Source organism: Gopherus evgoodei, chromosome 8 (genome assembly GCF_007399415.2).
Source record: "Gopherus evgoodei ecotype Sinaloan lineage chromosome 8, rGopEvg1_v1.p, whole genome shotgun sequence".
Taxonomy (NCBI): Eukaryota; Metazoa; Chordata; order Testudines; family Testudinidae; genus Gopherus; species Gopherus evgoodei.
The window spans coordinates 65,878,780-66,022,958 of NC_044329.1; the positions used below are offsets into that span (position 1 = coordinate 65,878,780).

General features: G+C 40.9%; 1 protein-coding gene across 1 annotated transcript; it reads right to left on the reverse strand.

Moving 5' to 3' along the window:
* Positions 1-34,193: 34,193 nt before the first annotated feature.
* LOC115656767 (collagen alpha-1(XI) chain-like) lies at positions 34,194-121,425 on the reverse strand. The gene is given in 5 exon segments (XM_030573915.1): positions 34,194-34,419; positions 34,590-34,730; positions 120,333-120,801; positions 121,143-121,167; positions 121,170-121,425. Coding segments are annotated over 5 exon segments (1,023 nt in total). The 5' UTR covers positions 121,332-121,425.
* Between the last annotated feature and the right edge of the window lie 22,754 nt (positions 121,426-144,179).

Here is a 144,179-nt window from a genome sequence, read left to right on the forward strand (position 1 = left end):
ATAACTGTATCCTGTTAATGCTAACTGACCCACATGCATAGTATTTTGTTCCTATTTTGCTGTTAACATGCATAACTAATATTACATCATAATATAAATGACACAACATGGTCAAGTTAATGCTACTGCATGAAGCATATGAGCTTCCTGACTGGAATGTCAATCACAACTGTACCTTAGTGTACTTTGAGCTTCCATATGAGTAGAGATTAAAAAGACTGGGACTGATCAGTTTGGACAAGAGATCGCTAAGGGGAGATATGATAGAAGTCTGTAAGATCGTGAATGGTGTGGAGAAAATGAATAAGAAAGTGTTAGTTACCGCTTCACATAACACAACCAGGGATCACCTAATGAAATCAATAGGCAGCAGGTTTAAAACAAACATAAGGAAATACTTCTTGACACAATGCATTCAACCTGTGGAACTCATTGCCAGGGATAGTGTAAAGGCCAAAATATAAATGGGTTTTAAAAAGTTCCTGGAGGATAGGTTCATCAATGGCTATTAGTCAAGATGGTCATGGACACTACCCCATGCTCTGGATGTCCTTAAGCCCCGTCTAGAAGCTGAAACTGGATGACAGGGAGTGGATCACTTGATAAATTGCTTTTTCTGTTTATTCCCTTTGAAGCATCTGGCAATGACCTCTGTTGAAGTCAAGGAACTGGGCTAGGTGGACCATTGATCTGACCCAGAATGGCCATTCTTAAATTCTGTTAGAATTTACAATTGGAAGGAGTCCAGATGAAAGGATTATGAATGACTAATAGAAACAAAGTTGTTAATTTATAACATTTTCATTGCCCATAATATAAATGTTTTGAACTCTGTTATTGAAAATGTGCTTGTAAAATCAAACAAGCTATCTGTCCATCTATTTTAATGTGACTGTCATAGTTTGCACAGGAACTGCACTTTGGACTTCTTCAATCCTTCTCAAGCCACACTCCTTAGAGGGGTGTGGCTTCCTCCAGTTTACTCTGGATGGAAACATGCTTGAACTCTAGGGCACCTGAGCACCTCCCCCAACTGAGTTAAGTGACCGGTTTAGATTGGTTTGGCAGTTTCACTCTGGGGGCCCGTGGGAAATGAGAAAGTAAAGTAACTAAAAACAGCTTCTTCAAAACATAGTATTATTTATTCTTCACTCAAAGGTATATACTACAAAGAGCAAAGGATAAAAGAATAAAGGTCTAAATGCATATTTCCCTTTACCTAAAACTTCAAGCTTTGCTTGCAAGCATGTGTACATTCCCCTCAGGCCAGCTAATCCCCATCTCTGTTGGGAGAAGCAGGCTGGCACTGGTGCAGTTTTTGCCTCTCTCTCCCTGCTATCCTGTCAGCTCTTGCTGATAGCCTATGCTCATTCATTCAACTCTTCTCCTTTTCGAGGCCTGAAGTCACTCATTCTTTTTTTTTTTCCGCAAAAAGAACAGGAGTACTTGTGGCACTTTAGAGACTAACAAATTTATTAGTGCATAAGCTTTCATGGGCTACAGCCCACTTCATATCCTTCTCTGAATCCTGGCTTAGCCTTTGGAAGAATAAGCCATGCTTAGCTGACAAGAGCCATGTCAACTGTATTCACCAATATCCAGATTCCTCATTGTATCTTGGAGGCTTCTTACATGTCATTGTTTTACTTTGTTTCTCTTGATTTTGTGGTAACTCTGTAGCAGGTAAATCATCAATCATGTATGCAAGGATATGCACCATATTAATTTAAAAGAAAATGTGGTGGGGTGTGGGCAAATATGGACATTTACCAGATCATCACATATATATAGGGTGAAATTCTGGCCCCAAAAGAGTTTGGCCATTAAGCAGGTTGAAAGTTTCACCCATACAGCAGATATTTAGGTACTACTTAGTATTTTTAGTTGTCAATGTTTAAACAATGATCTACGAGATAGCATAACGGGAATTCCCAATTACTAGACACAATTTAATATCACAGGCAATGCAGTGTAATAATGGAATTAGATCCTTCTCCTTTTTGTGCATTTTGTCTGGATATGGAATACTTGACTCAAATTGTTTGATATTCTCCTCTGTTTACACTGAGCTTTTTAGAGCACAGACTGTTTTCTTACTAAATGTATGCACATAAAGCAATAGGATGCCAGTCTCAGCTGAGGTCTCTAGCTCCTACTAAATTAACAATTTGGGGGTATAAGAATAAGTGGAAAGAAAGCTCTTGCAGTAAATACAACAGATGAAAATCTTTCAGTAGAAATCTCTAGTAATTGAAAACCCAGCAGCTTTCTTATTTTCAATCTCAAATGTGTTAACTCTTCTATAGTTTTTTGAATATGTAGGAGAATAATCACTGACATCAACCTTATCTTTCTGCCACCTGATGAGCCATTCATGTATTAAAATAAATTGAAAGACATGAGGAATAAAGAAAATTCATTATCGGGTGCCAACGAACACTTGCCTTAAAAATTACTTTTTGAGGGGGGGGGGAGGAGAGAATTAAAACATGCAAATCAAACACAGCTTAATAAAATTTCAATTTTCTTCAGTAATACTCAAAATGTACATAATTTGCCCCCCAAAAGTTGAATACTAAAACCAATTAAAAGCACACATTTAAGAATACACTTCTGATGGTTCAATAATATTTGTTTCCCTTATCTATCTAAATATAGATTATGCTGCAATTTTTGCTTCTAAAAACAAAGAATTGCAGTACTGCTATAACTAGAAATAGTTATTCAGAGGCAGTTGAGTGTTCATGTCAAGATAAAAATTAACCAAACAAATTGGAATTGAGGCTTTTTTTTTTTCTGGTTGTGAATGTACACGTGTCATGGTATAATTCCCCACTCTGAACCTTAGTGTCCAAAAGACGGGGTACTAGTATGAATTCATCTAAGCTTAATTACCAGCTTAGAACCTGTAGCGCTGCCTCCAACCAAGTATTCCAGTGCCTGGTACACTCTGGTCCCCCCCAAAACCTTGCCGGGGACCCCCAAGACCCAGACCCTCTGGATCTTAACACAAGGAAAGTAAACCCTTTCCCCCATCGTTGCCTCTCCCAGGCTTCCCCTCCCTGGGTTACCCTGGAAGATCACTGTGATTCAAACTCCTTGAATCTTAAAACAGAGAGGAAAATGCACCTTCCCCCCTCTTTCTCAATCCCCCTCCCAGACTCTCCCTAAGAGAGAAAGTAATCCTAACACAGAGAGAAATTAGCCTCTCTCTCTCCCCCTTCCCTCCTTTCTCCCCATCAATTTCCTGGTGAATCCAGACCCAGTCCCCTGGGGTCTCACCAGAATAAAAAAACAATCAGGTTCTTAAACAAGAAAAGCTTTTAATTAAAGAAAAAACAGTAAAAATTATCTATGTAAATTTAAGATGGAATATGTTACAGGGTCTTTCAGCTCTAGACACTGGGAATACCCTCCCAGCCCAAGTATATAAGTACAAATTAAAATCCTTTCAGGAAAATACAAACTTAAACTCCTCTCTGCCAAATACACATTTGAACTCCTTCCAACCAAATACACATTTGCAAATAAAGAAAACAAACCTAAGCCTAACTCGCTTTATCTACCTAGTACTCACTATTTTAAACTTATAAGAGCCTGTATTGGAGAGATTGGAGAGAAATCTGGTTGCAGGTCCAGTCCCTTTGAGCCCCCAGAGTGAACAACAACCAAAAACTAACAGCACACACAAAACTTCCCTCCCTCAAGATTTGAAAGTATCCTGTCCCCTGATTGGTCCTCTGGTCAAGTGACAGCCAGGCTCACTGTTCTTGTTAACCCTTTCCAGGAAAAAGAGATACGAAGTACTTCTGTTCCATTAACTCTTAACTATCCGTTTTTGACAACATGACATTCTGCTATAAATATATAAAATATTTAAATTTCTACTCTGAGGGTCTGATCCATTTTTTTTTTTAAAAACCCTCTCAACTCTATATACTTCCCTCCTTCTCCCCTCACCCTTCCCTCAAATCAATTGGTGTGCCTCAACAGCTCCAAAGTTTCTTAAAAGTAATAGTTTCTATTTTATTTTCTTTCCACACTGTAGAAGGAAATGGATCTTGATTATCTATAGGGTTTTCCAATTGTCACTGTACACATGATTGAGGATATTAAGGCACATGAAATCTACTGTATATCATATCTAGTATTAGTTTTAACTCTGGGGCACCTGAGCACCTCCCCCCACCCCCCAACTGAGTTAAGTGACCAGTTTAGATTGGTTTGGCAGTTTCACTCTGGGGGCCCGTGGGAAATGAGAAAGTAAAGTAACTAAAAACAGCTTCTTCAAAACATAGTATTATTTATTCTTCACTCAAAGGTATATACTACAAAGAGCAAAGGATAAAATAATAAAGGTCTAAATGCATATTTCCCTTTACCTAAAACTTCAAGCTTTGCTTGCAAGCATGTGTACATTCCCCTCAGGCCAGCTAATCCCCATCTCTGTTGGGAGAAGCAGGCTGGCACAATTTCTAGTGTTCATTGTTTCCACCTCACATGGTGCCCAAAGTCTAAATTAAAGTTAAATGTCCTGAGATTTGGGGGGGGGGGGAATATTAAAACTGCAGTTATTTATACAGATGAATGCAGGTTCATAGTTTACCCATTTTACTGATGATAAACTAAAAGATATAACTAAAATGATTAAGCAGGAGGCAGAATAATGGAATTTAATACTATGCAGACAGGTGTTTAGACTGTAAGTTCTCCAAAATGGAGTGCATCTACTTCAGCTGTGCACAAAAGTACTCAGATGCTGGTCACTTGTATAAGTTCGTGGTAGCACAATAGGGACCCTTTCCTGATGGGGGGCCCTGGGAGCTGCCATTTATAATAGATGAAGAACTCTATCATCATCTGGTTAGAAAATAGCATATGTAAAATGTTGACCTTTAGCCATGCTTCTCTTTTTCAAACTGTGCAGTCTTCTGACCATAGTGACTTATGGTGTAGTTTGTATGCATCCATTGCCTCTGCCAGATAGAATCTCGGACCTACTCAAATGTGTGTGATCATCTCAGCTGCTAGTGGATGCCCCAGAAAGAGCATATAATCTTAATCCTGACAGCTGATCGTGACTGTCCTTTTGCTCAAGTGGCAGGGATCCATGTTTTCAGAGCTGAAGGTCTTTTACTCATATTATACATGAATTTTAACTGGAAAGCATGACCTCATTTCCTTCAACAGAATGAATGCAATTCCCTGCATTGATGTGACATGACTTTAAACCAATTTGTTAGTGTTTTTTTTTCTTATTGCTGAAGCATTTGGCCTTTTTAAAATTTTCATTAGGATCTCCAGAGTCTTCTCTGTGTCCTGAGGGAAGAAGACATTCTAATTAGTTCAGACTTGACTTCATGTTGTCTCCTTACCATGCTTATGGCAGAGGCATTCTTCCCCACCAGCATTTCCAGACGATGGAAATTATTTTCACACTCTGCATTTTTAGCACCATAGACTTTCAAGATATTTGTGTGCTATTTTTACTGGGCACATGTCCAGATCCTGGCACATTTATAATTACTATGTTTAACTTTTCCAACATATATTGTAATCTCAAACTTTTGGGCATTGTCATAAGAACTTATACCTAAGGTTATGTGAAGGAGGAGTAATATGGCTCTTTGCATTCACAATCATTCCTTTTCCCATCCCGCTCAGCCTAAGGCTCTATAGTATTATGTGCAAACACGACAATGGCTGCCCTTAGTCACACATGAGGCCACGTAGCAATTGTAAATCTACAGCTAAAAGAAAGTCTTAGAAATAGTATACTGCTGTCCCAAATATGTCACAGGAACTGTTTATAGGTCAGCCTTTAGACTATTAAGAAGTAAAGGTGAAGCTGATCAAAGAAATCAGGTCTGAATGCCTTCACACTTTGCAATGGGTTAAGGCATTTTAACATGGATCCTTGTCTAAATGTTGCAGCTCAGACCATTCTCTGCTTAAAATATTTATACAATATATGTAAGTCTAAAGTATCACGTGCAAATATCAGTTATGCAAAAGAGTCATCCCATTCCCTTGGGGTTTTATATATTGGAGATTTGGCTAATCAGCTGGCCTGACTTACCCCAAGGGCACCTCAGTTCCCAAGTACAGAGGAATAGCTTCTCCGATTGACTGCCTCTGAAGTATGATTGCAGCTCTAATGAGCTGGCCACCTTTGGGGAAAGGGCTTGCCATATTTAGGTCAAGTCTTGCCATCTTGTTTCCTCATGTGCTAAAGTGAGGGGAGTCTAAAGGATTTGAGTATTGAAAACCACAAAGTACACTTTTTTAAGAATCAAGATTTCCCCAGGGTTATTAAACAATGGTAACAGATGTCCAAATTGTTTCCCTTTGTTCTTTGAAAAGAAAATGTGTGCTTTCACTTATCAGTGTGCTAATGGTTGTTAAATGCTGACTTTTTAAACGAGACTCACATTATTCCATTCTTTCTTGTGAGATTTCACATTTTACAGTTGATGGGTGACTGATAATGTAGCTGCTTAGGACATCATTCATTCTAATTCACCATTCCTGCTGCAGTTAATGTGGTCATTTACCTGTGTGGAAAGTGAGTGCAAAACACCAACTCTGAATGACAGCATTGTACCCCACTCACTTTGTACAGGTTTATAGTACCCAAGATACAGGCCTAGTCCTTGAAGCAAAACATATTTACCAGCCACAGTAATTTTTGTGTTAAAACAGTAGTGAATAATCAAACAAGCAATACTAATCCAGTTACTCACTGAGGGCTTGTCTACATCAGAAAGTTGCAGCGCTGGTGAGGGAGTTACAGCGCTGCAACTTTGAAGGTGTACACATCTGCAGGGCACCACCAGCGCTGCAACTCCCTGTTTGCAGCGCTGGCCGTACTCCCGTTTTGTCTCGGGTGTAGAGGATCCAGCGCTGGTGATCCAGCGCTGGTAATCCAATGTAGACAGTTACCAGCGCTTTTCTTGACCTCCGTGGAAGGAGGAAGCCTCTGGTAATCAAGCTGGTTTCCTTTCCCGGTTTGCTCTCTCGGTCCCGGAGCCAGCCAGCAAACCGCAGGGAAGGAGACCTGCTTGCTCGGGGTTCCGGGACCGAGAGAGCAAACCGGGAAAGGAGACCAGCTTCGGCGCGGTTTGCTCTCTCGGTCCCGGAGCCAGCCAGCAAACCGCAGGGAAGGAGACCTGATTGCTCGGGGTTCCGGGACCGAGAGAGCAAACCGGGAACGCCGCGGTTTGCTCTCTCAGTCCCGGAGCCAGCCAGCAAACCGCAGGGAAGGAGACCTGCTTGCTCGGGGTTCCGGGACCGAGAGAGCAAACCGGGAAAGGAGACCAGCTTCGCTGCGGTTTGCTCTCTCGGTCCCGGAGCCAGCCAGCAAACCGCAGGGAAGGAGACCTGCTTGCTCGGGGTTCCGGGACCGAGAGAGCAAACCGGGAATGTCCCGGAACCCCGAGCAAGCAGGTCTCCTTCCCTGCGGTTTGCTGGCTGGCTCCGGGACCGAGAGAGCAAACCGCGGCGTTCCCGGTTTGCTCTCTCGGTCCCGGAACCCCGAGCAAGCAGGTCTCCTTCCCTGCGGTTTGCTGGCTGGCTCCGGGACCGAGAGAGCAAACCGCGGCGTTCCCGGTTTGCTCTCTCGGTCCCGGAACCCCGAGCAAGCAGGTCTCCTTCCCTGCGGTTTGCTGGGTGGCTCCGGGACCGAGAGAGCAAACCGCGGGGAAGCTGGTTTCCTTTCCCGGTTTGCTCTCTCGTCCCGGAACCCCCCTTGAAGCCGCCCAACAGCGCTGCAGTGTGGCCACATCTAACACCACTTGCAGCGCTGGTTGCTGTAAGTGTGGCCACTCTGCAGCGCTGGCCCTATACAGCTGTACTAATACAGCTGTAACAACCAGCGCTGCAAAATTTTAGATGTAGACATGGCCTGAGTTCATGTCTGCCCCAATGTCATATGTGATGAGTGGAGGGATGGTAAATAATAGGCTGGTATCTAGATTATGATTACAACATATAGTTCTTACTACATGTGAGTTTTACTGTAGTTGTAGAATGCAAGTGAGTGAATAAATACAGTATAATAAACAAGACAAAATTTCAGTATATTAGACATAGATATGTAAAATTCCACAGTCCCCAAAAGGCTTTGAGCAGCCTAATGAAGATGGATTCATAGCTCTTGCTCCTCTCTTCCACAAACCCTCAGACTGACTTCCGTCAGGGCTAGCATTCTCCCCACACACACACACGCTTCCACCTCTACCCCCCTACTTGGCATAAATCATCTTGTGGGTGGAACTTGTTGTGCAAATAGTTTGTCTGCTATGTTGAAGTTTATCCTCATAGCTAAGAGTTCCTGGGTCAATATAAGCCAGAAGCAGTTCTCTTTGAATCAAAAGAAAGGGAACAAGAAAGGAAAGAGAAAAATGAAGATAAGGTGGGGATGAGCAACAGAATGATGCACCCTGTGTTCAGCCTGCCTGCTTACAAATGAGAGGACAATAAGAGGGATAAATGGAACACAGGAAAAACAAAAGCTTTGCTCTGTGGAGCTGTTTGGATCAAATGCTGTGACAAGCCTTATTACAAGATATGTTCCTAAAACAAGGAGTATTTGAGAACAGTTGATCCTGCTGTCTAAGTCCATCCCCTGTTGTCCACTCCCAGCTTCTGTTAAACAGAGGCTAGGAACACTCAGAGCTTGGTATTTCATCCCTGACCATTCTGGCTAATAGATATTGATGGACCTATCCTCCATGAACTTTGCCATCTTCAAAAAAGAATAGTTAACAGAAGACCTTTGAGTGACCTGACATAGACAATGCCAATATTTTGCAGAGAATGATTCCACTGTGCTTCAGCAGATGTATATCAATCAGTTAATGATGGATTCATAGCACCAATGGCACTACTGCTGACCTTTGTCACTGAGACATGAGAAAAGGAACTCTTTGCTGAGGAATGGCATTCAATCCATCTACCAACAGTATGGGGCAGTACAACTAAGTATGAAGTTCTGTTACCTGACTTCCCCATTCCTACTCTGTAGCATGTCTTTACTCCACTATTGATTTATTTTGTTACCATAGTCAGATAAGCAACTTCATTACCACTAGCCAGATAGGGTTGAGGTTGACCATTCTATCTTCTACTTCCTCTTCTACTGGGCATTTCCCCTTCTAGCCCTTCAAAGATCTATCTTCTAGTGCCATTCATGCTGCTCTGTAATTATTGTTTTCAAATGTTCTATCGAAAAACCACTTGACTTGATGTTTTTCCTTGTGTACATATATAATAGTACTTGTATTGTTTAATACGCAATAGGCCCGATTCTGCAAGCCCTTCACGTGCATGATTCCCATTCATTTTAGTAACAATCCTACATGCGTATGGTTGGGTTTGTTTTGCTCTTAAAATTTCTTTATTCCAGAAACACTTTTTTATTCTAATCCAGGCAATACACTGCAAACTACTAAATGTAAAATGAATCTAAAGCCAAAGAGCCAGGTCTTTTGCTGGTGAAAGCTGTCAAAGCTCCCATTCATTTCAGTGGAGCTATATTGATTATTAACATCAGCCAAGGTTCTGGCTCAGCGTAGTCAGTGTATGTAAAGACCAAAGGGCTCAGATTATACCCAGGCACTGGCAAAACATGTAATAGAGAAGATGGTTCACCAAGACTTGTGCATTCCATTTCCCATCCTTCAGACAGGGGCAGCCACAATTGCAGAACCTGATCTCCTAATCTCAGAGACTGCTAAATCACCAAATGAGCTAGATGCATAATGGAGAACATACTGCATGTTCCTTGAGTGCTCTGAAAGCAGCCAAACACCTGGGGAAAGAAATGTTTCCTGGTGCTCCCTCTTGAGCATTACAGCTCTGCTCCAACCCATTCTGATGGACTGTGAATGTGACACAATCTAGTCCTAAACAAAGGAGTTGGTGTTGATACAGTTTTTGATGCCAATAACATTGTGGCTTGAAGTCTTTTGTCACACAAAGTTCAGTCTAAAGGATGCCTATTAATGATATCTACCTACCAGGTTTGGATCTGAAATTCAGGGGTATTTGGATCCTGGGTTTTGTGCCCATCTCTAACAAAACAAGAAGTGGAGTGTTGGCTTAACTCTGGTCCCACTGAAGTCAACCATTAATTTCAATGGGAGAAGAGGTACTCCAATGCTGAGTGTTTTCTGAAAATCCAATCCAGAAAGAAAACATTTCCAGTTTGTTGTTAAATAGCAGTACTCTAAATTTCCCCACTGATTTCATCTATATAGACCAAGCTGTTTGGGTTTTTTTCTCTAATAGTATAATTTTTGTTCATGGCTATGTGAGGACATGTTAATCCAGTTCACAAATTTGATTCACATGCAATTTTAAACTAAAAATTAGCTAAATGTGGATTTGCTTGTCTGCGCACTTTTTTGACATTACTGAGATAGTACCATTGAGGTCTATGCAATTTAACCACATTCAACAGAGAAGTTGTTGCCTATTTACTACTGTTTGCATCCTGTACATTCTACTAGAAACTGCAGTAAAATATATTCTTTTCTGTAAGCATACACACACTATTCATGCATCATAGCTTTGAGGGCTGAAGTTACATTTGTATGTGGGATTGCTTTTCAAAACTTAAATTGGTATAATGCCAATTTTAATTGCATTGCAATGAATCCTTTGTTTTGAACACTTTTTTTGCTTCCTAACAAATCTGTAGCACAACCCACTGATGCTTAAGGAAAAGTATTTTGTGGCCTTTCCTTTATCCCCAGAATTGTAATGCATAGAGGTACATCTACATCAATTATCTCATCTTTAGACTAATTCTAATTTATATATTTCTGCTTAGAATGCTCCATGGGACAGCCAGGAAAATTTGAACTATGCACGCTATTAGTCAACCAGATTATTTATGTATTTTAATAAAAATTGCATGGTATATTAAGTTTTAACTGAACAGTGTGTGTATATATAACATTTGTTCAAAGAATACTGAAGTTGCAAAGTCAAGAACACATTAAGAAATACCATAAATTAGGGTAGGCTGTACAACAGGGATGGGCAAACTAAGGCCTTCAGGCCAGATACGGCCCATCGGGGCTTTGGATCCAGCCCATGGGATTGCCATTCCCAGGGTACTACGGGCCCCGCACTGCTCCCGGAGATGGCTGACAGGCATCACATCCCTGTGGCCCCTGGGGGAGGGGAGGGCAGAGGGCTCTGTGCTGCCCTTGCCTGCAGACACTGCCCCCTACAGCTCCCATTGGCCTGGAACAGGGAGCCATGGCCAATGAGAGCTTCAGGGGAGGTACCCGCAGGTGAGGGCAGTGCACGGAGCCCTCTGGCTCCTCCCCAGGGACCGCAGCGATGTGGTACCAGCTGCTTCTGGGAGTGGCACGGGGCCAAGGCAAGCAGGGAGCGTGCCTTAGCTTTGCTGCGTGTGACTGCCACCCCAGAGCCACTCAAGGTAGGTGGCACCAGGCTGGAGCCCACACTCCAAACCCCTCCTGCACCCCACACCTCAACTCCCTCCTGCACCCCAGCCCCCTGCCCTCAGCCCCCTGTCACACCACACACCCCTCCTGAACCACATCCTGCACTCCCTCCCACACCCCAACCTCCCCACTCCTGCCCTACATTCATGGCCCTGCATGCAATTTCCCTATCCAGGTATGACCCTCAGGCCAAAAAGTTTGCTCATCCCTGCTCATGCCTGCTGTACAATCTCCATTCAGCTTCTTGCATATCGATACAGCCTTCGGTTACATGAACACACGTTACTTTTTCCAGAAGCCTCATGACCTCATCTGTGAATAAGATAGACAGCACTCAATTAATCCTTATCCTTCAAATTGTGGTCCCATGCTTTATTTATTGCACATCATCCAAATCCTGCACTGAATACAGAATTAAACTCTTCCTTAGGGTATGTCTACACTACCTGCTGGATTGGCCGGTAGTGATCAATCTATTGGGGATCGATGTATTGCATCTTGTTTAGATGTGATCCATTGATCCCCGAATGCACTCCCCGTTGACTCCAGAACTCCACCAGGGCGAGAGGCAGAAGCGGAGTCACAGGGAAGCGGCGGCCATCGAATTCGTGCCCTGAGGACGTGAAGTAAGTCAATCAAGTCGATCTAAGATACGTCGACTTCAGCTACACTATTCTCATAGCTGAAGTTGCATATCTTAGATCGATGTCCACCCCCTCCCCCAGTGTAGACCAGGATTTGGACTCTCCTATGGTTCTCATTGTTCTAGCATCTGAGTGCTTCACGGACCTGAATTATTTTCACAATACCCCCATGAAGTGCAGTGATATCCCCATTTTTTCAGATTGGGGACTAAGCTTCTCTACACCCAAAATGCTACAGTGATCCAGCTGCACTGCTAAAGCACTACCTATGCTGACAGAAGGGAGTCTCCCAGCAGTGTAGGTAATCTGCCAGATCAATGAAAGAATTCTTCCCTTGATGCGCTGTCTAGTTGGAGAATTACGTTACTTTAACTATGCCACTCATGGATGTGGATTTTTATTTGTTTTCTGAAAGATTCCAAAAAATTCAGCCTTTGGCAGACACTTGACATGGAAATTTTGGCAAAATTGCAAGGAAATGAAACCAGGATCTTTAAGTGGGAGGTATTAGGCCAACTATAGATGGCAATACCAACTCCTACTTATAATACAGGCAACCAGACTGTTCAGATGGGTCAAGTACAAGACTGAGAATCAAGATATGCGGTATTTAATCCTATCTCAGTTTTGCTGTGGACACACTAAGTCTGATATCACCTAAGATCTCCCCAGGCTGTATCGCCATCTGTAAAATGGGGATAATTCTTAAACTTTTTGAGTGCTTTCAAATCCTCAAATAAAATGTAGAATAAATTCAGAATAGTAATGGTTTTAGAATACTATAGATACATACATCAGAGGGGTAGCCGTGTTAGCCTGGGTCTGTAAAAAGCAACAAAGAGTCCTGTGCTACATTAATGACATCATCATCTGGACCCATGGGAAGGAGACTCTGGAAGAATTCCACCACGATTTCAACAGCTTCCACTTCACCATCAACATCAGCCTGGGCCAATCTACATGGGAGGTCCACTTCCTAGACACCATGGTACAAATAAGTGACAGTCACATTAACACCACCCTATACCAAAAATCCACTGACCGCTATGCCTACCTTCATGCCTCCAACTTCCATCCCGGACATACCACATGATCCATTGTCTACAGCCAAGCACTGAGATAACCACATTTGCTCCAACCCCTCAGACAAGGACCAAGACCTACAAGATCTTCACCAAGCATTCTCAAAACTATGATAGCCGCATGAGGAAATAAGGAAACAAATCAACAGAGCCAGACGTGTACCCAGAAGCCTCCTGCTGCAAGACAAGCCCAAGAAAGAAACCAAAAGAACTCCACTGGCCTACAGTCCTCAGCTAAAACCCCTCCAATGCATCATCAGTGATCTACAACCCATCCTGGACAATGAACCCTCACTTTCACAGGCCTTGGGAGGCAAGCCAGTCCTCGCCCACAGACAACCCCTCAACCTTAAGCATATTCTCACCAGCCAACCACACACCGCACAATAGTAACTCTAACTCAGGAACCAATCCATGCAACAAACCTCGATGCCAACTCTGCTCACATATCTACACCAGTGACAGCGCCACAAGACCAACCAGATCAGCCACAACATCACCGGTTCATTCACCTGCATATCCACCAATGTAATATACGACATCATGTGCCAGCAATGCCCTTTTGCTATGTACATCGGCCAAACTGGACAATCCCTACGTAAAAGGATAAATGGACACAAATCTGATATTAGGAATGGCAATATACAAAAACTTGTAGGAGAACACTTCAGCCTCCTTAGATACAGAATAGCAGATTTAAAGGTAGCCATCCTGCAGCAGAAAAACTTCAGGACCAGACTCCAAAGAGAAACTGCTGAACTTGAGTTCATTTGCAAATTTGACATCATCGGTCAGGATTAAACAAAGACTGTGAATGGCTAGCCAACTACAAAAGCAGTTTCTCCTCCCTTGGTGTTCATATCTCTACTGCTAGAAGAGGTCCTCATCCTCCCTGATTGAACTGACCTCATTATGTCTAGACTGATTCTTGCCTGCATATTTATATCTGTCCCTGGAAATTTCCACCACATGCATCTGACAAAGTGAGTATTCACCCACGAAAGCTTATGCTCTAATACATCTGTTAGTCTACAAGGTGCCACAGGACTCTGTCACTAGATACATACAGTAAGTCCTCACTTAACATTGTAGTTATGTTCCTGAAAAAAAGAGACTAAGCAAAATGATGTTAAGTGAATCCAATTTCCCCATAGGAATTAATGCAAATAGGGGGTGTTAGATTCCAGGGAAATTTTTTTTTTGCCAGACAAGAGATGTTGTATGAGGTTTGACTCACAGCTGTGACTAGGTAAGTGAATATCCTCTGGCTCCAGAGCTCTGGTGAGGGTGTGGGCCAACAACGCCCCCACTTATAGGCCTGTAGAGTCCTCCCTGTGCAAGCTCTGAAGACTTGGGCTCAACATGGGAGCCAGGTAGAGCAGGCAAGCAGCAGCACAAAGGAAGTGACACTGTGCTGCATCCTTTTCCAGCACCCGATGGGGATGTGTCTGCTAGCCTTTGAGCAGCAGATCACACAAATGCCTGATCCAGTTAGTCACTGAATGCCCCTACCCCCACCCACGGGCGCTGACTTTTCAAACTGCTGGGGGATGCTTGACCCCCAGCTCTGCCCCAGGCCCCATGCTCACCCCATCCCTTCTCCCAAGGCCCCGCTTCGCATCATTCCACACCTGATCACGGCATGTCCTCACTCCTCCCCGCCTTCCTCCCAGCCTCCCTGCACTCCATGAAACAGCTGATTGCAGCAGGCAGGAGGCACAGAGAGGGAGTGGGGAGGTGCTGATTTCCGGGGCCTGCCCGCAGGTGCTGGGGGTGGTGGAAGAGGGCGTTAGAACATTGCACAACTTTAAACGAGCATGTTCTGTAATAGAACAGTGACTTAATGACAAAACAACTTTAACCGGGATGACTTCAAGTAAGAAGTGAGGAGTTACTGTATATGCTCTCACACATTATATATGAGAGAAAGGGAGTTGTTAAAGACAACTGTCAAGTTTGTAACAGTGCAAAGTAGCATATAAATATATTTTCCTGAAGACTTCCTCAATATTTCAATACAAGGACAAAGTGTTATCTGCAAGAGTTAGTCTACTCTATTTTGCTATGACCTTGTTTCTCTTTTGATATATAACTTAGTTTTCATAGGAGTTAAGCAGCCCAAAAGGTTGCTAAAAGGCAAGGCTTACTATACATATCAATCAGTTTGAACTTGGAAAAATTTCAAAGTATTTGACAATTAAAAAAAAGGAATGCAATTGCTTTTTTAAAGGGACTGTTGTAGATAATCTTTCTAGGGCAACCCAGTGTGCACCATTTGCACTTTGCAGGCTGCATACCACATAACTCTCACTTGTCAAATGACATGATACCCTTTAAAGCACTCAAAGAGAGAATGCAGAAGGTAGTGAGCCAAACTTTTGAAGAAAATTTGTAGAAGTGCAGCAAAAATAGGGACTTACTGATCCTCAAATGAAATATGATTTCTGCAACATTAATGAACTGTTTCCAATACATTTTTGGTGAAAAAGTAAATTTCCATTCTAAGTCAGTTGTGACAATGGGCTTGCTTCTGCAACCAGTGAAGTGAATGGCAAATCTTTCATTGAATGCCCTCTTATGAGAATGATACCATATGTGCATAACTATTAAATATATTGCATGTATCTTATATTGTTGACAAATGGTTCAAGTGAAAGGAGCAGTGGAGGTGGGGAGTCTTCCAGGTCTGCCTAGAAAGCTTGCACAGAAAATACCAATCAGAGCCTAGCAGGCTCTGTTAAAGAGATGCAGGATCTGAGCAGGTGAGTTCTTGGCTGGGTCCAGAGGAGAAAGGAAGGTGCTCCTGTCTGGTAAGCAGAGCTTAATGGGCTTATTTACTGGCCCTGGGAATGAGAGATAATGGATAAAAGGAGAGGGGCTATGGAGGAGAAAGGTGCTATTCCCTGGGCTTACGAGCTCGTCGGGGTATGTGGCTGCTGTTTGCAGTGTCCCTAGGTTGGACACTGGAGTGATGGGCAGGTAGGCCCAGGTTCTCCCACCAGCCATTAGGAAAGTGGTCTAAGCACTAAGAAGGGGACAGGCTCACTTACAAGCCTGAGTGAAGGGCAGGATTTAAAAGGCTCAGAGTAGGGAGGAACCTGGAGAGGGTATATCGTTGTTTGAACTTTTGCTACCACAGAAGAGTTTCCTCCATTTGACAATGTTACTTGACCAAAGGGTTGTGCTACTAAAGACCTATCTAGCAAGGTTGGCAACCTACAAGGAATGCTAGAGCAGAAAAAAGATTGCAGCAACCTGGTGGGTAGGAGGGATAGCTCAGTGGTTTGTGTATTGGTTTGCTAAACCCAAGGTTGTAAGCTCAATCCTTGAGGGGGCCATTTACAGATCTGGGGCAAAAATCTGTCTGGGGATTGGTCCTGCTTTGAGCAGCAGGTTGGACTAGATAACCTGCTACGATCTCTTCCAACCCTGATATTCTATGATTCTACCTGACTGACAGGAGTCACTCAAGAGGTGAGTGCCCCTTTTGCACACACAAATAGTACTGAAGCAGTGATGGTAGACACGGTACTGCAAAGTTATTTTCTCAATCTACAGTCCAAATCTCTTGAATGTTTATATTTATGTCTTAAGAATTCTAACACCCTCTTTGGGGAGGGATGTGAGTGATAGTTCATGAATCTGAACTTTCTAAAAGGAAACAAAATAGAAGATCTGCCTCTAATGAGGCTCATATACATATAGTATGTTATAGACTGCTCATGTACTGTGCTTCCTGATTATTCTTAATAAATTTAACTCATGATTGGCTGTGCCTGCATGTGCAGTGCACACACAGCAGCTACTCCCCACAAAAGATTGAAGTCAGTACAGATTGGTGATAAAATGAGATTCCTGAATAATTCATCTGTGTTAATGCTTCTCTAATCAGTGAAGATAACAATGATAAGCGGTAATTTTGTAAAGTTTTACTTGAATCAGTATTAAAGCTCTTAAGGGGCTTACACATATTGACTAGGTTTGTGGGACACGCATATTCTTATGCCAAATCCTACAAGGACTGTGAGAGATTGGCCGAGGAATATAGCAGAAAATAAAAGCTAACACTATAAGAGATGGTAAAGTAAGAAAGCAGACAGAGAGTTCTCTGTTTCCTGGTATGTAGGACCTTGCTTTCAAACAGCTCCCCCTCTTTCTTTGGTTGTTCAGTGAGAGTTTTCCTTCTGTTTCAATCTACCTTAACCAAGCATCATTCGAGCCTTATAGAAGGAAAAAAAAGGGGCATGGGGGTTGGTGTGTTCTCACACAGAACCAGTGAAACCAAAGAAGAGGGAACTGTTACTTACATGAACACACACACACACACACACACACACACACACACACACACACACACACACACACACACACACACACACACTCTCTCTCTGTTGCTATTACAAAGATGTTTTGCCTGTTTTTCTTGCGGGATGTTTCCAGCCCTTTAAGCAGTATCAATGGTCTGCAGTTTGTCTGTACATGAATAGGTGGCATGACTGAATAAATTAAGCAAGCACTATGGATCTGGAGCAAATCTGGATGATCAAATAAGGTATCATTAAGTATGTAATCTGATATATGAAGTCATATCAAAATGTTTGCTGTGAGATTTGACTCGTCTATCAGTCTTAAGTATTTAAATGGCCCTGTTACTCTAGTGGCTGCACTCCTCACAACACACCAGTGAGGTAGGGTGGTACTAGGATTCCCAAATTACACATGAGGAACTGAGGTACAGAGATAGTAAAGCAGATTTTTAAAGGTATTTAGGCATGTAAAGATGTAGATAATCACCTAATGAGATTTAGTGCTCAGGTGCGTGTGTGGGGAGGAGGTTGTTTTGTTTTTCTGGAAAATCCCACTAGACATCTATGTGCATTTTTAGGTACTTTAAGCTTTTGATGCCCTAAATGACTTGCAATAGAGCGCAATATTCCTGAGCTGTTGATGTCCGTGGAGACTACAACAAAAGATAGTGAAGAAATAGCCCATAGAATGATTTGATGTACAACGAGTGCTGTATTGAGAAACTTAAATGTTATGTTTTTGCTGCAGCTGAATAGAATATATATCAGGTCTGTTTCAAGGGATATAAGGATATATAAAGCATGAGTGGGGAAAATAAATGTGAGTGTGACCAATTCATAAGAATAAAGCAAAGCACAAAGCATTTCACTATTTTTGTGGCCTTATCTTGATTAAAGGGAAAAATCAATCTAAGCTACACAATTTGAGTTATGTGAATAGCATAACTCAAATCGACATAGCTTAGATCTTCTTACTGTGACATCCACACTATGCTAGGTTGACGAGAGACACTCTCCCATTAAGTCTCCTTACTCTTCTTGATCAGCTGGAGTACAGGAGTCAACAGGAGAGCAATCTGCGGTCAATTTAGGGGGTCTTCACTAGACCCACTAAATCAACCAACAGTACATTGATTCACTGTAGGATCGACATTCTGACAGTGTAGACAAGCCCACAAAGGTTATCCTTTACCAGGGACAGTGTGGATGGTACTCATAATGAATATATACAGAATAAAAAGCCTCAGAGCAATTGAGATATCAAAGTAAGAAAGAAGAGGCAAGCCACTGGGAACCCAGCAGAGGATCTAAACTTTGAGTTCTCTTTCTAAAAGGTTATTGAGTCATCCACCGTGGCATCTATATGGAGTTCATGGGGACCTTCCCAGGGCCAAAAATTTCTTGTTGCGATCACTACTTCATTTGAAATGTCTTCAAACTGGAGACATTTTAAATGGTCTTACCTGTGATTTGTGTCTCAGCAGTACTATGAAACTGTTTGCAAGGACTGGTATCCTAGAACAGAATATAAATGATGACAATGAACCATCTACTTGATCTGAATATCAGAAATTCTAGAAATCAAATAAAATCATGCCTCTGACCATACTCATGTACCAAGCATTCTCTGCCATCTTGAATTAACAGGGGAGAGAGTACAACTCTCTGATGGCAACAGCACAAGTAGAGTACAGCCAGCATTGTAGGAGGTAGGGGAGAAGAAATTCTTCTTACTGACCTAAATGGCTGTGGCATTGATTCATACATTTCTGGGAAGGCAACTTCCAGTCCTTGCTCATCCAGCTCTCCTCCTGCAGTGACACTGAGGCTCCTTTCTCTCTCATGAGCTGGTGTCACCAGGAGTTCTCGGCAGACTGCCACCTCTGCACTTTTCCAGATGCAGTTTGCAACACAATTTGCCCAGCCAGCCCTCTGTATGCTGGGGTAAATTTTGTGTCATGATGACCCCTGTGATGAGTTGTAATGCTAGTCATGGAAGTTTGGCCCAGCTGCCCTTCCATCTATATGGAAGGACTGCAGGGTCAGATTTCAGTGGTGGTGTATCCACATAGCAAGAGCAACACTCTGGACCACTCTGGCAACAGCTGTAGAGGTTTAATACAGGACCGCTGCTTGCAGTGGTTGAGCCATCCTCACCATCCCAGCTTCCTGGCCTGTGGAATTTTGACCAAGTTTAAAACCCTGAAGGAAGGGGCATGAGCCCCACCAGACCCCCTAACTAGCACCACTGTTCCCTGGATTGCTCCACCATCTTCATTTGCCATGAAGACTGTTTGCTATCAAAACAGTCTGTAACAGTGTCCCCAACTTTAACTTTCCATCTTAAATTTACTTCCTTTTTATCCAAACCGTGTTCTTTTTCTCCTGCAAGAAAATCCATGCTTGAATTGGAAAGTAAATTAGAATTGTTAAGTGAAAGGATATGATTCAGAGCATAAATTAGCCTCTGATTTTGGGGGGGATTAGATAAAATCCGTGGGCAAGTAATTCCAAAACAAGTCATGCTGGGGTTTCTTTCAAGTCTCTGTAGCATTTAGCATGACCACAAAAAACACTGGGTACAAGACTCTTAGGACCACTTATTCTGCACTTCCTGTTCTTATGTGGTTACCACCTTCTCCAGCCCATAAAATCTAAACCCCATTCTGTTTGTTTTATCTGGCTAAATGCCATGGTTTATGCATCATATATGAATGAAAGAATATTACTTATTATTCAGTATATACTCTTTAAAACCTTGGTACACTGTGGAAAAAACTGTTCTAAAATTGTGAAATGAAATGCAGAAGGGAGTTTGCTTGGATATGACAAATTTCTCTCTCTCTCTCTGTGTATATATTGTTTAAGATAAGCTATGAGGTCTTGTTAATCTTATCGTTGTACAGTGCTCTCTATTTCAACATAAACCTGAGAGGAGATCTTTCTAAATTTTTCAGGACAATGTACATGAATTCACATGATTTGCACTATATACCTTCATTGTTTCAGGTGACTTATCTAAGGATGTCATCATCTTTCAGTTAAAGAGAACAGTCCTTGAAAGTTCCTTATCAATAGCATTTGCTGCCTAGGTATCTCCAGCTTCATTCACATCAGTGGAGGCAATTGAAAGTGAGCAATCAAGGCATTACAAAATTATACATGACTTTCATTACTGGCTAACAGAATTAAATAAAGATTCCTAGATCAACAATAAAATCTGAGATATCACACTGCATGCTAAAGTGAGCTGGAATGGCTCTCAACTCCAAACTATTTTTGCCCTAGTTTAAATCCTTACACTTTGCAGAATATGGCCAATGTTATCAGATCAGTGCAAGCATTTTTTTTTTACTTATGAACACCAACAGCACTGATCCTGTCTTGCTGTGTAAATAAATACACGTGAAACAATAAAACTATTTTTTTCCATAACCGGGCCATGCATTTTATTGCATCCTTACTCACATGGTTATTACAATATGCATAGGTCATCCTAGTCCATAGACAAGAAACAGGAACTTCTGCTGTCATGGGACAAAATAAATAGTTGTGAGAACATTTAAATCAAAATATTTAATTTGTTTTAAGATTGTTAAAGTTTCTGTAAACTTTAAATGAGAAATTAGCTTGGTTCTGCAAACTAAGGGTGGGGGTTGTTTTTTTTCTCCAATATTACATTTTTTTTGTAGTGTTCCAACTTTCATTAGTCAGATTAGTCATATGTTGGGTTTTTTCAGACTAGTAGTTCTTATTTGAAAGTTCTGATTTCAAAATGGAAAGTCCAACTCCAAATTTTTGTTTTAAGGAATTGCCAAAAAATACATTATATTATAGTATAGAAAATGCTTCTGAAGTTGCTAACATTTCAACAACATTTTTTTCAATTTTTTCAACTACTTGAAACATTGAATAACAGTGAATCATGAGCATAACCCTGCTGGATAAAAATTATATTTTAAGTATTTATGAATGACATAATCAAGTGTCCCAGGAATTATTTTTACCTGAAGTATTGGAGCTACTTATGTGATACTTCACTCAAGACAAACTGAAAAACTATGTTGGAAAGGTAACATGAGAATAGGTTGACTTCACTAATCAACCTTATAAAACTACCATCACGCAAATTAGATTGAAATTGTGCTACTGCTTCCTATACATTTTTTGCCAAAATAATCACAAAAACATTTTAATACAATTTATTTTCTGTGAAAGTGATTATCTCTGAGGACTTATGGTGGACAGGAGAAATCCCAGAGGTCTAGAGAGAGCAAAGTAGTACCTATCAATAAAATGGGGAATAAGGACAGCCCCCAGGAATTACAGACACATTTATTTGAACCTAGTTTTATTTTTTGCCTTCACAACATTCCCTGGCAATGAGTTCCTCAGATTGTGCATTGTGTGAGGAAATGCTTCCTTGTGTTTGTTTAAACCTGCTGATCCCTGGATGTGGTGTTTAGCCTTTCACATAACACTTCCTTATTCACTTTCTACAGACAATTCATGATTTTATAGACCTCTGAAATTCCCCCTCCCCTCTTAATCATCACTTTTTTCTAAGATGAACAGTCCCAGTCATTTTAATCTCTCTTCCCAAGGAAACTGTTCCATATCCCTATTCACTTTTGTTGCCCTGCTCTGTAATTTTTCCATTTTGAATATACTTTTTTGAGATGGGGAAACCAGAACGGCACACAGTATTCAAGGGGTGTGTGTGTGGAGATGGGGACATGGATTTATACAGTGGCATTATATTTTGTCTTATCTACCCCTTTTCTAATAGTTCCAAACATTTTTTAACTGTCACTGCACATTGAGCAGATGTTTTCAGAGAACTATCTACAATGATTCCAAGATCTTTCTTGAGTGGTAACAGCCAATTTAGACTCCCATCACTTTGTATGCATAGTTGATATTTTCTAATGTGCATTACTTTGTATTTATCAACACTGAATTTCATCTGGCATTTTGTGAGATTCATCTGTAACTCTTTGCCATCACCTTTGGACTTAACTATCTTGAGTAACTTTGTATCACCTGCAATGTTTGCCACCACACTGTTTACCCCCTTTTTCTAGATTATTTATGAATATGTTGAACAGCAGTGGTCCTAACACAGATCCTTGGGGGTACTCTGCTATTTACCTCTATTCTCTGTGAACACTGACCATTTATTCCTCTCCTTTTGTTCCTATCTTTTGACGAGTTACTGTTTCATGAGAGGACCTTCCCTCTTATCCTATGACTCTTTGCTTTGCTTAAGAACCTTTGGTGAGACCTTGTGAAAGGCTTTCTGAAAGTCCAGGCACACAGTATCAGCTTGTCCACATCTTTCTTAGCTCCCCACAAAGAATTCTAATAGACTGGTTGATTGAAAGTAGAATAGAGAATTATCAGACATATAGATGAATGCAATTTTGGGGAGGAAGAGTCAACATGGTTCTTGTAAAGGGAAATCATACCTACCCAATTTGCCTGGTACTGAATTTAGGCTTACTGGTCTATAATTGCCAGGATTGCCTCTGGACCCTTTTTTAAAAAACATTGGCATCACATTAGCTATTCTCCAATCATCTGGTACAGAGGTTAAGTGACAGGTTACTTACCACTGTTCTGAAGGAGCTCAAATATGAAATTGGAGAACTCTTGGGTGCGTGCTAACTGGTCCTGATGTCTTATTACTTTTTTAATTTGTCAATTTGTTCCAAAACCACCTCTAACCGACACCTTAATTTGGGATAGTTTCTCAGATTTGTCACCTAAAAATAACGGCTCAGATGTGGGCCTCTCCCTCACATCCTCTGCAGTGAAGACCAATGCAGAGAATTCACTTAGCTTCTCCACAATGTCTTTGTCTTAAGTGCACTTTAAGCCTCTTGATTGTCCAGTGGCCTCACGGATTGCTTGGCAGGGTTCCTGTTTCTGATGTATTTTTGCTGTTTTTGTATCCTTATCTAGTTGCTCTTCTTCAAATTCTTTTTTGCTGTACCTATAAAACTGTAGCAAGACAGTGCAAAATACATGCTCCTTTCTCCTTGCTTTCTAAGATTTGACTTCTAACTTTTAAAGGATGTCTTTTTTGTCTCTAACCACCTCTTGAACTCTGAGACATAGTTGTATTTTTTTTTTTTTTTTTGCTCCTCTTGCTGTGGTGTTCTTTTTAATTGGTGGGGGTGATGATTGCTTGGGGGAATACATATAGTGTGAACCTGTATTTATGGTGGTTTTAAGAAAGTTTTGCAGGCATTTCACTCCTCTGATGGTTCCTTTTTAATTTCCATTTAACTAGCTTTGTCATTTTTGTGTAGGTTCCCTTTTTGAAGTTAAATACTCCTATGGTGGGTTTCTTTGGAATCCCCCACCCAAGGCTGTTAATAGTGACCATAATTAAATTAAATTTACTGAGCAGTTCAGCTATAGTCACCCCTTGGACCAGATGGTATGCACCACTTAGTACTAAGTCAAGAATTGCCTCTTCTCTTGTGTGTTCCAGGAATTAGTCAGTCATTAATGATATCTGGAAATTATGTCTTCACTCCATCTTGAGGTGACATACCCAGTCAATATGTGAATAGTTTGAAATCCCCCATTATTACTGAGGTTTGTTTTGTTTGTAGCCTCTCTAATCTCCCTGACTATTTCACAATCACTGTCACCAGCTGGGTTATGTGGTCTATAATATATCACTCATGGAATTTCTATTCATAGAGACTCTGTGGTACCTATTTGTTTATTTAAGATTTTTATTTATTTGGCTGTTTTTTCTTTCTTTCACATATAGTGCGACTCACCCCACCAGCGTGAACCTACTCTGTTCCTGTATATTTTATACTTTGGCATTACTGTGTCCCATTGATTATCATTGTTTCACCAAGTTTCTGTGATGTCTAGTATATCAATATCTTCATTAAATACAGACACTCAAGTTCTCCCTTCTTATTTGGACTTCTAGCATTTGTGTGCAAGCACTTAAGAAATGGGCTGCCTTTCTGTGATTTAACTGAGTGGACTTTTTTTACATGGTTTACCTTCAGTCCTTAACTGTACTTTATCAACTTCTGTCTTCCTCCCATTTACTAGGATATAGAGTATCCCCCTTTAAAAAAAAAATCCTTCCCTAAGGAAAGTCTTTCTGAACCATATGCTCTCTACACCTGTCTGCTTTCCCCCAGCCATTAATTCTTCTACCACCTTTTTTTAAGTTTACATTCCAACAACCTGGTTCCATTTTGATTTAGGTGGAGTCCATCCTTTTTGTATAGGCTTTTCCTTTCCCCAAATGTTCCTTGGTTCCTAATAAATCTAAATTCCTCCTTCTGAATACCAACTCATCCATGGATGGAGACATTGAAGTTCTGCCTGTTTAACTTGCCCTGTTTATGGAACTGGAAGTATTTCAGAGAATGCTAGAAAAGAGGTAGTGGACTTTAATTTCTTATATAGCAAGCTAAATCTGACCTCTGGAACCTCTCTCCTACTCACATGACCTTCTCATAAACAAATATAAATAGGAAATATAGCCTAGACGAATCTACTATAACTGGATGGAAAACTGTGCTCAATGATATCCATGGTTCACAGTTAACCTGGAAGGGCATATTGAGTGGAATCCTACAGAGATCTGCCTTGTGTTCTGTTCTATTCAATATCTTCATAAATTATTTGGTTAATGGCACGGAGAGTATACTTGTAGAGTTTGTGGGCCATCCCAAACTGGGAGGGGTGGCAAGCACTTTGGGGGACAAGATTAAAATTCAAAATTACCTTGACAAATTGAAGGAGTGGTCTGAAATAAACAGGATGATATTCAATAAGAACAAATGAAATATACCACACTTAGGAAGGAACAATCAGTTGCACAAATACACAATGGGAAATGACTGCCTAGGAAGGGGCACTACAGAAAAGGATCTGGGAGTCAGAGTGGATCACAAACTAAATATGACTCAACAATCTAATATTCTTGCAAGAAATGATCATCTTTCCTGGGATATATTAGCAGGAGTGTTGTAAGCAAGACATGGGAAGTAATTCTTCTGTTCTGCTCAGCACTGATAAAGCCTCACCTGGAGTACTGTGTCCAGTTTGGGGTACCAGACTTCAGGAAAGATGTGGACAAATTGGAGAAATTTCAGAGGACAGCAACAAAATGGCATGTTGAAAATAAGACCTGTAAGGAAAGAACTGGGGGAGAGGAATAACTTTGTTTAATCTGGAGGAGAGAAGACTGAGGGACAACATAATTTTCAAGTATGTAAAAGTGGTTATAAGAGGAGGGTGATAAATTGTTCTCCTTAACCACTGAGGATAAGACAAGAAGTAATGAGCTTCAATTGCAGCAAGGGAGATTTAGGTATGACATTAGGAAAACACATCCTAACCATAAGGATAAGTGAGCACTGTAACAAATTACCTAGAAAGGTTGTGGAATCTGTCTAACCTGGTCTAAGTAATCATTAGTCCTGCCTCAGTGCAGGGGACTGGACTAGATGTATTGAAATGCCTTTCAGCCTACATTTTTATGTTTCTATTCTTTCTGTGTTTTATCATTTCAAGCATTTAGATGTGCAGAAATTTGGTTGGTCAATTCCACCTTTTACACCTCTGGTTACAGTGACTATGGCTTGAAAGGATTGGGAATGGTGAGAACCAGAGCACAGAATATTAAAAAGATTAAAAAATAGTAACTTTTTACTCTAAAGAACACTGCTATTACAAATATAGTTTGTCAATGGCCATTAACAAAAAAGGATGAATGGTATAAAGAATATTGTGATGGTCATTGTTTACAAAATAGCTTCTTTAATATATATGTAACCTATCTAGTAGTAACACCTGTAGTATGGTAAAAATGTATTGAACATGGTTTGTGTAATTTTATATCAGTGTTGAGTCTGGGTCTCTTTCAGTAGCTGAACCTCATATAAAGGTTGATGAGATTGCTTTTAATCTCACATATCTAGACATTTAGCTCACAGTAGAAGCTAAAGTTTTTAGATCCAAACACTCAGGTTCAGTCCCTAAAGAGGACCCAAGCAAGGGGTTCTTGCACCCACATATGATAACAAGGAATATAATGTTGAACTTGAATGGCTTCTTTCTTTACTTCCTGGAATTTCTCAGCAAAAGAAATGTCAGGCAATACCTCATTTGAAGTTGTGCAAGGTTTATACTATCACCTTTTCTATTTAATAATGATATATATTAGAGAGATTATCATGAGGAGTCTTAGTGAAGCCCTATAGGTTGCAATGTGTTCTGAATACAGATGACAAGCATCTCAAAACAATTAAAGCTGCCTGGGCTGCTATAACTGAAATTTTTCTGCCAGCAATATTCAGGAAGATATATATCATTCACATGGTCCACTGTACGTGCAATGAAGTGGGGCATATTTCCACTAGGCACCTTCAGGGACTTGGTGCAGGAAGCAGAAGGTGAATATCTATGCACTCAAACAACCATGACCACTAGTTGGATATTAGATTGATGACACCCTTACTGAATTTCTGCTCTGAGGCAATGATGAGTCAGCCAGCCTGCTGTACGAACAAAACTACTGCTTAGGAGTTCTTTATACAGAAGATGGATTATATGCTGTTGTGGCTGTTTATAATAGCTGTGGCATACTGCAGTCAAAATACCTTGCTTTCAGCTTGTGACTTACCAGGCCACACAGTTCATACCATCACCTGCCATATTTCCTGCATTTAGAACTTCATGGGTTGTTTCACTAATCTGTCTACGTTGGGTGGCAATAGCTGCAGTAAACCAACTGGCAGTTATTTAACTTAACACAGACTCATAAAAGTCTGTTCTCTTTACTTGTTACTTGTAGAATAAATTGTAAATTGGGCACTTAATATGTAAGGCATTTATAGCATATTTTAATATGCAAATAAAATTGCACATTAAATAAAAGATGCACATTTTCTGCAATAACATTCAGGCCTTAAGAAGGTCTCTATAGTCGTATAGGATTTCACAGAAGATTATTGGCATACACACAACTGTGGTTTTTTTTAAATGTCAGTCTATTAATTGTAATGCATTCTCATTAGTCACTCATTAATGGCTTACAAGGTGTCAGATATCAATATTTAATTGTACACTGATTTTTGCTAATGTCCATAAAAAATACTGAGTTGCTGGTTGTGATGGCTACACTCGGGTAGAAAATACAAAACTAGTCAAATAAAAAAGCAAATTGGCACAATGTATTTAGTTCTGCAATAAATCAACTATTAACAGCGCAATGAAAAATAAGGTCCAAGACTTGCATCAGTGCTGGCAAAATAAAGGTCATCTACATTCTTAAATCTGCTGAGTGTTGTGTATGCTGGCAGGTTTATAGCCAGCAAGGCAAAGGCAGGTGACCTATAGGCAAGATTAAGTGCAGATTTAATGTTTTGTGTCAAATTTTAGAAACTTCTCTTTGGGATGATGATTCTGTAAGGGGCTAGTGTAAATAGAGACTAAAGCTTACATATGTAGATTGGGCTCTATACCATAAAGTAGACTTTTTTAAAAAAAATGTGAAAAACATTTACTAGTTTCTACAAGCTAATGGAAACAGGCAATAGCTCTCCACAACAGCTGTAGTTTGGAGAAGCCCTTCTATAATAGTCCATATGGTGTCTGAGAATAAACAGCACATAAAATAGGAAACACAGGTTGGAGTGATTCATCACTATACAAAGAAAATATGGTGGTTGTCAGCCAGTTTAGTAGGAAAACAAGCACCTTTTAATAATACATAGGTTATAACTAGTGAGGTTCCAAATACTCTTAGTTCTCAGTGAAACTGATGGAGATGCTGCAGACCACCCCTCATCTTGCCCTTAGATTTTGCCTGCATGCATAATCCTACTGTGATGAGGTTTGAAAGAGCTTGGTACTAGATCATGCCTACTTGCCACAGTCTATAGTAAGGAGTGGAGTGATGCAGAATCACCTGCCTTAAGTGGAACACTAGGAAGCAGTCTCCTGAAGCTGTTGGCATGCAGATGCAGTGCAACTACTACTGTAACCCTTTAATGGGAGGAGGTAATAAGATGCTTAGTATGTGAATCGATGGGTGGGGTTGAGCCTGCTTTCTCTCTACTCCTTTGGGGCATCGTCCTTCCCCAGCACAGTAGAGAGGGACATTGTTATGCTTATAAGAAGCACATGGAATCTTTTTAAAGGGGATAAGGCAATATACTGCATTTATTGAGAGTACAATTTAAGTACTAAAATCAGCATATGCTTCCATATTCGCTCTCTCTCTCTCTCATACATACATAATATATATATAAATCTCCAAGAAGGTTCTGCAGCTAGATTTTATAGTTACCAGTCCTTAATGTTGCTCTCTCAGTTCCATTGGCCAGCTGAAACTGCACAGAAGGGAGGGGAACTGGGCCTCTGTCAAACGCATTCAAGCTTCAATGTTGATGCAGAACAAACCAAAGTCCCATGGCAATACACCCTTCTTTATAGTGATACTTCCCATACAAGTCTATAGACCTTGCTCTGTCACACTGGAGCTGTCATTCAAAAGCTAGTCAAGGTTGCTCTTAATTAGCATTATTTGAGTTGTTATCAGGAGGATCTGCAACTGTTTTTAGCTGTCCCTTTGGCTCAACTCCTTATCTCATCCTACGGGTGTATGCCTTTTCTTTAGGGTCATCAATCTGTCATCCCAGGTGATTGATGATAAAGTTGGTGCCTCTTGACTTCTCCATTCCCTTCTTGACCATCCAGCCCAGATGTCCTTTTTAAGTTAATTACCATACATTTTTCTCTCACACCAAACAGTAAATAAGGCAATTAAAGACACAAAATCTCCATCCCTCTAAGAACAATGTTAACACAATCAGCAAAAAATAAACTCAGAACAATTTCTTCTTACTAATTCAAAGCTAGCAAAATGGAGTATAAGGCAAAATAAGCAAAATGGAGTACAATTTACTTGATAAAATTTCTTCCCATTAGGTTTTTGGCCTACAAGCAGTCCCAGTTATTTGTTCAGTGCAGGGATTGTGATTCTACCTGGCTGTTATAAAACATGTATTATACATTTCCATAATCAGTCTCTTTCATGTAGCCTAAAGGAATATCCAAATTTCCTGAATAACAACCATCATGGCACATTTCCTTCTACAGTGAGATTTGATTGTTAATGGAAGACTCAAATGAGTCTCTTTTAACCGAGACAAGCACAACATAGATCCTGTGAATAGTTAAAATCAATAGTGTGCAGAATTGTACTAATCCTTCACTCCTATCGAACATCAGATTAGTATTATTCCTTAATCTAGGGGTAGATTCCACCATCCTCACTCTCACAAAGTATTACTGTGGGTGACTGAATCAAGCCCATAGTAAACTGTAACTGTGGGTTGTGATTTGTTTTTTTTGGGAGGGTATTTGATTTTAGGAACATAGGCCTGGAAGGGACATCCTGGGTTACCTAGTCCAGTCTCCTATTATCACCTGTCATATAATCTCATTTTCTTAGCATTTGTGTAACATGCCACAGGTGGCATGTAGCCAAGTTTCATCACTGAATTTGGTCTGCTAGTTGGATAATACCCACGTCATACTGATGGGGAATGTGACATGAACATTTATCCATGTCCCCCATATAATCCTACTAATATACTCTCTACATCTGAGGTAAAATATAGTCTGCTTAATGCTTTTTTTTTATTGTGTGGACCATATCTTAACAGAGAGATTGTCTTGTAGACCATCTCCTCTCCCGTTCATGATGTCCAAATCACTTCTTCTCCTATTTGCATGTGATGCAAGGTCCCTGTGGTAACCATAGCAATTCCTTGCAAAGGAAAGCAATATTGGGCAAATATGTGGTGTATTTAAAAGCTGGAAATGAAAAGAGAGAGATCACCATGTGACAAGTCTGATCACCATTAATTCCAGCTAATGCTATGGAGATATGCCAAGGGGCCATAGTTTGGGAACATCTGACCTAGCAGATATCCATATCCAAGTTTCTAATGACAGTGCCTCAAACAACAATTTCCTGAAATTTAATTGGGACCATCAGCCTACAAACATTATGCACTGATTGGTGTCCTTGAAAACATTGTGTTTATACGACTAAGGGAGCCATTCTCTTCTCAGCTGCACATGATGGAGCTCTGGTCTCTGGTAGATGTCAGTAGTGGGCCATCAAGCCACCATATGTAAGAAGGGAAGGATATTAGACTAGAGGTTTTCCTGGAACTCTGAGAAGCGAATTTGGTCTCCAATATGCTGCTCGGTACTGCTGGGGAAAAATGGGAAAATATTTTTCAAACTATAGCTTGTGGTAATCTTGCATAGCTTTCTCTTAAATGTGTGTCAACAGAATCTATGCTCACACTGCTCATAATTTTGAAGAGGGTACTTCACCTGTCTTCAGTGAATGCTAAAGTACACTTATTTCAGGGTGAACTGTCTTTAATGCTTCAAAGCATTCATTTGGAATGTTTTCAGGTTCAGTGGCTCTTTCTTTCATTAAACAAAAGGGAGTGCCATTAAAAAGGTTAAAATACCACATAACTATAAACTTAACTATGATGCTCAAAGAAGAGGATATAAAAGAATGTGTAATAACTCAGCTACTAGATCCACTGTGCTCATTCACTTCTACATAATAAAGAGTTTTTAGAACACGCTGTGCCTATTATTAATCAAGTGAAAGCTTAAATATATTAACACAAAGCCAGCTACTTACAAGATAATTGGATATATTTTTGTGTAAGTGTAAAATTATATTTATATTGTATATGATGATATATGTATATATAATTATAATTACATGTATATTATAATTTTGTAAAATAAATATGTACACGTACACAAACACTCAGACTTAACAATACCATACATTAATGCTGGTATTCACTGCACTTCAGTAACTCTATCCAGGCTGCACTGTCTTCCTTATCAACATCTTAATCTCACAGTGATCTTGTTCTGTCATCTAAATGCCCAGTAACTTCTACCATATACTAATGGGTCTTTGCTGTTTTTTTTAATATGCTGTTTATTAAAACAGTCCTATGCAAAGATTCACTGACTTTGCTCAATATTTATTCTTTGACCAACTTTGAAAAAGGAAAATATTTAAGAATAGGACTAAAATAGTCTTTTTTTTTAAAGGGGAATCTTGTAGTTTCCATTAATGGAACCTTGTGTGAGTACATCTGTAGCCTTGCTGAAATTGCTATTCTATATATTTTTAATCAAACGTCTTCAGTCATTCACAAATAACCCTACCTCTCCTACCCAAGGCTCTTGATCCCAAATACCTTTGAAAATATAGACTAAAAGATGCAGATAGATGCCCACTAGTATTAAAAATAAAGAAAAAAACAAAATAAAAGAAACTAAGCAGCCTTTAGACTCTTTTTATAAATCCCAGTCAGCCCCCATCTACAAAACCATGTGCCTAAATATCTTTCCAGAAATGGAATGACACAACTTCCAAACAGTGGGTTTAACCCATTGTTACCTTAATGGTATTTGCTCTGACCACTTTATAGGTCAAATCTTAGTCATTAGTCAGCAGCCTCAAATGAAATCCGCAGTCCCTAGGTTGAATGTAGCTGGCTGTTTTGTCTTGGCAGTTCACTAATCCGCAGTCATGCCACTGTTGTATGATTTAAAGGGCTTGATCTAAAACTCATTGAAGTGAACAAAGACACTCACTGACGACAGTGAGTTTTGGATTAAGCCCCAAATTACTTTGCTCTTTTGCTAATATAAGGAAAAAATGTAATAACTTTCATTTTAAAAATGTGTGCTCTGACCATTCTGTGCATCCATGTAAAAATAAACTGCTTTGAGATGAGCTTAATAAAGTAGGTGTTCAGACACCATGTAAGGAACATGGTGTAAATGCTGAAGTAGTTGTTACAACAACTCTGCATATAGATAGACGTATGGCATTACTTGGCCAGTCTGTGGCATATGTTAATTGATACCTGTTTCATTAACTAAAATTGTTAGTGATCATTTGGTAATTAAATAATAAGTTGCCCAAATCAATTTTTTTCAACTGAATTTTACAGTAATATTAGCTCTGTCTGCACTAGTTAGTAATGCGCTTAATAGAATTTCTGCGCATCTTGTGCATTTTTCTCTAGCACAATAATATACTTTAAGATTAGACCTCAGTAATTCACCACTAATACATTATTTGATACATTCAATCATCTGTTACGTATTGTCTTCGAACAGCTCTCAAATTATTTGTAGATTTATCATGTCTGTGAGGATCAATTCATTGCATATACATTGCATAATCATTTTCAGCTGATGATGATTATACAATTCAAAATGTGCTTTAGTGAATATGCAATAATTCAAACTTTAATACTAAATATAAAGTTTCACCAATAGCTAACTGGGAATGATCATAAATACTGTCAAAATGCTTTTGAAAATTGAATGACTATGTCTGGTATCAAGTATCAGAGGGGTAGCCGTGTTAGTCTGGATCTGTAAAAGCAGCAAAGAATCCTGTGGCACCTTATAGACTAGCAGATGTTTTGGAGCATGAGCTTTCGTGGGTGAATACCCACTTCGTCAGATGTATATCTGGTAATTTTTCCACCTTCTGCTAAGCTCTCTTTATATTCACATCATTTTTAGATTTCATTGTATTAATATTTACATCACCTCTGACATTCATTTGCATTGGGAACAAATTCTGCTATTATGCATGTGGAGTTCCCATTAAAGTCAATTATAATTGTTTTTTAAATAATGATGCTGGGTATGGATTGTACTTATGAAGAATCCTGGCTTGTTGTAAAAGCTATAGAGGACCTCGGATTCTCTTACTAGTAGTTTCCAGTGTCCTAATTTCCTATTACTTCATAAATAGCTTTTTGCCTATGATGGTTGTTTCTCAAATATTTATGTGACCTGCTGCAATTCACATATTTGAGATTTCTCAGTTTGTGTAGCTAATCAAATTTGTGTTTAAACCAGACTTGTAAACTAGAAGACATCATGAGGGTTCCTCTACAAGTTCATTCTACTACAGTAACTGCTGCAGAGTCAATGTGTTGGATAAAAAATTTCAGAGATGTCTGCTGCAGCAAATGCAGCCCAGCACCTGGATTAAGCAGCTGTATACAGCATATGACATCGTGCTGCAGTATACTCTTAAAGTAAAAAATAATTTTAAAGTAAAAGATGGAGTTTGGGTAAGTTGCCTCTTTCTTCATATATGATTTCACTGACAGAAGATTTCATGTTTACCACTGACATAACTCCATGTTACTGAAGTTTCTGTTACTCTCATCACTAATAAAAGTACAAAATCTTTATCACAGAGTTGGGTATTTGACTGGTCCAAAAATGACTGGTCAACTGATTGGTCAAATTTTAAAGCACAATTTTTTTGAACAGTAACAAAAATAAGAATTCATAGTTTCCAGTAGGCTTGTCCTTAGATACTTATGCCTAATTACAAACAAAAACAAAACAAAAAAATCTTAATTAACTGAGTTATTTTAACTCAAAATGTGAAACATAATTAAATGAAGTTCTGAAAAAATGAAAGAATATTACTTTTTTTAGAAATATTAGTTTAACATTTAAATGTGAATGTTATTAGACTGAACAATTGCAAAAGAAAATACACTTAACCTATGTAGGCATCAGATTAACTCTTCAAGAATCTTGCTTTTTATTAGCTTCTTTTTCAGATTCAACTGTTTTATCTACCTCTTTGTTGTTATCCTCAAATTCATCAGTATCTTCTTCCTCTGCACCTGATGCATATTGGGTCATCTCTTCATCCGCAATTTTCTTCTCTAATCGTAAATTGCAGTACTCAGTCACCAGGTTCTCAGCGCTAGAAGTCTTCTGTCCATTTCTGGTTTCTAAATGGATGATTCTCCACACCGAAGAATTTCATTCCATATATGCAGTAGTACAAAGAAATGTTAAAGGAATTTCTGCCGCTGTAGCTAGAAGGCAAGGAGGACACAACCCTCTTCACCCTGTTGGAGCTAGCTGTTTTGATTGAACTACAGGGACTGCACTCCACGTTGTTTTATAAATTACTGGCTTCCTCTTGCTTTATAATTTGCTACCTCCATAGCAAAATTCTGAATAGAAGATGAACAAATGGAATTAGTTTCACTTTTATTGTCACTCATATCACTTATCTTTATAAAAAGATCTCCATGCTGTGTGATGCTGCTGCTGAAGACAAAGGAGAATGCACAGAAGATTTGCATCTTTTTGCTGTTTGACTGCAATAATCTACCCGTGAAAGTCACTGGACACATCACAAACTAAAGGAATGTCTCCCTATTCTACTTACTTATATCCCATACTCAGATAAACAGAAATTGCATTAGTTTTAAGAGTTTGGTGTTTTTTTACATGTTCACGTCTAGTGTTTAAAAAACAAACAAAATCCTGAACAAATGACTTTGCCTTTCTCTAACTCTGCATAACTTCATTAAGTCATAGCTCTTAATGTCTTGCTACTTGTGGAATGCTCTTTGAATTATGAAGTATCTGTTGTATTTCAGTAAGCTAGTAACCATTCAGTTCTTTTCTACCTGCTATTGTTCTACAAGATTCCAGCCAATCAAAATATTTTCAAGCATGCTGCCCCTTCCCTCCCAGGACCCTTACATATTCAAAGATTACATGGAGGGGGAGAGAGAAGGTGGTCTTTCCTCCTTGCAATAAACATAATGGATTCATCATCATCAGGAGGAACAGAGCAGGAAGGCAGGGGACTCTACAGAGATGTGACATCCCCTCCTTAGCGTAGAACTTTTCGTGTTATCAACAAGGTTTCACTGTGGAAAAGTGGTGAAGTAGGAAAGGGATCTTTGTTGAGGGTGGGAGGAGGAGGGTTACTTGGGCACTGGACTGGTTTTTTGCCTTGTTTTGGTAGGTAAGGTAATAGCCATGATACCTTTGTTTGTTAAGGGAGATGCTTAATACTTCTCTCTTTGTGTTGGGGGAGGAAGTTTAATGATGGAATCCTTCTCTTTCCTCTCCCTTCTGAGGTTAACTTCCTGGATGTATGTTTAGTCATATCTTGTAGCTTGTTATTGTGCATTGTAAATGGCTATGTATGCTGATTGCTGGGTATACAAACAAATATACACATATACAGTGTTTGTTCTAGATGATTCCAAACAATCAACATGCTCGACGCTGAGTTAATTCAGCTTTTTCTCAGCTGGTGGCATTAGCATGTAGTAAAGTAAAAGTAACCAAGGCACCTCAGTAGACTTGCTAACAGATGGAACAATGATGCAATGAAAAAAATAGGCTGCTGAATACATTAAGGTATTCTTGCTGGAATAATAGACAATATTTGACCATGCTCAAATAATCCATGAATTGACTTATTTGACTGATCAATTAACCTGTTTGCCAAGCCTAGGTCATCATAATGGTTATTACCATACAATTTGCTGTTACAGTAATAATGTCCAGATGTTGTAAAGACATTACTATTTCTAAATGCCAAAAAATATAACTTTCCAAGGAAATATATTTATCCAGACTACAATTAATAGCACTAGAACAAAGAGAAGCCCTAAATAAATAATTCATGTGAAATGAGAGAAGCCAAAGGAAATAGAAATTGATGTTTAGTTGCCTGGGTGATGAAGTGGAACAAGTATAGTTCCTGTTCAGTTGTATCACTGAGTGGAATCTTAGGACGATGTGGTTAACCAACCATCCTTTACAGAAACTAGGTGTACTTTGCCCATTCAAAGAATCCCTAAGGGCATAATAAATATCATCCGCTACAATGTTCCATCTCTAATTGCATCACCAGTGACATTTGTGGTCTTGAGCTGTTAAAGAAGCTTGATTTTATATCTCTATAGTTCTAAATTGCACTAGGAAAATCAATAGAGCAGCCCCCTCCTCCCGACAATTAGTTCAAACCTTTTATTTACTATTGAAAACTGTGTGGTTTTGGGTTCAGTTTTAGGGAGACTTTTTATAATGATTAATGCTCTTCCAAGCTGGTAAAGGTTGCTTGACGAAAATATAACAGAATCATCTAATTCCATTATGGCACAACTTCCAAGGTAAATTTTTTCTGATTTCCTGATCATATCAGGAAGCCCATGCTCATCTGCAATATTTCCCATTATTATGTTTTTGTCTTGTTAAAGGCCTGGTCTACCTTTGAGTTTATCTCAGATTTAGCAGTGTTAATCAAATTAACCCTGCATCTGTCCACACAACACAGCCTTTTATTTAGATATAAAGGGCTCTTAAAATCGATTTCTGTACTCCTCCCTGACGAGGGGAGTAGTGCTGAAATCGACATTGCCATTTGAATTATGGTTATTGTGGCCCACAATTCGATGGTATTGGCCTCCAGGAGCTATCCCATAGTGCACCATTGTGACCAATCTGCACAGCAATCTGAAACTCGGATGTATTGGCAAGGTAGACAGGAAAAGCCCTGCAAACTTTTGAATTTTATTTCCTGTTTGCCCAGCGATGAGTGCTGATCAGCACAGGTGACCATGCAGTCCAGAATCAAAAAAGAGCTCCAGCATGGACTGTACAGGAGATACTGAATCTGATCTCTGTATGGGGAGATGAATCTGTTCTATCAGAACTCTGTTCCAAAAGACAAAATGCCAAAACATTTGAAAAAATCTCCAAGGCTATGATGGACAGAGGCCACAACAGGGACTAAACACAGTGCTGCATGAAACTTAAGGAGCTGAGACAAGCGCACCAGAAAGCCAAAGAATCAAATGGACACTCATGGAGGGAGGGACAACTGATGACTGTAGCTATCCCACAGTTCCCGCACTCTCTGAAAACCATTTGAATTCTGGGCGGAGCTCCCAAAACCTGAAGGGTCAAAAACATTGTAGCGTTTGGTTCAGGGTATATGTCATCAGCCTCCCTCCTCTCTCTGTGAAAGCAAAGGGAAAAAATGGTTACTCGCCTTTTTTCAATGTCACCGTATGTCTACTGGATGCTGCTAGCAGATGTGGTGCTGTAGTGCTACACATCAGCATCCCCTTGCCTTGCCTTGTGGATGGCAGATTATACAGTAGGACTGGTATCCATAGTCATCATCCCATGGGTGCTCCTGGCTGGCCTCGGTGAGGTCAGCCGGGTGTGCCTGGGCAAAAATGGGAATGACTCAAGTTCATTCTCTTCTTTAAGTTTTGTTTAATGAAGATTCAGTCCTGCCTGGAATATCAGGCCAGCTGGAGGCTTCTGCCTCAGGCTGCTCTCCCAGTCATCAGCACTGCGTGGTCACGCCTACCCCAGCCTACCCCTTGCTACCAGGACTCACAATCAGATACTTAGACCTCTACATTTTTCTGCAAATAAAAAAATTAAGCTGCTGTTTAGAACTGTCCCCCACATACATATCCTGGGACATTTTGTATTTTACCAGTGTCAACAAAGGCCCACACACAAATGGAGATTCAGTCCTTCCTGTGCTTCTATCCTAGTGCTTATCACAGATTCCCATTTTCAGCTATAGGCAGAGCAAGTGCAGAATGGTGGTTTATTCTACTTCGCTGTAAGCCAGCTGCCCTCCCCTCCCTGCTTTGATCTCTGCTTGCAGAGGCAATAAACTCTGTTTGTTTCTTACTCATGCATTCTTTATTACTTCATCACACAAATGGAGGGATAACTGCCACGGTAGCCCAGGAGAGGTTGGGGAGGAGGGAAGCAACGGGTGGGGGTGTTGCAGGGGCACCCCCTAGAATGGCATGCAGCTCATCATTTCTGTGGGATGTCTGGGGCTCTGACCCAGAGCGGCCGTTTGCCTCTCTGGTTCTTTAGTAGGCTTGCCTGATATTCTAGGCAGGACTGACTTTTTATTACACAAAACTTAAAGAAGAGAATGACCTGGGGAGTCACTCCCATTTTTGTCCAGACACCCTCGACTGACCTCACCAAGGCCGGCCAGGAGCACTCATGACAGCAGCAGATGGTACAGTGTGACAGGTAACCGTCTTTGTCAGCTTGCAAAGCAGCAGACAGTACAGTAGGGCTGGTAACTGTCTTTGCTAACTTGCAAAAGGCAAGGGGATGCTGCTGTGTAGCGCTGCTGTACCGTGTCTGTCAGCAGCATCCAGTAGACATACAGAGACAGTGAAAAAAGGTTGAATGGGCTCCATGGTTGCCGTGCAATAGCGTCTGTCCAGACAATCCAGGGAAAAGGACATGAAATGATTGTCTGCCGTTGCTTTCATGGAGGGAGGATTGACTGATGACATTTACCCATAATCACCAGCGACAAATTTTTGGCCCATCAGGCACTGGGTTCTCAACCCAGAGTTCCAATGGGCAGGGAAGACTGCAGGAACTATAGGAAAGCTATGGGATAGCTACCCACAGTACACTCTGGAAATTGATGCTAGCCTCGGTACATGGATGCACACCACCGAATTAATGTGCTTAGTGTGGCCGCGTGCACTCGACTTTATACAATCTGTTTCCAAAAATCGATTTCTGTAAAACCGGAATAATTCCATAGTGTACACATACCCAAAGATACAGAAAACCTCTCTAAATTGTGGTAGAACTGGAAGACCCATTGCAAAGTACAGAATTTGTGGATTTAGCCGGTACTGTTAGTAAATACAATACAGATCACTAGCCTGGGACTTGTGAGACTGGGGTTCCAATGCCTGGCTCTGCTACAGATTTCCTGTATGCCTGTCTCTCTACATCCTCTGTAAAATGTGGATAAAACTACTTCCCTATCAGGTGGATAAAGATTGTGAGGAGCACAGATACTGTGGTGCTGATGTTGATATAAGTACTTAATGGCATGTCTACACTTATGGCACCATGTAGAGTACACATGTAAGCAGGGTCTGAATGAGATTTTCCCTAACAACTACAAACTGGTGGGAAAGATTTCAGGAACAGACCATATTTCCACAGACACACCTACTCTGCCTAAGTGTTCAGCCAACAATCTGCTTTGCCAGAGTGATCAGTTGTGGTTGGTTTTGGGTTACAATTCACTGTAGCTTGAATATACTGTTAATGAAATGTAGACAATATTTATTGTATGAGTAAAGGACAGCAGCACTGTATATAGCATGGCCTGATGGAGGGGGGGCCTTCCAAACTGAAGTTTGCTTGCTAAGCAGGGGATAGGCATGACCATCTCAGTGAAAGAGAGAGTGGGGTAGGGACAGGTGTTTCCTATATGGGTAGTGTGGACTGTGCTTCAAAAGTTCTAGACACCATTTGATCTGCCCCTTCCTCCCCTTCTCCATTGTTGGTTTAAAGATAGTGCTGATTGGACTAAATTGAGAGTACTTGTTTCTATTTATTGGTTACTAGAGCTAAAATCACTGAGTAGGTCTAGGGGCTAAGCCTTAGAGGTGGAATAGGACAGGTGTTGCAGTGAAAGACAATGCAGACCTTGCACTAGCAGTGAGATTTCCTACTACTTAGTGAAATCACTAAGAGGTGCAATAAGTGGCTTAACCACGAGATCTTGCTTGACCTACAAAATAAAAAAACTTCATATAAAAAATGGAAACTAGGTCAGATTACAAAGGACGAATATAGGCAAATAACACAAGAATGCAGAGGCAAGATTAGAAAGGCAAAGGCACAAAATGAGCTCAAACTAGCTATGGGAATAAAGGGAAACAAGAAGACTTTTTATCAATACATTAGAAGCAAGAGGAAGACCAAGGACAGGATAGGCCCACTGCTCAGTGAGGAGGGGGAAACAGTAACGGGAGACTTGGAAATGGCAGAGATGCTTAATGACTTCTTTGTTTCGGTCTTCACTGAGAAGTCTGAAGGAATGTCCAATATAGTGAATGCTTACGGGAAGAGGGTAGGTTTAGAAGATAAAATAAAAAAAAGCAAGTAAAAATCACTTAGAAAATTTAGATGCCTGCAAGTCACCAGGGCCTGATGAAATGCATCCTAGAATACTCAAGGAGTTAATAGAGGAGGTATCTGAGCCTCTAGCTATTATCTTTGGGAAATCATGGGAGACGGGGGAAATTCCAGAAGACTGGAAAAGGGCAAATATAGTGCCCATCTATAAAAAAGGAAATAAAAACAACCCAGGAAACTACAGACCAGTTAGTTTAACTTCTGTGCCAGGGAAGATAATGGAGCAAGTAATTAAAGAAATCATCCGCAAACACTTGGAAGGTGGTAAGGTGATAGGGAATAGCCAGCATGGATTTGTAAAGAACAAATCATGTCAAACTAATCTCATAGCATTCTTTGATAGGATAACAAGCCTTGTGGATAAGGGAGAAGCGGTGGATATGATATACCTAGACTTTAGTAAGGCATTTGATACGATCTTGCATGATATTCTTATAGATAAACTAGGAAAGTACAATTTAGATGGGGCTACTATAAGGTGGGTGCATAACTGGCTGGATAACCATACTCAGAGAGTAGTTATTAATGGCTCTCAATCCTGCTGGAAAGGTATAACAAGTTGGGTTCCGCAGGGGTCTGTTTTGGGACCGGTTCTGTTCAATATCTTCATCAACGATTTAGATGTTGGCATAGAAAGTACGTTTGTTAAGTTTGCGGATGATACCAAACTGGGAGGGATTGCAACTGCTTTGGAGGACAGGGTCAAAATTCAAAATGATCTGGACAAATTGGAGAAATGGTCTGAGGTAAATAGGATGAAGTTCAATAAAGATAAATGCAAAGTGCTCCACTTAGGAAGGAACAATCAGTTTCACACATACAGAATGGAAAGAGACTGTCTAGGAAGGAGTACAGCAGAAAGAGATCTAGGGGTCATAGTGGACCACAAGCTTAATGTGAGTCAACAGTGTGATACTGTTGCAAAAAAAGCAAATGTGATTCTGGGATGCATTAACAGGTGTGTTGTCGCTGGTTAGGCCTCAACTGGAGTATTGTGTCCAGTCCTGGGCACCGCATTTCAAGAAAGATGTGGAGAAATTGGAGAGGGTCCAGAGAAGAGCAACAAGAATGATTAAAGGTCTTGAGAACATGACCTATGAAGGAAGGCTGAAGGAATTGGGTTTGTTTAGTTTGGAAAAGAGAAAACTGAGAGGGGACATGATAGCAGTTTTCAGGTATCTAAAAGGGTGTCATCAGGAGGAGGGAGAAAACTTGTTCACCTTAGCCTCCAATGATAGAACAAGAAGCAGTGGGCTTAAACTGCAGTAAGGGAGATTTAGGTTGGACATTAGGAAAAAGTTCCTAACTGTCAGGGTAGTTAAACACTGGAATAGATTGCCTAGGGAAGTTGTGGAATCTCCATCTCTGGAGATATTTATGAGTAGGTTAGATAAATGTCTTTTAGGGATGGTCTAGACAGTATTTGGTCCTGCCATGAGGGCAGGGGACTGGACTCAATGACCTCTTGAGGTCCCTTCCAGTCCTAGAGTCTATGAGTCTGAGTCTATGAACCTCAGATGGGCAGTGAGCAGCAAGCTGCGGTCAGCAGCGACAGCAGAAACAATGGTAGCAAGTGGCCAGTGGCAGCAGTGAGCTTGTTGCAGAAGCGGTGGCAGCGGCAGAGGCATTGCTTGAACCCCCCGCACCTGCTTTTCATGGTTGGGAAGTGAGCCCATGTGGATGCATCCATGAATTCTGTGTCCTCACTGACCAAGGACAACCAACTATGAGTGAGGTGAAGCAGAGCAAAAGGGAAGCAGTGTGATAAACAGATGTTCATTCGTTGGACTTTCTTATCAGAAAACGGGAAACTTAGGCCAAGGACACCACCTAACATACTGTGGGGTGGCTGTTGGCTTATGGTTACATACTTTTGAATCATAGTTGTGATGTTTTCCCAAATTAATGTTGGGTTCCCTTGTAATAAAAGGTTTATTCTTTTGTTATACACAGACTCAATGTTTGTGAATAGGGGGCGTATTGCCTCTTGGGCACCCAGGGTGATGGTTAAATTTTCCAGATTACTGGGTAGGGTCTTGAGCTGGTTCTCCTTTGTATTGTTACGAGCAACCCACAGATACTGAGCCCAGCCCTTGTTGCTGCTGACAACCACCTGGCAGAAGGGTTACATGGCACCCACTAAGCTCAGCTAGCATGGCTATAAATAGTACTATAGATGAGTATTTCCTACACACCTAAACCCCAGGATATATACATGGTTCTATATATATAGCATGGTTTCTACGTGCCCAGAAAGTGCCTCCTAAGACTACATTGCTATAGTTAGCTTTTTCTAGTGTCTTCCTGCTGGAACCTTTCCTTGCCAGAGAGAGACGGTCCAGCAGAGAGGAAAGGCGGGAGATAGAAGTGGGGAAAGACTCTGGCAGCTCCCTACTTCTAGGGCCTTTCCCCACATCAGTGAAAGGCTTTGGCAAGGTTGAGGCAACAGGGACAGACTCCAGTAGCCGAAAGTTGCTGGATTCTTTTTCTGCTGCCCCCTACCTTTACATTGCCACGAATAGCTACACACTGTGGCAACAGGCCTGCTTTCATTGCAGTGTGTAGATACATGTACACTGTTTTTACTCTACCATCCCACTGAAAGTGTAGACAGAGCCTTAGAAAGAGTTTTTGTTTTTTGTAAGTGAAGAAACAATAAAAAAGCAGGGATTTTTTCCATCACAATGTAACTTATTCATTTATTTTGGCAATTGTAGTTTTAGTTTTTACTTATGATAGTTCTTCACAGTGTACCAGTGAAAGTATTGTTGCACTTTGGTCCAAGTGGTTAGCAAATATTTGATGTCTTTTTGTGTTTCATTAAATGGATATAAGTCAGATATATTCTTTGGTGCAGTGCTATTCATTTTCAAAGAATGTACATAAAATCCTGTTTCCCTGAACCCAGTAAGAAAAAACAACAGGAAGCAGCTTCCTTACTCATAATTTCCAGACCTATCTTTCCAGCCAACACTCTGATTTCCTCCCCTAGCCACATTCACACTCCTCATTGCTCACGTTCTGGTTCCTTTCACACACACAGACAGCTACAAGCAAATCAATGCCCAGCCCCTGAATTTTCAATCAGTCCTAGGAAAATCCTTTAGGTGACATGGCTAAGCTTCTTCTCAGGCCCTTTTGTGCTGGTCTATGCCTTGAGATGTGGACTCTGTTTCAGCCATCACTAAATGACGGAAGAAGATGGGTGAGGTAATATGTTTTAGTGGACCAATTTCTGTTGGTGAAAGAGACAAGCTTATAGAGAACTTAGTTCTTCAGGTCTGTGTAAGCTCGAAAGCTCATCTCTTTCACCAACAGATGTTTGTTTTACTGGGCTTATTATGTCACCCACATTGTGTCTCTAATATCCTGGGGCCAACATAGTTACTACAATAGTGCAAACACTAAACAAAGGGGGCATTCAACTACTCCCTGATTAAGCCTGAATGCTAGCATGCCCATTAGCTTCAACAAGGTCCAAGATTGCCAAAAGAACAATGACCATCACTCTCTAGCCACCAGACCCTCCAGCAATAATAAAAAAAGTATTGTAATGTTGTAATATGTTTGCAAAATATAAGGAAATCTCTAATATGAGACCTCATTAAGTTGTCTTTACTAAATTTTCAATGTGTGTAGGGAAAAAAACATCAGGTGTAGGAGCAGATGATAATGTTTAGCAAAGCAAACATTTTGTGAGATTCTGCTATATTCCAGCGATATCTAGGATTAGAAATTAAATTTTATATGGGACAGTTTACAATGGCAATTCTGAAGGCAGAAAGATAGCTGTCTGTCTAAAAACACCCAGTGCTACTGCCATACTATGCATAGAACATATGTGAAATTCAGGCCAAAATTAGTAAAGTGAAGCCCGTAATATTTACCTTCCAAATCTATGGTACATCTAACTCCATGATGTATTTTCTAATATGTTGCTCTTGGTAAGTTGTAATATTCTAAATAACTCTGTATATAAATAAATGCTTTCCTAAATCCTGTTAGGGATAAATTTTCAAACCATTGCATGGGGTTTTAGTAGTCTAACTGCTAGAACTGGCCAAAGAAAGGTAATTCACTTTTGAGGATGATTTCAATATTTTAAAAAATAAGTTTTAAGATTAGCAATGAAATCCAGAAACTTTGAACTAATTCTCTGCAAAAGACAATGGAGGCCCAGCTCTGGGGCAATATATCTTGCCCCAGAGCTGTGGCCCCTAAAAGCCTCGGTTGCTGAGTAGCGAGGCGGGCAGGACACACAGCAAGGTTCAATTGGCAGCCAACCTGGATTCCACCAGACCTTCAGCAAAAATGAACAGTCTCTGCTAAATGTTTCAACATTGCCCCATCTTCCAGTTCTAATGAAACAATGCCTCGTGAGAATTTTTCTGAGCAGCTCTACTGACTGCCTGGACTTTTAATTTCTATTTAAGAATCTGGAAATGGACTCAGTTGCATCTAGCCTTTAATTAGCTTAACTTGTTACATCTCATTATTATGTTTGATATGAGCACTCACAAGCTCATGACATTGATCTAAAATAATACAAAACATAAGTGATACAATAATGGATTTGTGACTATTTTCACAAATAAAAGGGTGCCTGCTATACATTGTCATTGTCTGTTTGTGACTATTCAGATTATTCATCTGAAAATTCTTACTAGAAATTCTGTATCTGCTGTTTGTTTGTCACTGGCTATTCTCCTGTTTACAATCATTTCATTCATCCAGTCAGGGAACAAAAGTAAAACTGTGTGATTTAGGTGCCCAGTCATGCACAGTGATGAACTATTTACTATTATTCAAAGTTTGCTTTTTGTGATAAACCCAAGTATTAAATAATTTATGTGATTGTTTCTGGTTTCTATACTCTCAAGCAAAGAGAGACCAGGCCCTCCACAGACTTATACATGTGCTTTGATTTGAGCATGAAAGTAACCCTATTTATTTGAACGAAACTACTAGCATGCTTATAGTTAATCATATGTGTTGATGTGTACAGGCATGGAGCCCCACTTCATTATTTGGCAAGAAGTGATCTTCCTGATCTTTCCTTTCCATTCCATACACAACTTTTGAACAGGTCAAAAAGTGTTGAAGATGAGGATCTTTGAAAGTTGTTTCTCTGACAATTTGAATAACTAAAGTAGCATGCTACTTTATGTTCATATATAGTAAATTTTGGGGTGATACTATAGATTTAATTGTACAGCTACAGTGGTTCTGCTATAGTAATTAACCATTGAGATTATTTTTTTTCCATCTTGCTCTGTTTTTCTCCATTAGACTCCTTCGGGATATCACATGGTACAAGTGATTGAACTCTCTGATAATTTACCTCTGATAATAGATATTACAAGTGAAATGAACAAAAACATTCGTAATGGAGGAGGAGTGGGGGAAGATCTTTAATAGCATTATTTGTTTTAGCTGAAAATTCTAGATTTGAAAGTATTACACTGCAATCAAAAAGATAATACTCTGGTATGTTATGACTTACATTAACTGAAGTCATTCAGGCTGCATTTTGTCACTGAAGAAAGTAATCTGAAAAAAAAAGACAGACTTTGCTATTTAGCACTTTTGTTTACAGCAAAACATTAAGGCACATGACTGAGTTAAGTGCAAGAGTTTGATTTAGTTTGACTCTCGCATGCTTAAAGTTAGATGTGTTTTGCTGGATTGGGGGCATGAAAACTTGCAAAATCTTCAATAGAATATTACAGAATGAAACATAATTTGGTCTTGTATAATGCCTTTCACACATGCCTTTACTGAGAGAAATTGGAGACTGAGAAAACTGAATTATGCATTCTTTTTGAAAGGAAAAATGCACAGAAGGGCCACATTTTAAAGTTTAATCTAAATGATATCTATGTGCAAAACTGCCCTGTTATTACATAAAGTAGAGTACAAGATAGCACAAAAACCCGAAAACCTGAAATAACAGAGTACCAGTGGCTAATTGGTCTGCTTCCAATACTTATGTTATGTTTCATACACAGGTACTCAGAAGATTTGGAAACTCCTTGAAATAATTTTTAATAAAATGGTTTTAAATATCTTTGATGTTAAAGACTGTTAAAATGGAACATACTAATATATTCTGCCACAGAGTTGACCCACCTGCACAACTTGCCTGATTCAGTGATATCACAAACAAGGAATTGTGACAACATAGTTCATCACCATGGAAACAACACTTACATGATCACAAGCACGGGATTGTGCTATCACCTAAAAAAAAAAAGGCGGGGGGTGGGGGAGAAAGAACAAAAACAAACCTGTTTTTTAGAAAGGAAACATGCAAATATAGTGGTAATCAGCAATAAAAAAATGAAATACAGAAAAGCACATGGCAAAACACTTGATGTTATTAATTACTGACATTTTGTATTGTGTGTGACCATGCAAACTTATTTCATCCTATAGCCTTTTTTTTAAGCTACATCATCAATAACAATTTTACAATTAGGAGGCTAGATTATAACTTGGACTATAAACCAAAGCGGGGGAGAACTCTTGCTCATACCCCTGCACTTGGCTCTAGGTATACAGTAGTAAATGGGGGCTGCATGACTGGTTATTACCTAAGTTAAGTGGCTGGGAAATAAAATGTATTAACAAGACCTTTTTATCTAAGGACATAGGATAATTTTAGGATTAAAGCGGAATTATAAGTGGTATTAAAAACACACATCTTCATTACAACATTTTCTTTAAAATGTCCTCCTCCATTCCTTAGTTATGATAGTAGCTTTTATTTCATAAGAATGGTCATACTAGATCAGACCAAAGGTCCATCTAGCCCAGTATCCTCTCTTTTGATAGTAGCCAATGCCAGGTGCCCCAAAGGGAATCAAGAGAACAGGTAATCATCAAGTGATCCATCCCCTGTTGCCTATTCCCAGCTTCTGGCAAACAGAGACTAGGGCCACCATCCCTGCCCATCAGGGCTAATAGCTATTGGTGGTCCTATCCTCCATGAATTTATCTGGCTCTTCTTTTTTAACACTGTTATAGTATTGGTCTTCACAACATGCTCTGGAAAAGGATGAAACTCACAAAGTAAAATGTCCATATTGTCATGCATTATGGGCCTGAACAAATACAGAGTCAAGAGACAGGTTTCAGAGTGGTAGTCATGTTAGTCTGTCAGGGGCGGTTCTAGGAATTTTGCTGCCCCAAGCACAACAGGCAGGCTGCCTTCCATGGCTTGCCTGCGGATGGTCCGCTGGTCCTGCGGCTTCGGCCGCAAACCGCTGGGGCCTGGAGTCGCCCTTGTAGTCTGTATCAGCAAAAAGAATGAGCAGTACTTGTGGCACCTGAGAGACCTTTAGCCCATGAAAGCTTATGCCCAAATAAACTTGTTGGTCTCTAAGATGCCACAAGTACTGCTCGTTCTTTTTACAGTCAAGAGAATGGGAGGTTGTTCAATACCAAATGAATCAGTGGAACAGGTCTTGTTTTGAGAGAGAGAAAAATCTACCACATTTTATTACTGTTTCTTCTTCTGCCTTCACTACAGTGCAGGGAGTGAAATTTAAGGCATTGGGCAAACTGTGCATGTGCCTGACCCAGGATAGGGTATAAATTGAAGTACAGATAGGCCACTGCCCTAAAACAGGCTCAGACACCCCAGAACTCTTTGAATATTTCATGAGAAACTGCTACAAACATTGTGGTTGGCTCTCCAACACTCCTCCATAAAAGGCAGAAGTAAAAATTCAGTATGAACTCCCTCAAACACATCCTGTGATCATCATCAGGGCTGGCGCACAGGACCTTCAGCACCAAAATAGAGGCCTCTATCACTTGGACTGAAGGAGTGAGTCAATGTATTGGTGCTGATGGGTTACAGTGAGGATGAAGGAAACATAATTGTGGCAAAACACCAAGCCACCTGGCAACACTGCTATACAGCTGGCAAATGTGCCAATGCCTCATTGATCTGTAAGTGACAAGGGTTGTTAGAGCAGAACATTGTTCTAGTTCAAGTAGTGACACCACTGTGAGCACTAGGCCCATATCTACAGGACCACAATACTTTCATAAACCAAAATAAGTGACATACATAAATAATATATCAATGACAACCTCTCTATTTTTGCTGTGAAAGAGGGACAGCTTCAGAAAACTGTTCCCTCCAGCTGTAGTACTGATGAGCCTGCTCACCCTTGCTGCTGCCTCTTTCATTATTACCAACTAAAAAGAAAGTACCATGGGGCTCTGGGATGGAGCTAGAGGACACTCACTAATAGTTTCTTGGCTGAACTTTCTATGGCCATGGGTGCTTCTGATGAAATCCCTGAAAATCCTTCAGGAAGTAGCAGAAGAGGATGTGGATCATGTGGTTGATGAAAAACTCCAAGACAAGAGACCTTGTCAGTGCAGGCAAATAATCCCAGACCATTCAGAACTTTTAACTTCGTGGAACTGAAAACAGTGAGAAAGGCGTGCAGCATTTTCTTCCATTGCTTGAAGGGAAATTTGTATCAGTAAAGATGAGAGAAATGACATGCTTGTCCAATGCCAAAAAGTGTGGGAAATGTGGTGACTGCGTGCAAGCAACGTGTCCGTGAGAATTAACCATATCTCAAAAGCCACAAGCACTGAGGTGGATGAGCTCCAAGGAAGCCATGAATTATGGATGCAGATTACACAAATACTTTGTTGAGAAAAAATCATCTTCTAATAAAGAATAAAAACTGTGAAGTAGGAAAATAATGTCCCGTTCCAGATTAAGAATGGAATCTGTGGGAATAGGCAATTTTATAGAATCTAACCAAAGGTCTTCTGCCTATCTCCTCTTAATAGCAATCATTGTCACAATATCATATCAGTACATCATTTAGCTTTTCAAAGGCCCAAAGAATATTGGTTAATAGTAAAGTACAACACAGCAGAATAACCCACATTTCTCTTGCTTCTCAATGAATAGCTCTACGCTGACTTCTTTTGCTCCTGAAGTACTACCTCAGGTACTTCCAATATGTTTTTTTTTTCTTTCATGGGATGACAAAAGGAGTTCTTTCTGTGGAGAATTAAATAGCCAGTATCTAATCCTGTCATCCCCTTGCAATATCTTCATTCCTGTGCAATCCCCTGTCTCTGAGAAGAGTACTGGAACTAAATCCAAATTATTACCTCTAGCAACATTAATTTACTCATAATTCTTTGCCATCACTGGAGGGGAGAATGCCATAGAGTGTGGTTACAATTTGAATTTTGCCTTTCCTATCTTCAGCCCTTCTCCTAAATACACACAGAGCCCTGGCCTATCAGAGCTCCAGTGACTTTCATCTGCAGGTAGATAAAAACATGGTGCAAGACCAATACATTTCCATGGCCTATGGCAGGTAGACTTCCCTTTGGCTTGTGTTTGTATTAAGTGTAATATGACCCAAAATATTTGGCTTCTACAGTATACTGTAATATCAACAGAGACTAACACATCACCATACAGTAGATGGGAAAAGAAACATTAGGTAAGTAATTTGTACAGTTATCCCTTTTTGGAGGGGACAAGCCTAAGTGGGAAAAAAAAACAAAAAACAATCCTTCTTTGAGAATAAGCCTAGCATATCTTTCATCTTACATATTTTTCTAAATAACTGATGTTCTCCAATAGTTCATGTGACTCACAGCTGTTGTCATCCAGATTTGTACCAGTTTCATGACCTTTATCATGTCTGTTGACATTCTATTTATTTCCCAAGTCCAGATGTCACTTATTATTGAGTACTTTTTTTGAACAGACACTTTGCCAACACACGTGGTCAAAAAAATGGTATTTTCCGCTGAGATCTGTTTTGCTACAAGCTGCTGCTGCCTATTCCTGTCAGACGTATAACCTCAATCATATCATGTTTACATCAATTAGACAGCATTTCATACATTCCACACTTGTCAGTCTTCTGATATTTTTCCTTCTCACTGTGATGAAATAAAGGCAAGAGTGCAAAATATTTTTCTTAAATATGTATTGTACATATTGTAAGTACAACGTTTGTTTCTTTAGTTTGGTGCAGTTGCTAAGTTATGTGCTATTGAACCATTCAAGAATACTTATATGTTTGTATATAAAACATATGATCCTACTGGTAGGCTTTGCTTCCTGAGCTTCTCCTGGGTCACTCCCAATACCAGTATTGTTTCTCATCCCTGTCTGGGAAAGTTGAGTGAAATGGTTCAACTCGGTTGGAGGAGAAGCATATATGGAAAAAAAAGGATAGATGCTGGAGTAGATGCTGCCTGAAGGACTATGCTGTAGTCTTAAAGTCAGAACTAATATTATGGGGTGTAGATTTCATTTTTCCAGCTCTCCCTATTTTACACCTGCAGTAACCAATTCATTGAGCTTTATGCGGATGAAAAAAATTTCATCCATAATTCATTGTCATCCAACTAATTTGAAATCTGTACAATATCTGCTTATATAAGAGTATATTAACAGGTTCTGCAATTTCAATTCATCCCCCCAAAAAAAGTTAGAAAAGGAAATTATTCTTGATATCAAACTAAAAGTATTTGTATATTAGAAAATTTTACTACCACTGCCCTATGGAGAAAGAATCAAACCTGCGGGATGGAGATGTGGGGGAGTGGTTAGGCCCCATGGTCAGTTAAAGAGCAGGCTATGGGAAAGGATGGTGAGAGAAGAAATGGAAGGACTGAAAGGGGGATGAGAAAAAGCATATGGGTCATAGTGAATGCAGAAAGAAAGAATAGACGGTGAATGGTAGAGTGATTAGAGGGCAATGGAGAAACAGAGAGAGGAGGAAGCTGTTCGAGAAGATCCAATGCAAAGTTTAAGATGGCTTTTTGTGCTATAAGTGCATTTAACTCACTGACAGAATAACTGGTCAACGAGTACCAGCTTCTAGAATTGTCTTGAGTGACAGCCACACAGTCTGTTGTAATCTGTAAGGTCTTTCATGCATTTAAGGTTAAATACAACCTGGGACTCATTTGTTTAAGAAATGTTTATTTTGAAATGATTTTTCTCTGTAAGCATTTTCCTTCAGTCACCTCCTGTGGTGTTTTTAATGCCCTCTTTTCTTAGGATTTGATCAGAAGCCCTTTGAAGTCAGTGAAGAAACTCCACTGATATCAATGGCGATGGATTAGGTTCTTACATCTATTGTTGTTACAACTTATACCTTATACTATCCTGTCAAGCATGACAACCCTGAACATTCAACTATTACATCTATCTGCTAAATAGAAATCAGAGATCTCAGCCCTGAACACTTCATAAATAGAAAGAGGAGTTAATTGGTGATGAGAAATTAAGTTTAGCTCTAATTAAGTTTAGCTCCCCTGTTATGCTTGGTATTGAGGGATCCAGGAGCCAGCTATGATAAAGGCACAAAACTGAGTCTACTGCAGCAGCTGCTGGGAGAAATGTACTGGGTAAATGCTTAGCTCCAGGTCCGCAAAGGTATTTAGGTGGCTAACTTTTGTAGAAGTTAGGAGCCTAAATATCTTTGTGCATCTGGGCCTTTGTGCTTGGGAGAAAAATGAAATTCTCCCACTCCCAGGGAAAGATTCTCTGCTGCGTTTCTTTTCTGGCTCTTTGACTTGTGGCTCCTGTATGTTGTTCCAATAATGCATAAGATCAAGAAAAGCGGATAGAATCAGCACTCCTTAATCTTCATCTGTAGCAGTTTCCCCCCTTGTTTCTATTTTAGTGTTATGATTTAACATTGATACAATGCACCATTTTTTATATCATAGGACCAGACCATGAACATATTAATATAAATGGGAATTTTACCATTATCTACAATAGGAGCAGAGCTGACTCCTCTAAACACTTTCAAATTCCAAAATGAGAAGCAGGAATTTTAAGGTAGTTTAGTTGCTTGTTCTTGGCCACTGAATGTCTTTGTGGAACAGCATCACATACATCAAACTAGCTAAAGATCAATAAAAAATCCCAGAAAAGGCAAATTACTCTAATCCATCGATACCTCAAAAGCAGTTTTAAAATAAAGGTACAAGCTCTTTTCCTGTTGTTGTTGTTGTCGTCAACCTCAATTATTTTTATCACTTTATTGATTAACACGTTCCTTTTTATGGATGAAGAGAAAACGAGCTCACAAATGCCAAGAAACTGACAAAAGAAAATGAGCAACATGTTACAGAATAGCTTAATGCTCATTGGGTGATGCTGCATCATCTCAATAATATCATTATGACCATTTATATTCCTGGACACTTAAAATCATATTTATCATACAACTTCCAAGATATAGACAAATAGTACTTATTTGTGTAACGAGATGCTGACACAAAACAAGGCAGAAACCCAGCTACTTTTGTGACTTTTGCAATTTTCAGCTACGTTTGCATATGTTCCATTTGTTTATTTTAAACTGAATATCCTGAACAAACATTTACTTTAAATTTCATAAGAGACTCAGTGTATTGAGGAAGAAACTCACTTGATGATTTAATTTAAAAAATCCCAATAGATGTCACTAGTCTTTACATCATTCTGAATATTTTATTTATTAACACATCACCTACTGTTACACACACTATCTATCTATCTATCTATTTATCTATCTAGAGAGAGTGTCCCATGTATCTCAAAGGGTTAAGCCATGGAGAAAGAACTAATGCTATGATCTTATGCATTGAGTTCAATGGCACTAATCACATTATTAAGATAACTCAACTCAGAAATATAAGCATTTCTGCTTTTCTTGCAAGGTTTTGTTGCAGAATTAAAGGCAGAATTAATTTATTTCATTGGAAATTTCTCCAGCATAGTGCAGAATATGCAAACCCTTTCTTGTGGCACTCTGCAACAGGAGACACATTTTTCTACACTGGAAACTGTTTGTAAATAGTGGCTTAAAACTGTCCAAGAATGGTAAAGGAAATCCCAATTTGATAAATATACAGGCAGTTGCTGTGTGTGATGCCTAATGAAGCGATCTGTACTAGAGGGACTTGGGCTCATATCCACAAAGATATTAGGCTCCTAACTTCATTCCACCTTTTTGGATCTGGGCCCAAATCCTGACCCACTAGGCTAAATTCAGTGAAGTCATATGGCTGTACAGAATATAAAAATTTCTTCCTCCTTCTTTCAAGAAATGGGATAGTTTAATCCTGTGTGGAAAGCTCCTCAAGGCTGGGGGCCCAGTCTTTGACATGTGTTAGTAAAGAGCTTTGTGCATACCATATAAAAAGTGATAATGTCAGTTGTATGTGTTGACTGAAATATAAGGCTGTTTTACCGTGCACCTAGCAAGAAACTTAATGAAAACTGGAGCCCACAGTTTCAGTAGCCTTACTGCAGTTCTGCAAGGACCAAACACAAAAACAAGAACTAGGAGCTCAAAAATAAATTGCCCACACCTCTCAAATTCCAAAATACATGAAAATTCAAAAGATAATGTTGTGATGAGCACCATGGAATGCCTATGGCGATTGGGATGCATAAATCCTATACTGGTTAATCATGGGTTAACAGGGGCCTGAGCCATCTAGGGAGAGTCTGTGTCTTTATAAAAGAAGGAGGAGAGGGTGATGGGGGAAGAAGGCCAAAAAGGAGACCCAGGTGGTAGTTGAAGTTTGCTCTTTTGGGTTAAAGCCGGTGAAAAGCCTGGGGCCAGAGGTAGGTTGTCTTGAGCCAGGAGGAAGCTGGAGGTAATAATTCATAAGGGGTATTTGGACTGACTTTTGAGGGGCTGCAGAGAGAAAAAGACCTCTCCAGTAATTCTTGTGGTAGTAGAGAATGGTGAGCCCTGAGTAAAATAAGAAGGTTTCTGCAGGGGGAAGAATACACAGATGTGGAACAGATTCCTGCAGTTGCCCCTTACCCAAAGACATAAAAACTGTACATCTGGGGAGAAACCCTGGGAGGTGTTTCTCATTACAAAGAGCCCAGAAAGGGGTTAAGGAAAAAGCTAATTGTAGGAGAAAGTGGTAAGGTCTTTCACAGAGCAGGCCCTGGCTGTTAGTCCTGGTGTCCCTGAACTGGAATCCAGTGTAGATAATGGACCTGGGTAAACCTACCAATAACTGGGAAGCTATTTTTGTAGCTCCCTGACATATGGGGATAAGAACAATTTAAAACCCTGAGAGAAGGATGTAAGAACTACTGGGCTCAAAGTCAGCGAGTTGGAGACCTGATGCAAGATCTTTGAATTGTTTGTTGGACTTTGTTACTCTGGAATTGGTGGAACTAAAATATGATGTGTCTGGAGGGCTAAGTTGCAAGAAGAGAGACCATCACAGGACTGGCACAACAGTTGGTGATAGAGAAGAAAGATCCCAGCCATGAGAAGATGTTCTTGTGGTGAGTTGACTCTTACTACACTACATAATTTAAAAAAAAATCTATTGGACATGGTAGTTTAGCAAAAGTAGTTTCAGAAGACTAGAGATGGTTCACTCTTTCATGAAGAAACTGAGTGTATGATGTTGAGGTAGCCTCCTAGACTTCTTCCACTCAGTTCTCCAAGAACTGAGATTGAACCTGTGTGACAAGACTGAAGTTGTTTATCTGGCATACAGCAAAGCTACTCTGAGTTGGTCCAACTCAAACATAGGGGATAGGTACAGGCTATACCACGCATCCAGAGTTACAGAAACTTCCTTTCTTGTTATACATTTACACATCACATTGCATTGACTATATGTTGCATCACATGTTTTGGGATTGGCTTGGTTACTTTTCAGGAACCAATTCCTATACAGCATGCTCTGTCCATGCACTGTCTGTGTTAGACCTTACTCTTCTCATCTTTGCATTCCCAGCTTCTCTTGTCCATTTTTACCTTGTTCTTAGTAATTGGTTCCATGGGTCTTCCTTCTCTTATCTTAACTAGCTCTGACACTTCATCTTTTAGCTCCAACATTCTTTTTTTCAGTCTGCTGATCTAATTACCTCCCTAATCCCATCTTCTAAGATATGGGGCCTCCCCAAACTTAATGACTTATGTCAACCCAGGCCTATATATGGTTGGGGATCTTTGTCAATGTTGAAATATCTCCTATGGGCAAAAGATGCTAGATTTTCCTTGAAAGTAATTTTCCATTTCTCTGACTAATGTATGTTAGGTATAAGGCAGTTGTCACCATGTTAACTATGTGTCAAGCAAACTTTAGGAGCATGAACATTCATACCATATTTTATTTCCTATCCTCCTAGAGGAGGAGGGTGGAACTTTGTAAAAGTCTTTTACTGTATTATATTTTATTGCTTTCCCCCATGGATGGCAACTTTTTTTTTTAAAGTGCCTGTTACAGCTAATTCTCAATGCCATTAGACTTGCAATCAATCCAATCTGTTCAGGCAAGGAGTTCTATATCTGTGGTCTCTCAGACAAGAATGCTTTGTCCCCACATTATTTTGTAGTCAGACTTTAGTTTTTTCGAGCTGCAGCACTCCTGTAGAGCATAGTTCTGTTTATATATCATGAAGGATAAACTAGACACTGAAGCAATCAGGTCCCTGTCCATTAAAAACCTTTTAATGTGGACCAGGTTTTCAAACACTTTTATCAATTAAATAGTTTGTAAATTACAGCTGTGATGTGTTTGAACTGGCCTTTATTTTTAATGAGGCATGCTGATGTGTGCTGTACCAACTTCAATCTCTTAGTAGCTGTTGTGTTCTCCCCAGTTTGGTGAGTCGCAATAACCTAAGGGGCAACAAAACATAGATCACCTGGTTAGGCTTTCATCTGAGAGGTATCAGAGGGGTAGCCGTGTTAGTCTGGATCTGTAAAAGCAGCAAAGAATCCTGTGGCACCTTAACAACGTTTTGGAGCATGAGCTTTCATGGGTGAATACCCACTTCATCTGAGAGGCTTCTCTGCTGCTGGAAGAGAATAATTTCTTACCTCAGCAGAGTACTGCACATTTACACCTTCACTTTGTACTGTTTCATTGAAAAAGTAATAGAAAAACAGTTAACTGTCCAGCAATAGTCAGACACTGGTGGGGAGTACCAACACTCAGGGTATGTCTACACTACCCACTGGATGGGTGGGTAGTGACTGATCTATCGGGGATTGATGTATCACATCTTGTCTAGACATGATACATTGATCCCCGAACGTGCTCCCCATTGACTCCGGAACTCCACCAAGGCGAGAGGTGGAAGCGGAGTCAATGGGGGAGAAGCGGTCGTCGATCCCGCTCAGCGAGGATGCGAAGTAAGTCAATCTAAGTTGATTTAAGATACGTCGACTTCAGTTACGCTATTCTCATAGCTGAAATTGCATATCTTAGATCGATCTCCTCCTAGTGTAGACCAGGCCTCAGAGTGTGTACACCAAATTCTAGCATACTTCTGTCAAGTGTAAGCTTGACCCCAGTTGGTGAAATATGCAGCTTACCCACTTTGGAAGAACAGCTAGTTTCAAGAGAATGTATTCAATACATGTCTGAAAATAATGTCTGTAGGGCATAAGTCTGGGTTAGGGGGGATCATGAAAAATCCGAGATGTTCTATATCTTACACCACCTCAGTCCCTGCTGAATGTATTAACAATTCTAGTAACCACCTGTGTAAGTGAACACTCCTAATGCCATGAGTATTTCTGAACATATTAAACAGCAAAGATTGAGAGAAAAGATGCTTGTCTTCAATGTACAATGTGAAAGTAGTCAAATAGTGGACTGTGGAATCCAGGTAAACTTAAATTGCCTCTTATTTTAAACAGGCTCTTAAGGTTAAAAATAAAATACAATGTAGAGTTATCTTTTTATGGATGCTACAGGACAAAAACAAACACAAAATCATTCTAGCCTCCATAATGTATCTATTGACTCCTCAGTCCTGACTCTGGGATTCTATTCCTGAATCTGCCATCAAGTTGATACATAGTGCTGTCAGGTTATTGATGCCTTAATTCACTTTGGTGTGTGCTTAAAATTAGAAACACGCTTAAGTGCAATAATTTGCTGAACTGAGGCTTCAGCCTCCCTATGTCTCAATTTCCCTATAATTAATCTTCTGATGAAAGCTGTAAAATTGTATATTGTGAAATATCTTTGGATGAAAGCTGTAAAATTGTATATTGTGAAATGAAGGGAAAGCTGTTGTTTTTGGATCTAGAATGCATCCAGAGGTCCCTGAACCTTAACTTGACTTTTCCTGGGGCTTCACACCTCTCCCCTATGCCAAATTCCATTTCCACTATAAGCTTAGTAAGTAAGGACAATTAAAAACACCTAGCAAACATTCATATATGAAGAATAACTTGTTTAAAATGACATCCACCGTTATGGATTTAACACACTCATGCAGTAACTTTTTGTTTCTTTTGCTTGTGAACAATACAATATAAGCTGAAATTTCTTATGCAGCCCTATAAACAGCGAATTATAGTACAGCATATAAAAGCTTCAGCTTTTGCTGGAATTTTAATTCTCAATCACAGCTACAAAACAAACCAATATTGAAGAATATTAGATTAGATATGTAGTTACTATATGAACATAGACAGCATTTATTGTTTTTTAGCTTTCTCTCACAAATGATTTTTAGCAAGTGAAAACTGGGTGTAGAGTTAGTACAGTGACCATCCAGTTCTTTGTGCCAAACAGCCATTTTTCTCCATACATGAATGCTTGCATAGAGGATTAAGTGAGGGATAATTCCATCTGTGACATGGACTCCATAGTCACAGTTTTTAATACTAAGTGAAGGAGTCAGTCTATGTTATAACATATTACTAGAGGAGGCAAATAGGCTTACCAACAGCAATATGCAATGGTTGCAATGAGGAGGGGAAATCTGGTGCATCAGGCAAGGGCTAGAGAAAAGATGAAGTCTAGCCAACATCTTCATTGTTCAGACATTTATTCTTGTAATCGCGGATGGGGACCAGAGTACTTTTTCAAACTTATTGATATTGGCTACAGGTAACTCAGAAGTGAAAACAGCTGAAATGTAGTTCAGTTCACAGAATAAATAGGCATTCCTTTTGTCAGACCATAATAATGTGTGCTGAAACTTCAGATAGGTACCTGGTGAATGAAAACTCTATTAGCATGAGTTATACCCTTTTGTAGTATAAAGGAGTTCAAGCAGCCACCTAACAAATACATTATGCAGAAGATGGAAGGAAATAGGCAATGATATTTTCACTGTTTGGTGGGATTCTTGTCTATCCTATTCAGTGTAACTTGCTTCTCCATGCTGACCAAAACACCATAAGCAAGGTTTCATTAGCGCTCCTCCCTCCCCACCACATTTCATGCTTAATTGAGAGACAGGATGGATGGGAGGATTTCCTGCTTGAAAACTTATCAAACAGGGCAGCTGAACTAGGTTGGAATTTTATTAATTCTGATTATCAATAGCATATGCCTCTCCACTACCAAATGTGAATACATTATGATGGTGTCCTTTGCACTCTGTATCACCTTCCATCTAAACAGGATCTTAAAGTTCTTTATGTACTTTACCAATTGTAGCCCCAAAGTAGTCCTACTGAGTTCAGTACTAAGAACTCTATTGTATAGATAAGGAAGCTAAGTCATAGAAGTTAAGGCCAAGATTTTTAAATTAGCTACTGATGTCAGGTGTAACAATTTTATGGTTTCACACTCAAAACACCTGGAATCTGATATTCAGAGATGCTGAGCTGCCACAGACATTTTTAAAAGTTGAGGGTATTTAGCACCTTATGAAAATCAAGCCAAATGGCATGTCAGGTTCTCCAAAGAGATATACCAAAAATCAACAGTTCTCAATTTTCTCTATTCTGCCTGTTTCAACTACTTCTGTGCTACAAATTAAGAATGTGCTTTAGTGTTTTTAGGATCAGGACCTGTAGGGCAGGTTGGAAAACTGGTTCTGGTTCCTACCCCTTCCAGAGTTTTATTTTTTGCATTCAGAAACTAGGAGCCTACAAAATTCTGGTCAAAAATCACTCTTCCATTTTCTGCTGAAAAATCAGACATTTCCCATGAACAGTTTCATTTAGTCAAACTCAAGTGAGAGAAAATTTTCCACCACCCTTATTATTCAGTAAATCCGTTCAGGAAGCTCTCTTTCTATTTGACTTAGGTCTGTACAATAGACTAACAACAATTCTGTAAAATTCTACTGAACTACTTGCAAAGGGAGAGTAATTTATTCACAGACAATTAAAGTACCTTCATGGTAACGGGTGGCTGAGTAGATTTTTGTGCCTGAGATGTAAGTGTATGTATATTTTTTCACAATAAAAATAATTTGCAGGGCTAGTTTGCAGCTAGCTGATGAGAGAGCTGCTGTTTGAGTGTAGCATGGGAAGCCCAGAATAGACAACTGTTGTTTTTTCACTGTAACTCTGCCAGATGAAATCACAAGTGTTACAAACTCTCCTTAGAGTACTGCACAATTTGTGATATTTCAAGTTTATTTAAAGCTCCAGCTCTTGGAGACAAGTGATTATATGAGAGTCTTGGTTTTCTTTTTTTTAAATAACCTCTCTTGTAGTTATGGATAAAAGATTGAAAATGTGACTGAAGTGTCCTTTAAAGTCAGAAAGCCAAGTAAAAACATATATTGTATTTGTAAATTGATCTAGTGATATATTATATATATAGGCCCTTATTTATGATTTCTGGATGTTTTAGAGTTGGTGACAATGAATCACAAAAATCTGCTAATAGCAAAGTTGTCAATCATATAATTACATACCCTTGAAGAGAGTCTTGACAATATACCAGGACAAGCTTTATTTACAGCATAACCAAATGCATCCAACTTTTGATCAAATCAGAAGACCCTCAGGATGTGGATTATCAGAGGAAAGAGGAATAGACAGCATGGTTTTCCTTCTTGATCTTGCATATTGTTTATGCTAGTGATTTTACAGGCACAAAGTCTCTTTTCACCGAGGATTCCAGTGCTTCCTTTATGTATAAGTCCAATTGTGGTGGGGCAATGATTCACCGGCATGACATCTCCTGCTGGTAATCCAGGGAATTAGCTCTTTTCCAGCTCTGGAGCGCCCTCTACTGGCTGATGTCTCATCTGCCGCTGGCCCCGTGTCCTTCCCAGACCCCGGTGCCCTTCTACCTCAGGATTCTGTCCCCCACACCAACCCATAATCTGGGTCTCCCCACTCAGGGGAACCTCCAACCCTCTATTCACACCTGGCATCAGTGGTTACTGCCAGTCACTATCTAGCCCCCTCTCACTGGGGCAGACTCCAATCTGTACTGGCCACTTATCACCAAAGGGGGTTGGACCAACCACCTCTGCCTATACCTGGGCTGCCCTTCTGCAGCCCTAGTACCCTTTTGTGGGACCTTAGCTTGGCCTGCAGCCTGGGGCTTTGCTAGGCTGGAGCTCCCTCTTCCCATCCCCAGCACTGCTCCACCCTAGGTACCCTCCTCAGCTTCCTAGGCAGCCAGATCCTTCTCTCTCATGCAGGTAGAGAGAATCTGTTTTCTAACCTCTGGCTTACTGGAGGGCCAACTGTGGCCTGATTGGAGTGTGGCCCCACCTGTGGATGCTTCCCCCAATCAGCCTGGCTTTTCCCCTGCTGCAGCCCTCTCCAGGGCTGCTTTATCCCCTTCAGGCAGGAGTGGGGTGACCACCCAGATGCACAATATTTTATTGATCAGACAACCAGATAAAGATGGACTAGCCACAAAGAATTATAGACCAGTGCTGCTTATTTGACTAAAGAGTTCTGCCAAATGTTCATTGGTATTAACCAGATTAAATTTATTAGAAAGGAATTTTTTTAAACCAGCTGGAATTTATCAAAATGTAGTTTGTCAGTAGCAGGGTGACACTCAACATGGTTTTCCAGTTGATAAATGTGGGGCTATCTCTGACAGCTGTCTCTGACAGAAATCTTGATGTAGAAGTGAATAAGCCAAAATGTCACAAGGTCACAAGATCTATTAATTAAATACATCTGTTACATGTCTATTAGTTTCAGTGGTTACTAGTGATCTGTCCTTCTCTTTCTAAACTGAGATTGGTATGAGAATCCAAAAGGTCTACTCAGGGCCGGCTCCAGCTTTTTTGCCGCCCCAATCGGAGATTAAAAAAATAAAAAAATAAAGTTGAGCTCCCTCCGAAGTGCCACCAAAGAAGAAGAAGAGATGGAGTGACAGACTCGCTGCCAAAGACCCAGACGTGCTGCCCCAATACCGGATGGAGTGCTGCCCCTTTCTATTGGCCGCCCCAGGCACCTGCTTCCTTTGCTGGTGCCTGGAGGCAGCCCTGGGTCTACTTTTCTGCTCCTTTTGCTTTTGGTGGTGGAGCAACTGGCTAAATAATAAAGCTATTTCTTAGGCTGCTATGACACCTAGGGAACACCACTGATTTCACTGAGGTAGCGCTTGCATCGGTGAGTGCAGAATTTGGCTATTTTCTCCTGAAGAGCAGTGAAATACAGTAATATATTGTTACCTCTTCTCTGCTTAGACATTGCTATTGTACAGTATATCTAATCTCTCCCACCACTAAAGAGAGAGGCAATAGTTGTTTATCTTTACTATGAATCCTAAATATAATCTATATTTTCTGGTTACACTTCTGAAAGTATAATAATATCTTAAAGAATAATTTTTCAAGTATGATAATCATTTGTTTTGTACAGAGTTTTTAGACAGTTTTCAAGCATCTGGATTAGCTTTTTGTTTTTTTAGTGAACTGCTGTAGGTCCCAGTCCTGAAATGTGTTATGCACAGAGTTGTTTGCAGTTTCTTATGATTCAGGTACTGGTTCCAAATGAGATAGTAAACAATAATTCTACAAGGAATCTGTATTGTTTCTTGACCAGTCTAATCTCTGATTTAGTGTTTCCATTACAGTATTAGTTTTATTTATTTACATGCAATCTCACTCCTTCAAGTCACTTATAAAGCAAGAAATTAAATGTCAAAGTTGATAGACCTATTGCCTGTTGTTAACCTGCATATCTCTTATCTCTCAAATGCTGCTCACGACTAGGGTTGACAACTTTCTATTTGCAGAAAACTGAACACGCTTGTCCCACCCCTTCTCTGAGGCCACATCCTTCACTCACTCCATCCTTCCTCCTTCTGTCACTCACTTTCCCCCAGCCTTGTTCACTCACTCATTTTCACCAGCCTGGGACAGGGGGTTGGGGTGTGAGGGGGATGAGGGCTGCAGCTGCGGGCTCTGGGGTGGGGCTAGAGATGAGGGGTTTGTGGTGCAGGAGAGGGCTCCAGGCTGGGGCAGGGATGTAGGCTCCTGGCAGTGCTTACCTCAGACGGCTCCCAGGAAGCAATGACATCTCCCTCTGGCTCCTAGGAGGAGGCACGACCGAATGGCCAATGGAAGCTGCGGAATTGACGCTGGGGGCGGGAGCAGCGCACAGAATCCCCATGGCCATCCCTTCACCTAACACCCAGAGGAAGATACCAGCAGCTTCCTGTGAGTTGTGCAGAGCCAGGTAGGAAGCCTGCCTGTGCTGCCAACTCAATTAAAGGCCCGGTGAGAGGTGCTGACTGCAGCCACCAGGATCCCTTTTCAACTAGATGTTCCAGTCGAAAACCGGACACCTGGCAACCCTACTCCTGACTCCCCAACTGATGTTGATCAGATGGGGGTTGGAATGAAAGAATGTATGTCTGGCAATGTGGGGGCTCACCCTTCCTTCTCTCCACCTTTCTACTGGATGGGAGGATTAGGCTGACTGGCTGATGCTCATGCACACAACCCCATTTAATCTTTATCTCAAAAGGGCATAATCTTGAATGCTTTTCACTTCTTGTTTCTCTTTGAACTTCTGGGTGTGACCAAATCCTACTACTTTTTCATTCATGTTGTCTCTTTTCCTCTGTCTCCATAACTGAATCACATGTCCACACCGAAATGTCTCCTGTTTTAAATACTGTAATCTTTTAAAGTCTACTATCACTGGCACCTCATCTTTCTTTTCATCAAGGTAAATTTGTTTGTCCTCATGGTGAGTCCTTCATCATTCAGCTATGCTGTATAAGTCAGAGATGAAATTCTTTGTATATTCTCCCTTGATTCTCTACTCTGAGCACATAAAGCCTGGATTCTTTAAACTACTCAGTGATGGGAAATCCCTGAACCAGCATGGAGCAGATTGCAGCATTGGGGCCTAAAAGTTTATAAAATCAGCCCTTAAATTTTGAGGCCCACCATCATTGGGGTTACTCTCACTAATAAGCATTTTAAACAGCAATAAGAGGTTGTAGGATCAACCTTCAAGCTAAAGGTGATTGCTGAGATCTTTTCTTTTATAATGTGTCTTTTCTTTATTCTCTTCCATAAAGAGTGGTGTTTTGTTTAATTTGCTTCATTTCTTTCTTATAAAACTGATAAGTATCTTAAACTGAGCTACTCGTGGTAGTATGCATTGTGCACAGTAGTAAAAGTTTTCAGTCATGGAATGAGATCACTGCCAATAATCTAAAAACTGGCTTCAGTTTCTTTCTCTTTTGTTTGTATCCAGTTCTTAAAAATAAGCAAAATATTAGCTTCTTAGGGAGTGATGACTCAAATACAGGACCATGAGTTGTTTGTGCTCATAGCCCGATTATGAAAATACTTAACTTTACTCATCTTAGCAAATGTCAGTGTGATTACATTCATGCTTAACTTTATGTACATGCATAGTATTTGTAGGACTAGGGCCATAGACACTTCCATACAGGAATATATCTTTCTACTTTACCTCCTATCCCTTTCTTGGGAGCCAAAACAGTCTTGGTGCAATTTTGTTGAGTGTATTCATATGTCATACTCAACCTAATTTAGCCAACATGATAGTCTATTATACCACAGAAGAGAGAATGCTAGAAACTTAATATTTCACCCCTTTTTTCAAATAATAAAAAAAACTTTGAATATTCTTTGTGTCCCTTGTTAACTTAAGTTATTGAAGTTAATTAAAACATTTGGCAAAGTAGATAAGTCCACAATGTTTGGATTGCTGCTAATTTAGTGAGTTTTAAGAATATATTCAGTTATAAAATTTTAATTGTATGGTTTGTGACAGTAACTACATTACAGATATAAGAATATGGCAACTTAACGAAAATAAATTAGCTTTTATTTTCAGCTATTCAGTGCTTTAATGCCTATATAATGTGCTAAACCACTGTTACCTTCATTTTATTATCTTGTGGAAACATTGAATTGGAATGTCAAGTCATAATCATTTTTTATTCAAATTCGTCACAGCTTTGTAATATGTGCTATGAAAGTAATCATATCATATAAGAGACAAAATTAGGTCACTTGAATAAAAGAGAAATTATCATAAAAGTAGAACACATTATTCATAGCTCTCCTTGCATAAAGCATATCAGGAAAAGTTGCTCATACAGTGATTTCACATTCACTTGAATGTTTTAGGTTTTAATGAATTATGAATGATATTATAGCTGCTATTTCCTTATGCAGCAGTTTGAAAAATGCCTATAATTATAGTGACCCATGTCAGTCCTCATTAGTTTGTCACTCTCGCTGTTCTCTTGAATTTAGAAGTCTGGCAGAGATCAAATTGTTAATTAAATATATATACATTAAGTCATTCACACCATGATTTATTTGTTGTCATTATGTAAAGTTGTCTTTTGCTGAAGTGAATAACTTAGTTCCAATGAAAAGGTGCAGGAGACTCTCCTACTGGAAATGCAGTTTCTCAAACAATAGAATAGTTCAAACAATAGAATAGTCTCACCAAATAGTTTTTCATGCCTGAGAGACTTACCCACACCTCCACCTGGTTTGCATGAGCGGACTGGGCATGGGGTCAATGAAAGCTGAACAAGGCATCCTCAAATGTATTAGATTTCCTCATCTGGGAGTTCCAGGGGCTGTTATAGATTGGGGTTCCTTTGGAGCTATGCTGCTTGGGACTCTCCCTGCCTTGGTCCCCTCTTTCCCAGTAAAGTGGGGCAACATCAACCTGACAGGGTTAATTGCAACTAAATTTACCAAGATATTTATAGACCAGACTAGCTGAAAAGCTGCTGATTGGAGGAGGAAGAGCTGTTCTCAACAACTAGGAGTAACAAAACTATATTTTGTACTTGCTGGCTTATTTTATGGTGTAAACCTTGATACTTAAGGAGCCCAAGCAATCATAACCTATCTGACTGCAGGGTGAAACTATGGTACACCAGTCTCCCCTAGATGTTTGTTAGCATCTCTCAAGCAAGCTCTCAAGCAAATGTTGCAGGTGATCCAAGCACTACGCTTCTAGGTCCTGGTGGGTTCCCATAAAAACACTCTCCCCCCCCCAAGTGGGATTGCTTTGCTAGGACTGCCAGAATACAGTGGCTGTCATGTTACAGCAGGAGATCAAAAGTCCATAACTAGAACTGATTGGGGTGGGGGGACGGTAACAACTTTTCAGACAGAAAACTGTTCCATTTGAAAATGCAGTTAGGTCAAAAACTTAACACTTCAATTTTGGTAAAGTGACATGAGTTCATGAATGTCTGTGAGAGTTTGTTTCCATTTTTTCCCTGACCATGTTGAAATGTCCTGTTTTCAGAATGAAATGTTTCTATTTCTTTCAATGACTTTTAAAATAGTTTTATATTCTACAACATAAGTCAAAATCCAAACATTTTCTTTCACAGAACTTCAAAATATTTGGGTTTCATGATGAGTTGGAATGAAAGCGAATTTCAAAGTCTCTTAGTCCTGCATAAAATGAAATGTCTCTTCTCTGCCCAGTTCTGTCCCTAATTCAGCTCCTCACAACAAGGGGATAGAGTTGTAATCCTTCCCTACGATCTTCTGACTGCAGGCTGCTGTTCTTCATCTTCCTGCTACTGCAAGGCCCCTGCCAGAAATGGGGGGGTGTCTGACAGCTCTCTGTAGCTAATTCCCAAGTTGCTTCCCTTCCCTGCAGAGGGATGAATGCTAAGGGCAGGGGTGGCTCTAGGTATTTTGCCGCCCAAGCACGGCAGGCAGGTTGCCTTTGGTGGCTTGCCTGCAGGAGGTCCCCAGTCCCGTGGATTTGGCAGCACACCTGCGGGACGTCCGCCGAAACCGTGGGACCAGCAGACCCTCAGCAGCCATGCCGCCAAAGGCACGCACTTGGCGTGTTGGTGCCTGAAGCCGCCCCTAGCTAAGGGAAGGGATTCAGACACAGAAATGTTGGGGGAAGGAAGATTTTCAGGTGAGGGCAAGCTTAGGGAAAGGGAACTTTAAGAGCTCATATTCTGGAGAGGAAGGGTAGCTGAATTTAGGCTTGGAAGTCTCATGCTTTGGAAGGAGGCTGACTGAGCCCTGTGGAAGTTGTACACAAGTGGAGACAGACGCTCCTGTCCCCAACTAGTTCTCACCTGCTCTTGCAGCCTCTGTAAAACCTTTTAGGAGAAACACCCTGAACCTTTTGAGATTAGCCAATGCCTTGTAATTATTGTGCACTTAGTATTAGTTATGCCTCAGTTAGCATATTACATTCAAACTAGGGCAACACTTAAGAAGCACAGAGGTCTGAAGAAGGTCAAGTGGAGGGCAAACATAATAAAAGGCTTAGGAAATAAGAGGAAGGTGGTAAGGCTGAGAGAGCTGGACATCAGTGAAAAGAAAAGAATGAGGATGGACAGTATTCAGATTGTAAAAGGATAAGGTGCACTGATATCAATAATGGCTGCTAGTAAAATGTGTTTAAGCTGCAGAAAGGGACAATGTAAGCTAATGTACTAAGAGTTTTCCTACATGGCTAGTTTGTGGGTGGCAAGCCAGGGTGTGAATCTACAGTACAAAAAATATACTATGTGGACACTACTAGAGTGCAGTAAATGTTGCTGTAGCAGTGTCAAAAGAGTTAGTGCATGACAAGCTGGTTCACTGTAGATTCACACCCTTGCTTGTTGTGTAGTAACTCACCATTTAGACAAGCCCTAAGAAATTTTATTATGAGAACAATGGTGCACTGGAACAAATTGCCAAAGGAAAGTAGATTTGCCCCTACTGAAATTACTGCAAGGATAAACTTATCATCCACGCAGCAGGGATGGTTAGTTGTAAGGATTATAAAACAGGATTTACTTCATTTAAAATAGACATGGAAGTTTCCTTCCAATCCACATGATTATACTATGCTGTAGACCACTCCAGACAGCCTGATAGGCAAAATATAGTATTGTAGAATATATTTTGTCACTGTCAATATTCTGGGATTTCAAGGAAAACTCCATTTTTTTGGGGGGGGGGGGATTTTGTATTGAAAAAATACCAAATACTTAATGGAAAGCAGGCTCCAATACTTTCAGCTTCCCTGGAAATATATGTTCTTATGAAAGTATGTTCAGTTCTGTCATCCAGATTAATAAAATACTGTGTATTACTTGAATTCTTGGCATCCCCAGAATGAAAATGTAATCTCCAAGGACCTTGGGGACAGTCAGTTTTAATGAGCCTTAGAGAAACTGAAATAAGACATTGCTTTTGACCTTCTGAGTGCTCCTGTTCAGCCCCATAATGTGATCTGTTGTAGAACCAACTGCAGTTAAAGGTGCAATTATGATCCGGAGGGACTGCTTCCTGAGAGGGGATTGCATTACTGCCTCTGTATTCATTAGCATCTCTATTCTGTGATACAAGTGGTATTCATATATTTTATTCATCAAACTGAGATAAAAACCATCACATCCATTATATTTAATTATAACCATGAATATTACTTCAGCTGCAATCTTGCAAGGAGACAGAAGAGAGAATTTGCCTATATGCAGCCTTGTCAGTGAGAGCATTTTGCAAAAGGCAGAGAGAAAACACAGCTCTGCTAAATGATGTACGCTGTGGTGAAAAAGTACACTGCAGTCCATGTTAAGGTAATCAGGACAGAGGTGAAGCTTTTGTTGTTTCTCTCATTTTCCCAGCTTGTGTGTAGAGAATGAAGATTTGATTAATGTGATGTACTTTGAATTTATTATGGCATAGTCCTACAACATAGTAAAAAAATAACTTGAGGCAACGAGACTCTCCTGAAAGGGCTTGGGGAAGGGAGAGGAGGAATACAGTTCTAAGTAACTGAAATCTTTCAAGAGATCTTTCAATGTGAAGAATGGGATTTGCCCTTCATGAAACAGTGTTGTGTTTTTGGTTTTTTTGGTGGTGGGGTAGTGGGGTGGTGGTGGATAATCAACTCCCAGAAGGCACAATTTCTCCGGGAGGGGGGGGTACATAGAGGGTGTTGTGCTTTTACAGCAGCTTCAGAGTCCTCCCATTCCCTCTGCATACTGAGCTTGCAAAATTTCTAGCAAGTATTTGTAATTCAAGGGTGTAACACATTTAATTTGTTTTTGTTTTAGATTAATACTTTTAAAAAAATATATAATGGAAAGACTCCACTGGCTTTAGTGTTGCTGTATTATACAGTGCATGCGTTACTGAGTGTAAAAATCAGGGAATATACACTGGCGTTAGATTCCCAGCTATGTCCCGTATGTGCTGGATGCAGCTGAGGATGGATGAGGAGAAGGAGATGTTTACATCCTTCACTTTATAGTTTATTCTGTCCCAGCCTGATCTGTGGCATAGGTTAGAGCAGCCTCAGTTCTGCTCTATGCCATACTGGTGACCAATGGACCCTTCTATAACCATTCTAGCAGCCAGAGAACGAGTCTCTACAGATGTTTTCTCTCCCAGCTGTGCGCCAGGGGCTGAGAGTCAGGAATAGAATTGGTCTAGACCCTGCTATGTCAGGTCTAGGTCTCCTAATATTTTACCAGTCTTGAGGGAATCCTCCAATAAGCCAGATGTATCTATCTTGTTCTGTTCTAAAGATGAGCATCTGGTCCTATTAAAAATGCAATATTGCAAAAACCATGTGGGACTTGATTTTCTTCTCAAAGGAGTGACTTCATTTAAGAAAGCTGAGTTACCAGGCAATTAGTATTTATAATATTTTCTCCCTTTCAATCTAGCATATATTTGTTTAATTTTCAGTGCTATTAAGGTTTCACCAAGAAGTTAATAGCAGTTTATAATTCATGATTGGAAGGGATACATGATATGATATATATACACCAAGGACTGTTAAAACAGAAAATATTCACAACTTGTTCAGAAGGATACCGCTAAAACATTTAGAGGGTATGTGTTTTGGGCTCATTGTACAATAGGATAATAAAGTCAGGTTCATATAACTAATTTTTTAAACTTCAACTTTTCTCTTCCAGCAGGATTTCATTGTAACCTTATGCACATACAATTTCCAGAAATGCTCCATAACAGTTCTACTCAGACCTCAGTGGTTCAGGAGCCAAATTAGCATTCAACTTTACCCAAAAGAGCCAAAGTCGTGTGAATTCATTGTTTCCTTTACTATAGTACTATATATTCATATTTAAACAGCATAACAGGAAATATTTAGGTTTTTTAAACATATAATTCTCATAGCAAAATGACTGACCAAGTTTTATTATTATTATCAGCTACAGTTAGTTAATAACGTAGTAAAAGCATCCTGACTGGTTTATAATAAAATCACATAGTGTTCCAATATCCCATGCTGCAAAGAGCTCCAGGGGATGCATTAAAAAGCCACTTGTGACTCGTGAGCCTCAGAGTACGTTTATACTACCAAATTGGGTTGATTTTATAGAAGCTGATCTTTAGAAAGCGATTTTATACAGTCGACCATGCGTGTCCCCACTAAGTTCATTAGGTTGATGGAGTGCGTCTTCAATACCCGCATCCCCCACATCCCCTGGCACCCTAATCATCTGCTCCAGCTCTGAGCCCCCTTCTGCATCATGAACCCCTTATCCTCAGCCCCAACCCTCATCTCCCCACACCCTAATACTCTGCCCCAGCTCTGAGCCCCCTGCATCATGAATCCTTCAGCTACAGCCAGAGCCCTCATCCTCCCACCCTAATCCCCTGCCCCAGCTCTGATCCCCTGTCCTGATTTTTCACACTTCCTGTCTGGTAACCCTAGGGATGAAGTCTGGGGATGAGGGGTTTGTGGCATTGGAGAGGCTCAGGGCTAGGGGGTAAGGGCAGCCTGCCTGGCCATTAGGAGTTGGGAGGCATCAGTTGCTGCCGGGATCCACTTGGCCACGGGAGAGGTGCATACTACTTTTTTCCAGGCAGAGGTGCATACTACTTTTTTCCAGGCAGAGGTGTGGCGGGGGGGGGGGGGGGAGACCCGTGGAGGCTGGGGCCTGCTCTAGGCAGGGCCGGAGGAGAGACCCAGCTCCAAATATTGGTGGAGCAGACCCCCAGCCCTGAATATTTCTGGAGCTCAGGCACCACAAAAGAATATAACCGCCGCCTATGCCTGCGTGTTCTGATCCAGCACACTGAATGCTTTGTTGGTATCTGCCACCGAATGCCTCCATGCATTCAGCTGTGCCATATCAGTGCGGAAGGACTGCATGAGCTTGGAAAACGTGTCATTCCGAGTGCATTTTTTTTTGCCTTCTGATTTGTGATAACCTCAGGGACGGAGATGATATGGGGAGCATAGAAACATTTGCACCTGCAGGGAGGATAAAAAGGGAGAGTAAAATTTAAGAACAAATTTCTGAGAACAAAAGGGAGACTCCTTTATAGTGAATCAAGCAATTCACAGCAGACAGCACATGTGCTTTAGGTACAAGGTAGCATTTTGCCTTTCATATTGAGTGCCTGCCTGTATGGTGACACATCACACATGGCTGGGTAACAGAATTTGATTTCCAGGCAGCCATGGTAAGCCTTTTGGTGCGGGGTTGGCTTCTTCCGCCTACAGAACATGTGGGAATTGTTTCAAACTGCAGCGCCCTCCTTTCCCATAGCAAGCAATGCAGGTTGCGTTTGCCATTTAAAAGGAGGGGGCTGCAGTATTGGGTTGAATGTGCATCACACCCCTCCCCCCACCGCATGGCTCTTCTCTGGAATGATCCCTTTTAGCCAAGCACAAACAGCCCAGCATGAACGGGGTCCTTTTACTGTTCCCTTACAAAAATTCCCCTATTTCAACCAAGTGACTGTTAATTATATCACTCTCCTGAGTGAATGTTACATGAATGCGACCAAAACCCAGGACCATTTGCTGCCATGCTTTATGCTGCAATGATTCCAGACTACTTGCTACTGGCTTGGCATGGTAAAGTGTCCTACCGTGGAGGATGAAATACAGCAGCCCTCCCCAGAAACCTTCTGCAAAGGCTTTCAGAGTACCTCCAGGAGAGCTTCATGGAAATGTTCCTGGAGGATTCATGCTTCATCCCCAGACACATTAACAGACTTTCACAGTAGCTGTACTGGCTGTGATGCATCCCAATTCTTCAGGACGAATCAAACATTAAACAAAATTGCTTTTAACCCCTGTAGTATAGTTACAAATGTACACTCAACAGAGGTGACTTCTCCACCTTCAGGGTCCAGGAACCCACCTTGGGAGAGTATTGGCTCCAGGGTGACGAAAAGGTCCTGGCTGCTGGGGAGAACGGATTCTCCACTTGTCTGCTGCACATTCTTCTCCTCCTTCTCCTCGTCCTCTTTTTCATCCACAAAATCTTCCTCCATGTTGCATGAGACTCCCCCCTTGCAGATGGCCACGGACAATGGTGGGGTTCTGGTAGAGTCCCCCCTTAGAATGCCATGCAGCTGATCATAGAAGTGTCATGTATGGGGGTCTGACCTGGAGCAACCATTTGCTTCCTTTGTCTTGTGGTAGGCTTGCCTGAGCTCCTTAACTTTAACTGCTGTGTCTCCCTGATGTGGCCTCTGCCCTGTGTGATTTTGGCATATATATTAGCATTTCTTCTTTTTCATGAGAGTTCTACCTGCACTGATTCTTCTCTCCATAGCAATCAGATACAGTGTCTCCCATTCGGTCTATGCTGGAGCTCATCTGCAGTTCTGGGACTGCATGGTCACCTATGCTGCCGAGCTCGATACGCTGACCAAACAGGAAATTAAATTCAAAAGTTCCCAGGGCTTTTCCTGTGTACCTGGCTAGTGCATCGGACTTGAAAGTGCTGTCCGGAGCAGTCACATTGGAGCACTCTGGGATAGCTCCCGGAGGCCAATACCATTAAATTAAACAATGCTGCATCTGCACTATCCCAAATTTGACCCAAGCAGGTTGATTTTAGCACTGCTTCCCTCACCGGGAAGGAGTACAGCAGTTGATTTTAAGAGCCCTTTAGACAGAACAGGGTTGGTTGTGTAGCCTCATTGCTTATAAAATCGACCTAACACAGCTAAATTCAACCTAACCTTATAATGTAGATCAGGGCTCAGTCTGAGTTTCACTGCTCCAGAAGATACCGTTAAGCCTGCCAATGACAAAGACATATAAAGGGATGGAAGAGAACAAAGGAGGGAGAGAGCCATCATGAAGAACCCACTAGCTACCACCTGAGCTGGAACAAGAGCTGTATCAGGGGAAAGAATTGTGCCCAGGCCTGGAAGGTGTCCAGCCTGAGGAAAAAGCTTACTGAAGCATCTCTGAGAGTGAGAGTATCTGTATTCAGTTTGATTAGACATTGATTTGCATATTTTATTTTATTTTGCTTGGTAACTTACTTTGTTCTGTCTGTTACTATTTGGAACCACTTAAATCCTACTTTCTGTATTTAATATAATCACTTTTTACCTATTAATTAACCCAGAGTATGTATTAATACCTGGGGGGACAAACAGCTGTGCATATCTCTCTATCACTGTTATAGAGAGCAAACAATTTGAGTTTACCCTGTACAAGGTTTATACAAGGGCAAAATGGATTTATTTGGGGTTAGACCGCAGTGGGAGTTGGGCATCTGAGCGTTAAAGACAAGCGCACTTCTGTGAGCTGCTTTCAGGTAAACCTGCAGCTTTGGGGCAAGTAATTCAGACCCTGGGTCTTTGTTGGAGCAGACAGGAGTGTCTGGCTCAGCAAGACAGAGTGCTGAAGTCCTGAGCTGGCAGGGAAAACGGGAGCAGAGGTAGTCTGGGCACATCAGGTGGCAGCACCCAAGGGGGATTCTGTGATCCAACCCATCACAATGCCTATGTTTTATAACATCACTGAAGCCATTGCATATACTTAGAGAGCCTCATTCAGTGTTTTCCTTTGGAGATAGTGAGTTTCCTCTGCCATCGCTGACTTCAGCACCTTGAAAGATCAAACCCATCACTTCACAGACCTTCAACTCTTGAGGCATTTTTCAAATAACTCTCACTTTATCTTGCTATTAGATCCATACCATCTTTTTTTCAATCACTTTTATAAAGAAGTTATATTCCTACTTAGTTGCCTTTTGATATCAACTGAAGATATTTGAGACTTAGTTGTAAATCCCAGTGATGATCACTTTAAACTATTTTTTAAATTTGTCACATTGTAATGCTTCACCCATTATAATGACATAGGTGGCGGTGTCTTGCGGATAAGACATTAGATGAAACAATCAGACCTGGGGTCACAGCCTGTGACCTACTATGTGACTTTTTTACAAATTGATTATAACATGTGCACCGGATCTGTACCTGATGAAATATGGCATAATTCTATTATAGCCAGTGAGGGTATGCCAAATTACGCCAGTTGAGGATTCTGTCCTTTAAACTTTACAGGAAATTCATCAGTGAAGAACTTGTTTTAAGAGTTAAAAAAGTTCCTATTTCATTTCAGAAATAAAGGTCCTGGGTCAGTTTTCTGGGATCCTCAGAGTGAAAAGAAATAACATGCAATCACTCAATATTAAAGCATCCCGTCAAGAGGTAGGTAGGCTAAAACTGTAGATACTCCAAAATTCTAAAAAAAATATAAACTACTTGCTGTAGACTTTACTTATAACGAGAATATTTCCATCAGATAGTCCACGTCTGCTCAAAGACCTAGTCCTATGAGCATTATGATTTTAGAAGTAAGAGGATAATATAAAAGAGATTCATTAATATTCCCTTATTAACCCAGCCTTCTGTTGTTTCATATAAGCTGTTTCAGTATTATGTCCTATCAAAACAAGAAGTTGGGTTGAGTATATACTTTAAGAATAAAAATAATAGGGATGAAAGGAATTACAATGTATCAACAATTAAGAAAAGTTAGTTTGTGCCCTCACTAACTTCAGTCTGGCCTTGTAAGTACCCATGGAATAAGATGCTTAAGAGGCAAATTGCAAATTGTACTATTTGCGCAGTAATACACTACTTGGATAGTCATTGAAACTTGTGTCTTCCCAATTAATGCACTAATAAGAATAGAAATCTGCATACATTCTACAGCTATTTTGAGCAAAACAAATTAAGTGATAGGCTAAGAGTTCAGAGCCATTGTTCAAATATCCATCTACTTTACACAAATCTGACTTTTCACCAGTCTTTAGTGTTTCAATAGGATCATCCAAAAGACTATTACATTTTCTTTACAAATGTCTACAGCTTTAAAACAAAACAAGTGTTAACTTAGTTTTTTTAACTTTTCTAACTGTACAAACTATAAGTACGGATGTAGAAGGGGCAAGCCACTAGCATATTATCCTAAGAGCTATCACTATTCCATTTGATCCTCTTGAAAGGTTTCAGGTCCCAAAGAATTTGCAGTTTCAAAAGGCATCATTTTCCCCATGTTAATACTAGTAAATAACAAAAGAATATGGCAGATAATAGCATCATCCAGGAATTAGGTTTTGGCCCACAAAGTATTATCTAGATAGAAATTCTTGTCTTTACATACCTTATTTATTCTTTTGCATAGCTGATGGCTTCTCCATCACTACTGTATTCATTGATAAGAGTGACGAAAACAAATTAAATGGAGTAAATAGGAACTAGACTAGCTAAGTCCATAGGCCTCAATAGATGATTTCTCACCAAAGCTCAGTTTGAATGTCATTTGTAGCGGTGGTTTTTTCTATTTTAGGAATAAGCTCTTGTGGGATGGACACTTTTTATATAACTGTTCCTATTACTTTGGGGGAGTTCTATGGCCTGTGATATAAGGGAGATCAGACTAGATGATCCTATTTTGGCCTCTGAATTTATGAAGCACAGCATCTGAGATATGGCAAAGTACTTTGAAAAAAAATGTGTGAACTCCAAATACAGGGGTACCAACTTAGCTATGATTATGCACCCCTCAATATTATCAAAATACATGTACAGGAAATCAGCATCTCTCCCTGCTCCAGAGTCCAGGAATGTAGTAGGTTTGCTTCCCACTCTACAATACTATTGGCGATCTTCTCTTTTGTTGGAGAGGAATCCCAGCCACCACCACTTTCTTTCCTCTGCATAATGAAGGTTTGATACCCAAATCAGTGAAATCACTGGAGGTTGTTTTTTTTGTTTTTGTTTTTGTTTTTTTACTTCAAATGGGTTTCATTTAGGCCGTATAAAATATAATCTATTGGGAGAAAAAACTCCTAGGGAAAGGTTTACATGGATGTGAAAGGAGACAGAACAATGTTTAGAGGGCAATAAAGGCAAAATACTAGCTTCTACCTTATCTCAGGCAGGGGACAAAGTGAATAGCCCTACTTGCAGTGTAGAACACTACCCCAGTGGTGTGTAAAGGTGGCAGAATCCAATTCTTACAGGTTAGAGTAGTTAGCACCTCTGATAGGTGGATACCTTGAGAGCTGGGGAGCAGCAGATGTACTCATCCTAGTGAAGACCTCTTGAATCTGCTTGACACTAGGGACTAGACCCTCAGTTGTGTGGAAGGTGTTAGATCTACTGACTTAAATTCAGCCATGATTTATACACTTTGGGGATCTGCCAGGATTTGAAATGAAACTGAGCTGTAGCAGTTCTAGCCAGCTCTTCTCTGAACCATTTTTTAGAACTCATTTGCAACATGACAAATGTTTTCCTACTCAATGGTGATTAAATTTATTTATTTACATGCTGTAAGGATCTCTCCATCACTGGCAACAGGCAATTCAGAGCTTTTGTAAATCCAAGAAGAAATCAGGGATTTGAAAAGCTTCATTGAAATCTAAACCTGCAATTATAGATCTTGGTGTAATGGCACTCCTATCCGGCCTTAATCCTCATTACCAGCAATGGCATTCACACAATCTATCAGAGCTGCACACTTGGCTACAAATCACCTCCAGTGGCATATGCCTTTCAGTTTACCCAGTTTCACATTCAAAATTTCCACTCTTAAGATATTTTTGTTTTTTCCTTCCTTCTTCTGTTTACAGAAGCACAGTAAGAATCATAAATGGCTGGATTTGTTTTCATTTCCAATTTACTATATCTTAGGGTATGTCTACACTACGAAATTAGTTCAAATTTATAGAAGTCAATTTTTTAGAAATTAATTTTATACAGTCAATTGTTTGTGTCCCCGCTCCAAGACCATTAAGACCATTAACTCGGTGGAGTGCGTCCACAGTACAGAGGCTAGCGTTGACTTCTGGAGCATTGCATTGTGGTAGCTATCCCACAGTTCCCGTGGTCTCCACTGCCAATTGGAATTCTGGGTTGAGCTCCCAATGCCTGATTGGTAAAAAAACATTGTTGCAGGTGGTTCTGGGTACATGTTGTCGGTCCCCCTCCCTCCATCCCTCCATGTAAGCAATGGCAGGCAATCTTTTTGAGCCTTATTTCCTGGGTTACCTCTGCAGACGCCATACCACGGCAAGCATGGAGCCCGCTCAGCTCACTGTCACCGTACGTCTCCTGGGTGCTGGCAGACATGGCACTGAACTGCTACACTGCAGCAGCTCATTGCATTTTGGTAGCAGATGGTGCATTACAACTGGTAGCCATTGTCACCGTTTCCTGGGTGCTCCTTTAGCCGACCTCAATGAGGTCTGTCAGGGGCACCTGGACATAAATGGAAGCGACTCCAGGTTATTCTCTTTTTAAGTTTTGTCTCATGGAGATTCAGTCCTGCCTTCAGTCGTACTGCTCTGTCTTCTGGCGAGCACCAAAGAGACGACGATTGCTAGCAGTTGTACTGCACCATCTGCTGCCAGCCTAAGATGTATAAGAGAGATGGAGTGGATCAAAACAAGAAAGAGACCAGATTTGTTTTGTATTCATTTGCTCCTCCCTCACTGCATAGTTGGTGGAGGGATAGCTCAATGGTTTGCGCATTGGTCTACTAAACCCAGGGTTTTGAGTTCAATTCTCAAGGAGGGCATTCGGTGTGATAGTTGTGTGTGTTTCTCCTTGATGCAACCCCACCCCCTTCTTGGTTTTAATTCCCTATAAGCCAAGTCGCCACTCCATCCATCAGAGCAATGGCACACAATCATTTCACACCTGTTTTCAGCACAGATGCCATAGCATGGCAAGCATGGAGCCTGCTCAGATCACCGCAGCAATTATGACCACTTTAAACACCACACGTATTATCCTGAAGTATATGCAGAACCAGAACGTGAAAAAGCAAAACCAAACAAGGAGGCAACAGCAGCACAGTGACGAGAGTGATGAGGACATGGACACAGACTTCTCTCAAAGTATGGGCCCAGGCAGTGCGGACATCATGGTGTTAATGGCACAGGTTCATGCTGTGGAAAACCGATTCTGGGCTCAGGAAACAAGCACAGACTGGTGGGACCGTATAGTGTTGCATGTCTGGGATGATTCCCAGTGGCTGCAAAACTTTCGCATGCATAAGGGCATTTTCATGGAACTTTGTGACTTGCGTTCTCCTGCCCTGAAGCACAAGAATACCAAGATGAGATCAACCATTGCAGTTCACAAGCAAATGACGATAGCCCTGTGGAATCTTGCAATGCCAGACAGCTGCCAGTCAGTCGGTCATCAGTTTGGAGGGGGTAAATCTACTGTGGGGGCTGCTGTGATCCAAGTAGCCAATGCAATCAAAGAGCTGCTGCTATCAAGGGTAATAACTCTGGGAAATGTTCAGATCATAGTGGATGGCTTTGCTGCAATGGGATTCCCTAACTGTGGTGGGGGATAGACGGAACCCATATCCCTATCTTGGCACCAGAGCACCAAGGCAGTGAATACAAAAACCAAAAGGGGTACTTTTCAATGGTGCTGCAAGCACTGGTGGATCACAAGGGATATTTCACCAAAATCAATGTGGGATGGCCAGGAAAGGTACATGATGCTTGCATCTTCAGGAACTCTGCTCTGTTTCAAAAGCTGCAGCAAGGGACTTTCTTCCCAGACCAGAAAATAACCATTGGGGATGTTGAAATGCCTATAGTTATCCTTGGGGACCAAGCCTACCCTTTAATGCCATGGCTCATGAAGCCATACACAGGCAGCCTGGACAGTAGTCAGGAGCTGTTCAACTATAGGCTGAGCAAGTGCAGAATGGTGATAGAATGTGCATTAGATGTTTAAAAGCTCACTGTCACAGTTTACTGGCTCAGCTAGACCTCTGCAAAACCAATATTCCTATTGTTTTTACTGCTTCCTGTGCACTCTACAATATCTATGAGAGTAAGGGGGAGATGTTTATGGAGGGGTGGGACATTGAGGCAACTCGCCTGGCCCTGATTACTCACAGCCGGACACCAGGGTGGTTAGCAGAGTACTGGCCAGGCTACTGTGTGAAAGTTCTGTTTCTTTCTCCTTGATGAACCCTCCCCTGCCTTGGTTCACTCTACTTCCCTATAAGCTAACCACTCTCCCCTCCCCCCCTTGAACACCACTTGCAGAGGCAATAAAGTCATTATTGCTTCACATTCATGCATTCTTTATTAATTCATCGCGCAAATAGGGGGATAATTGCCGAGGTAGCCCAGGAAGGGTGGGGGAGGAGGGAAGCACTGGGTGGGATGGGGGAGGAGGGAAGCACAAGGCCACACTGCACTTTAAAAAAGCTGACTTGTTGCTTGGGCAGTCCTCTGGGGTGGAGTGGTTGGGTGCCCAGAGGCGCCCCCCCTGCATTCTTGGGCGTCTGGGTGAGGAGGCTATGGAACTTGGGGAGGAGGGCGGTTGGTTACACAGGGGCTGTAGCAGTGGTCTGTGCCCATGCTGCCTTTCTTGAACTTCAACCATATGCCGGATCATATCAGTTTGTTCCTCCAGTAGCCTCAGCATTGCCTCTTGCCTTCTGTCACCAAGCTGATGCCACCTATCATCTTCAGCCTGCCACTTATTATATTCAGCCTGTCACCTGTCCTCACATTCATACTGTGCTTTCCTGGACTCTGACATTGTCTGCCTCCACGCATTCTGCTGTGCTCTTTCAGTGTGGGAGGACTGCATGAGTTCAGAGAACATTTCATTGTGAGTGCATTTTTTTCACCTTCTAATCTTCACTAGCCTCTGGGAAGGAGAAGATAGTGTGAGCATTGAAACATTTGCAGCTGGTGGAGGAAAAAAAAGGGAGAGTGGTAGTTAAAAAGACACATTTTAGAGAACAATGGGTAGACTTTTATTTAAAATGGATTGGCAATTTAAAAGGAGGGGCTGCGGTTTTAGGGTTAACATGGAGCACAAACCCAACTAACCCCCTCACACACACCCAATTTTCTGGGATGATCTCTTCACCCTTCCCCCCACTGCATGGCTAACAGCAGGGAACTTTTCTGTTCAGCCACAGGCAAACAGCCCAGCAAGAATAGCCACCTCTGAATGTCCCCTTAATAAAATAATCCTCTTTCAAACAGGTGACCATGAATGATATCACTCTCCTAAGGATAACACAGAGAGATAAACACAGAGAGGATATTGTTTGAATGCCAGCAAACACCGGGACAATACACTTTGTTATGTAATGATTCCAGACTATGTGCTACTGGCCTGGCACAGTAAAATGTCCTACCATGGAGGACGGAATAAGGCTGCCCTCCCCATAAACCTTTTGCAAAGGCTTTGGGAGTACATCCAGGAGAGCTTTATTGAGATGTCCCTGGAGGATTTCTGCTCTATCCCCAGACACATTAACAGACATTTCCAGTAGCTGTACTGGCTGCGAATACCAGGGCAAATTAATCATTAAACAGACTTGCTTTTAAACCATGTATAATATTTACAAAGATATACTCACCAGAGGTCCCTTCTCTACCTGGCAGGTCTGGGAGGCAGCCTTTGGTGGATTAGGGGGGTATTGACTCCAGGTCCAGTGTGAGAAACAATTCCTGGCTGTCAGGGAAAATGGTTTCTCCACTTGCTTGCTGTGAGCTATCTTCAGCTTCCTCCTCCTCATCTTTCTTGTCCCCAAAACCCGCATCCCTGTTGTGTGAGAATCCATTGACGGAGCTAAAGCACAAGGCTGGGGTAGTTGTAGTGGCACTCCCTAGAATGGCATGCAGCTCATCATAGAAGCGACATGCCTAGGGCTCTGACCTGGAGCAGCTGTTTGCCTCTCTGTTCTTTTGGTAGGCTTGCCTCAGCTCTTTAAATTTCACATGGCACTGCTGAGGGTCTCTGTTATAGCCTCTGTCTGTCCTTCATGCCCTTGGAGATTTTTCAAATGTTGGGCATTTTGTCTTTTGGAACAGAATTCTGATAGCACAGATCATCTTCCCACACAGCGATCAGATCCCATACCTTCCGTTTGGTCCATGCTGGGGCTCTTTTGCAATTCTGGGACTCCATCATGGTCACCTTTGCTGATGAGATCTGCACTCACCTGCAGATCGCCACATTGGCCGAACAGGAAATGAGATTCAAAAGTTCATGGGCCTTTTCCTGTCTACCTGGCCAGTGCATCTGAGTTGACAGCGCTGTTCAGAGAGGTCACAATGGAGCACTCTGGGATAGCTCCCTAGGCCAATACTGTTGAATTGCAACCACACTACCCCACACTACCCCAAATTCGACCCAGCAAGGTCGATTTCAGCACTAATCCCCTCATAGGGGAAGGAGTACAGAAATTGATTTTAAGAGCCCTTTAAGTAAAAAAAAATAAAAATGGCTGCGTCGTGTGGATGTGTTCAGGGTTAAATCAATGTAATACTGCTAAATTCGACCTAAACTTGTAGTGTAGACCAAAGATTAGTAATTTTGCTCCCTCTGAAGGCAGTGAAGTTTTGTTTAACACCTTTGAGCCCAGTTCTGCCACTCCTTCTCACATAAGTAACCTCATTGTACAAAAAGTACCACCTGGTGTCATGGGAGCAGGATCATATCTTGGGATAAGCTGTCATTACCTAGTGTGTGTTCTCTTTTTATTGTTTCAGCTTGTCCCATGTCCTTCCCTATCAGAAACACTTATTTGAAGCATTAAGGCTATTCAGTATATACCTAATTTCTGGAAAATGCATGCACTTCCTGAACTCTCAGCTCCCCAACCCTGGCTCAACTGCTGTAGCCATTAACCCCTTCTGCAGAGTGCGTATAACATGCTGCCACATTCTTATCTGGTACTATGTGACACCCACTTTGGATGCAATTCAACTGAACAGGGCATGGATAGATCATAGATCCCTCCCCTGCTTGCTCAACTTCTGCTCACCAGTGGGATCAATGCACGTAGGTGGAATATGCTGGACCCCCAAAGGGGTGTCACACTGGCCTCACTCCCAGTATGAATCATGTGTAACTTGTGTCAATTCAGTTTCATGGAGTGTGAATCTCTTTAATCTCATTCCAGAAATACATGGATTTGAGAGACAGAGGAATTGTGAGTGATTAACTCATTGGTCTCTCTTTATCTTGGGTCATTGCTGTATTCTTTCTCCCTCCTTTCTCTGTACTTTGCTCCGTCTGAAATGTTCAGGAGTAAACTAAGCTGTGAAACAGCCCCTGAACATAAGTTATTTCGCTTTATGAGGAAGGCAGGATCAACTTCCTTGTCTGAGATTAGATATCAAGTAGTCAGACCACTCCCTGATAGTTATAGCACTAGACTTTGGTTCCTTCATCTGGGGCAGATTACATAATCATGGCTGGGGGCAATCATGGGTGGGGGCAATCACAGCTAACAGGTCCTGAAGCAATAAAGATACTATTGCTTCATAAAAAATGTGAAAAAGGTGGCCGCAGTTCAGAAGGGCAGATCAGTCAGATCAGAAGCCAGAGTATAGCCCCAGGAATAGTGGTCACTCTTGTGGATAGTTCTCAAGAACTTGAGGAACAATAATACCTTTTGTTCTATTTTGGTTATACATGTCTTGCGCCTTAGATCAAACATGCATGAATCGTTTTGGGAGAAAACCTAGACCATCCAAATGACCACTGTCAGATGCTCCTCTGATTTTTAAAAATTAAGTTTGCCTGCTGCTAGTGTTAGCTAGATGTTAGTTAACAACTAAAAGGAACTTCTAAGGAGGAGTCTTCATTGAGTTGTAGAAACATAAACAGTCAATTCCCCTTCTGGTATTGTAGCATGTGACAATTTTTTCTACCAAGTAAATGATTTTTCAAGACAAACCTTCACTAGCAGGAGATCGTTCCATGGATCCTGCTCTGAAAAATAATGGTTCTATTTAGATCTATGCCCAAGAAGTAGTAAACTACGTTCTATCTTTCTAAATTCTTCACTTAAAAAAAAAAGAGATTTAGACACAATCAATACAGTGCAAGTATTTATCATTACTGCTATGTTTCAGAAATGTAATCTAATGTTTGATGCTCTGAGTATTAATACAATTGAAATTTTGAGACATTTTTTGGACAGTTCAACCTCTTTGCCATTTTTTTAATTTACCCATTTTCTTTCATTTTGAGTTTCTTAATTTTTCTGTTATCCTCTCTCACTTTTCTTTGTTCCTTTTAATCTCATCAAGAAATCTGTATGTTCAGTTGTAAGGTGTTTTAACCACTTTTTTGTAGTATGTTTGTGACAATTGAACACTCATATTCCCTACACTTAGCTAACTTGGTTTTTTTTTTTCCCTTGGATCCTCTGATGAAGTATAAAATATTTTTATTAGATATATGTGCAAGCAAAATTTCTTATCTATGCCAGTGTCTGCTGATTGCAATGAAAAGGGGACAACAAACACCAGAAAATAAGTCTGGTTTTCCACCAACTTGGTGGTCAGTGTCATTTTACAGCAGTTTTGTGACTACTCTAAACTATGCAGGCTGGCTATGGTCCTCACAGGACTGGAGATAATTGTAGTGCATCATCATTTTGGCTATGCACTCAAACTAGCAAGAGGGTGAGAGAAGATGGTTATGTCAGTGGTACGCCACCTGATAACTCCATCATGCTGGGGGAAATCCCTATCTGTGAAGACCTGACCCTTTATGTTCCCTTTGTACAGCTAATTGTGCAGAGAAGCTGTGAGGGTGAGAGAATCTGAATAGAGAATGGGTGTAAATCAGAATTTTACCCACTTTCTTGACATCTAAATACTGAAAACAGGGTAGCCCAACTATTAGCAGATGTCTTATGCATGTGTTATAGATTCTAGAAACCTCATGAAGAAAACCAAAATATGAAAACTTCACAAGAAGATACAATATAAGGCAATCATTAAAAAGACACATTTCTGACCTGGCAGGTATAGTCACTTGGTGACCTTGCATGACCCACGGTCTCTTAAACCTAAATATTTTGGACTTGTGGAAACTCTGTGCCTCCTTACTACTCCCCAGGCCCTGTGAACATCTTAGCAGCATGGCTCATTGAGGAGCTGTGCTACCAATACCTCCTTGGTAGGGCTGACCGAAAAAAAAAATCCATTTTAAGAACAATTTTGAAGTTTACTTTTATTCTGCATCAGAACCAAACTGAGACCTTTTAAATTTTTTGAGATCTGTGCATCTATATAGCCCAGTAGTTAGGACATTTACCTGGAGTGTGGGTGACTGAAGTTTAAGTCCCTTTTCTGCCTGATTCAGGACAGGAATTTCAGTCTGGGTCTCACATTCTAAACAAGTGCCGAAACCACCTGGCTATATAGTCAGTTTGTCTCTAATTTACATCCTGGATATGAGAAACTTGCCCAAGGAAAACTTCATCAAAACAAGTACATTTCCACATTACACTTCAGTTTCAATGGAACATTTTTCACTGGGAAAAAGTCTTCACAGAAAACTTTTCAACCAGCTTTTTTCCTGGTGTCCTGCTAGCCTCCCAACCTAGCTAGTGCGGTCAAATCCTATTCCCCTTGAAGTCAGAGAGAGCTTTACCACTGAAGTCCATAGTGCCTATCTTGACCATGTAGTAAAAGGACTAAAACAGACTGGAAGAGGAGAGGTAGGTCCCACCAGGCCATTCAAACAATGAAGGGGAGTACAGATGACCCAAGACATGCAGAAAAGCTCCTTCTGCTTTTAGTAGAGGAGTGGGCAGCTGTACCTCCACAGTATTTTAAACTTTGGTTATGGCACAACATGTAAGATAATGCTGACCCAATCATCATTAGTTCTATACATGAGCTTGGGTGAAGAGGTGGTTTGAATGCTGCAGAGGCCAACTGTAACTCCTCTTCCACTGCGCAGGTCTGCCCTCTGAGTCTAAAACTTGATTCATTGGGACCATTTATGGTGGGGAGAAGCAGGACTGAGGGAAGCGTGAGCTAAACATGTACTTCACCAGTCAAATACCCATCTGATTTTGTTCCTCACAATTTTGTAGAAATCTCCACCAGAATGTCAGTTGTGAAAGTTTATCCATGCTGTACCTGCTAATCGGTCTGTACTTTTTCCACAAGACTTTTTATGTTGATAAGTCTAATAAGCTATGGAATCTCTGTTCCGTGTTTGGGAATTATGGCATTTTCCACTCTACCAAAACAATCCAGCTGCTTGTAACTCAGTATTCACAGCGGAAGTGTTCTGTATAGAAAATGCATTCTACTCTGAGCTGATCACTATTTTAAAAAATCACTCTACTGGTATTCCCAGAGGTAGCTTTAGTGTTTACTTGCAGTATATTTTTTGTTTATTCTGAAGCACGTGTTTTACAGTGGCCACTATAAATTCATCTCAACTCTCTACCATGGAGATGCATCCATTGCTTCAATTTTCCTTATGTATCTTTTTCCAGATAGATACTGTGATCTGACCCTTCAGCCATATCAAAAGTCTTTCCCTTCAAGAGCAAAGATAGGAGTCCAAGCAAGAGATCAGCAGCCTTCTTTGGCTTCATGTGTCCTTCTCTCAGGATCTGCCTTGCTTTTCCCATTCCATACAAGGGAGTGAACAAGGGCTTCCTCTCATCCTCTCTGGAATCCCTAGCCTAAATCCATAAGGCAAGGATAGGCATCAAAATCAAACCTTAAGGTCTCTTCCTTCAATTAGTAAATTCATAGATTTCACGGTCAGAAGGGATGATTGTGACCATCTAGTCTGACCTCTCATATAAAACAAGCCATAGAACTTCCTAGAGCAGATCTTTTAGAAAAAACATCCAATCTTGATTTAAAATTTGTCAATGATGGAGAATTCACCATAACTCTTGGTAAGTCGTTTCAATGGTTAATTATCCTCACTATCAAAAATGTTCACCTGTCTAGCTTCAACTTCCAGCCATTGGATCATGTTCTACTTTTCTCTGATAGATTGAAAAGCCTATTATTAAATATCTGCTTCCCATGTCGATACTTAAACTGTAATCAAGCCCCTTTAACCTTCTCTTTGTTAAGCTAAATAGATTGACTCAAGGAGCTCGATCCCTATAAGACATGTTTTCTAATCCTTTAATCATTCACATGGCTCTTTGAACCCTCTCCAATTGATCAACATCCTTCTTGAATTGTGGACACCAGACCTGACTAAGTATTCCAGCAGTAGCTGCATCGGTGCCAAATTCAGAGGTAAAATATCGTCTCTATTCCTACTCGAGATTCCCCAGTTTATGAATTCCAGGATCACAGTCATTCTTTTGGCCACAGCATCATACTGGAAGTTCATGTTCAGCTCATTATCCACCATGACCCCCCCAATTATTGTCAGCCCTGTATTGTTTGTTCCTTGGTGAATACATTTACATTTAGCCGTATTAAAACACACACTGTTTGCACCCAGTTTACCAAGCAATACAGGTTTTTCAAAATCAGTGACCTATTCTTTTCATTACTTAATGCTCCCCCCAATTTTTAAGTTATCGGCAAATTACATTAGTGATTTTTCTTGTTGTTCCACTGATCAAAATGTTAAATAGTGTAGGGCCAAGAACTGATCCCTGCAGGACTACATGAAACACACTCACTTGACTACTTCTCATTTACAATTACATTTTGAGACCTATGTGTTAGCCAATTTTTAATCCATTTAAATGTGTGCCATGTTAACTTTGTCATTCTAGCTTTTTAATCAAAATGGCATGCCTTACCAAGTCAAACGCCTTACAGAAGTCTATTAAGTCAACATGAAACAACCTAATACAGGGGTCTCAAACACGCAGCCTGCCAAGCTCCCTGTCCCTCTTCCTTCCCCCCTCTGCCTACCTCCAGGCCGGGGTGAGCAAACTACAGCCCATGGGCTGAATCCGGCCCACAGGATTGCCCGCTGTGGTGCCGCGAGCCCTGCACCGTTCCCTTAAGCAGCTGGCAGCACATCCCTTCGGGCAGGAGGGGTGGGGGAGAGGCAGCAGAGGGCTCCTGCATTGCCTCGCTTCAAGGTACCGCACCCCACAGCTCCCATTGGCCAGGAACAGGGAACCATGGCCAATGGGAGCTTCGTGGGAGGTACCTGGAGGAGCAGCAGTGGAGCCCTGTGACCACCCCCTCTCCACCAGGGGCAGTGGTTCCGGCTGCTTCCTGGACTGGTATGGTGCTGTGTGGGGCCAGGAGCCTGCCCTGGCCCTGATGCATGCTGCTGCCACCCCGGAGCCACTCTACGTAAGTGGTGCCAGGTGGAACTTGCACCGCGCACCCCTCCTGCACCCCAACTCCCTTCCCTGAGCCTCCTGCCACACCCCGCACTCCTCCTACCCCCCAATTCCCTGCCCTGATCCACTGCCATACCCTGCACCCCTCCTGCACCCCCTAGTGACAGAGATGGGGTAGCGTTGGGGCGGGGACTTTGGGAAAGGGAGCGGAAAGGGGGCAGGGAAGGGGTGGGAAGAGGCTGGGCCTCATGGAAGGGGTGGAGTGGGGGCGGGGCCTGGGGCAGTGAGGGTGGGGATGTCATTGATGTGGTCCTTGGGCCAATGCACTAGACCTCATGTGGCCCTTGTGATCGTTTGAGTTTGAGAACCCTGACCTAATAGGACCTTCTTAGATCCTGCCTCTTCACAGTCCTTCAGGGCTCAGTGTTTTCCAAGTCTTGGTGGAGAATCCCATTTGAAAATTAATCTCTCCTCTCCCCATAGAGGAAAGGCTGCCCCTAGTAATTGCTTCTCAGCATGTTTTGCCACAGCCTAGGGCCACATAATCCTCTAACATCTATAGTCTCCAGCATGATAGTCCATAATGGGACAGAACTTGGAGCATGGATGTGTTGGCTCAGGGCTGGCCTTAAAGGGATAATATACTGTGACTTTCAGAATTTGCTGGTTATTGTCCTGATAAAATGTACATGGCAACATTGTATAAGACTGCACTTTACGGTGGTGTTAACACATGTTCCAAACTGAAGTTGGCAAACAGGCCTGTCTCAAACAAAGGAATGTGTTTCTGCTTAATTTGCATTTAAGCAGTAAGTGGAGTCATCAAGCGGAGAGGGAAACAAAAGCAGCTCCAAAAAGTGAAGGGGGGAGAAACCAGCAGGGAACATCCTTCCCCATAGATTCAGTCACCTGAATCTCAGCTGGAAATGTTTTTCAAGCGGGGAAATGATGCTACAACAAGGAGTAGGGTTTCCAACCCTCCAGGATTGTCCTGGAGTCTCCAGGAATTAAAGATCAATCTTTTAATTAAAGATTGTCATGTGATGAAACCTCCAGGAATACATCCAACCATAACTGGCAACCCTAAAAAGGAGGGATAAACGCCCCCAGGGGTGTGCTTGTTCTCTCTCTCTCTCTCTCTCTCTCTCTCTCTCTCTCTCTCTCCATTGATTTACTGTACCAGAAGGGACAAAGGAAGCAGTCATTAAACTGAAGAAAGCATTCTGATCTAAGAATTTGGGTCAGTAAGGCTGTTGAGAGCATGTGCTGAGAAAACTTTGCTTTGAATTTAACAGCGCTAAGTTAGGCACCAATTGTGTTTCATCTTCATTTTTCTTTTAACCATTTCTGGCTTTTATGCTTCACTATTTGTACTCAAAATCAATCTCTTTGCAGTTAATAAACTTGTGGTGATGTTTTATTTAATCCACTGCGTTTTGAGTTGAAGTGTCTGGGAAACTCTATTTGGGGTAACAAGATGATCTTTCTTGATGACATGACAGAGTATATATAAACATGTATTGTCCAGGAGAAGGCTGGGTAGTATAGGCCATAGCATTTCTGGGGGGATGCCTAAGACTAAGAGTGCGTTGGGGTCACCGTGCAGTATAACCGAGGCTGGTAAGAGCCAAGGTATGGCTGGCTGGCTGCAGCACACACATAGATGTAGCTGGGAATGATTTAAATGCTGGAGGTTATTTGCAAGCAGTCCAGACTGAAGACTACAGCAGCTAAGCATTGTAAAGGGCACCCCAGGTTAGAGGGCAGGGTGACACAGCTACTCATTAGTCTGGATTGTACCCTGGTATGTCACAGGCAACTAAATACCTTTTTGAGGCTTCGTGGACTGGAATCGCTGCTGCCTGTGAAATTCTTGGATTGTTTTACTTAAGAGATTGTGAAGCATTTGGAAGGGAACTGTGGGGCTTAGTCCTCTGGGCTTTGAGGAATCCAGGTGTCACTTGATGCCATACTTTAGAGACAAGATAGTTATCCCCATGAGAAGATGGGAGGGCAGGGATGTATCTAAATACATCTTGCTCTCACTGTTATGGAACAGTGAGAAAGAGACAGAGTGGGGAAATCTGTGTGGGGAGACTCAACTAAATTACCACAAGAAAGTAATTACCAAAAGGCAGCTCCACTATGATGTACACAGAATGTGAACTGCTTCTCCCACAGCCTCTCCAGAACTAAACTGAATAATCGCCTGTAAAAGTACAATAGACAATCAAATTATCTGATAAATAATTCTTGTCCCCTACAGCAAGTAGATGTATCCTGTCCATTTCATCAGATCCTATCCTAATTCTTCCCTTTGTCCCTCTTCTTCCCAATTCCAGCATTAATCAGATTTTTCATTGACTGCAGTCATGGGTTGCTAAAGAAATCTAAGTACTCTTTTTAGAGAGTTTGGTCTGAATGGCTTTTTTGGGCTAGGGAAAATCATTCTGACAACAGAGGGGACAAAAATGTTTTTTTCTGAAGATTATATAGCTTGATTGCATCTATTATATATTGTTTCCTGAACCTTCAGCTGGAGAGATGTTCCCTTTTGCTGCCCTGTTGCTGCCCCAATCTGGCCACTGTTTTCACACTTTAGGGCCCAGTGTGGGGCACATAAATTATAAGGCTGAAATTTTCAAAGCAGCATAGGGAATTTAGCGGCTTCCATTTATTTCAGTGGACGATGGGCAGTTAAGTTCCTTGCACTGCTCTGAAAAATCTCTGTCCTGTCATGGCTACAGGTGCTTAGAACAAAAGACACTTTCAGTGAGCACAGTGGAGAAGGTAGAGAAAATCCCTCGAACAGCTCTACTAAACATGGATTTGAGTGCCTAAATCTAGATACCTATGTTTGAAGATTGTGAGTACTTAGGAGGAATTATTTGGCCCCTCACACCCAGCATGACAGAGCATGGCTGGGGCCAAATGTGGGGAGGTAGTGTTGCTGCTGCTGTGTTGCTCCTGCATCAGGGGTACCCCCACGGGGACTTGCCTGGCTTTGCCTCACTTGTAGCAGCTCTTGGAGAATGACACGGCACCTGGATGGACCAGGTTGGAAGGTAGGAATTGAGCATGGTGCACATTCAGCAAGGGAGACGCTGGGACCAGGGGCTGCAATGGGGATGGCTCCACTGAGGTTGACAGTGTGTACCATATGAAATATTTCTTAGTATGCCCCAGATTTCAATGAAAGTTTAGGAGCCTAAATACCTTGGAGGATCTGGACCTGAGTGATAGCTCCGTACGCCTTATAATTCAACTTCTTTTGGGGAAAATTCAATTGTTTTTAAAAGAAGGGGTGAAGGGAAGCGGAATTCCAAAGCTCCTGGGTTGTGCCAATTAAGTTAATCTTGTATTATAGGCAATCAAAAGCTCACACAAAGAAACATTAACCAAAATATTGTAGTTACTTTTCACTCTGTTGTTCCCGCTAAGAGAATATTTGTGTTCTTAAGTCTTTGTTCAAAAGACTGGTGTTAAAAATAAAAAATAATAAAAAAAAACACAAATCAAATTAAAAGTAAAAAAAATATTTTTTTTACTGATATATCATAAAGCTAGTAAACAAAGACAGTCATGCCACTCAAACTACATAGATACTCTCCAATATTTGCTTTCACTAAAGGTTACTTGAAACAATCCTTTGAAATGTTTTCTTTCTATATTCTACATTCTGCAGTAAATAGCACAGTTCCTGAACTTCAAATGCACAATTACATGACAGAAAGCAGTACAAAGCTCATCAAAGGAGATCAGCCTTAAAAATTCTTCTCCCCTTCTTTAAATGCACATTTGCTGAAATATCTAAGGTGCTATATGTTTATAAAGTTGATCATTAACAGAGAGGTAAACTTTTAAAAAAATAGTTAATATACAAATGTGTATAGTAAATCTATTATCAACTGTTGCTTAGCCTACTGACTCAAATTATAATTATTACAAGGTAATTAGCTTGAATAATGCATAATTTTATTAGCAGTAGATGGTAAAAGACATTGACACATAGTTACAACTTAGTAGAATCTGGTCATTTTTAAGGTTTACATTAAAAAAAACCATCCTACAGTATTTAGCTTTTGCTTTGACGCTATCATCAAATTCATTTGAATTTTTTGTTTGACAAAAGCTTTCAAACTTCTTGGGATCTTGAATATAAACACAGTAGAGACAGATATCTCTTATTACTTGCCTGAGCACAAAAAGTGTAGGAACAACCCTAGAGAGAGAAGAATTAAAAATCCACTCCCTTGATGTGTACTTTAAAATCATTTTCATGCTTCCTTACTATAGCATGCAATCAGGTCATGCTAACAGAGCAATGTAATTAACCTTCTTTATAAATTAATTCTAATATGTTCTGTAGCTCCCAGAATTTGGATAGAATTCTTTCTACTTTGTTGTAGGGTTTCTAGCAGCTGCTTTGTGACTTGAGGATTTCAAATAGCTTTCACTCTTCTTAAGCCAGCCACCTAGGATGTGGGGCAAGGGAATAGCTAAATGTGAAGTGTAGTCATGTATTATTACGTATAGGATCAATATTTCAAAAGGCAAACTAAGATCTCCCAGAAACGAAGGATTTGCCATATTTTCTGTGAACTACAAAGGTAGGATAGCTGGAAATAGTTTCTTTTTCTTGTCACTTGTGCAGGAAAGATTCTATATTGTCTAATGATGGCAATACAATCAATTATGCATATAGCAAGCATTAAGTAGAAAAGCAAAGCTTGTTAATGAAATCTCTGCCTAATCCATAAAAGAGTAAAATCTATTGGTAATATTGCTGTGAAATTGCATTTTTTGTGTGTATAGACTGTTCCAGAACTTTGTGCATGTGCGCTGGGACAGCCATCTTTTCTCTCACTTATGTACCTTCCTTAAGGGTTCCGGCCAAACGTAACCCATGCACTCTTCAGTGTGCAGGAATTGCTCCGTCCATACAACTAGAGGAGGTGAGTCATTAGCCCTGTCTCACTATTTGTTAGTACTCAAGGCCCCATCATCACTGTCCAAACTCCTCAAAATCTTACATATATGTATCTTCTTGCTACTCTTGAGGTAGCACAATACTACGTATGCCCATTTTACACATGGGAAACTGAGGTACAGAGGCCAAGTGGTTTGCCCAGGGTCACACAATAAGCATGTAGCAGATCAGGGAATTGAATACAGCTCTTCCATGTCTAGGTTAGTGCCCTAACTTCTGTACCCGCTTTCTCTTCATCCTTTACCTCCCCACACTCTTCACCAACATGTAGAACTGCGTAGGCTCATTGATGAGTACAGATGCTAACAGCCTAAAGGATGGGGTAGGCGATATACTCCATTATATGGGTTGGAGAGCTGGGATAGGGAAGAGGAGAACAGAGGCACAAATTTTTCCAATTTCCCTATAGGGCACCATGGCATTGTTGTTCCCTCAACCTACTACAGTGTGTGAAAGACACTAGTACAGATACTGCTTCTATCACAATATGGATATCTTCTCCTCTCCCCGCCCCCTGAGTATATAAACCATATGAAGATTCATGCTGAGTAGTCACGGGCAGGAAGTTAATATGTATGTAAAATAGTTTTGATGTTTAAACAATTTTGAGGACCCTACCTCCCCATCTCCATGCCAAGCCAATGACAGCCTGCCTTGTTGAAATATTAGCTGCATAATATTGAACAGGGCTCAATGCAGGGGCATTTCACTAGAGCAAGGGAAAGGGAATCCTCAATTTCCCGCTCCACAGAATGGTAGTGAAGCAGCTGTTTGGTTACTACCACAACCCTGAGGCTGCTGGCCCCCTTCTGCTGCTGCATCCTTGCTCCACCGAAGGCAAGGGCAGTGGATCTGTGTAGTGGTGGATTGTCCCTTGTCTATATCCCACAAACCCTGTTGCCTAAGGATGCAAAGGGAACCCTCCTGAGCTGGAAGCATTGATTCACAGTGCACAAACTCTTACTTGGTTTATTCAGGTCCTGCCAATCCCCTCTTCAGTGGATCTTTGGACAAACCCTGCTATAGCCCCAATGGAGGTGGACAGGATTTGGTGAAAAGTAGAATAGAGCAGCTAACTACTGTGGAAAGAAGGCAGAAAAGACTCCCAGAACACACTGCATCACCACAGCAGCAAAGAGTAATGTGGCACCTTATAGACTAACAGACATATTGGAGCATGAGCTTTCGTGGGTGAATACCCACTTCGTTGGATGCATGCATCCGACGAAGTGGGTATTCACCCACAAAAGCTCATGCTCTAATACGTCTGTTAGTCTATAAGGTGCCACAGGACTATTCGCTGCTTTTACAGATCCAGACTAACATGGCTACCCCTCTGATACTTGACATCACCACAGCATGGCCATACAAAAACAGTGCCAATGAGCCTCTTGTTCAGTGAGCTGTGCCACTTCCCCATTAATAATACCAAGCTTTTATATATCACTTTTAATCAGTAGCCTTTAAAGCTATCTATCAGGGAAGAATATTATCATTACCCCATTTTACAGTTGGTTTAACTGAGGCACAAGGAAGTTCAGTGATTTGTCCAAGGTCACCCAGCAGATCAGTGACAGAGCCAGGAATAACAATCAGGACTTCTGAGTCACTGTCTAATACTCTATCCAGTGGGCCGCCTGCTTTAATGGCAGACTGAATTTTAAATTGTGGTTTATAATTTATAAATACATAGGATTTACCTGCATGAGATTTAGTCTTCCTCTCCATTACCTCTTGTAGCCAGAATTTCAAGCCCTTAGCACCCATAATTTGGGATCTGATTTTCAAGAGTCCCATTTAAACACATTAATCAGATTTTCAAGAGAATTCAGCACACACTGTGTACTAAAATTGTAGAGCTCTTCTGAAAATCGGACCACATGGGTACCTAAATGGGAGTTCTGCTCTTGAAAATCTGGCCCCCATTGTGGGGCTGGAGCTCTATTGAAAATCTGACCACAGCTGGTACCTATGTGTATTGAATAACATGACATTTTAAACCAGGGTGGGGGGGAAGCCTCTGATTCAAAAACAAAGTTGCAGAAGTCATTGTGCAAACCGATCACTGACCACAAATGGGGGATGGATTTTACTGTGATTTAAAAATGAGGGAAGCTAAGAAGTACATTACACGTTCCTTTTTCTATCACACTTGTCATATTCTGCTGAGGATGGTTGAATTTGGAATAACAGTAATCTACAGTAGAACTAGTCCATGCTAAAGGCTCCCCTCTGCTCCAGTTAATAAGTGCAGTGAGTGCTGTGCAGGAGGCCTTCAGGACTAATCCTTGGTGTAGTAGCCATATAATGCTGATTTCAGTAGTGTGCAGCCACTTGTTATTGTCTCGTTCCTAAAGGTACTGTCACAGACATCACCTAGCCATATAATCAGGATCCTAGGAGCAGGAACTCAATAGGAGAGGGACCCAGGACAGCAACCCCCCTCCCTAATTGTCTTCTTTGGCCCTGACTGGAGCTGGAATGACAGAGGTGGCCAGGCCAAATTTGAGTAGTGAGGTGACCACATGGTCCTGCTTGCCGCCTCCCCCACTTTTACAGTCCTCCTGGTGCCCGTGGGTGCTGGGAACCTTTAACCCCTGGGGAGAGGTGGAGAAGGAGACACAACGAGTCTCCAGGTGGATGGAAGGATTGGATCTGAGATTTTAGTGCTTCCTGGGGATGTGGAGATGCAGAAGTAGAATGGAGTCTGGGGACTGTCGAGGGCCTGGGTCCTGGTGGGGATGGTGCTCTTCAGCCTGACCAGCTCTCTGGGTTAGAGCACAGGATTGAGTGTGGGGCAATGTGAGGAAAAAGAACATGGATGTGGGGAGGCAGCAGGGGAGTGTGTGTGGAGCTTGGTGCCAGAGGACAGCGCAGGTCTGGATGCAGAGGTAGCACCAATGCTCAGACTGAGTGTGGCAGAGGGAGAAGGAGTATGTTGGGTTGGGAGCAGGGCAACAGGTGGCGAGCTCCCTCCCTTGGAAAATTCTGGTTGAGCCCTTGCCTAAGATCAACAGTCTGCTAGAGATTAACTTTTAAAGGGGCCTCATGACTCAAATATATTTCCCAGTCTGACTGTTCAGTTACATGGCTCATCCATGGAGAAACATAAGGCACTTGTTGATTCAAAGATTCTCACTTGGCCTACAAAGAATACACAGTCAAGCAGGCAGGAATGAAGGAGTTCCTCCTTTCTGATGATGGGGGTTACCACCAGGACCGGCGCTAGGGGTTTGAGCGCCCTAGGTGCACGGCAATTTTGCCTCCCCGCATGCTGGTCCCACGGCTCCGGTGGAGCTGCTACAGTGGTACCTGCGGAGGGTCCGGTGCTCCGCGGCTCCGGTGGAGCTGCTGCAGTCATGCCTGTGGGCAGTCCACTGGAGCTGTGCGAGGAGCCGACCGTCCGCAGGCATGACTGCGGCAGCTCCACCGGAGCCGCGGACCAGCAGACCCTCCGCAGGCACCACTGCGGCAGCTCCGCCGGAGCTGCCTGCTGCCCCCTCCGGCAAAATGCCACCCACCAATTATTCTGGCGCCTTAGGCGATTGCCTAGGCTGCCTAAATGGTAGCACTGGCACTGGTTACCACCAAATACTAGCAATGGGCAACCCTGGTCAGAATGTGCCCCACCCCACGCACACACTCTGAATGAAGGATAGGAGAAACATTTGATCATTGCCGGCTTTGGAGTTGGAGCTTTATGTGGGTTGTTCTCCAGCCCTATGACTATAGTAACATCTGTGTCCAGTCCCCAGCAGCAGTGGGGGAAGAGGAACAACTTCATGGTACAGAGCATGTTCTCCAAGATCTGTTCCCATAGGTAACCCTTTGGAGACAGGCATACCCTTCCTTATGCCCAAGGGAGGTACAAGATGAGATGTTTCTATAGCATCTTCCACCTTCTTGGAATTTCTGTGTATTTGGGATCCATGCAGGGAGATGAGGTGAGAAGTGTTGGGATCTAAGGTGGGAGAGGATTTGCCCAGGAGTTGTACAGACTATCCTTTCAACAGTCCCATGAAAATTACAGCATAGAGCTGAATTTCCTTTTCCTGTTATTACCTTTGCTGCACAATCACTCTGCAGTGGGTAAAGCCTCCTTAAAGGGCCTGTAGTTTGGATAGAATATGGTGTCATGGCTGTGATGGAGTTGTTCTAACAAGGAACTCTCTCGTTCAAAAAGAATTATTTTGGAGAAGTTCTCTGACCTGTCTTATACAGGAGGTTAGACTAAAGGGTCCCTTCTCGTCTCAGAATCAATGAATTTATGCAGTGTGGGGTTAGGGGTCCTTGGATCTACTCAGTTCAAGGGCTGGCTGTATCTAGAAGCAGTGGAAGGACTCATTCAAAGGAATGACAATAGGGAAATTCTGAAAAAAAACCTTGCACGGTTTTATTTTCTTGAGGTTCGTGCATCAGTATTTCCACCTGAGAGGATGCTGTGGGAGTCAGGAGAAAGGATGGAAGTGCTTGGGAGACAAGGAGCTCATTTGTATAATCTTCCCAAATCAGCTGCATAATGCTTGGGTGCATTGGATTTTTTGTTTTTTAATATTTGCCCAATCCAACAGGCTGACCAGCCTCGTGTATTGGTTCAATGTCTCCCTGTTGACAAAAATGAAGAAAAGAGGATAAAATCATTTGAGCAGTTTATAGAGATTTTGAAGATTTATTATAACTACAGCTGGAAGTACATTATATCCATAGATAATATGGCAACATAAATTATGAGTTGCAGGGGAACATTAATTAATAATTGCTAACCAAGCAGGAAATCATTATGGAGGATAATACACAACTTCAGATGGCAGCATTTTGATTTTCATTTCTGTAAAAACTAATTTTTGAGCAACATTATTGGTTAATTAGTACTTGTAAGTAATGATTTAATATAGGGGAGAATTACTATGTTTCTTGGGAAATTGTCTAAAAGAATTGTTTCATTAAATGTATTAAAAGAGAACTTATTCACTATATTTCAATCATGTTTAGTAGGATGAGAGCCCTTGATCTGATTTGCCATAAGAACACAAATAAAGTACATAATTAACAATATTTTTACACATAGTTTCTTATCACTGAACTTATTACTCGGGCAAAATATCCCCTTGTTCCCTGTCTAATATCAGCCTTTAAATTATCAGTTATTTTAAAACATATTTACTACATCAAGTATTTTGAGATGAGAAAATGTGGCCTAAATTTTCAGAAGTATCCACTTACTTGGGTGCCACATCTTGTGTTGGCCGGTTGAGACAACTAGGGCCAGAATTTCAAAAGTATTTAGGTGCCTAAAGGTACAGATAGGTGCCTAGTGGGATTTTGAAAATCCCACTGAAGTATCTATATCATCTTATACCTTTGAAAATACCTTTAAATACCTTTTAAAATCTGGACCTTCATGCCTGCTTTCTAGAAGTGCTTATTGTTCCACAGCTTCCTTTAACTTCAGTTGGAGTTCTGGATGCTTTCCGAATCAAGTCTGGTCACTGTTTTGGGACTGAGAAATTTAAGGACCACAAAATAGTGGGCACTCTTGAACATTTAGACCAGTATGTCTGTCTGTTGTGAATTACAGTATTTTAAATCTCAGCTAAGTTAGTGGTTTGGACATTGTGATAAATGAAGTGAGGAGGGTGTAGTTCCCTTTTATGGACACCCAGCCAGCCAGTAGCTATAAAATCCCACTTAGTAGCTGTTCTCTAAAAGGTCTTACTGCTATGCATAGGTAAAAGGAAGTAAGTGGGTACCCGGCCAAAAGAGCCAATGGGAAGGATAGAAGTTTTTAAAATTGAAACAAGACTCCTCTTTTGTCTGTTTGTGGTTGTTCTCCCGGGGAGAGGTGAACAAGGCAGAATTATGCTGTGAGAAGCTTGGGCCAGGTATAAAAATATCATTAGTATCATACCTAGAAATTACTTATTTAAAACCCCAGATATATAAGTAGATCAGAAAATGTCTAGGAAGATGTGATTAGTTTTATCCCTTTTATTTCTTTATGGCTTGTGGATTCCTCTGTGCTAACCCCAGGTGCTTTTGTTTTGCTTATCCTTATTCTTGATGCTTAATCCTTGCAGTGGTTCTTTTAAAATCTAGCAGTAGCCTGAACTCCCAGATGTATTTTCTTTCTTTTATTATTAATAAAATTTACCTTTTTTAAGAACAGAATAGGATTTTTGTGTCTTAAGACTTTTGTGCACAAATTATTTAATTAGCTGGTGGCAACAACTGATTTCCCTTTTTTTTCTTTCTCAGCTCTTCCCCAGAGAGGGGGTGAAAGGGCTTAAGGGTACCCCACAGGAAGTGCACCTTCCTGGGCTCTCAAAGGGGTTCTGCACTTGGGTGGTGGGAGCATCTACCAATCCAAGGTAAGAGAGAGAAGCTGTAACCTTGGGAGTTTAATACAAGCCTGGAGTGACCAGTATTAATTTTTAGAATATTTATGGGCCCCCACCTTCTGCACTCTAAGTGCCAGAGTGGGGAATCAGCCTTGACGGTCATCATCAGTCAGAACCTAACACAGAGTAAATGATTGCTTTTTGTAATGGTGTGCAGTGTGGTCTAGTGACTAAAGCACTGGACTGGGAGTCAGAAGACAGGTTCTGTTCCAATCTTTGTCATGGACCAGCTCCGTGTCCTTATAACTTCACTGCTCTGTGCCTGTTTCCCTTTTCACTCTTTGCCTTCCCTGTCTATTTAGATTGTAAGCGCTTCAGGGCAGAGACCTCTTTTGTGTGTGTCTGTCTGTACAGAGTCTAGCACAACAGGGCCCAGATGTCATTTATTTACATTACAGTAATGTTTAGAACCTTCAGAGTGCAAGCAGAAAGCAAGACTGATACTGCATCTTGTCCTACATTCTCCTTCTCTGATCCAGTAGCAAAGAAATTATTTTTTTGTTTAAGGGGAGACACATTTAATTTCTATTTTAAGTCTTTCTGGTTTTAGCTAGTGAGCTTGTTTTGATTGACTTGTTTATGCTTTCTGCTCTAGGTAGCGCTGAGGGCTAGAGCTGGATGAAATTTTTTGAGCTGATGCTTTTTCTCAGATTTGGGTAGACTGAAAAATTTTGCAAATTTGTGTTGAATTAAGTAAGTTGTTTTGGTTGAGGAGGGGACCAACAAAACAAAAAAATCTGCAAAAAATCCTAGTGTTTTGTTTCAAAATTTCAAAATAAATTGTTTCAATAGTTTGATTTTAAATCGCTTTTTTGTTTAGAAATTTATTTATTTATTAGAAAATAATTTTTAAAAATTCCAAATCCAAGTAAAATAATATAAAATATTTTTTTCTGGTTAGCTGGAGGAAAAAAAAGCATTTCAGGTTCACTCAGAATAATTTTGTCTTTCAGTATTGCCAGCAATCCAAAAACTCAGGTATTCACACAACTCTCTGGGGGATATGGTGTCAGCAGGAACCTAAACATCTGAAATGGTGACTCAGAAATGGCTGAGTTGTGTAGGTGACATCTATAATCTATGACATCTATAATCAGCCACTGATTGTCTGGCCTGCTTCCATGAGATATGCCAACTCCGCTAACTTGATTTGATGCAGACATACCAAAATATGTAGATCCAAACATTAGTTTGTTTGCATGGCAATATTCAGCTGGCTGATTTAGGCTGTTGTTAGCAATACCTTGCAAATATATTACTCGGTTCAGCCTCCCCTCTAGTACTCCTTTTGGGTTGTTTTGTTTTTCATTCTTGCTCTGTTATGTGTTTTAGGAGTCAAGCTGCCTTTTGCTAAACTTCCATTTGTGGCTGTATGTGGGCACAGAGACCTTCAAGTGAGAATTCTAGTGATTTTGGGTGGCCATTCTGCAGACACATTAAATAGAGTGTGATTTTCAGAGGGCAAGTACTAAGCACATGCTGAAAATCAGGACCCATTAAGGTGTCTAAAGTTGGACACCCTAAATCACTAATCAGTTTCATCCTCTAAGATTTAAAAGTCTCTCTCCTTTGTTAGTTCAATTTTCTTTCTTTTTTCCATGAGAGAATGTATCTCAACTGTTCTTTCAATTCCATCCTGTATTATTTGCTCTGCACATTCATGTTTCTGGTTCAGTACTTTTCTGATCTAATCTTGTGAATAGGCTATATTTTACGAACAATTACCTGGGCCAAAGATTCTTGTATTATAATCCTGGTTCTTACAAATTCAGGAATAGTGGAGGAAACTGTAATATATACTCCTGGCCAAAACAGACACATGGAATCTCAAACTGATCAATACTGATAAGAAGTTTGGGATTTTGCCTCCTCAAAGAATCCATGCCAGGGAACTCATTTCTTTTTTATAAAGCGTTAGCTTTTATCTCTTAGAGAGTTATTAAAATCAACTACAAACTATATCTAAAGAAGTAATGTTAAATTGGTTTAACATGTTTTTAACAGACTCCTGATGGTATGATATTCTGAATTGTTGTTTGCTATAGAAATGCCCCAGGAAGTTGTGTCTTTTTTTTTTTTTTTAATGAAGCAATGAGATGGAAAGAAATAGAAATCTCCAACACTCTTATCCTTGTGAAATAGCAAATCAGTGCATTGGAACTAGACACAGTACGAAAACACGGGATGAAATAGAATGGTCAGCCTAATGTATCCTCTATCACAAATATGTAGTCTTTGTGAGATAGATGTGCTTGTACATCAGCTAATATGTTTTTCATGTATTCAATGGGTCTAGCAGAATAATATTTACAAGCCCATACTTGTTGTTTTTCTGTTTACAAAGCCATAAAAGAAGAGAGAGAGAGAGAATTGAGTTCTGATTGGAAGATCATTCTTCCCCATCTTTCCTAATGTGCCTAGGGAGAAGCTTTCCCCATACTGCATATATGGAAAAATGTTTATAGTCTAGGCTATAATGGTTCTTCCATTAAAATTTGGAGTTGTTTGAAAATAAAGGTCATGTGATTGCTCCATATGTGGGTATACAAGTAGCCTCCTTCCTTTGCAGTGCGCAAGCAAAGATTGATTGCCACAGCAATCCAGGGTTTGCTCACCTCCTCTTCTCCCCAGAAGGATTAAACCATGCAGTAGTGTAAGCAAGAAAGACCATGTGAGGAATGTGTATTAGAGACTGAAATAAATGGAAAAATGAGACAGTACAAGCTCAGATGGTTTCACCATGCAAAGTGCAGTCCTGACAAATGTGTGCAAGACAGTCCAACAGATCAAGACTGAAGGAAAAAGACAGAGAGGCCAAGCCAAGAAGAAGCGGTGGGATTACATAAAGGGAAACATGTTAGGAGATGGTCTGATAGAAGATGAGGCATTGATTAGAGCACTGTGGATGGAGAGGACTCATAAAGCAGACCCCGCTTGATGGGATTAACACAATGGAGAATAAAATATTATGATAGCATCTAGAGGTCTCAACAAATATCAGAGTCCTGTTGTGCTGAGCTCTGTACAAACACGCAGAGAGAGACATCCACCACCCCAAAGACAGTACAGAGATGAACTGACTTGTTCAATACCCCAAAGCAGGTGTTATCAGAGCCAGTAATAGAAGCCAGATATCCTGAGTCCCAGTCCATTGCTAGACCCACTAGATAGTGTTGTTTCTATTCCCATTAGAGGCATTCTTCACAATTTGTCTCAGCTTTTTGACATGTGTGGAGGGTAGTTAGAAAAGGAGGGTGTGACATTAAAGACTGACTTTGGCAGGATATTTTTTTCTTGGTTTGGAAGAGGAAAATCCTTCATAATGGTAACAATCAGAAATGTACCAATGAGACTATTCTAATTGAAGGGGAGTGTGTCTGCAGCCATGCCACTTTGTGTTGTGATCCTGTTACATTTGACAAGCTAACCAGGGGCCAGGATGTGTCAATGTTTGGATGGGGGAACTCCTAGGTGATTACCTAATGTCTCAGCCTGGTGTTAGAGAGCACTGAGCTACTGCCAGAGATGTCTTTTGGATGAGCTGTAATTCCAATAGTGTATTACACATGTAAACTGTAAAAGCTTCCATTACACCTTTTGTAAATTAGGGGCATTAACCCCAAAATACTGCCCAAATAACAAATTTTAATAACGTTTGGCCAAGCCAAGTTCCTCCTGCAGTTTAATTCAGATATGCTATTCTTCACTGACTGTACTAAATTGTTGTGTAGTTTTGCTGTTTAATAGACTCATAGACTCATAGGTCAGAAGGGACCAACTGATAATCTAGTCTGACTCCTGCACAAGGCAGGCCACAGACCCCACCCATCCATTTTATAACCACCCCTATCCCAGGATCGAGTTATTGAAATCTTCAAAATTGGTTGAATACCTCAAGCTGCAGAGAAACCACCAGCAAGCGACCCGTGCCCCACGCTGCAGGGGAAGGCGAAAAACCTCCAGGCCCCTGCCAATCCGCCCTGGAGGAAAATTCCTTCCCGACCCCAAATATGGCGATCAGCTAAACCCTGAGCATGTGGGCAAGAGTCACCAGCCAGCACCCAAGAAGGAATTCTCTGCAGTAACTCAGTTCCCATGCCATCCAACATCTCCCCGCAGATCATTGAGCAGACCCTATCTGGTGGTAATCCAAGATCAATTGCCCAAATTAACAATCCTATCATAACATCCCCTCCATATACTTATCAAGCTTTGTCTTAAAGCCAGGAAAGTCTTTTGCCCCCACTACTTCCCTCGGAAGGCTGTTCCAGAACTTCACTCCCCTAATGGTTAGAAACCTTCGTCTAATTGCAAGTCTAAACTTCCTAATATCCAGTTTATACCCATTCGTCCTCGTGCCTACATTAGTACTAAACTTAAATAATCCTCTCCCTCCCTAACGTTAACCCCCCTGATATATTTATATAGAGCAAGCAATATCCCCCCGCACCTTCTTTTGGCCAGGCTAAACAAGCCAAGCTCTTTGAGTCTCCTTTCATAAGGCAGTTTTTCCATTCCTCGGATCATCCTTGTAGCCGTCTCTGAACCTGTTCCAGTTTGAATTCATCCTTCTTGAACATGGGACACCAGAACTGCACACAGTATTCCAGATGGGTCTCACCAACGCCTTGTATAACGGTACTAACACCTCCTTATCCTTGCAGGAAATACCCCGCCTGATGCATCCCAAAATCGCATTTGCTTTTTTTAACAGCCGTATCACATTGGCGACTCATAGTCATCCTGCTATCAACCAGCACCCCAAGGTCCTTCTCCTCCTCCGTCGCTTTCCAACTGATGCGCCCCCAACTATATCCAATTCTTATTATTAATTCCTAATGCATAACCTTGCACTTTTCACTATTGTATTTTCATCCTATGTCTATTACTCCAGTTTACAAGGTGGGTTCAGATCTTCCTGAATAGTATCCCTGTCCTTCTCCGTGTTAGCAATACCCCCAGCTTCGTGTCATCCGCAAAACTTATTAGCACATTCCCGCTCTTTGTGCCAAGGCAGTAATAAAAAGGTTAAATAGAGCGGTCCCAAAACCGATCCTTGAGGGACTCCACTAGTGACCTCCTTCCAGCCTGACAATTCACCTTTCAAAGTACGACCCTCTGAGTCTCCCCTTTAACCAGTTCCTTATCCAACTTACAACTTTCCTATTCATTCCCATCTTTCCAATTTGACTAACAGTTCCCCGTGCGGAACCGTGTCGAACGCCTTACTGAAATCTAGGTAAATTATATCTACCGCATTCCTTTATCTAAGTAATCCGTCACCTTCTCAAAGAAGGAGATCAGATTGGGTTTGGCCGATCTACCTTTCTAAATCCGTGTTGCAATTCGTCCCAATGACCATTGACCTCTAGGTCCTTGACTACTTTCTCCCTTAAATTTTTTCCAAGACCTTGCATACTACAGACGTCAGCTAACAGGCCTATAAGTACCGGATCACTTTTATTCCCTTTCTTAAAAATAGGAACTACATTAGCAATCCTCCAATCATACTGCACAACCCCGAGTTTACCGATTGCTTTAAAAATTTTGCTAACGGGCTCGCAATTTCACGCGCCAGTTCCTTTAATATCCTCGATGGAGATTGTCCGGCCCTCCGACTTCGTCCCATCGAGCTGTTCAAGTACGCCTCTACCTCAGTGCGGTAATATCCACTTCCATATCCACATTCCCTTTATCATCCCTCCATCATCGCAAGGTTCCTCACTAGTCTTATTAAAAACTGAAGCAAAGTACTTGTTTAGATGTTGGCCATGCCTAGGTTATCCTTAACCTCCATTCCATCCTCAGTGTATAGCTGGCCCCACTTCTTCTTTCTCTTTGTTTTCTTCTTATTTATGTGGCTGTAGAACCTTTTACTATTGGTTTTGATTCCCTTTGCAAGGTCCAGTTCAATGCGGCTTTTAGCCTTCCTCACTTTATCCCTACATGTTCTGACCTCACCAAGGTAGCTTTCCTTACTGATCCTGCCTTTCTTCCACTCCCTGTAAGCTTTCTGCTTTTGTCTAATCCCCCTCTCTGAGTTGCTTTGCTCATCCAGTTTGGCCTACAACTCCTGCCCATGGTTTTTTTCCCCTTCTCGGGATGCAGGCTTCCGACAGTCTCCTGCAGCTGCCGACTTAAAGTAATTCCAGGCCTCCTCCGCATTTAAATCCACTAATTCCTCCGTCCAATCCACTTCCCTAACTAATTTCCTTAACTCTTTAAATTAGCCCTCGAGAAGTCAAAAACCCTAATCCCAGATCTACATTTTGTTTATCCTTCCATCTAGTTTGAACTGAATCAGCTCATGATCACTCGAACCAAGGTTGTCCCCTACCACCATTTCTTCCTACGAGGTCCTCACTGCTCACCAACACCAAATCTAAAATGGCATCCTCCTCTCGTAGGTACTTCAACTACTTGATGAGAATCCATCCGCTATCAATCCAGAAAAATCTGACCCCTATTATTCTTGCAAGTACTCGTCCTCCAGTCTATATCCGGGAAGTTGAAGTCCCCCATAATCACACATTTCCCCTTTGTGTTTACTTCATTAAAGGACATTAAGAGGTCTCTATCCTATCCCAATCAGATCCCAGCGGTCTGTAGCACAACGCAAGCACTATCTCAGGGGAAGCTCTAGTTGCTTTTTACCCAGTGTGATTTTTGCCCAGACAGACTCTGTCTTATCCATTCCATCGCTTCTTATTTCGCTACAGTTAATTTCATCATTGATGTACAAGGCTACTCCACCACCTTTGCCTTTCTTCCTGTCTTTTCTAAACAGCACATAGCCTTCAATAACCGTGCTCCAGTCATGAGTACCATTCCACCAGGTTTCAGTTATCCCTATAATATCCAGTTTCACTTCCTGCACCAGTAACTCCAGTTCCTCCATCTTGTTACCTAGGCTCCTCGCATTAGTGTACAGACCTTTTAATTTTCGGCGTTTGGCGTCAGTGACATTCTTTCCCCCGTCGTGCAGAGACCTTGTACCACCAGCATCACCCGTTACTCTGGTTTCTACTCCACTATTCCTCCTTGGATCAAATCTTGGGACCGCAAGGGTATCCCCTCTCACTTTGTTTACTTTCCTCTCCAGGTTATATTCCGGCGTGGAGATCTCCCGAACATCTCCCAACCATCTCCCCCAACTTCCTAGTTTAAAGCTCTCTTGATGAGGTCGGCGAGCCTCCATCCTAGAATTCTATTTCCCTCCTTGCTTAGATGAAGTCCATCCTGAGCGAACAGTCGTCTATCCGTAAACGCTTCCCAGTGACCGTACATCCCAAAGCCCTCCTTATAACACCACTCCCTAAGCCATCTGTTGATCGCCATAATCTTGTCACTCCTTCGTCGCCCCGCTCTAGGAACCGGCAGAATCCCACTGAAGATCACCTGAGCCTCGATGTCTTTGAGCCTCTTCCCCAGTCTGGCATAGTCCTCCTTGATACAGTCCAGCGAGTAACTAGCCGTATCATTCGTTCCCACATGAAGGATAATCAACGGATTCTTTCCCGTTCCCGCTAAGATCGTATTCAGCCTCAGGTCCACATCCTGTATCTTAGCCCCTGGCAGACAGCACACCCTTCTGTTCTCCCGATCAGGTCTAGTTACAGGCCTATCTACTCTTCTCTGAAGCAGCTGGAGGGGAGAATGTGAAAAAATGCAACAAACCAAACAGCCTACAATAGGCAGAATATTTAGCCCCAAAAGGGAGCATTACCAGAGTCAATGAAATCCACTGTGGATTTTGGTGTTGCTATGGATTTTAGGTGGAAGATGTTCAGATACAATGCTGAAGGGCAGCAGTAAAAAAATCTGAAGGCCACGTCTAGCCTACAAAGTTAGGTCAATACAAGTTATGTCATTGTACAGCTGCCAAAGTCTGTATAGCACTTGGGCACATGCCTACTTGTCTGCTTGCCCTGGCATTGAGCTTATTTCCCACGAGTGCTTGTGTTGTTATAAAGTACATTGCACAATGGGTAGGATTCCAGTTTGTTATGTGCTGCCATAGGCACTGACTCTGTGGGTGCTCCAAGGCTGGAGCACCCACAGAAAAAAAATTAGCAGGTGCTTAGCATCCATTGGCAGCCAGTTCCCTCCCTCCCTCCCTCCCCTCAGCACTTCCCATCCACCAGAGGCCCTCCCAATCAACTCCTCTCCTCTCTCTCCCAGCATCTACCTCTTGCTGTGATCAGCTGTTTTGCATCATGCAGGAAGCTCTCGGAGGAAGGAGGAGGAGCAGGGGCGGGGAATGCTTGGGAAAGAGGGTAGAGGTGGGTGTGAAGAGGTGAGGCAGGGTCTTGGGGGTAGAGGATGGGTGGAGGTGGGTCCTGGGGTGGAGTGGAATGTTGAGCACCCCTCGGGCCTGGAGGAAGACTGCGCCTATCTGTGCTGCTCCTAAAGCAGCTGAAGGTGGTGGTGTGCTGCTTCTGGTGCTGAGAAACTAGCCCTGGCTGGTGGGCTAGGATCATAATGCAGGTTTGGAATGATGAGCAGTCACTTCAGAACTTTTGGATGTCAAAGACCACATTCCTGGATCTGTGAGATAAGCTCATCCTAATCCCCAGCACAGGGTCACCAGAATGAGACTTACATTGACAGTGGAGAAGCAAACGGTGATCACACTGTTGAAGCATGCAATGTCAGATTTCTCCTGGTCAGTGGGAAATTATTTGAGTTAAACTCCACAGCAGGTGGCTTTCAAGTGTGTAGGACCATTGTCTCCTTCTATGCAGGACTGTTACTCTCAACAATGTGCAAAAAATAGTGGATGGATTTGCAGCAATGGGATTCCCCACCGGCAGCTGGGCAATAGATGGAACTCATATCCTATTTTGGTGCTAGCCCATCTTGCTACTGAGTACATCAAAATAAAGGGCTAATTTTCTGTGGTTAAGCAAGTGCTTATGGATCACTGGGAGTGCTTCCAAAAAGGTGCATGACACTCAGATCTTTAAGAACACAGGATTTTTCAGAAAGCTGCATGCAGGGACATTCTTTTCTGAGTAGTGGATTGCCATTGGCAATGTGAAAATGCCAATAGTGATTTTCGGTGACCCAACCTACCCTTTATTCCCCTGGCTCATGAAACTGTACACTAACCATCCTGACAGCACCAAAGAAAGGTTCAACTGCCAGCTCAGCAGGTACAGAATGACTGTGGAATGTACTTTTGGTAGATTTAAGAGTCGCTGGTGGTATTTACTCACTAGATTAGATCTCAATGAGAAAAATATCCCAATGGTTGTAGCTGCATGTTGTGTACATTATAAAATTTGTGAGGCAAAGGGGGAATACTGTCACCATGGTGGAGGTGTTAAGTGGATCAGCCATTTGATATATTTGAATGGCCAGGCACAGGGCTATTACAAGACCTATGCATTTGGGGGAGGCTAAAGATTCCTTTTTTTCACAGTCAGCCATAGTAGTGTTCCGTTTGGCTGTCTTGGGACAAAGTCTCTTGTGTAATTTAACCTATGTGACTTTTGTTTATTGCTGCTGGTATCTATTCCGTTGTGCTGAATGCAAATTATAAATACTGCTGGCCCTGGAGCTTTTCTTGCTGCTATGAATTATGTGGTGCCTGCCATACATTTATAAATATGGCTGGGTGTCTTCCTGAGGCTATGATACCATGGTATGTGATGTGCATAGATAAATATTTGATGTTTTGGCTACTGCTATGTATTCTGTAATATTTGTTAATAAATATGGCAACAAATGCTTTCTCAGATCATTTAGATTGTCAAAAGAACTCAACTCCTATTTAGGCACCAAAATTGGAAGCTCCTTTGAAAATCTAGCCTTAAATGTAACAAAGTGAGCTGCTGAGTGCTAAGCTCTTTGAAAATCTGGCTTTTTATGAAGGTGTCTAAATGGGAACTGAGCGCTATAGAAAATCAGATCCTAACATGGGTGCAGAGCTCTTGAAATTCTAGTGCCTTATATGCAGAACCTAAATCCTGAATCAACAAGAGTTTTGGCAGGGTACTCTAACAGGAACAGATTGAGGCTTAATTCATAACAAGTAATTCTAAAAATATTTCAGATTCAGAGTCTCCTTGGCAAGGAAGAGGTCTCAGTTGTATGATACCATTGGGGTGCTTTTTTTTTTGTTCTTGGATCTCTCTTCTACATCACCACTCTTTCTTCTTTTAGTATGTAGTAATCTACTTCTACCACAACCTTCATGTAGCTTTCCAGCATGCTTTGATAAATCATAATTCAGGAAAGAATTTACACATTTAATCGGAAGTATGCAAGTAGTCCCATTGGCTATTTGTTGTCTTAAAATTAATCACATGCTTAAATCCTTTGTTAGGAGGAGGCCATGGTCTCTGAATTAAATTCACCATATCTCTTCTCTCTCTCTCTTTCTTTCTCTCATTCTAGAACGCTCAACTTTTTTTTTCTCTGCTGTCAGGAGCCCTGTAACTACGCAAGATCTGGATTTACAGAAACTTTCAAAAGTACAGGGTGCCACCCATACATCCTGAACTCATGATCTCTAACTGGAGAGAGAAGCTTTCTGGGTTTGTTAACTGGTAAAGTATGTCTTTGCCCTTCCAAAGTAAGCTTTGAGAATTTCTCAATAAATCAGCTAAAGGATCTTTTCCCAAGAGCTTGTCCACATGTCATGGCTAATGCAGTAATGCATTCCTGCCTGAAGGATTAACAGGGATGGAGTGTTCATAATGCACAATTCTGTCCTCTTTTTGGATGATACTTTTTTATTTTGTTTGTCTGAGTTTTTTCTTCACTAGGAATGTGACTACTGGAATTTTCTCAGACTTGATTTAACAGCCTCTCTTTTTGGTTCTTGTTAGTATTTGTTTAATGCAGACTGTATGAATTATTTAACTATAATGTGAAAATAGTATAATATTTGCTTGTTTGATATTTGTTTATGCCTTATACCTGTACTTTAGCAAACAAAAGGCAGATGCATTCCAGTTCATTGTATTACATCAGATTTAACTAGTACTTTTCCCCTTTACATTTGTTCTTCATTATGTATTTTAATCTCTAAACTTCACAGTCCTGATTTGTCTCAAAAAGTAAAGTGACTTTTAAAATGCTGTCATGTTGTTAGTGTGTGAGGTATTCAATAAATATTCATGAAATACATAAATGTTTGTTAAAGGAAATGTAATGTCCCAGTCTAAAAAAATATGAAAGTCTGAAGAATTATAAAAATAGAACAGTAATATTTCCCACTATATTGTGTGGACAAATCAAGGGCCATTCAACAGTTTTCTAGTGCACACATACAATTCCATTACTCTATTGTTAAAATTTGATACACAGAGGTATGGTATTTTTTGTCTTTTAAAATGTGGGAGATAATTCAGAAACTAATTAAAATAAGGTTCTACCTAAATAAATCTAAAACAGTGAATAATAGTCTATTATCATTAAAACCTATATGAGTTGAACTATAAACTAATGAGAGTATCAGCTTAGTAAGCCTGGGACTGGGAATCAGAAATCTTGAGTGCTACTCTTATTTCAGGTCCTGAACTCTGATCTCAGTCAAGTTACTTAAATTCACCTCAGTTTATCCATTTGTAAAAATGGTATAATGATTTCATCAGAAGTACTGTAAGGTTTAATTTTGGTAATGCTGTTTCAGGTTGTACAATGAAAGGCATTGTAACAATCCCCAAACCAAGTGAAGGACAGAGACCAGGGTTTTGAAATGTGATGATTGATTTCGGGTGCCCAATTTGAGACAAAAGGACATAATTTTTTGAAAGAGTTGAGCAACAGTCCTGTGAAAACCAGTCCCATTTAACATCTATCACTTAATCAATAGGAGGGTTTTTTTTAAGTGTTTATTTTGGGTCCAATATAATTTTATTGCAAAGCTTATGGACAAGACACAATAAGAATACATGTGCCTCTAACACAACATAAACGAGTAACCAATTTAAAAGAAAGTGGATACGATAACCAATATAAAAGGAAAGATTCCAGTAGCAAGAATTAAAAGTTGTATTTACATGGAGGTACACTAGGAGTCTCAAACAATCAAAAAACTTAATATATCATTAGATTTAAAGATCTATTGAGCAATTTGGGGAAAGCACATTTGTAGCACTAACTCTTATTGAAAAGAACTGTGTGTGTGTGTGTGTGTGTGTGTGTGTGTGTATATATATATATATATATATATATATATATATATATATATATATATAAAATCTTCAGGTACTTTGAGGTACTTTTTTATTTTTGAGGTATCTTTGAGGGACACAGTTTCTACATAATTCTCTGGAAATAAGGGAGTGGATTTTTAACAGAATAACAAAGGAAAACTTGTTTTCCTTCAATGCTTTGAACAACTGGCAAACAAGATGGTTACACAGAGTACAAAGTTTGTAATTCATATTTATTTGTGGCTATAACTCTTCTGAATTACAATAATTTCAATTGTGAATAGAAAGGCAAATTGCTGAGGGGATTCCTTGTTTTCGGTTATTAATCAACTGTCCTGCAGGTTTATTTCAAAGCTTCAAGAAGGTATATTATGCAAATAAAGAAATTAATGAAGAATGCATTTCCCCTTTACTCTTCTATTCTAGTTTTGTGCTTTTACTATAGCTTTCAAATCATTTGCATTCCATAATAGAGGCTAAAACAGACACAAAAATAGATTATTCTCTCCCCTTTAAATAAATAATACAAAAGTTCATATGTACGAATATAAATATCTGTGCTAATCAGAAAACACTTTGGTGGAGATTGTTATTCACAGAGGAGGGGAGTGACTGTTGGGAGCTCAGGTCTCTGTGTTTTGGTATAGAAGCCCTTTACATACCCTACCTACTTAATATGAAAATGTTGTCCTGTCCCTCTCCACAGCAGTATTTGTCATTTCACGCTGGTTAAGTAAAGTATCAGTGATCTCCCAAGCAAGATTCAGCTGTAGCTACTTCAATCAAAACCAGACAAATAAAAGCGGCAATGCTAAAGTTTGGTTTAATTGTACAGATGATCATTTCTTTTCCTGCAATTACTCTCACTTATTCAGCTGACATTAGCAACTGCAAAAGTGGCTCAGGATGCATTGTATGTATCCTCCAGGGACATGGAAGGGGTAAAATGGCAAACAGGGTGAAAGAAAGAACAGAAGAAAAAGAAATCCAATGATGATAAATAGGTATCCGATGCACTAAGACACAATTGGCAGTAAGAAAAAGTTATTCATAGATTCAAAGGCCAAAAGGGGCCTCTGTGATCATCTAGTCTGACCTCCTGTAATAATATGCCATAGAACTTCTCCAAAAGAATCCTTAGAGCATAGCTTTCAGAAAAAAAAAATCCAATCTTGATTTCAAAATGATCAGTCACAGAGAATCCACCACAACATGTGGCAAGTTGCTCTAAGGGTTAATTACTCTCATTGTCAAAAATGTGCATCTTATTTCCAGTCTGAATTTGTCTAGCTTCAACTTCTAGCCATTCAGTCATAGTCTACCTTTCTCTTTTAGATTGAAGAGCCCATTATTAAATATTTGTTTGTTATATGTATGTACATAAATCACCCCTTAACTTTCTCTTTAAGCAAAATAGATTGAGCTCCTTGAGTCTATCAGTATGTTTTCTAACCCTTTAATCATCCATGTGGTTCTTCTCTGAACCCTCTCCAATTTATCAATATCCTTCTTAAACTGTGGCCATCAGAACTGAATACAGTATTCCAGCAGCAATCTCACCAGTGCCAAACATAAAGGAAAACAACCTTTCTACTTCCGCTCAAGATTCCCCTGTTTATGCATCCAAAGTTCACAATAGCTCTTTTGGCCACAGTATCATACCAGGAGCTCATGTTCCATTGATTATCCACCATGACCACCAAATCTTTTTTTTCAGACTCACTGCTTCCCAGGATAGAACCCCCGACCCTGTAAGTATGATGTGTGTTTATTGTTCTGAGATGTCTACATTTGCATTTAGTTATATATTGCATCATTTACTTGCCCCCAGTTTACCAAGTGATCCAGCTGGTTCTGAATCAGTCACCTGTCCTCTTCGTTATTTACCACTCCACCAATTTTTGTCTCATCTCCAAACTTTATCATTGAAAGAAAGGTTAAATAGAGCAAGACCAAGAACCAGTTCCTGTGGGACCACACTGAAAACACATGCGTTCAGTGGTTGCCTGTTTAGAATTACATATTGAGGCCTACCAGGTAGCTAATTTATTTAATTTAATGTGTGGCATTTTAATTTTATGTCACTCTAGGTTTTTAAACAAAACATCATGCAATACCAAATTAAATGTTTACAGTAGTCTAAGTATATTATGTCACCATTACCTTTATCAACTAAGCTTGAAATCTCATCAAAAATATCAAGTTAGCTAGACAGGGTCTATTTTCCATAAACCAACATTGATTTGTATTAACTGAGTCTGTATCAGCTGCTCCATTATATTCCCCAGGATTGATGTCCGGCTGACAGGCCTATAGTTTACCTGCATCATCCCATTTATCCTTTTTAAAATATAGTATAACATTGGTTTTCTGCTGGTCTTCTCGAAGACTTATTGAGAATCAACATTAATGGTCCTGCAAACTCTTCAGCCAGCTCTTATAAAGCTCTTGGATGCAGTGATTTTTAAAAAGGTCAACTATAGTAGTGTGTGTTTAACATCATCCAGAGATACTAGTGGAATGAAAAGAGTGTTATAACCACGATGAGACAATCTCATCTGCTTTGTCCAAAAATAAAGAATAGAAATATTTATTGAATACTTACTCTTGTTTTTCATTATTATTGCCAATGCTACCATTTTCATCTTGTAATAGGCTAATACTATTGTCAGGATTTGTTTGTTCCCAATATATTTAAATAGCTCCTTCTTATTGTCCTTAACTCTGCTGGCCAGAGATTTCTCCTTTGCTTCCTGGGGAAGGCAGCTTCTCTTGGATGATGTGTAGGAGTCTCAGAGCACAAATGTATTGAGCCCAGTAGCTCATTGTATCTCTTAGGCCAGATTTACCAATCTTTGTGAAAATTTCAGACCAATCTCTCTGCTAGATATAAACTACATAACTTTCACCAAGATAATTCTGAATAGATTAAACAAAGTCATTTTTAAAATTAATAATGAATGTGCATGTATGTTTTATATCTGTTAGACAGGGAAGAGATCATTTAAATTTGCTGGGAATCTAAAAATACTCTGGGACCAATTGCAGCCCTTGTACTGCCCTCATTAAAAAATTGTTTGTTTGGCAGGATAAAATTGGGCTGTTTTCACTTTGGACTCCGTTAAGAAAATGGTCAATGAATGTAGAAGAATCCTACAATAATAGTCGCATATGTGGCCAAATTACTTTAACTGAACCAGTGTCCTGATCCAGCATGGTAATTCCTATGTTACATGTTGGAACCAGAAGAGATTGTCCTGTTTCATCACTATGAATTTTGCTGGCTGTAGAGTTTTGGAGTATGCAAGGGATACAAGATCAAGTCCTTTGTTCTCTAATCCACAAGTTAATTTTTCATAAGAGACACTACTAGAAATGCGGAAGCACTCATTTATGCTCATTTGCTACAAGCTTTATGCGCTTAATATTTTGCTATCTTCTGATGGCTAGGGCTCTGAAGAGAAATTTTCCATGAGTAAAACTGGCATTCTTTTCTGGTTCATTGGTATGCATCTGATCCTACAAGGTGCTGAGCACCCACAGAAGTGATTATCCCCTTCAACACCCACTGAAACCCATGAAAATGGAGTGTACTGAGCACTTTGCAAAAGAGGTTAAGGGCTTAACACAACTGGGTCTCTTACTCATAAGGGTAATTCTGTGAACAAGAACAATGGGTTATAATTGCAGAAGTGCTGTAGAATGCACTGACCATTTTCTCAAATGATTTATAGAATCTATCTAGCCCTCTGTATTTAAATAAGTGTCTCTCCTGATGTAAATATAGTTCTCTGTGCCAAAACAAAGGGCCAAATTCTCAGAAGATGTAAATCAGTATTGCCCCATTACTAATTTACACAAACTGAGATGCACACATGCGCACACGCACACATTTTGTTTCTCCATAGAGAATGTACACACATTTTGTCACTGTATATCATTCCCCAATACATATATATTACTCAGAGTGGCTCTCTATGCTGTATATGCCAACACAGACATTTGTAGGTTTGGATGTGAAACTATTAGTTTTCTGTACTGAGTAGATTTTTGAACTGGCATATTTATGTGTTTCATTCTTTTTCACTGGGTAAAATTAGGTTATATAATTTCAATTTCATTGTAATTTTATGTGTTTTTTAAATAAAAAAGTAGTAAAATCTTACATCGGTCCATGAAAATTCTTCTGCAGCTTCAAGAGAAGGACTATCTTATTATGCCATCTGAACATGAGTTATGCAGGCTACCTTTGTTTTCATTCCCTAACTTCTACAAGTTGCTTTTGGAAATGATGCTCATATTAAATATCTAATCCATCAGCAGTATAACTTGTGGCATAAACAATTTCCAAAAAGAAACGTTTTTTCTTAATAAGGCTGATGTAATATGTATAATCTCCTTATAAGAGATCCTTTTACATCAAAATATTTCATACTCTTGCACCTCAGAAAAATAGTGGATTTTTTCCTGTATGCCGTCTAGTGGCTATCTTGTTTGTTTCATGTTCTCTAACAGTAAACACCAAGTGAAGCACAGAAGAACAGAAAATCTCCAATGAATATCAAACCTACCATTCTGTGCATCATGTATCATAATACAGTAGCATATATAACTGTTTTTATTTGACAAAAATGACATGGTATAATAATGATATCTGATCATCTGTAGGTATTATGACACCTATACAGACAAAAAGGAGTATAACTTGGGATTTTAGTAAAAAGGACATTGTTTTTTTAATTGGGAAATAGAAAACTTGCACCTTTTTTACTTTCACAATTGTTATATACCATTTATATGCCAAAGGATTTTGATACTTTCATAAATTGCCCAATGATCCTGAACCTTTCCTTGTTTCTATGGCAACCATGCTGCTGCATAGTGCTAGGCCGGTGATCCACTGAAGCTGTCAGTTATTTTATTAAACATTTTATTTTAAACATGCAGAGCCACATTGATTTATACCAACTGGGGCACTGTTTTTTAGCTTCAAATTTAAATACTCTACTTTGTGGTATTACTCAATTAAATATCAAAACTTTGAGGGGGAAAATGAAAAATAAAATACCTTAAGCTCATAATTTTTATGCTCATAAATAACATGGATATCAGTCTTATAATAACACTAGCTATAGATGAGATGTTAATAGAAGTGAAGTCTTTCCCACCGGTAAACTGCTCATCTAAAAGCTACAGCCACCTTTGACCCTCCAAATTTTATTAATTGATGGGATGCATAGCTTATTCAGTGAGGGATGGACAACTGGATAGGAAAAGTGGGAATAAGGGCTTTTGCCCTGATACGATGGCCTTACATTGACTTTCTTTTAAACTGAAATCACGGCTCAGTTAAATAGACTTGTGTTACTATGCAACACTGAATCTGCAGTCTGGATGGAGATGTAGACAAGAAACATTTGGAGGCAGTGCAGCTGCCAAGAAGTTCATGATGGCATGACTTATGTCAGTGTAGTAGCATGATTTTAGAAGACAGGACTGGCAGAAAACAGCAGAATGCTGTGCCCAGCAACACTGCAGCCAATCATTTGTATTTTATATGGCATGCTGTAGAATGGCAGAGGGGAGATCGGGACACAGGATTGATAGTGACATATGCTAAGTGCAGGAAACAAGTCTGTTCCAGAGATAGCAAGTAAAGGTCAGTCTTTGCCTTCCTGGAATGTTAAAAAGTCACAAATATGTTGGTTAATTTCACTGGATAGTTACTGTCCCTACAATCCTTCTTTAAAAAGGACTCTGACAGTAGCCATCTCTCAAACTTCTACCCAAATGATATCTTGTGGGTGTAACAGATTATTCTGGGAAAGTTTCCCTCTCCAATCTTTCCAGCTATCAAAGCATCAACAGTGGTGCCACTTAAGTTTCTTCCACTTTGTGGCATAGTATCAATTCTAGTGGCATATTCCATTATGACTGCAGAGGGGCAGATCATCAGCTGATGTAAAATCAGTATAACTTCATTGAAGTCACCACTGAGGATCTGACTCCAGGAGAGAGATTCTCTTTTAAAACAGTAAAGTTTTCCAGAACTGAATAAACATTCTGTAATCACTGTGATTGTTTCCTTAACAGGTAAGAAAGGTTTACCTTTGTTTTGTCTAGATTACCTCGGGTCAATTTACTCTCAGACTAGACCGCTACATACTGAACTTCAAGTCAATAATCAATCTCTCTTGCAAACCACTGGAGATTTCTGCTGTCAGGTCAACACCTCTGACATTTCTGGTAATCAGAATTTACATTTGAGAAGAGAGATGAAATGCTTATTCCTAAAGGGATAGCCATACCACTTGTATATATGATAGATAATAAAATGTAATGTTTGCTGGAGCTTGGGAATATCACATGAAGCAAATAGGTTTATAATTTGTTTTGTAATAGTTCGATGGGCAATTTCAATATTCCCAGTTCATAAACAGCTAATTAGTTCTAAAAATGTGAAGTGTGTTGTAAGAGTAGAATTAAAGTGATCATTTTTACATGAAGCTGTGTGATCTGTATAAACTCATCTTTTAGCACAGCTGTTGACACCATTTTGCGCTGACCTTGTTTAAGCATGAATCAACAACTGCACATCTGGAAGCTCATAGACTTTAAGGTCAGAAGGGATCATTATGATCATCTAGTCTGACATCCTGCACAACACAGGCCACAGAATCTCACCCACCCACTCCTGTAACAACCCCTAACCTATGTCTGAGTTATTGAAGTCCTCAAATCGTGGTTTAAAGACCTCAAGGTACAGAGAATCCTCCAGCAAGTGACCGTACCCCATGCTGCAGAGAAAGGCAAAAAACCTCCAGGGCCTCTGCCAATCTGCCCTGGAGGAAAATTCCTTCCTGACCCCAAATATGGTGATCACTTAAACTCTGAGCATATGGGCAAGACTCACCATCCAGCACCCAGGAAAGAATTATCTGTAGTAACTCAGATCCCACCCCATCTAACATCCCACCACAGACCATTGGGTATATTTACCTGCTAATAATCCAAAGATGAATTAATTGCCAGAATTAGGCTATCCCATCATGCCATCCCCTCCATAAACTTATCAAGCTTAATTTTGAAGCCAGATATGTCTTTTGCCCCCACTACTCTCCTTGGAAGGCTGTTCCAGAACTTCATTCCTCTAAATGGTTAGAAACCTTTATCTAATTTCAAGTCTAAACTTCCTAGTGTCCAGTTTATATCCATTTGTTCTTAGTACTAAGCTTAAATAATTCCTCTCCCTCCCTGATATTTATCCCTCTGATATATTTATAAAGAGCAATCATCCCTCCTCAGCCTTCTTTTGGTTAGGCTAAACAAGCCAAGCTCTTTGAGTCTCCTTTCATAAGACAGGTTTTCCATTCCTTGGATCATCCTAGTAGCTCTTCTCTGTACCTGTTCCAGACTATATCTGGAAAGTTAAAGTCTCCCATGATCACACAATTCCCATTTGTATTTACTTCATTAAAAACATTAAAGAGGTCTCTATCCATATCTAAATCGGACCCTGGAGGTCTGTAGCACATCATAAGCACTATCTCAGGGGAGGTTCTAGTAGCTTTCTTTCCCAATGTGATTTTTGCCCAGACAGACTGTCTTATCCATTCAATCACTTCTTATTTCTTTATAGTCTACCTCATCACTGATATACAATGCTACTCCACCACCTTTGTCATTCTTTCCTAAAGAGCACATAGCCTTCAATACCTGTACTCCAGTTATGACTACTATTCCACCATGTTTCTGTTATCACTATAATATCTGGTTTCACTTCCTGCACCAGTAGCTCTAGTTCCTTCATTTTGTTACCTAGGCTCCTCACATTAGTGTACAAACATCTTAATTTTTGTCATTTGGCTTCACTGACATTCTTTACCTGATTAAACACAGACATTCTACCACCAGTATCACCTATTAGACTGGTATCTACACTACCCTTCCTCCTTATGTCCATTCTCCTACCCACGGCTGTATCCTTTCTTACTTTGTTTTCTTCCCTTTCGATGTTAAATTCTGGTGTGAAGATTACCTGGACATCTCCCAACCATCTCCCCCAAATTTCTAGTTTAAAGCTCTTTTAATCAGTTGTGCAAGCCTCCATCCTAGAAGTCTATTTCCCTCCTTACTCAGGTGAAGTCCATCCCGAGAGAACAGTCCTCTGTCCATGAATGCTTCCCAGTGGCCATACATCCCAAAGCCCTCCTTATAGCACCACTGCTGAGACATCTGTTGATTGCCATAATCTTGTTACACTTTTGTTCAGGGTCGGCACTTCCATTAGGCGCCCCTAGGTGGTCGCCTAGGGCGCCAGGATTCGGGGAGTGGCATTTTGTGTGCTCCCCACGGGGCACACGGGAGCTTCTGGTTCCATTCCCGTCACGCCACCGAAGAAAGACCTTCCGCCGACGTGCTGCGGAAAACAGTGACAGGCAATTGAGCAGCTCAATGATTGCCGCTGTTTAGAGTGGCATTTCAGTGGAGGGTCCTTCTTTGGTGGCACGATGGGAGTGGAACCTGAAGCTCCCGCGCGCCCCATGGGGACCGCACAAAATGCCGTTCCCCGAATTCTGCCTAGAAACTCTGGCGTCACTCCTGCTTTTGTTGCCTGTCTCTAGGAACAAGCTGAATCCCACTGAAGATCACCTGAGCCTCGATTTCTTAAGCATCTTCCCCAGCCGGGCATAGTCTCCCTTGATATGTTCCAGCGAGAATCTAGCCGTGTCATTTTTTCCCACATGAAGGACAATCAGCAGATTCTTTCCCACTCCTGTTAGAATCCTTTTCAGCCTCAGGTCCACATCCCGTATCTTAGCACCCAGCAGACAGCGCACCCTTCTGTTCTCTGGATCAGCTCTAGTTACAGGCCTGTCTATTCTTCTCAGTAAGGCGTCCCCAATCACGTAGACCTGCCTTTTTCTGGTGATGGTGCAATTCTCTGGTCTATCCCATTCCCTCTGGCTGCAAGTCCTCTCGATTTCTATTGTCCCTTGCAATCCTCCGCAACCCATCCCATATCCTCCTATGGCTCATATTTGGTGGTGTTATCTCCATTGACTTTTTCCCTCTTCCTATAGGGCTAGCTGCTCTTCTCTTCTTCCTTACCCTCTCAACTTCAGCGACCACCTGCTGTGCCCCTTCTTCATTTTCCAACTCTGCAAACCTGTTCCTGGGTTCTATTTCTCCTTTACTAGCCTGTTTTTTCCTCTGCCAGGTACTCTTAGTCACATGCTTCCACTGTCCACTTTCCTCACCCAGCAGTCTCCCTTCAGAATTCTTTGGACCTGCTTCCATCTGCAAGTCTGAGCTTTTCCTTTCAGCCTCCTCATGTCTTTGCTCCACCATCTGCTTGAACCCCCTTCTAAACTCAACCAGAGTTTCCACCTGCATCTCCAATCCTCAGATCTTTTCTTTCATCAGCTCTATCAGGCGGCACTTCATGCAGATGAAACTCTTTTCAGATACCCCCTTGTCATAAACAGATAGTTAAGGGTTAATGTCTCTTTCACTTGTAAAGGGTTAACAAACAGTTAACCTGCAACACCTGACCAGAGGACCAATCAAGAAACAAGATACTTTCAAATCTCAGTGGAGGGAAGCCTTTGTTTGTGTGTTTTGGGTTTTTCTTTGTTCCTGCTTCAGGGTTTTTTTGGAACTCATGGTTCCTGTTTTCTTGTGCTGGTTGCCCCCTGCTGCTCAGTACCTGAAATGCTGCAGCTCAGGGTTGCCTGGCAACAGACTTTCCAACACTTTTCAACTAGTCTTTTATGTTTAAGTTAGAACAAAAGAAAAACCTTTGATTTGCACGTGTGTTTTGCTGGAGTTCCTCTTGACTCACAGTTGGAGTCCCATTGTTTAACAAAAGACCCTTCTCTCCCTGCGGGCCCGGCATGCCTTGCAATCCAACAGGAACACTCAAGCCAGGGAATCCCTGTGCCCCCTTGTCTCCCTTCTGGCCAAACATCCCCTGCTGCCCGCGGCGGCCGGGCTCTCCATCCACTCCCGCGGAGCCAGGGTGCGCGATGAGTCCCTGGATACCGGTCGGTCCTGGTGGGCCCGCATCCCCCTTGTCCCCCTTGCTATCCGGGCCCCCAAGCTCCCCCTTGTCGCCATCCTCGCCTGCAGGGCCCGGGGGTCCGGCTGGGCCTTGCAGGCCCCTGAGCCCCTGGATCCCATCACGCCCGGCAGGGCCCATCGGGCCCCTCTCGCCCGGGGCGCCCTTCTCCCCAGTGGGACCAGAGGGGCCCTGCTCCCCTCCATGTCCTGTCAGCCCGATGCCTCAAGCTGCCCCTGAGGGGCCTCGCTCACCAGAGGAGCCTGTGGGGCCTGGAGGCCCGGAGGCCCTCCCTGCCCCTTCAGGACAGCCAGGCCCATCTCGCCAGGCGCGGCCCTGGAGCCAGGAAAGCCAGGGATTCCCAGGGGGCCACTCTTCCCCGGCAGGCCAGCCGGGCCAGGGTTGCCCTTGGCCCCTTCCCAGCTGGCAGCCCCTGGCAGCCCCTGATCCCCAGGGGCGCCCAAGGGGCCCGGATGACCCCGCTCTCCCATGGAGCCCGTCTCGCCTGAGCTACCCTGGGCTCCCACCACCCCCTTGGGGCCGGTCTTGCCATGATATCCCGGCTTCCCGCGTTGTTCTGTCCAGGCAGCCCGTCCTTCCCAGCCGGGCCAGGCGGCCCCTTCGGGCCTCGGAAACCTTTGGGGCCCTGTGGCCCCTGGGGGCCCTTCTCCCCCCCAGCTCCAGAGGCCCCATCAAGGCTGGCGTCGCCCTTTGGGCTTGGCTTCCCCGTCAGCCCCATGTCACTCCCCTGGCAGGCCCGGAAGTCCACGCTCTCTCATCTGCCCGGCCTGGCCAGCCTTGCCCCTGTTTCCTTTCTCCCCTGCGAGCCCCAGAGGGCCTGGGAAGCCAGCAGAGCCCTTGGGGCCCTGGCGGCCAGGGTAGCCCGGCAGGCCTGGCACACCCAACTTCCCCTTCTCCCCCGCTGGGCCGGAGGCGCCGGCCTCCCCCACGGGACCCTGCTGCCCTTCAGCCCCTTGGGGCCATCCTGCCCCCTGACCCCAGCGGCCCTGCATCGCCCCTGTAGCAAAAGCTATGCCCATACATTTGGGGATGGCGGTTCCAGCTACAAACCGACCATGCTGTGCTAAAGTGGCTTCATACTGCCAAGGGCAACAACAAAAAGCTGCTTCGATGGAGTTTAGCGCTCCAACATTTTGATTTTGAAATTCAACACATTTCAGGAGTTTCTAACAAAGTAGCTGATGCACTCTTTCGTGAAAGTTTCCCAGAATCCACTGGTTAAAAATTGTCTTTAAAATGTAGAAAGTCTGGTAGTTTGCATACTTAGTAGTATAGATAAAGGTACATGTGTTGTATTAATCTGTTTATTCTAAAGTTCTAGGAAGAAATCACCACCAATGAGGTTCCCCACTGTCTGCGATTTCGGGGGCGTGTCATAAACAGATAGTTAAGGGTTAATGTCTCTTTCACTTGTAAACGGGTTAACAAACAGTGAACCTGCAACACCTGAACCAGAGGACCAATCAGGAAACAAGATACTTTCAAATCTCGGTGGAGGGAAGCCTTTGTTTGTGTTTTTTCGGTTTTGCTTTGTTCTCTCTGGGTCCTGAAAGGGACTAGACGTGCAGCCAGGTTTTCTGCCAATCTCCCTGCTACAGTCTCTTTTATATTCAGAATAATAGTATTAAGTAGAAAAGGCGGTTATAGTCTTTTGATTGTTTTCTGTATTTGCAAATGTGTGTTTTGCTGGACGGATTTTGATTGGTATTTGTGCTGGGGGGAGACTTCCTTCTAATGTTTATAAGCTGAAAGACCCTGTAATAGTCCATCTTGATTTTACAGAGATTTCTTACTTTTTTCTTTCTTTTATTAAAAGCTTTTCTTTTTAAAAGACCTATTTAATTTTTTTCCCTTGTTAAGGCTCAAAGGAACTGAGTCTGTACTCACCAGGGAATTGGTGGGAGAAGGGAAGGAGGAAACGTGAATTTCCTCTGTGTTTTAGATTCACGGAGCTTGAATCTGTCTATCTCTCCAGGATAGCTCAGGGAGGGAAAGCCTGGGAGGGGGAGAGAAGAGGGAGAAAAAAACCTGATTTCTCTGTGTTGTGATTCAAGGAGTTTGAATCACGGTGCTCTCCTAGTGTACCCAGGGCGGGAAAGATCTTGGAGGAAGAAAGGAGGGGGAGGGAAATGGTTTATTTCCCTTTGTTGTGAGACTCAAGGAATTTGCATCTGGGTCCCCAGGGAAGGTTTTTGGGGGACCAGAGTGCCCCAAAACACTATATTTTGGGTGGTGGCAGCCTATCAGATCTAAGCTGGTAATTAAGCTTAGAGGAATTCATGTTGGTACCCCATCTTTTGGACTCTAAGGTTCAGATTGGGGAATTATATCATGACACCCCTCCAGGATCATGTACATGCCACAGCTTCCACATTCAGTCATCTTCATTGTGTCTTCCACTGCTGCCTCTGTATCAGTCATAGCCTTCCCACCTAAAACCTGTTAGTCCAGGAAACACAAACAAAATCACCACCACCCACAGCAAAACAAACCTCCAACAGGCACCAGAACACCACCCAGTCCCTTCACTAGCCTGTCTATTCCTCTGCCTAGCTCTCTTAGTCTCCCCACAAACTGCCCCTATAAAGTCCCACTGAAACTCCCCTGTTCCAGCTCTGTTGCTGGTTCCTGTGCTGCTGCCAGCTGTCTATGCCGCTACCTGACTGGCTGGCTACCTTTATAGGACCCTTAAGCAGAGAAGACCACCCCCTAATCAGGACTCAGCTTCTCTCCCAGCACACTGCCTCTATCAGCCTCCACATATATAACTACAAAATACAATACACAAAATACAAAAACCTTTCTCCTCCAACAGAACTCCCACTGCACATCTGGAAGCTGCTTGCCTTTGTGCCTGTGAAAAACATGTTTGTATGAGTGAAAACTTGCACATTCTTACTCACAGTTCATTGTGAAGGGTCTGCCGGTTCGTGGGAGGCTGTCATTGTTAATGTGCTGTGAAAGCTTTACTGAATTCAACCTGTAGACTGCACTTAGATACAGGAATGAAGATGAATTAAATCAAAGTTCAATGAGATAATATTTAGATAATGGCAGAAGCAGAATGTTTAGAGCCCTGGCTTGGTCCCCAAAACAGAATCCTACTGTTAATATGTTGCTATAGCACTAATGAGTCTCCATGTTACCATCATTAGGAAAGGAAATCAAAAGGAAAATGGGATCAACTTCACCACCTAGCCAAAGAAGATTTTAAAAACCTGTAAGAAAGAGTAACAGTAATATAATGTTGCTGACAGTGAAATAAACAAAAATTAAATGATGTGAGAGAGAATCCATGGATTTGTAGATTTAGAACTATTTAAATTAACCAGGTGAGACCACATTGTCTTAAAATCCAGTAATCCTTGAATGCAACCAGAACCCTCACCTTACATATAAGTGCTGGAGGAATCTACAAGATGCACCTGACAAGAACATTACTTTCATTTTCTGCTTTTCCTTTGATTTTTTTATGACTTTTTGCTTTCTGACTCTGACAGTAGGCTAAGACCAAACATTTAAATCGTGTGAGCACCACCTGGGAAAGAACAGTGCATATAGACATCCGACATATTTGTAAAATGAAAACTCAGAGAAACACTTTGGGTGAAATCCTACTCCAACAAAGTCAATGGAAATACACCCATTGACTTAAACAAAGTAATGATTGCACACTTTACATTTCTAAATCAAAATTGAACATACTTTTTGTATCCTAAAAAACAGTGAACTTTCACTCTTGACTTTGTTTCCTGCAGAGACAAAATTGTGAATTCTGCTACATTTGAAAAGTTTTACTTTTGTCCAAATAGAAGTGAAAGTTTTCAAGTAGCAAAAATTATCAATGAATGTCTCAGCACACAGCAGATGAAGTAAAAGGGTCACTTTTCAAGTTCTCTGCTTTTCTTCTTCTGAGGTCATAACCATGCTGAGATCACAGAAAATAAACTAGATTGAACTTATATAGCCACAGATGATACACAACTCCAACAGCCTCTGAATTGTAGTATAACTGTTGAATTCAGTTCTGTTTCATGTGATAAATACCGATATAAAGATACAGGACTGGACCTACACCGAGAAGGAATTTATACTGGCATAACTACTTTGCTCAGAGGTGTGAAAAATCCACACCCCTTGAATAACATAGGTATACCGACCTAATCTGTGGTGTAGACCATGCTAGGCTGATGGAAGAATTCCTCCATCGAGGAGGTGGATTACTTGCACCAGTGGGAGAACCCCTCTGGTTGGGGTAGATAGTGTCTACTTGAAGCACTGCAGAAGTGCACCTGTGCCACTTTAGTGGTTTAAGTGTAGACATACCTAAATGATCATTTTAAATGGCTGAAAAGATGAAATATGGATAATTGAAGCTAAGAATAGATTTTCCTCAGCAAAACCTGACTTATTTCTGATTATTCAGCTGCCATTATAATATTTACTTCACAATATTTTACCCAAGTACAACAGTTTCATTGTAAAGGAATTTCAGGAGGAGTTGAAGCTGTCAAATCCGCAACTTTGGAGCCTGAAGAGCCCCTATTCATCAGGTCTGGCCTGCAATGGGCATCACCAGTCTTGCCTGCCAGTATGTCTCAGTCCTATTGTAGGCAGTGCATAGTGTATTGTAGGCAGTGCACAGGCACAGGCATGTATTCAGCAAAACACATGCTTTATTTATTTGTTCACTTCAATGGGACTTAAGAGTGTGCTTAAAGCTAAACACATTTAAGTGCTTTGCTAAATAGAGGTGGATTTAACAATTTGTTGAAATGGGCACCAAGAGAAACCAAACCCATCTTGAGAAGGTGTTCAGTATTCATGCCCACTCAACCCAGGCTCTTAGCTGGCCGAAACCACCAGCAGTCCATGCCAAGGTTGATGGTATTTTTTGTGCGATGTGAACATTTTGTACTCTAAGCATTGGAATTGAGACTACAAAGTCATTTCAAACAGGATATCAACTGATTTTCAGATAGTAATGACTTTCGATTATTACTTAACTACTGACCTGAACTGGATTTGTATCAGGGTCCTAAAGGTGAAAGATGCCTTAAATATCATGCACCATTGCGAAGAAAATCACTAGTGCTTACATGCAGTTGCATGAATCAGGCAATGTTAATTTGCTTTTGGATGTTCAGATGATATCATAAACTTAAAATCAGATATAGGTGTACTTTTGTTTTCTTTCTTTACTTACTTACTTACTGTTAGAAATAACCCGTAATACAACTGTGACTGAAAGAGTTCAGAGAAAAATATTAGTTTATGGGATGCATTTTAACAGCATTTTGTGTATAATCCATCTCTTCCTGTTTGTGGGTCTTTTACACCGTGGTTGAGACACAAAAATATTTTAAAGAAACAAGAAAATGTCACTGTAAAACTACAGAAATTATTTGAGGAAATGATGGGCATTGATACCAGCTCAAAATACTTTAAAGTCTTCTTCCCCCCACCCCCTAAATTTATGCCATTTTCTTAGTCACATTAATAGTATAGTCCCCCAATGAAGAATGTAGGCTAGGACAAGAAATGATTGGCTTAGTTTTGCAGCAAAGAAGATTTAGGTAAGATAGTAGGGAAAAAATTCTAACTATATGGATAGTTAAGCACTGGAAACAGGTTACCAAAAGAGGCCGCATAATCCCTCTCCACTGGAGGTTTTTGAGATCAGGTTAAACAAACACTTATCAGGGATCGTCTATGTATTCTTGGTCTATTCTCAGAACAGGTGGCTGGACTAGATGATCTCTTGAGATCTCTTCCAGACCCAGATTTCTATTATTCTATGTCAAAAAAGAATACAGGAAATGTGACTGAAGTGTAAGAGCTTTTCCATGAATCATTAGCTGCATCTGAGGTAAATTCATCCCTGGTGTAACTCTTGACTTTAATTGACTCAGTTTCATATGCCTTTAAGAGTACTCCTTAACATGTTTTAGTAGGACAAACTATTAAAAATTAAACATAACACAGGTGTGTATGTGCATCTTGGAATGAGTTTATTATTGATAATAGCATAGTACAAGTGGCTGGACTTCCTGATGAGACCTGATGGGGCCCAATTCTCATTGAAATTCATCAGGGAAATCAGTGAGAATTGGGCACAACACTTCCTTTGTCTCCTTTGAAATTCCCAGCATATATGTTTATGTAGGTCACATACAGCATCACAAAACACAATAGGTGAAATCCTGGTTCTTCTGAAGCCCATTCAAAACTCTCATTGACTTCAAGAAGAGTAGGATTTTACCCATTGAAATGCAGAAAGAAAGAATGCTTTACAGAGTTAAGCCTCTGCCATGGAGCTCGCCTACGAAGTGGTCAAACAGGCTCTGCTAAGGAGAATGAGCTAACCGAGATCCCTGGTGCTTAGTTAATTGTGTCAGTAGCTGGGTGCCAGTTAATTAGGTAAGGAGCACCTGATGCTAATAAACACTTATGAGGGCTCAGTCAGGAAGCCCCAGAATAAGGAAGGAGAAAGGGTCCTCAGGGTAGCTGGGTAAGAGGCTACTTCTAGTGGTTTTTTCTTAGAGAATAGAGTCCTCACAGAGAGAAACAGGCCCTAGACTGAAAGTACTTCTAGATAAAGGACTGGAGTAGACCTGGAGAAGGAACTGAGTGTAGGACCTCCTGGAGAGCTACAAGGGTGATACACTGATGACTATCCAGCAAAAACCTAAGTTCCAGATAGGGAATTCAGCCTGACAGTGCTCTGGAGCTAGAGGGTGAAACTTAAGAGTGATTATCCTTGGGGATGTGAGTTTCTGGTTGACTTGCTGAGTAAAGCTTTTGTTTCTTTTGTGTGTGTCCTTATCTGTTAAAGAAATGAGACCCTGTGAGGAGGGTGTTCTTAGTATTGTAAGTCTGTTTGGACTGTCTATATTGTAGATGAATGGAAACTGAGGTAGGGGCTCACTTACAGCACTCACTGACTGACTGTAGTGCATGTGCCAGCATGATTTTTTTTGGACAGGACAGTTACACAAAAGAATAACTGTCATCATAGCTCCACCAATAACACTTCATTTTTAGTGTACCCTCCCCGCCCTCATTTGGTGTTCCCCTGTGGCTTTTAATGCACTTGCAGTATGGGAAGTCAAAGCTTGCTTTGTAGTTTAATTTCCTCATGCAAGCCAATATTAGACTTTGTCCTTATATTTACATATCTCTTGTGAGCTTTTATAATTGTCTGTCTGAGGTTTTAAAATATCCCCTTTTCCCACCTTTCCACCCACGTATCCATCCACCAAAAAAACCGTCCACAACAACAAAAAACTAGGGGAATCTGCAAAATAATTTACTGAGGCTGATGTGAGTAAATACAAAAAATTATTCCAAATCAACAGGCTCTCTAATGGGCACTCATCGGCTGTGGTTCAAAACCAAACAACTTGTGATTGAGATCACATGGGAAAGCAGTTGAGATAATAAAGTAAGCAGAGATGAGAAGCTGAAAAATACACTGAAAGAAAAACTGGACAGTAATCAAATGACAAGAGATTGTCTATCCCTTTCACGTACTATCCAAAGTACATGAGTACAAAACAGTCAAGGAATCGAAAATAAACACATTTGGAAGAAAGAATCCAGTTGGGATATTATAACGTAAAAGGGAATTAATGGACTGGTAGAAAGTGTAGGCCCTGATTTTACAAACGCACTTAACTTTAAGAAAACGAGTAGTCCCATTGATTTCAATGTCTGTTGAACTTATGTCTGGATCCAAAATTAGCTGAGAAGCCTTCCATTAACTTACTTTGGCTTTGCATCAGGCCACTAGGAGCTGATCCAATTCCTAGTGAATTCACTGGGAGTCTTTCCTGTGTTGGATCAGGCCTTGAACTTTTCTGAATCTGTTTCTTAACCTATAAAACAAGAATAATAAATATTATGTATTTGCTTACATGCAATAGTCAACCTCTTAAATCCTATGTACAGTTTGTTTACGTATGGTAGATAGTGGTGTTTCCTTTCACACTGAGAGATTGTTTTTAATTACTCTTTTGAGAGGGGGGAAGAGGCACTGAGATCTAATGGATTTTTGTGTTCATAGTCAAGAAATTTAAATGCAACCTCTCTTTATGTATAAACAGAAATAATGTATAAACCATTTCAGTTTTCTATCATCTAGGCATTTATATCAATCTGTATGTGAGCATTTCAATGCAGTGAGATTCTGGCATATGACCTTTGATTCTCCATAGAATTTTTTTTATATGCACAGTTGTCACTTTTAGTCTATCTGGTATTTTACACTGGGTCATATAATCTTTTAATATATGCTTTAAAATAAGTTATTGCTTTCGTATATACATTGCAAATAAACAGGTACTGTGTGTGTTTATATTTTTATAAACATAAGCCAAATTAAAAACAAACAAAAAACACCATTTTGTTCAAACTGCTGATGTCCTGAAATAGATTTAGAGGCGCACACATTACATGGCAAGAATACAATCCTTTAAGCAACCAAGACACAAAGTTAATCAAAATCATTTATCACTAACAAAGAGATAATTGAGTCACACAGGTAAAATCAGAATCAATCAAGTTATCAGTCCAATAAGTCAAGACTCTTATCAAAATATAAACATGAATAGCTCAGTACAGGACATTCCCACTATCCCTTTCTTTCCAATGAAGCTACTATACTAAAGACAAGGAAAAGAACATGGAACAAATCCAGAAGTCTAGTTGCCTTTTTGTCTGTTTGTCTGTTTGTTTGTTTGTTTGTTTTTAATCTTTTACCCTACGCATAACTTACCTCTGAGACTCATTGCTACAAAGCAAAACTGAGCCTGAAAGTTTGCCTGGGGGTCATGGATGAGATCTTCTACAGTTATGTTAGATAGCATAACAAATAAGACCTTCATGCTCTAGCATGTACACCAACCATTACTGCCGGAAGTTAGGAATAAACTTTCCTTGTGAGTTGGCTGTACCATAAGTGACCATTAGGGAGGTTTTACATTTTATGAAGCAGCTGGTACTGTCTACTTTTAGGCACAGTATGTTAAACTACTAAATCTTTCTGATCTAAATGTGTATGGCACTTCTTACAGTCACTCATCAAAAACTCTGTTTGAAGTCAGTGGCAATCTTACATAAGAGAGGGCTCACTTGAAGCCCTCTCGTTAGATCTGGATACAAATGTGGGATGAAATTTTGACTGACTCCACTGAAGTCAATGGAAATTCCCTCCCCTGCACACACACTTCAGTAGCACCAGCATTTCACTCCTGGACTTTCTGGTTTGTCTCATAATAAAATGAGAGATCAACCACTTGCAGATCTCAAAGTATTTTACAAGATACAATACCACCACTGGTATGGGGATAGGTGGGGAACTGAGACATAAATTAGTGACTTGCCCAAGATCAAACAGCATTCCCATTGCAGAGCTTGTATAAGGAACATGGCCCTCCTAGCTCCCAGGCTAGTCGATCCAATCACATTGCTGATTTACCTGAGGTGGGAGGAGTCTGTGAGATCCAAGTAATAATTTAAGGATGGATGGGGAGAGAAATGTAGCTGTGGCTGCAAAAGAAGTTTTTGTATTTAAACAATCTTAAGAGGCTGAAACCCTAGACACCTTACTCATGAGACTGTGGTTTCTGACCCAGTAATTATGACACTTCTATAATCTGTCTCTTTTTGAATGATAAGAAATAGAAACACTTAGGAGAAAGGGGGTACAATATAGATCATCCTTGAACTGATTCAACACATAGTTTGCCAGACTTTGAAACAGTGTTAATTTTAAGCATAGCATAAGCTGCTGTAAAATGCAGCCTTCTAGAAAAATAGGTATTTAAATATAGTGGCATTATGAGGTGCTACTGAATGAACACATCATAATTATAAAAGCTGTGAACAAGCCTTACCTATGTGACAAGAAATATAACACTGCTCTCAGCATTCTAGCTGCCATAACTAAGCAGGACAAGTTCAATTTCTGCATTGTCAGTTGAAAGGTTATCATCTGCATGGTAGTTTGAGTTGTAGTGGTTTTGCATACTTTGCATTAATTATAGTAATTAATGCAATGTTGCTTGGCTAAGCATATCTATTATGTCAGGTAGCCAAAAACAGAGCTAGCTGCAAATCTTTGGAAGTATTAAGCAAGACAGATAATGTAAATAGAATTACATATGGATTATGTGCCCTTAAAATGATCAGTGATAAATTTTAATGGTGACATAATTAGGGTGGTTGTTGCAGCAAAAATGGTTGTCAATACATATACATTTGCTTCTGTATTCCACACTGAAAAAACTAATTTCTTCTGACAATTAAATATTCCTCTATCCAAGATCTACATGAGGGCTGAGCCTAGATGGGTGGAACCAAAACTGGAGAGAGGATTTTTCTCTTCAAAGAAACTTCCATTATCTTAGATGAGTGGATTATGCTGTTGTCTTGCCTGATATAAGTGGGGTTACTCCAATGTAGTCTTGCATGGGTATATCAGAAGGAAGGAGCTGAGATTGCATTAGCCATGTCTATGCTGCGCTTACATGTGCTGAGCCTGCTGTGACTCAGAGTAAGTGAACCTGTGGAAGTGGGGTGAGTTCACATGCAGTGGAGTGGATGATGCTTCTTAAAACCTGCTATTATTCTTAATGCAACCAGAACACTCCTTGTGCAGCAGAGCCTTTCTTCCTAGAACTGGCTGCTATCAGCAGCATCCCCACTCCCCAAACTACTTTCACTTTCTATTGCCACTAGCTTATTTTAAACCACACCCATCTGCAATCCAGTGGTGGGGAAATAGGGCTCTATTGCAATTTACTGGTGTTGGGGAGGAAGGAGGACTGAAATAGGGTACTGACTGAGGGCAAGAGGATTACTGGGACTGGGACCACCACTGCTGATCATAGCGAAGAAGCTGAGAATGGAGGGCAGGAGCAGGGAGGTGGCGAAGTGGTGAGGGAAGGTGTGTATGTGCCGTGAATAGCAGCAGAAGCTGGATCTAATGATGGTTGAAGGAGAGAGACATAGGGATGTTTAAGTTGGCTGGAGGAGGATGAGGAGTCTAAGCATGGTTTTCAGGGAGGGGAAAAGAGAGAGGAAGAAATATGAGTTTACTTAAAGCGATCAAGAGACAGGTACAGTGAACTTGCTCCTCTGCTTCAGTCTCCTCTCCACTGTCTCCTCTGAACTCAGCAATGGGGAGTAGGGAGGGCTGGCCATGGTCACAAAGCGATGTAACATGACAGGAGATCAGGTAAGCTATAGTCTGTCTAATAAACAGTGATTAATTATCAGAAGGGTAGCCGTGTTAGTCTGTATCCACTAAAACAACGAGGAGTGCGGTAGTTCCTTAAAGACTAACAGATTTATTTGGGCATAAGCTTCCATGGGTGAAAAAAAAAAACATTTCTTCAGATGCATGGAGTGAAAATTACAGATACAGGCATAAATATATTGGCACATGAAGAGAAGGGAGTTACCTTACAAGTGGAGAACCAGTGTTGACAAGGCTAATTCAGTCAGAAGTACCATATACCCACACTCAGTCTCCCGCCTTCTGGTAACAATGTCCTTAGTCCTTGAAAATAAAGAGCAATGGATGAAATGAAACTTTCTCTCTCCTTACCTCCTATTCTTGACAACTTTGGAAAGCAGAGATTAGTTCTTCAAAAACTGGACCCACTTTCATCTTCCATACTACTTGTTTAAGAAAACAGCCTACAATCTCTTATACCAGCTATCCCAGATGGAAGTTTGTTAATTAACATGGAAAAGATGCTTCCAAACTCAAGTGTTCAGAAGTATGCTATTCAGAGTCTGACAGGTGTTCATCCCAGTAGGTTTCCTAGTGATATTTTTAAACTAGATTCTCTAAACTATTGCAAGCTTGCTTTTTCACAGCATAATTTATCCTAGTTCACATAAACCAATGCCAAAAGTAGATGTAATTTCATAGTCTCTTTTTCTCTTAAAACATAAGGTTTTGTATTTTTATTCAAAGGCATTCTTCATAAATTTATGAGCTTTCCTCCCTCTTTTTCCCTAAGGGCCTGAACTCCAAGCCCTTTCAGTGGACTTCAGATCTGATTTCAAATGCTCTTTTTGTTTGGGGAAAAACAAAACTTTTTAGGTTCTAGTCTGCAGCTCACTGAATTTTTTTTTTTCTCTGATTATGGTGCCAGGTTGACTTCAATGGGATTCTGGACAGGCACAGTGGTTCAGCCACACTGAGTCTGTTCCAGGGTCAGGGCCTTAAGAATAAGTTGAAGACAGACCTTTATGGTTAATATACAAAAACTAAAGGGTAAATTTTTAAAAATATTAAAATAGAATGGCAAGTTACTGTCATAGGAGCAAGTGTGTGTTTGTCTTTTTCCCTATGTCAGTAAGAGTTAATAATAACTTGGGCTGTGGACAGGCAATGAATAAGGGCTTATCTATACTGGGGATATTTGTACCCAGTGTCACTACAACACAGAAAACTCCAGCGTTTTGCAGTGGTGTGATGGAGGGCTTGCAGTTGTGCAGGGCGTCATTTCTACCTTAGAACTTGGCACAAGTACAGCTACATCATGTATCTGTAATGGTAGAAGTTTTGCTGATATAGACAGGCCATATGTGTAATAATCAAAATAAATAAAATATCACATGTTGCTACAGACACTTTATCCATACCTAAGAAGATGCTCACTGTATGTCAGTCAAACTCTCAATTCACAACTCTTTAGTTCAAGGTCCAATAACAAGGTTGGAGCTGGTTCAGGAAGCTTTCCCCAAGAATTATTTCACCTAAATCATTAGTTAGAGTTCTACTGTAATGGAACTAGAATTGATACTCCAGAAGTTTCTATTAATGCAAATTAAAAAAAGCTGTTCCTAGCCAAATGAGGCAAGCTCAAGAAAAAAATAAATAGTTTGCCTTCCCCTTAACTTAACTGACAGATTCCCATAAGCATATCATCCTGCACCTGCTGAACTGGCTGCTCAAGAAGTTCAAGATAATATCATGTGAATATAAGCCTTGTACTGCCACTTATCTGGCACCTGCCTTTCCTGCTGGAAGAAAATGAAAAGTATATTTGAAACCTCAAGAGACTTCTCTGAAGGCACAGTAGCAGCAAGCCTAGCTTTGAAAACTCTCTGCGGAGTTCAGTGGAATGTTTGAAAGGAAAGTACATTGTATGTGTTTGCAATGTCCCTTGATCTATGTTTCAAGGGAAGAACTGCCTAGCATCTGGTGTTTACATTCTGAGCAAATCTTCAATGTGCTGGTGACATTGTGATAGGCAAAGACACTCTGTTTAGTGCTGAGTGCATGTTACTTCAAAAATAGTCTGGAAAACGGGAGGGGGTTGGACAAGAGAGGAAGAGGAGATATCTCTAGAGATTACATTAATTGGTTCAGCCTCAATATCTTCTTTGCTAACAACCCCCTCCCCCAACTGGCTGGCTAATGTAAGCTGAAATCTTAGCAGATATGGACAGCTGTCCTCAGCCTTCCGTAGAACATACCACATCCCAGTTCAGGTGTTTATTCAGAGTGCTGGAAGTTAGATACAATACAGAAATCAATGCACTGAAACATAAAGACGACTTTTTTTTAGTTCTCCTGGTTTTATGGTCTCAGATCTCATATTTTCATCTCCCTCATTCTATCACAATGGTATAGAAAATTAATACAGCACTTCTTATTGTTGTTCCAGAGGTGCTGATTTAGGGCTTACTTGCTCAGATTCCAACCACTGAACTAAATATTGGCACATTATTATAAAATATTGTTAAATCTTCATAATGGGTGCTCAATCAGATATTTTATGCTGAGATTTTCAAAGGGGACTATGGGAGCTAAGCATCCACCTCCTGCTGAAAAATCAAAGGGAACTGGATGCCTAAATCTCTTAAGCTTCTTGAAAATTCCACCTTAAAGCTTGCCTGATAGCGATAGATCCTTTTCTATCACTTTTTACTGGCCTAAAGATTTATTGATAGCTCTAAAATCTTCAATATTTGTAATAAACTTAAATGACTTCTTTCTGAGTTACTGGCTCAAAACTTGGAAAAGGAAGAATGTCATATTGCCCACAGTCAGCTTGTGGTTTTTACTGTTGTATTACAGGCCACACTGACTATTGCATCTGGCTTTTTTTTTAAATTAATATCAATCATTAGTACCATCTTTAATTCTGCAAGTTAAAATAAAGGTAGAGTGATCAAACCCTATGTCCCAGGGTATGATCCAATTGCCAGTGCAAATCAGGTAATTCTGCCCTCCTCCATGTATAATACTTCATAACTGCTTGGGATTATATGGGCTATCCCTCCCCTTCCCTTAAACTTCAGGTATTGGCCATTGCTAGAGGAAACAAAAACAAACAAATGCTCTGATTCTACATAATCACTCCATTGCCGCTAGTCATTACAGGAAGGCAAAATGTAAATGCTGCTTTCTAGCAACTGGGGAATTTTGAGGACATTCAAGGCCTTCTGTTTAGGAAAATGAGATGCTGAGCTGCCATTTCTAACAGGATTCTCTTGCAAAATAAAATAGCAAGATCAATTCCTATCATTGTAATAAATAAAAGTAGTAATTATAAAATTGAGGAAGCTTTTTATTTTGGGGAAGTATGCTAACTATTTGAATTTTTTAATGAGCTGCCTTAAAAGAAAGCCTGTAATTAACCTTCCTTTTTCTCTGATGCTTCTGGGTCACTTTTTCCTATTCATTTAGGCACTAATGGGCAGTTAGTTCTAGTCATTCTCTCTGGGAGTTGAAGCACCAAGACCTTGCCTCATATCCTAGTTGGTCTCCTAATCAGACTTCTTTTGGACGCTGTTTGAGACCTGTGTAAGCAATCTGTATTCAGTCCTTGTCCTAAATCTCAGGAACTCTTATTTCTAAGTCGGAGTTGTCAAAAAGGTTCTAGGATTTTGGATCGAACAAAGAGCCCAATCTTGCCAGTTCTCTGCGTGCTGAACTCACAGCAGGCCAGAAGAACAGCTCACACAAATTTTAAGGGTTGCCTCATGAAGTTCCATGTAAAGCATTGCCACAAGAGGGTGTGAATTAAAAAGGAATTAAAAGGGAATTTAGTTTGTAGAGGAGAAGACCTAAAATTTTAAGGATCCAAAAGGAAGTGCCCCTGCATCCTACTAGATCCATGGAAACCAAAATGGGTTTATATGGAGGGTGCCATCTTTCCAGCTCCATTAGAATTCCTTGGCCATGACAGCAATTATCCTGGTGGCGGCAGCAGCAGTGCTGCCATTTGCTGTTTTCCCTTCCAGCTGACCAAAAGATCATTCATTCCTGGATTTTATGCAGAAAGCTGGGGATTCTGCATGGCAGATTGCCATAAAGAGTGAGCAGTCCACTTCCCTCTCCCTTTCAACCCCATCCCCAAACCCAGCAGGGCCCTATCCATGCACAGCCTCATTGGAAATTCTTCTACAAAGGGAAAGGGTAGCAATGTGGACATCTCAGTCCTTTCTTATTCTTGGACTGGAGCACCAGAATTTACCTTGTAGGCCATGGAAGTTGTGCATAGAGCAGGCTTGAAAGATAATGCCACAAATGAGCTAGCCCAAACAGCTCATTAGAGGCTCTGCCTTAAAGCTGGCTGAAGTAATTCTTCTAAAAGTTTAAAGTGGTGCTGGTGATAATTTTTCCTTTAAAGAAATATCTATAGAAAAAAGATGAGAGGAAAAAGAGCTCTATAACAAAACTAGTGGCCAGATTGAATCCTGGGGAATCTTCAGACATAGATCTTCCTCCCTCCACATGGAAAGGAGAATAAGTAATTTCTTCACAACATCCCCTCTTTCCCAGGTTCTCCAGAAGACAATTTTTTCATAATCTCAGTGATCTGAATGTGGGAAATGGATGGGTCAGAGGGAGTTTAAATCATCTTCCCTACTCTTTAGTAAGTGGAACAACCCTGCCCCATCTGTGCTGAGCAAGCCAAGTCCTAGAGGTGGATACTAGCTGTGAGGTCCCTTACAGTATAGCTTCTGTGTACTTGTGCTGTTTTGGAGGTGGGAGGGGGAGGCAAAATTGCAGAGGGGTCCATATTCAATGTTAAACTCTGGGTGTAAGGGCCAAACTCCTTGATTCTTTCACAAGCAATGGGGAGTGAGAGGCAAAGCCTGCCCACAGAAAAATTCAGGGGAAAATCAACAAGGGGAATTTAATGGAGTTTCCTAGCTCCTACTCTTTTGTATTTGTGCTTTAGGGGCATGATCTAACTTTAGTAATTGGCTAGGATCTAGCATGACATTATCTTCTAAGCATGTGTGGTTATTAATTAGTTTTGTACTAAGATTCCTAGAATACAGGAAGTTGCAAGAGCAATCAAAAATGCAGCAAAAAGTCAGATTCAGCCCATTAAAACTCTCAGTGAGTAGAGAAAGCTTGTTAGGGGTTCACAGCAATTTTTCCCTGCTCCCTGCAGGCTTTCTAATAATTGAAAATTCTCATTTAAAAAACTTTTATTCAGAATTCATCTCTTTAGTTTTAAAGCTTAAGTCCTGTTTCCCTTCATATTACATGTTAATTATGCATGGTTAAATATACTTAATGAAATAGGAAACTGAATTATAGAGGCATTGGTCATGACTCATAGATAAGATTAGGACTTTCTTTCTAAGCTCAGTTCCATCACAAAGCCATAACAATTCCTCCTGGATGTTTTTTGTGATCAATCCTTCCCCCCCCAATAAAAAGGTATATTTCAACCACATAGAAGAATACTTCTCAGGTATAAGAAGTTAAATGTGAAGCCCTTTAAAATGAATTTTTGCAGCCGCATCTCACTGAGGAATGCAATTCTTTAAATGTCATTGCCTGAAAGAAGAGATCCAATCGCTAAAGCCAGAAATCTGGTGCTGGAACGGGAGAATCATATGGGACACTTAAACTACTGACTCAGTTTCAGAAGCGATTCAGTTAATTATTATTAAATCTTGGAATGAGTGAAATGAGATGGACTGGGTATGGAGGAATCCATTCAGATGGTATCAAGTACTATATTCAGGAAGGCAAGATGATACTCTGAGAACTCCTTAATAAAAAGGCAATACAATATCTAATGGAGTGGGAACCAGTTAACTCAAGAATTATAAGAGCACGTTTTGTTACAAATCATGGTAAAGTAATTCTCATCCAGTTTTCCACTCCCAGTGACCATAATGAACAAGTAAAAGATGCATTCTGCAGTGAGTTTCAAGATATATGTAAATATGATATACATATTTTTTTTGTAATATAGTCTGGGAGAAAAAATTTCTGCCTGGAAGAGAGGAAGAAAGGTTTGATCTGCAAACTACCAAAGAAAGGGAACCAAATGGTGAAGAATAATACCATTTTTAGTATCTGGAAAAGTGTTCTGTAGTGTACTATTGAATAGACTCAAACTCGTCACTGATGAAAAAAACTGCATACTGAGCAATCAGGTTCTAGACTGAAAAGATTGATTTAGAAAGCAGTTTCTCAGTCAAAGTCTTGCTTGCCAGAAAAGAGTTACTCTTGAACTTTATAGATTTCTCCAAAGCATTTTGACTGCATTAATAGAGTCACTATGGAAGATCTTGCAACAATATGGACTTCCTAGGAAGATCATGTTACTGGTTAAGATGCTATATGAAGTTCCAAAATGCTGTGTAAGGACAAAGTAGGGAGATTGACTGGTGTAATATTATCGCTGGAATGTGACAGGGATGCATTTGATCACCTCTTCTCTTCTACACTGTGATTACATGATGTGAAAAGCAACATTAAAGGCAGACTACAGGCATTCAGTGGAATTGAGGACACCTTCAAGATCCCAGTTTTATTTTAGACACAGCTGCTGTTGCTATATGAAGAACTTCTACCAATATCAATGTGAATTATGAATCAAAGTAGAATTAAGAATCAGCTAAAAGAGAATAGAAGTCATGGTTGTTGGAATGAGCAATGATTGTGCATATGTGATGGATAATGAAGAATACAACATGGGTTAATGAGTTTATATGCCATGGAAATACAGTTAGTAGTGATAGCCAGTTCCATAAAGAGATGAAAGCAAGAATCAGGAAGGCAAGTGGAACCTTTTCGAAGCTGGCAAATGTCTGGAAAAATAAGGAGATTCACACAAAAACCAAGACAATTATACAATGCCATTTTGATACCAATATTGTTGTATGCTTCCCAAAGGTTTCAAATGCTAGAAATCCACAATAGAAACCTGAGTCACTCCATCAAAAATGCTTTCAAAAAATACATAGTGTCCACTGATGGGATAAAGTAGACAACTCTGATGTATTACATAGGACTGGCCACCAGACTGTAGAGACAATCATTTGAGAAAGAAGGCTGAAGTGGTTTGGATTATGTTGTACAGATATCATAACTATTACTAGGCATACACTTGACTGGGTACCATGTGGTGGAAGATGAAAGAAAGGAGGACAACAGATGTCGTATGAACCATTGTGAATATTCACTGTCATGGAAACAGACTACAACAGAGCAAGAAATATGACTTGGACAGATGAGGTGGAAAGACTAGGTTGCCTTTCATGAAAGGCATGAAAGCATCTTATAAAGAATAAAATCAGCACTCATGCATAGCACTTAAGAAGGAACCAGGCTTGACAAGAAAGTTACTAACAATCATGTTACTGACTGGATCTTTGTGAGCAAAGCTGCTTTTGTCAAGATTTACATCACACAGGCAGCAACAGGCAATTAAAGCCATTGGGCACTAGAAAGCAAACAGACTCTTCAGATTACATGGAACTAGTAGTGCCTGACCTTACTGAACTGACTCAGGTTTTATGTACTATTGACAGCAGAAGTGAAACTGATCAGATTGATAGAGCCAATAGTAAAAAGTAGTATTCCCTGAATTTCTTATGGTTTATTGTCACCTGTGTGAATGTATTTTTAACCCTCGTATATCATTTTAATTTGGCAATGTCTGTGTTCAATGCAATAACAGCTACAGATGTCAAATGTATGAGAGGTATTATAAAGTTACTTCATGAGTAATAAAGAATGCATATCATTCTCAACAGCTCTTCTTTCAGCATGATAAATACTAAATACCAATTTGCAATTGTGTAACAGAAATGATTAATTTTGAATTTTGGTTCCTATGGTACTTAAGGACATGGGCTCAAATTTTATTGCAATCGGCCTCTCTCCTACACTCCACTGCCCTACAGAAGATCTAAAGCAGGGGTCAGCAACCTTTCAGAAGTGGTGTGCCGAGTCTTCATTTATTCACTCTAATTTAAGGTTTTGCGTGCCAGTAATACATTTTAACATTTCTAGAAGGTCTTTCTCTAAGTCTATAATATATAACTAAACTATTGTTGTATGCAAAGTAAATAAGTTTTTTAAAATGTTTAAGAAGCTTCATTTAAAATTAAATTAAAATGCAGAGCCCCCGGATCGGTGGCCAGATCCTGGCAGCGTGAGTGCCACTGAAAATCAGCTCACGTGCCGCATTCGGGGTAGGTTGCCTACCCCGATCGAAAGCAAATGCCTCAACCCCTTGTGTACAAGGATCCCTGGTGGCAGACAGCCACTCTTTAGAGACCTATACCAATTATCCTCCCTCTAAGCCGACATAGATGTGGCTAGGAGAATGAAGGCACGACTGGGTTTTTCTACCCCATACTACCCATATGAGTCCCTGGGGGTATTGCAGCTGGCTTACTTTAGAATACAGCTGTTCCGGATCAAGGCAGGGTGTCAAAGGTGGCTTAAAGCCACCTCTATATCTCCCTCTCCTAAGTTGCAGTGCACACTTATCTGCATTCAATGACTGAGGCCCTAATTTGGGTCATTATATGGAAAATTGAATTTGGTGGAAATAATTTACAGAATGAGCTTTTTAGTAATATTAAAGAAAAAGTGCTGGAGCACACGGACCAGATACTAGTATTGGGAACACTTATGAAAGGATATTTAAGATGTTGGCTGCTTCTCCAAAGGAACAGGATGCTAACATGAATTCCAGATGAATAAAAACAAAATTAAAGGATTCTAAAGTATTGGTTAGATCTCTCAAGAGTCTTTCATGCAGTAATAGCCATGTGAGAAAAGCTATAATTGCTCCTGGTAGCATAAAAAACAGATTCAACCAACATGTTACTTGGACTCAAAGATTTAAATTATGAAGAGAAAGTTTGAGCTTCTTAGATGGAGGGCAGGGAAGGCGAGAGATGGAACTCGGTAACCTAACTGAAGTGTTAAACTCAGCAGGAGTTCAATAATATTACTCCAGGTAAACATTCTGTTTACAAAGAACAAACAAACAAGATCCAAAAATTGGAAATTGCACACATTTTATCACAGTCTTTTCACCATGTAACAATGCTGCCTCTGGTGGGACACAACTGAGAGTATCAGTTCAGGACAAATTGCTTAGAGCAGGGAAGTCACAGCCCAAGGCTGGGTTTTCTTGCTACTAAGGCACACCAAACCAGCCAAAGAGAGAGGACATTGTTTTTACCCCACTGGCTAAGCAATTCCCTTAGACACTCCAGTTTCCCAGTATCACCACCAGCAGCCACTTCTTATGGGAATGAATGGTTATGAAAACCAACACCCCAGCAAAAGAAAAGAAGGTTCTCACGATCCCAAAGGACCAAGCTCCAGACCCAGGTCAATATACAAGTCAGATCTTATCCACAAATCACACTTTGCCAATCCTTTAGAAGCTAAAATCTAAAGATTTATTCATAAAAAGAAAGAAATATAGATGAGCGCTAGACTTGTTTAAATGGAATCAATTACATACAGTAATAGCAAAGTTCTTGTTTCAGGCTTGTAGCAGTGATGGAATAAACTGCAGGCTCAAATCAAATCTCTGGAGTACATCCACAGCTTGAATGGGTCATTCAGTTCTTTGTTCAGACCTTCAGTTTGTAGCAAAGTTTTTCCAGAGATAAGAAGCAAGATTGGAGACAAAATGGAGGGGTTTCCAGGGCCTTTTATAGTCTTTTTCTTGTGGGTGGAAACACCTTTGTTCTCCTGTGCAAAACCACAGCAACAAGATGGAGTTTGTAGCCACCTGGGCAAGCGTCCATGCGTGACTCAGTTTGTAGATGGCAGCCATTGTACATATGCTATCTTGAACGTCCGAGGAAGACTTCTCATATGTGGATTGGAGTCTCCTAAGGTCCACTGTCAGTTAAGTGTTTCTTGATTGGGCACTTAATCTGCAAATCCCTTTCTCAAGGAGAAATACTTCACTAATGCTACTTAGAATCAAACACATTGAGATACAAGTGCAGAGCCAATATTCATAATTTCAACTACAAAAAAGGTACACGCATACATATAGCATAATCATAACCAGCAAATCATAACCTTTTTATAGACACCTCACATGAAAACCTTTGAACAATATTTTCTGCAAATATATAACAGTGATTGCGACAATGATTTATACTGTCACAGTTTGTCAATAACATCACACACCGGTATTGTAAACAAAAGTAGTGTGAGGACAAATCATTTTTTTAATAAATCAAAAAGTTACACTCTGTGAGTATGTCTACACTGCAATTGGATACCCGTGGCTGGCCCATGCCAGCTGTCTCAAGGTGGGAGATTTCCAGAACTTGGGCTGCAGAAGCCCAGAAGTCTGCATTCCAGTTAAACAGTGCCACAAGCTTGCATCAGCTGGCTTGGGCCAAACATCGGTGTCTCATTGCAGTGTAGACATATGCTATGTGCTTAAGTTTCAGAAGAGCTTAGTGCCTACAATTGAGGGCAGAGTTTTGAATGATCTGCACTCCCTTTTAGACACTATAATAAACAGAATTGTGAAAATCTGCACAATATTTTAGAGAAAGGGTTGAGACTTTCAAAAAGTCTAAATGATTTAGGAGCCCAAATATCATCAACTTCCAATGTGACTTGTGTCCCTAAATCACGTAGGTGCTTTTGAAAATCCTACCTAAAATGCCTTTGATGTCTTAATTAGGTGGTATAGTATTTCACAGTTTAGGATGTAAAGGGTGGGAGAACATGAGCATCTATTGATGGATTCACATGAGTTTTTTTTTTTATTTCACAGCAAAGGGTCATATGATCCCGTTTCAGCCAATTGCAGGACTCAGTAGTGATACTGTAGCAGTGTTAATTGCTAATACATGTTTTCCTCAAAATTCATAATTTTGGTCCCTCACTGTCACTTAAAAAATCACTTTTAACACAAGCATTCCCATGCTCTGAGGAAAGTAATGAGAAGCTTGATTCTTGTGACCACAGCTGTTCTGCTGTCAGTTCCTTGTAGCACAGCAGTTCTCAGAACATGTTTGCCAAAATGCTCTCAGAGGTAATTGGGTTCTCCTAGATTCAACACCTGAGTGTCTCTTTTTGACACTGCTCCATAAACTGCTTTGATGCAATAGTTGCTCCAAGTGATACTTGCACTTACTGAGAGCAGCTCAAAATCTGCTAGCCCGCATATGGGAGTTAATCAGGCCCCACAGTGTTTGAGTAGTTACAGACAGTTTAGGGGGTAATAGCAATTGGAAAGCTCCATAGCAGCTGTCCCGAATAAGCAGCATGTGTCCGGTCATAGAAGTATAGACTGTTTCATGCTGAACATTTATCAACATCAGCTCTTCTGTATTCTTGTTATTTTATATGTATCTTCTTCGCCCTGAAGGTATAATCTTGCAGACCATAGGCAAATATCAACCCTGATGGAACCGACCTCCGCCCATGGAAGCTGTTTGGGTTCATCTGTGGAGGAGAGCTGTGGTTTTAGGGAAGAACAGTATAACCTTTAGGGCTCTAAAGAAGCCCCAGCAGCGGACGTTGCCTGTGCAATGTGCTGAATCGGGGCATCTATAATCAATTCCATTCAAGTTTCAGGCTACAGTGGATGGCTGCTGGTCACCTGGTGGAGAAAGGTTGTGAGTAGGACTTGTCAAGAAATGGTTTTCCTCATTTTGAGTATATTTCAAGATGCCCTTTTTCTTGTTCACATGGGGATGAAATCAAGCCCTTCCTTTCTCCCCCCCCCAAACCAAATGAGAATGAGACTTTCCCCATCTCAGAATAGCCAATAGCCTCATTATGAGAGTTTTCACCTGGGATGTGAGAGATGTCCAGTCTTATTCACTAGACTAATGGCTATTCTATGGTAGCAGCGGTGGTGGGGACAAGTGTCAAACCTTAGTCCCAGATTTGGACCTTAGCGTCCAAAATATGGGGGTTAGCATGAAAACCTCCAAGCTTAGTTACCAGCTTGGACCTGGTACTTGCTGCCACCACCCAAAAAATTAGAGTGTCCCCCCAATACCCTTTCCTGGGACCCCAAGACCCAAACCCTTGAGTCTCACAACAAAGGGAAATAAATCTTTTCCCTTCCCCCCTCCAGGTGCTCCTGGAGAGATACACAGACACAAGGTCTGTGAATCTAAACAGAGGGAGTCCACCCTCTGTAATTCCAATCCTGGAAACAACAGCACTTTCCTCTTCACACAGAGAGAATGCAAAGTCAGGCGAACAAATCCAACACACACAGACCTCCCTCTGACTTCTTCCTCCCACCAATTCCCTGGTGAGTACAGACTC